At 43.2% G+C, this 144,179-nt stretch overlaps 3 protein-coding genes across 3 annotated transcripts; 1 reads left to right on the top strand and 2 right to left on the bottom strand.

The window, feature by feature from the left end:
* Positions 1-72,487: 72,487 nt before the first annotated feature.
* On the top strand, positions 72,488-85,732 carry TMPRSS2 (transmembrane serine protease 2; the record flags this gene model as incomplete). The annotated part of the gene is made up of 12 exons (XM_082489819.1): positions 72,488-72,502; positions 74,050-74,245; positions 74,562-74,645; positions 76,521-76,640; positions 77,928-78,057; positions 79,156-79,266; positions 80,117-80,160; positions 80,858-81,032; positions 82,618-82,793; positions 83,827-83,922; positions 84,813-84,955; positions 85,532-85,732. 12 exons carry the CDS (start codon positions 72,488-72,490, stop codon positions 85,730-85,732), a joined length of 1,491 nt encoding a protein of 496 aa, XP_082345945.1.
* Positions 85,733-88,592: 2,860 nt separating this feature from the next.
* LOC309677025 (interferon-induced GTP-binding protein Mx-like) lies at positions 88,593-106,198 on the bottom strand (the record flags this gene model as incomplete). The annotated part of the gene is made up of 13 exons (XM_082489695.1): positions 88,593-89,082; positions 91,156-91,389; positions 92,867-92,943; positions 93,876-94,034; positions 96,348-96,489; positions 97,293-97,415; positions 98,457-98,535; positions 99,302-99,500; positions 99,994-100,132; positions 101,715-101,869; positions 103,135-103,272; positions 104,263-104,458; positions 105,986-106,198. 13 exons carry the CDS (start codon positions 106,196-106,198, stop codon positions 88,849-88,851), a joined length of 2,088 nt encoding a protein of 695 aa, XP_082345821.1. The 3' UTR covers positions 88,593-88,848.
* Positions 106,199-121,697: 15,499 nt separating this feature from the next.
* FAM3B (FAM3 metabolism regulating signaling molecule B) lies at positions 121,698-133,333 on the bottom strand (the record flags this gene model as incomplete). The annotated part of the gene is made up of 8 exons (XM_082489587.1): positions 121,698-121,784; positions 122,698-122,830; positions 123,556-123,643; positions 124,838-124,888; positions 127,367-127,425; positions 128,118-128,241; positions 129,035-129,271; positions 133,153-133,333. 8 exons carry the CDS (start codon positions 133,331-133,333, stop codon positions 121,698-121,700), a joined length of 960 nt encoding a protein of 319 aa, XP_082345713.1.
* Positions 133,334-144,179: the final 10,846 nt, after the last annotated feature.

The raw sequence follows: 144,179 nt of genomic DNA, 5'->3' as shown, positions 1-144,179 counted from the left end.
TACATTTCCTTTTTATCTATTTAAATAGGATCACTTTTCTTAGTCCACTAACAGGCAAAACATGCCAGGTCCTGTGCTGCCATTACTGATGTCTACCATGTGTTTTAAAACCCCAGTGAGGCTGGCTTTGTCCCAGCATCGTCTTGCTCTTTGCAAAGATGCTTAGCTATGGGCATCCTAGGAGGTTAAGCAGGCCACAATTATAACTGACTTTGGGAATATTTATCACAGTAGCTAGATCCAAAAGCGCACGTGCAATGGGGTTTAGACATTTCAAAAATCAAAGTCTAGAAATTTGCATGCGGTGAATATAAAAGGCTGACTTCAGCCTAACCTGAAGTCTCAGGAGCTCACAAAAATCTCCAACATCTTCCTTTAAAAAAAAAATTAATAAGTTTTAAGTCTAACCAGCAGGCTAGTCCATCCCAGCTTCAAGATGCTAGATGCCTCTATATTAACTTAGCCTCACCACCAGCTTCCCAAAGCAGTAAAGCCTTTATTCCCCACTATCTTCCCGCTTGGTCCCAATTCCTGAGCATGACAGCATATAGGGATATGCAGCCTGCAGCAGCTGGGTTACAACTTGTATAGTACCTTCAGGACAGGTGGGAGGTACCAGGCTTTCTCCCCATGTTCATAGAATGGCTAGAGTTGGAAGGGACCTTAAAGATCATCTAGTTCCACCCCCCCAGCCATGGGCAGGGACACTTTCCACTAGACCAGGTTGCTCAAAGCCCCACTCCAGCCTGGCCTTAAACACCTCTAGGGATGGAGCTTCCCCAGCTTCTCTGTGCAACCTGTTCCAGTGCCTCACGACCCTCAGAGTGAAAAATTTCTTCCTAGTATCTAATCTAAATCTACCCTCTTCCAGTTTGAAGCCATTCCCCCTTGGCCTGTCACTACATGCCCTTGTGAAAAGTCCCTTCCCAGCTTTCCTGTAGGCCCCCTTTAGGTCCTTGAAGCTCCTTGTTTTTCCACACAAGGGTGTGCGAGCCCATGCCCCAACTTAGATCCCCCATGGGGAGCACTAGGGAAGAAGAGGAGGAAGGAGCTGCACTGTACGGCTGCTGCTGTAGTGGTAATGGCCTGGGGGAGCAGAACAGCAAAGGGCCACCAACTAGCTGAGGAGAAGCCAGGGCTTTCTGTTTCTACTTGACTTAAATCCAGATTCGGATGGTGGTTTAATAAGGAAAGGCGGTACTGCACCATTGCTTTCCAAGTCAAACCACTCTCAGGATTACCCCTGTTTCTCCCTTCACCCTTTGGGCTCCTGACACATTTCTCAGTGCACCCATTCCTGGAGAAGTTTGCTTCAGTGCAGCAAACCAGGCTGACCAGCCCCGATACTGCAGACAAGCTCCCTTGCCACAGCTACAACCCACAGTGTGCATTTCCCACTCTTTCACCAGAGCGGTTTCCAAAGTGAAAAAGCTTTGCAGAGTTGGAAAATGAGGGGCTCACTTCCTATCCTTGGCTCTGCCAGCTTCGGGGAAAGAGAGAGGTACAGAACTGCTCCCGGCATCCCCTTCCCAGGGCCACAGCAGTGCCAAGGACACAGCCCCAGACACGCTTTCAGCACAGCACCCTTTTCTCCTTCCTCCTCGCAGGCCTGCCAGGACCAGGCAGCTCCGTGGCGGCCCTTTGCCCTGGGTGGCGAGCGAACCCCGGCAGCCCGCACGGCGTGTGCCGGCACGCACCACGCTACAGGTGGCTCCAGCTCACCGCCGCCTGCCTTTCCATGGCAGGAGGCTCCTGCCCAGACGAGGCTGCCTGAGGTTTTTCCAGCCAGCTTTTGGCAGGGAGACGGCGTTGCAAGATGCTGTTGGACTTTCTCCATTCGTTTCTCCCCATTAGTAACCAAAACAGCTGGCTCCAGCCTTGAGCCAGGGTAAAGCCTGACGGTGAAGGCAGTGGTAATTAGCTGCGCTGGCAGTGCACCCAGTGAAGCAAAATGGCTGGGTAGTCATCATGCCTTGTAACCAGCCTGTGCCAGTGGGGAAGCTGAGGCCTCCCTAGTCCGCTCCTTCCTCCCTGTGAGCTTCTCTCACCTCTCAATTAGTTGTCTCCTTCCTGGAGGAATTAAAAGAAAAAATAAACTAAAAGGCCAACAAACACAGGGGAACACACCGGCTTCTCCCCGCCGGCAGAGACATGTGCCTGAAGGGGGGTGGCCCTGTTTCCCCCTGCCAGGGTGCATGCTGGTGGCCGAAAGTCAGGGGTGAAGCGGGGCTGGCTTGGGGTCAGGCAGACGGGGCAGCTCCCCGTTGGTGGCACAGCTAGCCAAGCTCGCCCTCAGAAAGGGACTGTTTTGCTCCATGATGTTTTGGGGGCAGTGCCAGTCTCTCTTCAGGCTGGAGTGGGCCAGAAAAAGCTGCTCCAGGGGAGGCTGTCATTCCCTTAACGATGGCAACCCATTTCCAAGGGATTTTATGCATCTGACTCCCATTAAAACCAGAGGGACACCGACCTAAGGGACTTGGCCAGCGCTGTGCTTGATGCCTGCAGGCAGCTGGGACTGTTCCTGCAGATGATGCCACCACCTCCGCTCCCTCCTGCCCTGCAGAGGGACCAGGCTGGGGGATGCACCGCAGCACCCTGCTGCCTCCCACCAGCCAACATGCTCTAAGGCACCCAGAAAAAAATCCACTGGGCCTAATGTCAGGTTGTTGCCATGTACAATTCTTAAAACTATGCTCTAAGGTGTGCTGGAAGTGGCCCTCGTACATGCCACCATTTTGTCCCTTCTGCGAGCTTGCAGTCAGGGCTCTCCTTTGGCCCCTCTCCCTCTGCCCTTTGCTTGACTGCTCCAATGCAGCCGGTGTCACAGGTTGGCATGAGCATCACAACAAGGTGGGACGGCTTCCCGGAGAAGGGCCCGACTTGCCAATCAGCCCCATGGCAAGCACGCAGCAATCCCAGCTGCCGCTGCGTCCCTGCTGCTGTTTGCGAGCAATTAACAGGGACACGGGACAGGGTGAGGCTGGGCGAGGTAGGAGACCAGAGGCAATAAGGATGGGATCTCAATCTATTTCAGCTTTTTAATGTGGCTCTTTCTTCACTGTGATCACAGGGACGGTCGGGTGCCCGTGCATGTGTACCTACCAACACAGGCACACGCGCTTGCCTACCCGCACACACGGGCTCACAGGCACACGTGTGCCTGCCCTCTGCCTGCACGCACACAGGCATGCGTCTGCACGCACACGGTCACAAATGCAACATTTGTTTCTTATTTGCATGGTAAAAGTTAGCCACTTTTCAAGGCAGGGAGCTCTCAGACCACCACCTCCACCACACTCGCCCCAGCCCAAGCCAGGGCTGTAATTTTTTGCTTTCAGAAACAGACTACAAAAATGAGAAAGGAGATGGCAGTAACACGCCGCTGCTCGTGGAATGCTTTGCTAACCTAATCCCACCGACCCCTCAGTACCACTGCAGTTTGCGGCTCTCCCCTTTAAGCTACTCCATCCCAGCTCCCTGTGGTCTATCAGAACATCCAAGATGACTACAGGCAGCCTCAGGGTGTATCCCTCGAGGCTGCCACAGGTTCGAGTCAGACACATCACAGTATTGCCACAACCCTGTAATCCACTCCCGTGAGATACTGCTGCTGTCAGAAAGAAATCAAATCCTGGCTGCAAAAGAAAGAGGAAGAAACACCCACTTACGGAGCCACGAACACTGGTATGGTCGTTCCCATTCAGGTATTCCCAACCCGGTAAACACAATCTGGATCAGACCAGCATTCCCCAAATTCAGTATTTTCCCTCAGTTTCCTGTGTTAAAAACCTACAGAAGAATCAAAACATAATCCTGCTCTAAGCAGTTAGGAAATAAAATGCTAATAGGAAAAATGCCCTCCACATCCCCGTCACTTATCACAGTGTTCATATTACCTATAATAAATATTTAAATATTTCCAGAATCCTGTGCTGTTCTTAACAGCTATAATTTTTTAATATTTATATACACATTTTTTATGTACATGCATACACATATGTGTGTATATATATATATGAAAACCCTTGAAAGCATGTATTTGATCAGTCTAAAGACATCCTGCCTTTGGATTCTGCTTCTACCTCCTGCTGTGGCAGAGTAAGTCATCTTTACCTTCTCTCTAGCAGTCACATGAGATATGGGATACAAACTCTTACAGTTTCCTCTATGATGCTACTTACTGACAACAGCTCCAACCTCATCCCCACCCCAATCCAAACCCAGCAGCAAGGACTTGAATCCAAAATGGTACGTGAGGCTGCTGTTCCTGCATCACCAAAAACTGGGGGAGCTGGGACTAACTTGTTTACTTCTGACCTTATATCTTCGCAGTGGTTTATTACTCCCCCTGTCCTCCAGCTGCCGTCTTCAACACACTTTTAAATAACTTTCTCTGCTGATGCAGCAACAGCCTCAAGCTTATACTCAAGGGCAGTCTTTGGCCCATAGAGAAGGTATTTACCAAGTATTTCTTACAGCCATACGCATGCACACAGAGTAAGCAGTCAGTTGCAGTGCTAGACTGCTTTTAGAAGCAGTGACACATCAAGCCTCCTCCTGCCCTTCTGCTGTTTTCCCAAGCTCTGTTTGTTTTCCTGTGTTTGCTCTAGACTTTAACTATATTCCAGGTTAAGAAAATTCACCAGACACCAAGATGCAAGGGGCAAAAATTCCCAGCCAAGCAGACCACAGCCTTCAGCAAAGCTAGATTTATTTGTCTAAGCTAAAAATGTCCCCTTGCCCCCTGCTGATGCTGGTGGGTGCTGGGAGCTCCATGCTGAGCCCTGGCCGCTCCTTGCCAGCCACGTGGCAAGCGGCAGCTGCACCCCATTGAAGCACCCGAGGATTATGGCTTCCTCGAAGGTCTCCCAAGCAGCTTTAATTATCTTCCTCGATCAGATATCGAAGGTCCTCTGCCAACAGCGGGTGATGGGAGCAGACCCAGCCAGGGAGAAGATGCGCTCCTGGGCAAGGCTGCAGCAGGGCACTGCCACCAAGTCTCCTACCCTGGCAGGGCTGCCCAAAGTGGGAGTGAGCCCCAGCACTTCAGCTCCTCCTGGAAAGTTTAATTTCTGGAGAGGGCTGTTCTGGGGAGAGGCGCAGGCCAGCTCTTGAGAGATGCTGGGGCTTTGGGGGCAGCTCTGCTGCTCCCTGAAAGAGGATGGGAGGTGGGTGAGCCAGAGGAGAAAAGTCATCGCTGCTGCTGGAGAAACTTGCCAGTAGTCCAGAGCCAGCATCAGCTTTTGGGTTTGCACACCCCCAGTGCTTTTAACTCCTTAATGACCTTCCTGAACAACCAACCCAATCCTATTTTGCCCAAAAGGCATTTGGCTGACGGCAGTGAAGTTAAGATGTCAGTACAAATGCCTCTCTGTTGCCAGCAGAGTTTGGCTGCTGTATCTGAGTTGTGACACAGTTAATATGTAATGAGGTTATTAATATTATATTGTGACATACTTAAGATCGCCAGATTTCCACTGAATATGTAATTGTTGAGGAGCCAAGAAATAATCCTTTAACTACAGATTAAATTTAGTCCTATTTAACATCCCATGCTTTGTTCAAGCCATTAAAAGAACCCAGGCCAGGAAGCTATCCTTGTTCCTCACCGGAAATGCTCAGATCCAGCTAAGGATTTTTAACATATATGCAAATAAGAAGTTATGAGGCTCTCCAAGGCTCCAAGATAGAGCCTACTTTGTGCCTAGGTTACATTAGATGGTGTTCCTTTGTCTTAAAAAGTACATTAAGTTGCAAACATATCTGTCTCATCTTACTTTGACCTCATTCTTGACTGCAAAACTTCACCCAGAAGACCTTGAAGACATCTCCTAGGTGCCTACATTTGCTTGTCCCCAAAAGCAGCAGGTGCCAGGGGTGCTGTCACCACAGGGTGACCTGGCTGCACCTCCTGGATGCGTAGGTGTGCTTACAGCCACCACACATGCCAACGGCCCAGACTGCCCTTTTCCTTAGGTGTGCCAGCTGCCACTGGAAGGGTGCTTAAGCCCGCTGTCTTCACCTCCTGCTCCTCTTCTGGGTCCTGCCCTTTGAGTTGTCAGTGATTGAAAGCATCCAGAGTTGAAGGGTGAAGCCTCAATGACTCACGGGGGGGGTGGGAAATGAACACAAGGGATGGGCCATGTGTTTCAGCCCTGGTGTGGATTTTTCCTCCCCTCTGTATCCTGCAGGGCTGTACCATCTACTCCTCTGGCAAAGCTGTTCCAGCATTTTGTGGGAGTACAGCTGCCAACACCCTCTGTAACTGCACCCACCTGTAACTCAGCCCAGTCACTGCAGTTTCTTTCCCCTCGCTCCTCTGCAGGGACTTTCTCCTTTTCTTCTCTGCCACCTATGATGGAGGTCCCGCGAGATCCTTCCTTCACTTCCTTCTGCCTTGGCTGAGCCAAGTTACTAAGGATCTCTCTCTAACAGCAGTGAAATGGGGCAAGACACAGGAAACTTATTGATTCAATGAAAAGAATGCCAACTCCCAAAACAGAAATATGGAGGAGGAAGAAAATCAAGGTGGCAGCTGGGAAAGAAAAGCACATTGTGGAATTATCCAGCACCCCTGTAACAAAATCAGTTATTCAACTACCTGTGAGGGCATCTATTTGCATTATTCATAGGGTATTAATTACACAACTCTTAAGTTGGTTTTTTTGAGTCTTTGCCATCACAGCTCAACACCTGCAGCAGGTAGCCCAGCAGCGCTTTGCTGCCTCCGCTCCCCCCAACACAGCCTATTCAGTTTTCTCCTCCTGCCTAATTATGACAATTACTTTCTTATCCTCCTCTTTTATTTCCCTTTACTCGTATTGTTTGAGCCAGCTATTACAGCTTTAATGTTCTTGTAACAAAGTTGTTCTCCGCAAAGACCCCACCCAAGATGGCACCGTGATATCAAGCTGGTATCAGGTAACAACAGCACTACAGCTGGAATCAGCTCTCCACCAGGTGTTTTTCTGACAGCTCCTAACAAAAAGGAGTTTGTGGGTTTGTTTTGCTTTCTTCTGACTGCTACACCTCTCCCATGGCCTCCTCTTACCATCCCTTCCTTCTCAGCACATGCTGGATAAACGCAGATGTGCAGTCTCGGAGGCTTTTTCAGAAGTGGCAGGTGTCCCAAGGAAGGGCTCACCCGACTGCCTAAGCACGGCGTCCCAGCTCCTCGAAGCTGAAATCCATGGCACCAAGTGCCTAAGCATCACCGAGGACTTGTGCTTACAGCCCTCCTGCAGCAGGACCGGGCAGCCCCTGCCGTGTGGGCTCCCCTCCTGCACATCCCAGATCACCATGCAAGGGGGTGTATGAGGAGCACAGCGAGTAGCATGCTTACTAATTAGCTATTGAGAGTGCCAACAGAGAACCAAAAGAACACGTTTGGAAGTGCTGGAAATAGATTAGGTTATTAATGAAATATAAATTTTCATAGCCAGGTGGGATGCAACACACCCAACTTTAGGCCTCCAATAGGTCACAAGTGTGCAAAAGCTCTCTCAGCAGCCAGTGGAGAGAAAAAGAAGAAAACCCAGTGTATTTAATCATTCCACTTCCCTCGGACACTAGCTGTGTCTCTGGGTGAGCCAAGTACCCTGCACTGCACAGAGAGGGAGAGCAGAGTGCCCAGATGAACCTCTGGTAACTGGGCTGGACAACATAAGGAGAGTCACATCCCACCAAGGCTGCCTACGCTGTGTTGTTAAAACAGCCCCAGGAAAGGCACAGGATAAGCAGCTCCTGTGACATGCCTCAGGGTATCTCTGGAGTTATGAAGGGGGTTTGGTCGAGGAGCTGGAGAATTGAGCTCACGACTTTGTGTTGTACAGTCTCTTGAAGAAGGAAGAGGACTGTGGTGGTAGCAGAGTCAAGTGTCACAACTGATGGGTCCTCCTAGGGCGAGCACTCCCCGTGTATCAAAGCTAATTGTCTAATAGCTAATTGGGTTGAGTTGACCAGGCTAATGGGCTAACAGTAGGGTTCAGATTATGCTTATGGACAAGGACAGAAAGAACTAAAGAGCTGGGTATACTGCTGTGTTAAAAGCAAGGACCAAAGACTTAGAGTAAGTGCCACCATCTCTAGGGGTAAATGGCTTGTCAACCATGAGGAGCTAGTGCTTCATTGAGGTAATCTCCCGTGTTAGGGTTGGGGCTTAGGGCAGCAGGGCTGCCCTGACAGAAGATGCCCTGGGTGACACAGGCATGAAGACAAGTTTCTGAAGGGCTCTAGGTAAGTCTGACATTGGCTGAGGACTCCTTGGTGTAGGGAAGCTCACGGCTGGAGGGGTAGGCTGGATGATTGTTTAGTAGAGGCGGGTCTGAGGAAGTTCAGAACTGAATCAAACGCAGCCTAAAGACAGAGGACAAGGCAGGGTGCCAGCAGGGATTATCAGCATGTGTTTTGTGTTGGGCTAAGTCACCCTTTGCTAAGGCTAGAGTCACAGTTAAGAACCACAGAATCAAAAGAAATTTCTGCTTTTCTGAGACCTAACACCTGTCCTATCTCTTGCCTAGGCCGCAACCCCTCCTGCTTTTACACTGTAGTTTCACGTACACTAGGTGCAAACCATAATGCCTGTTCAATGAGTTGAATCTGGCCTAGAATAATCAACACCAAATTCACAACAGGACGCTCTGGCTTACAGAAAAATCTCATCCCACTTCTGAGCAAATCAAAGCCAATTTGCCTCCCCATGATACAACCCTTATCTTTGCTAGACAGGCTTTGCAGATGCTTATATTATACCAAACTCTTCAGCTTCTGCTCTTAGCACTCTATTCCAGTGATGTTGAGATGAACCTAAATGAATTATGACCCTTATGCCCCAGGTGATGCTAACTCTTAGGTTTTACAAGACTACAAGAACCAAACAGAAATTACAGCTCTTTGTGAGCCAGCTTGAGCCCTAATGATAGGCTTCATATGCTTGCTTACAGACCCTGAGTCGGTACAAAATCCATGAGGACTCTTTCACCCACATGGTAGCCATCCTACTTTTAAATGTATAGGAGGACTCAGCAGAACAGAACACAAAGCTGAAGAGCTCTTCAGCCCATGCTAAGCCAAACCCTAACCATCATGCCTTCTGCCATGTTTAAAAAAAAAAAAAAAAAAAAACACAAAACCAGAAAACGAACACCACACCTGAACAAATCAATGTTTTCCCTCAGGATGCCACCCTCACTATTGCTTGTTTAGCCTTGCAGGCACATGCACATATTGACCCATGCAGCTCTTTAGACCCTTACCCTTCCATGTGGTCCCTCAGACACAGGAGCCACAAACCTCCACCCATGTGGCACCAGTGCTAATCCAAACTCAAAGGCAGTGGAAACACCCCAGAAAGCTTAGGGCAGGCCAGGGCTTCATTCAACAGGAGCTGAGGATTTTCTTGTTTCACCATGAGGTAAAGCTGAGGGCCCAGGATGAGAGCCTGTGCAGGATCCTCAAGGGCTTAATAGTTTTTTCATAAGGATGAGCTCCTGGAGGTCCTGTGCTAACATGAGGGCCAGGATTAGGATCAGCAGGGTTTGAGGAGCCCCAGTGATTTGCAAAGCTCAGATAAGCAGGAGGAAGGCTGGCATTAAAAGGAGCAAATGACTTTTGGACTATTTTGGGATGAGGCAGGGACTCCTACAAATGTGTCCATGGGCACACACTTAATGCTTGTGTTTGAAGAGCCTGTTTTCCTGCTGTAATTGGCCCAGTGGGAAAGCAGGATGGGAGCTGGTGTCACACTGCCAGGGTTGTTTAGCCCTTCTCACTGTCTCAGTGAGCACTCTCTGGCCAAACTCACCATCAGCTCCACCCGTGGAGCCTTCCCAGCTCCAGCAGCAAACCTCCTTTGTCAGGCCACACTGACTCTACCCTGCCCAATGCTAGCATACCTCAGTAGCTCCAGCCTCTGGTGTCTCCTAACCACCCTTTGGTGAACAGCAGCCACTCACCACAGCTGCCAGCAGCCCTCTATTACATATCAAAGGATGAGGATTAGGCAGGACTAGGGATCAAAACAATGCGTGGAAGTTCTCAGTCTGCTTCTGAATCATTCAGTGCTTGCAGGCTCAGATTAGAGATGGTGCCACTGGAAGCCAATAGCTCTTGCTTTTTTCTGGGGCAGCAAGAGTTTCTTGGGATGCTACTCTATGGCATAGTTTTTAAATATAGGGTTGGCACTTTGGTCCAAACTCTACACCAAATGATAAATCCTGCAGATTTGCATAAATACTGGTGTCAGTCTGGACGGCTTCTATGTAACTGTGGGGCATGTGTGGATCTCCTGGATATACAATAGCAGAAGCAAATAACTTAATAGGTCTGTTGTGACTAAAGCCTGCTTCAAAGGCTAGAGTTGAAGTCCTGATTAAGAAAACCAAAGGATGAAGAGGTAAGCTGATTTACACATTTTGCAACACCTCCCAAGGTAGAATGAGGGCTGCTGGTAATAGCAGCAAGCGTCTCCTGGTTTGTCTTCGGGCACAAATTGTTCTCCAGGCAAACACAGGCAAGCCTAGAACTGGGCTTAATATTAGGGAAAGAGACAACAAGGACTCAAGACCTCTTTATTGTTGTCTTCTCTTAAGCTTAGAGTGTTACAGTGGATGCTGCCCTGTCAGGAGCTTACCGATATATTTGGTGCTTGCTGCCTGGCTGGTGCCTTGGGTTGATCAGGGTGCCGCAGTCAGTGCTCAGGCACTGGCGCCAAATTAACAACTTTTTTGGCTCAGGCCCAGAAGGTCCATGGGGATTATTTCAGGTTAACACCAGAGCCACCTGCCTTCACCAGGCTATCTAGCAGCACCTTTACTCCTCAGCCTTAGCACGTGGAGCCACCGAGGCATAAGACCCCCTGCCTCCGGCACCACCCAGCCAGGCTTTTTGCCCTTTGCTCCTGCTCCCCGTTTACACCATGCTATTCTGCAGCCCAGATGTGTCCTGACACCCACTAGACAAGATAGATCCAGGGAACACGGACAAATCACCACAGAAATTGCTTGGCAGCTATAACTTCCAGAGTACACACATTATTATCCCCCCGCCCACTCCTCCAATAGCAGATGTTGGCCTAGATGATCTCTCCGAATGTTTCCATTTCCAACTAATTCATCCTATAAGTGTACAATTTTTTTAAGTTAAAAAGACGACAGAGCTTCAATTGGTAAGGTTATTATCTATTAGATTTGAAGAACCTCTGTTGACTCTTGAATAATTGCCTTTCTGCTTCAGGTTATCATTATTGGAAAGGCCATTGAAGCACATGCCTAGCATGAAGCAATACAAACTATGGTTTATAAATTAACACTTTATTGCAGTAATCTTTCATATGAGAGGTACCTCTGCCTTGTTTATGTACCCCTGTCCACCTTCATGTGCAAATGTAATGCTCATGAATTTTAATAGATATTGGAAATGCTCACTGGAGTGAGAACAGACTCTTTTCACTAGCCACAAACATTATACAATAGCACTAACATTTTTTTTTCCTCTGTGCTCATTTTTGATCCTGGCTTCTTATTTAATAATAAACCAGGCTGTGAACACACTGACTCATCTCTTGTTTTCTCAAAATAGTGAGAAGTTTTATTTATTTTTTTAATCAGTAACTACCTGAGAGAAAGGAATGCCTCATAAGATAAAGGCATTTAATTAGTTTGTTTGCTGTTAAGAAAAATATGTAGGTGGATGTGGGCGAAATGCCAAGCCAAAGTGGTCTGGCTTTACTGACAGTTCAGCAAAAGAAAAAGATTAGACGTCATGGAAAAAATTACTCCCTGAACAGGAAAAGCTGGACACGGCACATATTTCTCTTCATGATCTAGCTTTGTAACAGTAAAAGGAACCACTAGCATTAGCTAACAGAATGTACTCAGGGTGTAAAAGCGCTACAAAACAACAAAAGTATAGCTGAATCGAAGGAATTTGCCAATTACATGAGATTTCTTGCAAATATCTTATTTTTCATTATTATCATTATTAATATTATCACAGCAAAAGTGAATACTCCCTCATGTTCCCTGACTGCACAAAGGCCAGCATGTCAGCGCTGTCTGGGGCACTGTGAACATTTGGCTACACTATATACATTTCAGAGCAGCCTCAGATGGCTACTTTCATTTATAATTCAGAGCGCACTACAAAGTGGAATACTTTTTGTAACCAGGTTCGCAAACAAACAGCACTATATCAATCATCCTAATCTTGATTTTAGTGCTTTTCACATTCCTGCGGACGTGAAACACTCAAGATACAACGTGCTGGAATCCCAAAACACAAACAAACCCAGAGAGCCCACAGAGGAGCACAAGCCTCTTTAGACTTTGGCTATTCTTGCTGAAGGACACGTTTGCATGGCAACAGGACATCCTTTGTACTCTGTTCACAGCTGGATCCTTCTGCTCCTCTGCTGTCAAGGAGCTATTCCCCACGCTTGAGTTTGTGCCACATCCTGAAGCGGGAGCGCACCTGCCTGTACCGAGTTCCTCTCCAGGGACTGCAGGGCATTTCAGACAAAGCTTTCCAGCTGGCTGCTACATCAGGAAAGTCTACCAGCATGTTTTGGATACAGTATTTTATTGCCAGTCATCCTTTACCCTTTAGACTTTTGTCCCAGATAACAACCGGCCAGCTCCATACCTTTCCAAAAATCCACGATTATTATCATAGTGACCTGGCTTATTTTATGATCACTCAATTAACTCCCACCTTTGGATTGTTAAATCAGTTTCAGGACTGAAATCACCAGTCCATTCTTATCTGTCTCCCATTTCTGAGATGAGTTGTTTCTACTTTGGGAGAGCAAGATGTTTGTTTACCACAAGGTCCCACCCCTCAAACAAACATGATAGCTGCCTTAAAAAAAAACAACCCAACAACAACAGCAACAGATCACATCCATGCCTTCTCCCCTACTGTAGGGGTCTGTTACAGACCCTCCTATCATATTATCTTGGCTTTCCTTTTTATAATTGGGTTTGTGTGTGTGACTGCATGAGTACTTGTAAGGAACTCAGTGGAGACAGTTTCTTCACAGCCACCCACCACTCAGTCCAGGTGTGTGTATAGGACACATTTGTACACAAGTCTCTAGAACAAATCAAGCCCAATGGGAGGCATCTAGTTTTGAAGACCGGGTCCAACATTTCCAGCAGCTGCTAGTGATGGTACACAGACCCACTGGAAGGGAGAGGGTGGACATATGAACAGAAAATAGGAATTTACATCAGGTCAAATACCATGAACCATGAGCAGATTGAAAGCTAGAAAAAAATTAGCAGGTGGGTGGGTGGTCTGGTCCCCAACTGGCAGAGAGAAACCTGGCTCTAGTCCTTTCTTCTCCTACAGGATCTTCCCTTGCACACACTTCTCCAATTACAACTTCCAAATCCCCTGTGCCCCAGTAAGACTTCCAGCTTGTGCCCTTACACAACTCCAGTTTCCTTGGGAGATGGGCCGGGAACCCTACCTAAATAGACAGCAACTGGCTCAGCACTTCTTGCTGCTGAGCCAGTGACACCAAAGGCAATGCCCACACCACAGGCTAAAAGGGTGCGACTGCTGCCTGGAAAGCCACGGCTCAGGCACCAGAGGCAGCTTGTGTCCTTCAGCACGGCACCAGCAATCTTCCATGCTCCCAGGCAGGGTTTGCAACTGGTTATTTTGCCCCTATTGCCATTGCATCAGGACTGGTGTCAGATACTTTAAACCTTTTCCTTTCTAGGGTGTCAAGGGGGGGAAGGACAAGATTAGCTCTAAGTTTTCTCCTCCAGGACAAACTAGAAATTAAATTCTGGGTTAATAAATCCTCATTTTACTCAATCTGGTCCTTCATTACGTGGCTACACGCAACAAGTCTCCCTACTACATCCACATGGCTTGGCTGGCTGCTGTCTTGCCAGGGAACACAGGCTCCTCTGAGTTAATGTATTCCTTCATATTTTGTATCACCTTCTCTGGGTCACATCCCCTCTGGCATGATGACACAACTATCATTTTGCAACATGTTGCCTATACACACACCAGTGTGGACCTCCCTCCTGTCCTGCTATTGCCCTCACCAAACTGGTCAGCTTTTCTTTCCACCACAACCACAGCTGCTGTTTTTCACCAGGGAATATATGTGTGTGTGTGTGCATGGCTCCCATCGTATAGGGCTACAGCCAAACTGTTTCCTTGCTAGGCTGATTTTGAAAGCAGAGTCTCTAGCATGGAGATAGGAAACCTCCACCCCAATGACAGCTTCCCCAGCATAGCCTGGTGCCCTGTGAAGTCCCACTTCTGTTCCCCATCCCTTCCTATTGATCTTTTTCCACTCTCCATTTCCACCCCTTTCTCCCAAAGGATGCTCTGGGATTCCCACTTCCCTACTTCACACAGGTCAACACCTGGCTTGGGGCAGCTCAGTGCCACACAGGGGCTACAGCATGTCCCAATGACTTTGGGCTTAGCAAGCTGAAGAAACCTGGTGCTGTGGGGTGGGAAGTGCTGGCAAGAAGGGGCACACAGCCCCTGGCTGTAGCCATGTTCATATCACAGCTCCATAGGCACTATGTGGGGTCCAGGAGATAAGAAAATACCGACTGGTGTGTGCTACTGGAAGAGCCACTGATACAGTACCCGAGAACCTTCTCTGGCCCCAGGTAAGGAAAAGGTTTCTCACCCATTCTAGTCAAAGAAAAGCCTTTCTCCTCCACTTTAATTTCTGCACTTTTCATACTCAGCCCAGCCTAATCTTCACTGCACCCACATGCAGTATTTAGCTATGTTATTAAGCCTTTGTAGACTGCAGTAGACACAGACCACATTTTGTGAAAGATATAGAAATTAATGTAATTGTTTTTAAACACGGTGTAGTCTCCAGCATCAATTACATACTTAAAGTAAAGGGTATGCATGGGAGATAATGGTAGGAGTATAAGAATGGCACTGGGCAAACAGCTCTTGAAGAACATGAATTTCTAGTTAAAAAAAAAAAAAAAAAAACCACACACAAACCTGAAAGCCCAAGAAAGGAAGCCTGAAAAAGTTTCATGAATTATTTTGGAGATATTTCATGTCATGGAAACTTTTGTTGTGAAAATTAATATAGTATAGGTAGATTTGAGGACTTATTTTTTTTTCTATGTTCCTTATTTTTATTCATTTGAATAGCGTATTTTGAAACATATATCAAAGCACATTTTTACCTTGAAAAACCTTAAGTAAACAAATTGGCTGATCAGATGTTGGAAATGAACAGAGTGAAAGAAAAAGAGTCAAGAAGTGGGACAATGCATTAAAGAGAAAAAGGTTGTATTTGCCAATACACAAGAGTAAGGTACGTTAAAAGTGCCAATTAAAAATGAAACAGGAATGAGGATAAATATTGACATGAATACAAGTTCTGCATGAATTAAGAGTTTTGGCCAAACCCACGGAAAAAAAAAAAATGTAAACCCTAGCTTCTCGCATCTTCCTCAATACTTTTGCTCTTCCTCCCCAACAATGATGTGGGGGAGAACGGTGAATTTCCTGGCTACAAGATATGTTTTAAAGCTAAAAGGAAACTCCATAGGAGGTGCAATGCTGATGGAAAGAGGAATGAGAGGTGAGAAGACTTGAAAATATATCCCTTGGGAGAAAACCCAACAAAGTAAAACTAGAAGAGTACTTGGTAACGGGAAGCTGACTTAGCCTGTGAGCAATGGTGAATACTTCCAATGCTTGAAGCTTACAGTAGCAAGTTCACACTCAGCTTTCACTCCAGTGTCTGTCTGCTAAGCTGAGAAATGAGTTGGCTAATAACCTGCACATTTCCTGTACAGTTCACTTGGGAACAGCATCATTTACTTATCATCAGAAGTTTTATTTAGACACCAAGTAATAAGCTTGTCACGTAAGTAGGTCAAAAGCATTATCTGAAACACAAGTATTAATCCCAAGATATCCTCCCCATAACATTTCACGGTTAAATATTGACATACAGGGAAGAATCTAGGTCTGGGACATTTTTCATTCCTTAAGCTGCACAAAATTATTTTCATCCCTTATACCACTTTCTCACTGTCATGGAGATACAATTTATTTTTTCAGCTCATCTTTTGCCTTAAAAGACAGCTTGACTTCTCTTTGTCTGTTCACATGTTGGTTGAACACAACTGTCCATACTATCTTCTGTTCCCTACAGATGTTCAGTGGAGGGCTGTGCTGCATCCACTGACTGGCAGATGATAAAAAAAAAAAACTTTCTTCCCATCAACTGCAGCCAGGCAAAGAGCATGCTGTGAGCCCAGTGACAGAGCAGAACAACTGGGCTCCTCTACACGTACACAGCTTAGGTTTAGAGGAGGAAAAAGGAAAGAACAACACCAGCTATCATGAGGACAGAGCATGACATTTGGAGAAGGTGGTTTATTTCTAAGTTTTGCAGAACAGGGGCAGCTTGGGTGTCAAGCTCTCTGAAGCAAGGGTCAGTTTGAGGGACCTCATTTCACAAATCCAAGTACAGGGGAGGGAAGAGGATTGGGGGGGGGGGGGGGGGGGGGGGGGCAAGAGAAGTCCTGAGCCATGACTGAATTGCATCAGAAAGTCACAATACTATCAGCAGCTCAAAAGAAACCACTTAATACTGACAGCAAGAGCTCCGAGTCCCCCCTGGCTCTGAGGCTGGGTGGGAGCGGTACCAGCAGGCAGCCCTGGTGTCTCTGCATGCACACATGGGCACGCACACACACACAAACACACCAATTCGTCATTGAGTGTGTGAGCTGTTCTCAACAAGGACAGCTTATCAGCAAGACAGCTCTGAGAAAACGATAAAGGCAAATATAATTACACCTGCTTGTCTCGTCACTGGGTAAATATTGTGGGACTCATGCTGAGTTGTGCTGAATCCCTTAAAATTCAGAGTCACCCTGCGCTTCTGAAAAAAAATAGTAGTAAAAAATTACTTATGTTCTCTCTATTAAAATATGTTTACCCGTATAACAGCACAGTATAAGATGTCCATACTATCAAAAATGAAAGGTTTCTGGAGGATTTTCACTAGTAATAGAGTTTTGTTTTACAAGAAATGTGGACTTTTTGTTCCCACACAGGATTTAAATGTCAACACTGGACTTCAGAACAGAAGTACTTTCTCAGCAGCTGCACCACTAAAAACATGCTTCTCCTGATTAAGTTTCATGGTAACTCTTGTAATAAAGGCAGGTACCAGATAAAGATATTTTTCCTCAAGGAGAGGGGGAAATCTTTAACTCATACTTGCTTGGAAAAGAGTTGAAGTTAATACATCTTTCCACAGCAGCATGTTCCTTAGACTGGACAGAACCCATCAAAAAAGCATACAGAAAATCATGCAGCACATATAAAGAACAATTTCTCACTTTCCCACAGAGAAAATTTGCCATTGGGCATTTTCATCTCCGTATCTCCAAGTCATTACATCCCAACCACTCACAGGATAAACTCCAGCTAATTAGATCAGTCTCCCAGGTTTTAATCCTTGAATATCATTTAAAGTTAGCACCATAACACCAAAAGCGCCTCGACACCGACAGCTTAATTTGCTGTCATTGATCGCTCCACTGCCACTTTAATCAGATAGGCTACAGTGTCAGAGACCCACTGAATTAGCTACCTGTGGTGTAATCTTGGGTGCGTAATACTGTGTTTTATATTAATAAAGGCTGATATCACCATGATGCACTCCTGAGGCAGATAGGAGATGCTGAAATGAGTGGAGTAATGAGGAACCCCACCCTTTCCATATATACTTGTTAATAACTGGTTTCCCTTAATGAGGCTGTTCTAAAGGACAGGCCTTTTCCTTCCCAGCAGCCATACATAATACCCACATAAGCATAAATGGAGACATTTCCTTCCAAAGCGTTGCTGTTATGCAATGTCAAAAGGTATATCTCCATCAAGCCAGGGGCATGTAAAGAGAAAACCAATATTAAGCCTAAGAAAGCAAAGCCAAAGTGGGAACTGTCCTGTCTGTGGACAGGACAGCCCTCATGGACATTACTACTCCCACCCTCCCAACACACACTTTTCCAAATAGCATCTCTTTTCAGCAGAGGTGCCAGAAAATTACTTATGCAAACCCCGCAACCCCTTGGGTTCACAGCATCTTAGTGCACTCCCACCATCATTACTGATTTCAGGAACTGGGCTGGACAACGCAGAGCAGCAGCTGGGCTGTAGGTCCTCCTGCCCTCAATGCTACCCCACTGCACAGACACCAGCCGCTATCAGAGAGAGAGCACAGAAAGGGACAAACAGCCACAGCTACATCTCCTAGAGCTCATCTCTCGCCATCCTTGGTCAGATGCTTATTACACACAAGCAACAGAATAATCAAAGCCAAATTTTGCACGCTTTCTGTTGTTATCACTAGTTTCCTGCTAACTGGCCTAGAAGTCCATCTGGAAGCCTGCTTTTGCTGTAAATCAAATCCTTTTTCTTTTTCCTTTGCTATTGCCACAGAGCATGACATTTTCTCTCAAGCCCTCCTAAAAATTCCTCTTTCTTGCTGTGCTAGCTTGCATTTAAGCTAATTGGAGAGAGATTATCAGCCAAGTGAAGTTAAGGTCTGAGCACAGCTGTGTGTCATATCTCTCTCTCTGTCTATAAGATAGAGCTGGGTGGAGCCCGAGGAGGAAAGCAGAATAGAGGGCAGCTTACATGGGGCAGGCATGAAGGACCCAGGAGGGAAACATACAGTATGGGAGGGAGCAAGATGCAAGCAGCTCCTTGCCAGGTGTGGTGAACGGAGAGCAATGGGAGGATGAGAGCCCCTGGTTAGACATGCAATCCATCCCTGCAGGGAGATGGCAGGGCAGGGGGGAGGGATGCAAGGAACTGAAAATCCCCAAATAAGAGGGATGGGAACACGGCGTGACACAGTTCATGCCTAGAAGTGTTCATAGCACTGACATTAAGGGCTACCCAGGCTACTAAAAGGACTGCAGCCATACCAGAGTCCTACCCCTCAAAAAAAACCCAAACAAACCCAAACCAACTCCCACCTTCTCCTCCCATCTGCATATCAAAACCTTTGTTCCAGATCCTGAAAGCTGACCCACAATAAGGGAGCCAGACCAAACCCATGGACCTCCAGAGAGACCAGCAAGGCTCAGAACAGGCTCTGGAAGTGGCCTTTGAGGAGTAACGCTGATTTGGGGAGAGGTGTGCGAAGGGTCTGATACAACCCTGCAGATCGGAGGCCTCAAGCTGGGAAGGGCAGGCCTGGGCGCTAATGAAGTGCCTCTCCGCACAAAGAAAAGCATCTGAAAATACCACAGCTCTACCATTACTGATCTTGAGGGAACACAGGAGGAGCCGCAGGCACATACAACCCCCAAACCTGTACAAATGGAGCAAGATGTGCACCTGCCTCCAGGAAACTGCAATGCGAGGCCAGGGGCTGAGGCAGCACACGGCTACCACAGGGCTGGTGGCAAGTGCCCCGATGCCAGGCGGGCCTGTGCCCCGGCACCATCACCCCTCCCTCATCACCTGGGGGGTGGTGAAAAGCTCAGCAGGGCTTTTGGGGAAGAGTCAGTGAAGGGCATGGCCCCAGTTGCTTCCAGCTGGCCTGCCCGCTAGTATGGCAAGGCAGGGAAGATGAAATGGAGGCATAACAAGGACAAGTCAACCGTGATCACTCCAACGGGCAGCAACCTCCATATCCATATAGCCTTGCCTAATTGCTGTGGCAATTTCAGTAAGACAGCATGGGGACAGAGGGGCTTGCAAGAGGACAATGTGCAGAAGCTCAGGAGGTTCTGTCCCCTCTCGGAGAGGATGGGTGATGTCCAGGTGCCGTGCAAAGCGTTGCCTTGACTCAGCAAAGTCATGAGTGCGAGACACGCACCCAGCCAAGATCAGAAAGTACCTTGTGCTCATCACATGGAAAGCACTATGGCAACTGGAGAGGAACACAGGAGGGCCAGATCCCGAAGTGATTACTCTGACCTTACTCAGTGGGAATTTTGCCTGAACAACAACTGAGTAATGACTTTGCGTGTTGGCATACACATGACACACGTTTTATATGGGAGTTGTCTAGATTTCTAATTAGTTTGCACTTGTCCTGGTCATATTTTGACAAAACAGCATTAGACAAGCCTATCTTCTTTTCCCCCAGCCTGTATTTAATAGCATCTATGATGCATCTAGAAAACACCTGGGGGTGCCTAGCTCCACACTGCAACCTGAGCACTACAAGGTGACCAAGCATAAACTCGCTGCGGGCCTTGGGCATGCTCCAGGGATGGTAGCAGGGAATGCCCAGCTGTGCTTTGGGCTACAGTATGGACAAGAACTTTTCCACCAGGCACAGACACTGGCACCATTGTGCATGGATTGACATTATCAACCACCTCCTGTCTCATCAGGTGCTGTGACTATGCCAACCAAGTGCAAAGATGTCACCCTGTGCTGTCTTTGCTGAAGGCTGTGGGGACAGTTGGGATTTGTGAGGCAAGGAAAGCACTTGAACACCATCTGCTTACCTGTTTCAGCTCTGCCCACAAGCAGACTTTTATCATCCAGAGCACAGGTCACTAAGCTTCAGGTCTCAGGGCAACCCTCCCCAGCACTGCCCACAGATTGACAAGACGCCTCATCCTGTTTGTGGCTTAATGCTTCTCCACCACCACCACCACCGCAGTTGGGAAGAAATCCCAAAGCAGTTGTGTCTCCAATCCGGCTCTGCTCCAAGACTCGAAGGCTGCCTGACCTCCTCCCCACCCTGACGCAGGTCTGACCTGTGATGGCTGTTCTCCCCAGCCCAATTTCCTGGTCAAAGTTCTCCCACTCCTCTGAGCACAGACTTAAGTTATTATATAACACTAAGTGCTCTAAAACATTTCAGCATCACTGAAACATCGTTTCTGAAGATGAAAAATAAACCCCCACAGACGTGTGTCACCAAACATTATTGCAGAATTCATTCTGGTTGAGGCTGAAAGAACCAGAGTACATTGCAAGTTTTACAAGATGGCTCTTATTTCTTTGAATAGACAGAAGAGAATCTCCTTGCAGACACCTGCAATTTTATTTTTAAACCCAAAGGAAGATGCTTGTGTGTAATTATGCAGCAACATGCTTTCAGTCAGGGAATTAACAGTAAGGTACAGAAAGGAAAAACACCACGTGTGTCAAACTAAATATTGTCTTTATGAACAGTGATAACAACAGAACAAGCCAGAGATCAGAGTGCAACACATACTCCAAACAGCCAAAAAAGTCACATCACTGTTCAATGGGAGGGTTCGCATCCCTCCCACAGCCTCACTGCAGCTGATAGGAGCATGCACAGTGGCCAAGCCCAATGTGCTATTCAGTCTGAAATCTCCACCTGTTGTGACAAGCGTGTTATTATAGGAGATATACTGCAAGTGTTTGGCACCTTTAAAGTCTATTTTGATCTTCAGATAAGATCAGTTTACTAAAACAAGCTCAGAAATTGCAAAGGTCTCTTTACCAGCTTAAGGGAGAGCAGTTCCAGAAAAGCTTTTTAAGGGCAAGGGTCAAGCATGCAATGCCAAGTTTAATAGCAGCAATTTAGGATGCTACTACCTGTTAACCTGTTTGTAACCCTGGCCTTTGCACTGCATGGCCATCCACCAGCAAGGCTGTAAAACACACCACGTGCTGGCACCTCGACCTCGCCAGGGCTGAGCTCACAGACTAGCTCAGACCCTTTTATGGGCAATCACTTAGCACCAAAACAGCCAAAGCACATGCGCACAATCTCTCTGCCACCAAAAGCAAACTTCTGCTGCCAAAAGCCATTTTGCCCTTAAAAGACCATGTGCATTTCTGCTCCAAATGCATGTTTTTACCTCATTTTACTGTTTAACTGGCACAATTAGCAGTGTGTTCAAATGAAGAAATAAATGGAGACATATGCCAGTCAGCTTTTGGGTGCTTACAACACCTGAGGGGTTCACTTCCAAAATGCGGAGGAACTCAGACTTCAAAACTGACCAAATGAGTTGAACTTAAAAATCCTGCTAGTATTAAACAGTGGCCAAATTTCCTATCCAGCTTGAGTGTGGGGTGACTAATTCTCCTCCAGTCTATTCAGACATTTTTTTGCATCACCATTAGTCTCACAGAACTCACTTATTCAGTAAAATGCCAGATTACTGCGCATGTGGATGTATATAACTTTCCTTAACTGGCAAGGAAGTCCACACTGAATCTATTTCTGATGTTACCACACAGGGTAACTCAGCCACATTGCAACAGGATATATAAACCCCTGCATACATAAAGTCCAGGGAAAAAAAAAAAAAACAAAAACATTACTCACTTGGATTTTGTCATTGTTTGACTGCTTTACAGACTACATACAGGAGGCAACAAGTGTACGTGCATAGTTCCACAAAAAAAGTCTCTGCCTTTTTCATACCTAATAGAAGACACACAAGCTCAAGTTTCCTGACCAAAATATTTTTGGATGAAAAATTACACTGACCTCAGAATTTACATTTATTTTGCACAGTTTCATTTTTTTTCTCTGGGCAGCTTAACACTACCTTTCTAAGATCAGTCACACAGTACAGAAATTCAGGTATACCATGCCCTTATTGTTTTCTGCTGAGCTGAACAGTTAGATATTTGTCATATATTTTCTACCCATCCAAGCCATACAGTATTTCCTCAATGGAGATATTTTTCAACATAGAAGCTTGATCCTAAAAGAAGAAAGGACATGACGTGCCCTGATTTCTGTTCCAACTGGACACCTGACAACCCAGCAGCAGCAACTGACAGGCTCTAGTCTGAAGCATTTCTGCACCAACTTTTTTTTTTTTTAAACTGTTTTATATTCAGCATAAAACCATAGAAACCTTCCAATAGACAGGAATTCCAAGTTGCATTCACCTGTAAATACCTACTTATCTGTTCATATCTGTAGAGATACAGAATAGTCACCTTCCCTAAGCATTGACCCCTGTACTTTTTTTTCCAAGACATTCCTGTGCTGACAATAAACTGACTTGTGCTTATATGAAAGGCTCCCTTTGTTTCACACTTTTATACAATCCAGTACCACTGATAATCAAACAGTATGATTAAAAAAATGAAATAAGAGTCTCCCCTCCCCTGAAAAATCCCAAGTATTTTAAGCGTGGATGAGTACTTTGTCTGGGAAGCAGGAAGACAATGTGTCAACAGACAAGTTACCATCCAAAAGCATTAATGTTTAGGGCAGAAAAACAGATGTGGCAATAAAAGTCTTTTAAGGGCAATTCATTCTTGAAATTAACCCGAGACACTTGTCAGTTGATGGGTCTGCTTAGTGTGAGTAGTCTCCTTGCCTGAAGAAATTTCAGCATGAAGTAAAAAAAAGTGTAGTAGAACATAATGAAACAATCTCCTAAACCCACACCCCACAAAAGCATTTCCTTCCTTTACTAGTTGAAAAGTGCCCTACTACAGATTTCTTGGGCTTACTTTTTATATATATACTTTTTTGTTTTCCTCACTGTCAGTTAGCACTGAAGTAAATAATTTCTCCAGAGAGGTTTAGGAAACAATGGGGAGAAGGAGTGGCTTGTTTGGAAACATAATGACACAGCCGGACACACTCAATGTCAACAGAGATTTCAATGCACTTGCACAAGAAGATATTATGGGAGAGGTCTGCGCTGTAACTGGGTGAAATACTTCTCCTTGTATCAATAATGTATCATCATTACAATGCAAATAGGTCCATATCAGGTTTTACCTTATGGCATCGGGACATTCATTATGAAGCCATCCTTGGTCATGAGAAACAAGAGGTCATTTCTTTCAGCACCCCAAGAGTGACTTATCTACAAATACCTGAACTCTCAGCTCCAGCACACAGCTGGCATAATAGCCTTAGAGAGGATTACTTCATTTAAGAAAAAGTAAGCTGTGTCTATTAATTAGATTTCTGTGTTGAAAGATAGCATTTTAAAATCTATGTAGTTCACGCAAGGTACTGAAGGTTCTTCCTGACAGACTTTTATATGAGTGTGTATATACACACACAAGCAGCACTTCCTCCCACCCCCCCAACAAAAAAAAGTGTTTTTGAAATAATTGTCCTGTCTATCCCACCCCCAAGAAACCTGGTATTTGGAAAATTATTTCTTTAATGAAGGTATTTCAAATAATATTCTGAAACCAAAGTAAGAAAGCCTCCAGAATAAAAGATTCTTTCAAATTAAAAATTCTAATTGTCAGTGTTTGTGAAGATCATTTCTACCACCCCATTTACTCAATAAATTAATAAATACATTTTTAATTGATCTTCACTTTTCCTTATTGCTCTTTACACTGCTGCCCTCCCAAGTCTTTCTCTTCTCCTCCCAAACAGGCTTGTCATCAAGTTTTTCTGAACACAGACTGGAGGGCTGTCATCTGCTCCACGAGGCCAAAGACCAGCATCTCCTCCCAGATCTTGCTGTGCAGCCGCAGGGTCATGCCCCAGCTTTTTCCTCAGCTCCATCCCCACCACCACCAGCAGTGTGACTGCTACCTCTGCTCTGCCCTTTGCACTTCCCACCCTGCTCCAAGGTAGGAGTTCACGTCAAGGCTCAGTAACTACCTGAAGTGGAAGCTCCTGCTCTCCTTCCTTCCTCCTCCTCCCTCCACCCACCCCATGGCAGGTAGCTGGGAAGAGGACACCCTGACTATTGGTGTTTGCAGGGGGAATGCAAGGGAGGGCAACGGGGTTTGGCTTGTGGGCAGTCACCTCTTCTTCTGCTTGCTTAATACATACCCGGTCTGCTCTCTGCTCTTTCTTTGTATGAGAAGCCAAATGGTCACATAGGACTGCTAGTATTATTAAAGCATCATGTTCACCTTTGTGGAACCTGATCTTGCAGCTGACTCTGGTGGGAGTTGACTCAAGTGCACCATTTGCTTAAATAAGTTAGTTTAATGCTATATTAGAAGTATCCTCAAAACAAATGTAATTCAGTTTCTTGCTCGTGGTCCCCACTTTACATAACTAAAGCTGTGACTGGACCTTTTTGCTCTAGAATCCACCTGGTATGCAAGCAATCCCAAACTTTATGGAAACACAGAACCTTTCTATGGATATTTAGATGGCCAGCCAAGTCTTACTACCAGTCTCAGTGCTACTCCTGACTGTAGATCCAGCCTGCTCTTCACAGCAGAAGAGCTCCACAAAACCCAGGACATGCCTCTGCAGAAAGGCAGCAGAGCGCGTGGTTTGTAAGCCTAGTTTGCCCTGGGTAGAAATCCAGATGCTAAATGTGTGTTAGAGGGTTGCTTTGTTTTTCATTGTTTTTTAATGGACAAGACTCCAGCCCTCATTTGTCACAGGGGAGGCTTGGCAAGAACCAAGCAGAGATAGTCACACACGCCCAAGCTTGCAGAGGCTCCAAACAATGACTCAGCAACAAGACCTTTCTTGGCCATCTCACAGCAACCTCAGCATGGCAGAGTAACAGTGATGACAGTTCAATGTCAACATTAGTTCTTCAACAGTTGATCTTTTCTGTAAGGTTAAGCAAAGACTGCAGTAGGTGCGAAGATCATAAGGAGGCATGAAACTCTGCAGGGAGGGAAATGCAACAGGAAGGGACGAAAAGACACAAAAATGGAATTGACAGGGCTAGGGCACAGGCGGAGGGGGCAGGGAGAGAGAGAAGACAGCAGAGTCAGACAAGTCAGGAATAGTAGCAATCTAAAGGGCTAGCTTGTGAAGAAACCATTAAGAAAACCCACTAATTAAAGACCAGAGAAAAATTATATCCTTGCTCCTTCTATGCAACCTTCTTCTTGACAGCAGGGATTCTTCTACAGCGAGAGACAAAGACCTGACCTTAGAGCTAGTTATTCCTATGGAGGAGCTACAAATCAATCTACTGCCCACAAGGCCAAGAGGAGTCTCCGGGCTGAGACACCCCCCCCCAAACTGCCGCACTGCAGTTGAGGTAGGGCAGCCACAGCACACCTTGTCTTCCCGAAAGGCTGCCTTGTCTTCCCGAAGAGCACATGTGACTTGGACAGAGCGTATGTTTTGTAGGGTAGGTGATGTGCCAACCTCCTCTGCCAGTGCAATCAGCTGTGAGCCACTGTGGGGCTGCCTGCCTCCCAGCGGGAATCACTGCTGAGCTTTCTGCTCCAACCTGGTGTTAGCCAGGGACTTTCAAAACATCCAGAAATGTGATAAATGATTTATCTTCCCCTAACACAGGTCGTCTCCCCTCCCACCTCACAATACCCCAAGGGCACAATTAAAGCCTTTCTGGATAAGAGGAACACTCCCTGGAGTGCTAATCATGCCAGAAAGATTGTTGGAGCATTTAGAAACCTAAATTTTATCTTCTGTGCCATACAAAAGGGGATCTGCTTCTGCAGACATCCTAATCTGCAGGATTCTATTTAAATTTCAGCTAATTCCCAGTCCCACACTGGGAATAAGAAAAGGCTGATTAGAAGCTAAGTGAATCAATATGTGCTGAATGGCCTAGAGAAGTAGGAGCATTCATTTTGGCACTAATAAAACTGGGAAAGCTGTGGGTGGATGACTAAAAGGAACAAAGGGCTGCTTAACAGCATTGAGCTAGGGTAAAAAGGCCAGGAAGAAGAGCACTCATAAAACTTTATGACTAAGATCAGAACGAGATGAGAAATACACAGTAAGAAGTGTTGGATCAGGAAACACACCACTCAAAACCTATGGTGAGTCATGTTGACTCCTGCCTTTTAGGCCAGGAGGTCCACCTTGCTGAAAGGGTCAAGTTCCCCTCTTCAATGCCCCCATAAAATGGCTGGTTTCCTTCAGTGAATTCATGTGACTACTCAAGGGAGGTCCAACCTTGCATTTCAAAGCAAGGTAAGCACAAAGGCACCAGAGCCGCTGGTTATTCTAGAGTTGTATTAAGATCATCAACACTAGGAAGAGGGGAAAAAATTACCCAGAGGAGGTTACAGGGCAACAGATCTGCCCTGAAGGACTCAAAACAAGGAGAAAGAGCAATAGCTTCAGCCTTTGGGAAGAGAGCCTGAGCATTCAACCAAGCCGGAAACAGGATGACCTGGGGCCAAAGTTACAGCACTTTGTCAGGGCCTGTATTTCTTCTGCCCTTGCTTTATTTGCCCTGTGGCTATATGGAGAACTTTCTCCTCCAAAGTTGTCAATTTGCAAGTCTCATGAGCATTTAACTTGCTTAATCTGTTTTTTTGCTAATGTGTATTTTGAGCCACAGCCTCTGTTCATTAAAAACAATTTTCTTCTAGAAGAGTAGAATGCTTTCAATATTTTGAAACAGCAACATGTGGGATCCCATGGAGAACCAGCGTTCAGACTTATTAAAAAGATTACTGAAACGTTCAGATAAGATTGTTTTCTAGTATGTTTCTGAAGCAGTATTCAATATGAAAGACAAATACAGTACTGGGACAGATACCTAGAGGTGCTTGGGTTTGTGCCTTGATTGGTTTCCAATAACTTTTTCTTCTTGCCCTCCCCTCCCCCCTGCCCACCAAACCTACAATCCAACAGCCTTTGGCACTTATGTGTAGTAGACCATGAACAACAGTGAGCACAGATGATTAATTCCAAGCTCTGTCACCATGTGACAGGGTCACCATGCCCCTCACAGAGTTTCAGTCCAGGTTTTGATTACTTATAAAGATTATTTACAAAACTCATTAGGAACACTAGCACAAGCCTGTGGAACTCTACAGTAAATGACTAGTGGGATTTTTAGTTTTTATTTAGTAAAGCTAAATTTGGGGTTCAGACACTCTGAACCACAGTCCTTGTCAACATGCTAATTTTCTGCCTGAAAGACTTCTAACATCTTTGCTTCCTACAGAGATTCTGAACTTCTGCTATCACCACAACCAAAAGGCAAAGAAGAGGATGAAATAGTGTCAGTGAAGCAGAGGTGCACTTGGAGTGTTCTCCATACTTCCCACCACCTCCAGCAAAGCTAAGGGACAGACGTTGAGACAGTAGCAGGAAAGCAGTGCTTGGGGTATTCCTAACCCTACAGCAAAAGCTGTAGCAAAAGACTGAGAAGAAAGCTTTCTGATTTCCAGATGACCTTCATTGACTCAAGAGGTTTGCAAACTCAGGTAAAATCTGATTACACATATGTGATTGGATATTTTCAAACTAATGTTGATAAATATTGATGTTCCTTGATTGTTTAAGTTCATTGATTGTAACAGACCTATTTATGCTTCAAATGAACATGAGATTCATCAAAGCTATTCCTTCATCTGGAAATTTAAGATGAACAGAGTGATATGTGCGCTTGCAAGTAGACAACACATCTACAGTGTATATCAAGAAGTATTCAGAAGAACACACTCTTACATTTAAACACACCTCATTGAAGCATGGAAACACTGATGAGTGCTTTAGTACTGACACAGGTATGCTCTCAGGTCCAGAGCCGACTTTCAGTGCTGTTTTGCGGGGAGGAGGAGGAGGAAGCCCGCAGCCTTCCAAACCGCAACAGGCTGCTCCAGCTTTGTTTCCCACACCTCAGACAACTCTCCTATGAGAAATTGTTAACTTCTCAGGTCAAATTACTGACTGAGGACACCTAGTGGCGTTTTGCTTAAATATCAGCACCACCAAAAACCCCACCACTTTATCAGAGAACGATTAAAAAACATTATTATGATTAAATTTTTTTTAAAAAGATTTTTTAAAAAACTTTTTTTTATTTCATCTACTGATGCTACAGCAAAAATCCCACTCTATTTTCTCAAATGTTTTCTAAGCTTGGTCATGCCACCACACACTGCTTCAGTTTCTTTCCCTTTCCACATTCTTTGCTTAGACTGGTGTTCCTCAGAGCTTGAGGTCAACAGATCACTGCCATATTTTGAAAATGTTTCATGGACCTAAACCTATCAGTAGAGTCAATCAGCAGTAGCAAGCTCATCAGCATTACTGGTTAGAAAGGCTCCATGGCCTCAAACTACCAGAAGAGCTCCAGACTGCAGGACAGCAACCAGTAATTTAAACTGGAGGCAGGCAGAAATTTTAATTTTTACCCATTTGTAATGACTAGAGTATTATCCTGTCAACAGTAAAACAAATAAATACTTGTGCAAGTCTCTTATTGTTGAATCACTAATATATTGAGTGCAAATAGGTTATTGATGCAATTGGCAGAGTTTTTTTTATAGAGGATGTTATAAAAATCAGTTCACAATTTCTATTTTTTTTTTTTGAGCAGGAATAACAAGTTAAAGATATTTTAGGATGTAATCTGATCCTTGACAGATTTTTTTTTTTCTGTGGGCTAACGCACTCACACTTCTACCCTTTGGATTTCTCTAAGATGAGCACTTTTGTTTTGGATTACTGCAGCTGTGTGAGAGGTTTTAAAAAAGCAAGATTAAATGCCATGTATCACCTTGGGGTTCTCAGTCCATCTTCTGCTTTAGTCCCGGGACTGAGCTTTTATTAGATTGGAGCTCTGGAAAAGTGATTTCTTGTTCTCAGCTGCTCCAGGGAATTGATTTAGAGCTCTATCTGGAACTGTAAGACATGAGCAGGTAAACAACTTTATTTTATTGCAGATTTAGTTAAAAAAATAAAAATCCCCAGACATCCCCTCTTCAACACCTGACGGATATGTGCCAAGTACCCACACTGTTCTTTCACCTCTCCAGGTAGATCATGCAATGATTGATAACTCAGCCTGTGCTCCAGCCTGCCCCTTAATTGCCTTAAATACCTGTTTCATCATATTCTGTCTGCTGGTTCCCATATTTGAGAGGCATATGAAGCCAGGCAATGAAGATGTTTGATGGCTTCAAAGTAAAAGAGAGGCAAACAAAGACAGGAGAACCTCTTCCCACCCCTCCCAATCAAAACTAAACATACTTCTGAAACACACTTTGGCACAGACTGACTGGGGAGGGCCATTTTTCCTCCTGTCTCCCCGATGGTAACACAAAGCCAACAGCTCCCCAAAGCAGCAAACCCCAGCCTGAAAAAGGTCAGAGCACTCAGGGGGTAGGGGGGAGGGCAGGGGAAGACGGAATGGAGAAGCAGCTCTATATAGTCTAATGACAGACTTCACAATGAAAAAGCCAGGATAATTTCATGTTTCTTCCTAGTACAGAAAACCATGAGAAATTGGTAACTGGACCAATATTTAGTCTCGCTGTGGGTGAATTCACCCCAATGTGCAGGATAATTCGCTGGTACAAGACAGTACTGTTAGGTGGGGTTTTTTTATTGTGTGAAATCAAATTGCGCTCATTTTAAGTGCTGAGTATAGGGACGGTACTGGACACAGCAGTATGAGGAAGAGAATGAGGCGATGGGATGAGCCACCACGATAGCTTGTACATTGAAGCCCTATGGCTAAAAAGCAGGGTCATGTCCCTGACTACAAGGCAAATGCAAGAGAAGGACACTGCTCCTTTGGGGAGCTGAAGGATGACACATTTTCCATTCAGTTGGGTGCTAGGTCAGCCATTCTGAAACAGAAGATTTCCTTTCTGCCCACATTGTATTTGGGGCTGAATGAACTTCCATTATTAGGTACCGATAATAGCAGAATATGGGCTCCATTGTTACCTCAATTCTTACCAAGAGATTCATGTTATATTAACTGATCATGCAGTTCATGCTAGGAGAACACCACTCTCCAGCCACCCATTCAGAATAACAAACTCCGAAACTCAAGACTTCGATACGAAAAGCAGAGGTAAGACAAGCTCATCAGAGCATGAATGAACACCTCTCAACACCACTGAATACCACGAACACTAAGCACAATGCTGTTTCTTTGACTAGACATGCCTGCTCATGAGATGTGTGCTTTTGTGCTGAAAAAAGTCACAGCAGTAACACATCACCAGTTTTCTTCCCAGCACCTGCGAACATGGTCAGCTGTGTGACAGTAAAGCTCACCTATAATTATACTACAATGCAAAACCAGAGATCTGCTGGCTTATCTCCTTTTCAGATTTAGTGTAGTCAATAGCTCCCCAAGACTTTGTTCAGTGCTATCTAAAACACCTTGACAGAGGAACTTTTACTATCTCTTTCTTTGAAGATTAAGACTTTTCCACCACTCTTGGTGTTAGGCACTAGGGTCCTTTGGGGAAAGGGAACAAACCCTGCCTGTTTCCTTGTTCTGAGCAAGTAACAAATCATCATTTAAACAATAAAGAGAGATAAGCAGACAGTCATGGTCTCAACTTTTGCCCTGAGCCTTGTGGAGTCTCCCTAATCATCTGCTTGGTACAGGGCAGAGTCTGTGCTGGCCCTACCCTTGCCCCAAAAAGAGCACGCACTTCAAATGACTATCATGATAAGGAAAGATTACCAATAGCTAAGAAGCTGGAGAGGAGGGAGGATTAGTCTAGTAAAGACCATGAATACAAGGCAGTCTTGATGGTTAAGACTTGCATTTTCCTGTGCTTGTAGTGGGTATAGGTGACCTATAACCTCCCCTCTGCATCCTCCAGGCACCGCAGCTGGCCATCTATAATCCCACAGGGTTTCATCATCAGGAGAGTCTCCTGACAGTCAGGCTGTTTTCTCCTCCTTTGCAATGCTTCCCTACCAGGCTTCAAAATTTAAATGTGTTGCCGGTTCTTATGATTTTATCACAACTGTCCCACGTTGGTTTTTTTTTTTTTTTTTAATTAAAACCTGAACTCCCAAAGGCAAACAATTACACAGGAATCTCAGGTTTCATTTAACAAATAAAAATAAAAAAATCCAGACCTCAGAAATGCTAAGAAAAAGCTTGAAAATGAAAAAATATTCTAAAGGTTAAAAATGTAGAATGAGACAGAAAACCAACTTTTTTTTTTTAAATGAGATCAAGACTGTTCATATTCCAAACATTTTTTTTAAAAAGAAAATTCCTCCCACCTGGAGGGAATAGAATAGGAGGGGATGAAGCTTGAGTCAGTTTTGACTGCCTGCAATTACTAATATTGAATTTTACATATAATTTAGCAAATAAAATCTGATTAGTCTAAAGAGGTCAAATAATCTCATACACAAGGAGGAAGGACAATTATAAAACTTGTTTATTGTTCTAATCCCTGGTATGAATGTCTCAGATTAATTGAGAATTAATTCTGCTTTGTTTTTGCTATTATTTACACAGCATTAAGAGAACATCCGACACTTTATAAACACTGGAGGCTGACTTAAATATCTGAAATATGAATACACGACCTTTTTATGAGGGATGGAAGCTGAGCATTCTTTAATTATGTTCCCTGACTGGTCCCAGGCTGTACCTTTTGCTAAGATGAATAGCACTAAAGATAGAAAATGCATGCTTCGTGGAGCATTGGCACCAGAGGAAGAAAGACAGATTCAGGTCCACAATAGCTTTCCTGTTCCTACAGGACAGCTAGTGTCTTCACTAGCAAAATGCTAAAATATCAGCAATTCCTTGCATGTGTCTTTGCTCTGTTACAGCCATATAAGCTCTCACACAAATGCATTGCTCAGATTACCTCACCTGATGGACTCTTTCAAAAAGTTTACTTATTGCAACCCTACAAAAGGACTATGAACCTTCAGGTGAGGACACCATTATAACAAGTCACCATCTAAACAAGCACCATGAAGACATGCACTGCCATAGAGGACCTGAAGTTCACAGCCTCGAATTCAAACAATGATATCCCAGGTGAGAAAGTGGACAAACAGGACTAGGTGGAGAGAGTAAGTTCACACACTGGTCTAGACATAGCGGCCACTAAGGAGTTTGGAATTTTATTTATATATTTATTTAATAAGATCCACTGAAGTGGCTCACTCACAAACTACCGTAAGACCTGAACCCCTTCCGCTCTGTAGCAATGCCATTCATGATTTCAATGCATAATATCCAAAGAAGGAAACACAAAGCTGGTCAGATCAGAATCAGGCTCTCAAAACAAGACTCAGTCAAGAGAATTCTCATTCAAGAAAACTTTGAATAAAGTACAATTACAACCTCAGTGTTGTATTTATTGGGGATGGGGTGCTTTCAATATTCCATTTCCCTGTTAAGCAGTCATGTACTAATATGCGAATGCCAGACACTTAATGACAAAGTTACATGGGGAGCATGCAACATCCGCATTCCCATGGTCCCCATTGCAACGTTTTTGTTTTTTTTAATCTGCTCCAATCTATGCAATTTAAAGTGAAACAGTGAAAGAAAAATGCTTTCCAGCCAGAACATGGGTCAGTACTTGCTCTAGTGGCCCAACCAGGGCTACCCCAACCCAGCAGCATGGGAGCCCTGGGAAGGTTTGTGTGCCTGGAGGCCAGCACTTTTTATCACATCTCTCTCATGCTCTGCAAAGCCCATAAACGGCCCTGAAGTCTATGCAAGGGCAAAGGCACTTTTCTTGAAGCTCAGGATCGGGACTAAGAACTCACGTGTACCATTCAAGGAAAAAAAAATAAAAAGAGCCCAAAGGAGGTGGAATTTCCTTCATATGGAATAATGTGGCAACAATGCTTTTGTCACAGTTACTTGGGGGCCCTCCAGTTTCCACTGCACCCTGTCCTTTCCCCCAGGAGCTGCACAGAACCAGTGGCAGCAGAAAGCACAGTGCCTCCAGCAGTGGGTCCCCATGGGCAGGGGTCCCTCTGCCTCCACCAGACCCCTTCGGGAGAAGGGCCAATCAACAGCAGCCACACATAACAGCTCCTGAAGGGGAGGGCAGAGCCCTCCCCTCCCCTCCCCGATGGCCAGGTGGCCTGGAGGCCTCGAGGATCTGCCACTGCCTCAGGGAGCAGTGCCAAGTTCATCTCACCCTCTGCTGCACAGGGCCAGGCTCCTCGAGAGGGGCCATGGAGAGCCAGGTCCATCTCAAGGCAACAAGGCCACTGCATACAGGAAGTTTAGTTGTTTGGTTGTTTTTTTTTTTTTTTTTTAATTTTCTCTCCTTATTTTTTTAATTATTTTTACTATATTATTTATTATTAATTGCTATCCAGAGGAACCTGGACAGGCCGGAGAGGTGGGCCTGTGCGAACCTCATGAAGTTCAACAAGGCCAAGTGCAAGGTCCCGCATGTGGGTCAGGGCAATCCCAAGCACAAATACAAGCTGGGTGGAAAATGGCTTGAGAACTGCCCTGAGGAGAAGGACTTGGGGGTGTTGGCTGATGAGAAGCTCAACACGATCCAGGAATGTGCACTCACAGCCCAGAAAGCCAACTGCATCCTGGGCTGCATCAAAAGAAGCGTGGCCAGCAGGTCGAGGGAGGTGATTCTACCCCTCTACTCCCCTCTGGTGAGGCCCCACCTGGAATACTGCATCGAGCTCTGGAGCCCTCAACTTAAGGACATAGACCTGTTGGAGCAGGTCCAGAGGAGGAACATGAAAATGATCAGAGGGCTGGAACACCTCTCTTATCAAGACAGGCTGAGAGAGTTGGGGTTGTTCAGCCTGGAGAAGGAACTGGGCAGACCTTACAACAGCTTTCCAGTACCTAAAGGGGCCTACAGGAAAGATGGGGAGGGACTCTTTATCAAAGTGTAGTGATAGGATGAAGGGTAATGGTTTTAAACTGAAAGAGGGTAGATTTAGGTTAGATATTAGGAATAAATTCTTCACTGTGAGGGCACTGAGACACCAGAATGAGTTGCTCAGAGAGGTTGTGGATGCCCCATCCCTGGAGGTGTTCAGGGCCGTGTTCGATGTGGCCTTGGGCAACCTGGTCTAGTGGTAGGTGTCCCTGCCTATGGCAGGGGGGTTGGAACTCGATGATCTTTAAGGTCCCTTTGCACTCCAACCCTTCTATGATTCTATGATTTTTTTAAGCCCCCAATCGTTTTGATGACGCGGTTCCCCACCCTGCCCCACCGGGGAGGGGGGCGGACAAAAGCACAGGCCCCTCACACCGAGGTACCTCCCAGCTCCCCTGACGGGGCAGCAGCTGCAACAGGCCCAGGCCCGGTTCCGGGACCCGCTCCCGCCCCGCCCACCGCAGACCCATGGCCGGGCCGGCAGCGCCCTCTGCCGGCCGCGCCTTCGGCCCAGCGGGCGGCCCCGGCTTCCCAGCAGGGCTGGGCGAGGGGTGGCTGATGGTTCGCCCCCGGCGGTGGGGGTACCCCCTCCTCACCCCTCTTAAAAATCGACGTGGGCGGACGGCGTTAGCGAGCCGCTACATGGTAGGGAGGAGGCTCCTCCCTTCAGCTGCACACTAACAATTCAAAGTTATTCCTTGGATATCGATGTGCAATACACCCGCAGAGGGTCACAGGCAACAATGCTCCGGAGCAGGCCTACAGGAACCCTGTCAGGCTCCCCCACCAGAGCCTTGCCTTTGCGAGCCCAGTAGTGCCAAATAGCCAGCCAGGTTTTGGACCTCACATTTATCTGCACAAAGCACTTCTGCATAGGATTTCCCTTCAACTTACCCTCGTTGGCAAGTTCACAAACTTTTGCACCTACATCTTTCACATGGTGTTAACTAGTGGTCTGTACTGGTGCAGAGAAGTAGAGCATCCTCAGTCCGTCCACTTCCCTTCAGCTCCAGCTCCCCCCTTCCTGCAGCTACCAACAGGCACACAAGAGCATCAGTCAGATCACTGAAAATGAGTCATCTCTCTCTACTAAAGTAAAACTCAACCCTTTCATCCTCCTTTTTGATTTGAAAGGAAGGTGTCCACAGGCAGGTTCATAGTGAAAAGACAAAAAGCAAGACCAAGCAAACAAGAAAGAGAATAACCATAAGCTGTTTTCATTCTCACCTGCTATCCCGTGGACCAGCCCCCTGAGATGAGGTCTCTCCTGACAGGAGGAAGGTAAAATAACCACGTCTCTTAGCCCAAAATACGTTATCTTTCATAGAACAGCTACACACACCACCAAAAACAACAAAAGAGAAACTCCCTGAGGTCTCCTTGCTCGCTACCTTATATGGATTCTGCAAGCATTGAAAAGGAAATGCAAAGCACCTGGGAAGCCTTTAAAAATCATAGCTGTAGGGAATTTTATCATATGATTGAGCTATAAAGGTCTGGCTCTGCAGAAGAAAGTGGTTTTAGCTGTATTTCAGGGCAAATCACAGACTTGAACAGGGTGTTGTTGCTGTATGGCAATTTTGTTTTTCTGTGGGGACTAGGATAGGCCTTTTGCAGTAGGGGAATATGTCAAGACAGCTTTCAGTGTTAGCAAAATTAGCCTGTAAAGATATAATATATGTCCCCTGCATGTATGCTGCTGATCTCTCTTGATACAGAAATTAATGGGACTTAAGTGGCGGAAAAAGAGAAAGCAGCAGCTGATAACTTTGGGAAGCAACATGTGATGTGGCATCACAACCTGCCCTGTTGCTTCCAAATCTTTTAAAGTAGGAGGACTGTGATTTCTTCCAGATGAGCTGAAACATTGCCCAAAATTAGAGAGACAATAAGAGGTGGTGATCCTGAAATAGCAGACTGCAACTAACCAGGCATAACAGTCCATAAAATGTCAAACAGAAGTTTGATTTTTTTTTTTATCTAGCTAAAGACTGGGGTCAGTTATGCTCAATAAAGTATTTGGTCTGTAATTTTCCAGTACTGATAGGTTGTATAGCCTCCTTATTTGAGAAGTTACAGTCCTGCTGTGGGCAATGGCTTAATTCCTCTGTTCCAGACCTACTCAAGATGGAGCCATTTCAGTCTCTTGTTCTATCCTTCCTTCTCCCCTGCATTGCTTCACAGCCACTGTTGTGTGTACACATCCTTTTCTAGTTTTTGTCTCCTTTAAAGCATCTCCCTTTCAATTCACATGCTGCTCCTCCACACATCCACCTCACACACAACTTAGCTCCCCTTGAATGTTTCTCCTGGCCTTCAGATCAAATTTGCTGCTTGCCCCTTTACCTCTCTTTGCAACCTCTGATGTTTCAAGCCTCTCAGTCTCCAAGTCCCACCTCTTTTCTCTGCAGTACCTGTGGAATTGAAATACATGGGGCATGAGTTATTTAATTCTGAGGTGACAGGTACTCCACAGTTTAAGACATTAGATAACTGGATTTTAGTCAGATGAGGGCAGTGTTACAAAACATGTTGGTTCCCAGCACCACACTTCACTGCTCCTCCTGGTACAACTACTTGCGTCTCAGGTTTGCATTCTGAAATGATCTTGGCTGAAAATAAATGAGCTAAAAAAAAAAGGGGGGGGGGGGGGGGGGAAGAAAAATGCCAAATAATTTCAGAGATCCAGTTTACAGCAGGGCTACACTGACATTTGTGCAGAGGAGGCAGCAAATGCTGCGGCCAGGGAGTGACCAGCAAAGGACTGCAAAAGTTTCTCAAGCAGAACTTCTCTGCCAAAGGCAAGATGTTGCTGCAGCTGAAGATTTCTGCACTTCTTTTTAACCCTGAAATTTGAAATTGGATTGATTTGGCCTCTACTACACAGTAGAACTACTTTGTGCATACATCACTCTTTTATTTTACTCTCCCTTTCCCTTACTTCTTCCAAATTGGTTGCCACAAATCCTTGAACCTACCACAAAGCGGTAATTTCTTTCTTTGAATAGGCAAGTGACAAAGATGACAATTCCTGCCTCAGTACAGGTAGATGCCAACCTCTAGCGTATGTAAAAAGTAAGAATTATTTAATAAGTTTACTTGAGGAGGAGGAGTAGGTCAATGAAAAGTACCTTGTCAAATCTATCTGAAATCAGTCTTTGCTGAGGTAGAACTAAAATTATGTGCATATTCAGGAGTGTTTGTTTTTGGAAAAGCCCTTCCAGTACCTAAAGGGGACCTACAGGAGAGCTGGGGAAGGACTTTTTACTAGGGCATGTAGTGATAGGATGAGGGGGAATGGCTTTAAACTGGAAGAGGGCAGGTTTGGATTAAACATTAGGAAGAAATTTTTCACTTTGAGGGTGGTAAGGCACTGGAACAGGTTGCCCAGAGAAGTTGTAGATGCCCCATCCCTGGAGGTGTTCAAGGCCAGTCTGGATGTGGCCTTGGGGAATCTGGTCTAGTGGGAGGTGTCCCTGCCCATGGCAGAGGGGTTGGAACTAGATGATCTTCAAGGACCCTTCCAACCTAAACCATTCTATGATTCTATGACTTAGAGTTCATTTTCAGTGCAGTACGCTGAGAAGCAGCCGTGGAATTCCCATTGGTGGTAATGTAAATGCTGTGCCTAATTGCATGGGAAACCTTCTTTCCCAGGTTAATTCAAGTTGAAGATCTTTAATTCTGCCAGTCTAGTTGTCAAGTGGCTCCCAATTCTACAGATAAGGAACTAAAAAATTCTAAGAACTCCCCTCAAAAACAATGGGTAACTGGAATACAAAATAAGGAGAATGCTCAAACTCATCCAGCATTTAATGGAAAGGACTAAAGTTGGATTAGTAGGGGCCATGGCTGAAGAAGGATTACATGGATGATCTGGAGTGTATAGGCTGAGGCTATAAGTTGGGGCTTCACCAGAAGATGGAGAGGGGGCCCAAATCAAAATCTCCACATACATGAGTACAGAGCACCTGATGCTCATTTCAGTAATTGAGCTAAATCACTGCCAAGCATCTTGATCAGTCACAGGTTTTCAGGGAAGTAGCAGATTTAGGTAATTCTGTATGGAGATGGGTGTTGAAACTTAGGGACTATATTGGCAATATTTTGCCCCTCTACTTCCAGGTATGCTCACAGAGCACTTCACAACCCCTTACAATGTGATTAACCATAGGGCAGGAAAATCTTACTTTGTTTTACAAAATGTTAAGGAGACATGGTCAGGTTCACAGAACAACTCTGGCCGTTACAGAAGGTGAGGTGACCTGCTCTCTGTTGCAATCAGACACACGGGAAGGGCAGAGCTTTCTGTCATCTGTTGGGAGCACTGAGCATCTGTGTGGCTTATTCCAGGGTGTTCCTTGCACAAATAGTTATTAATTAGGCTGGTATGTCATGATTAGCTGATTTAATAAATAGCCAGGCCTCTCAGATACAGTCCTGACTCTTCCCCTTTCTCCCTCTTGCCTTTGTGCCCAGCCATGTGCTTCAAAAGTCAGTCCCAAGCCAAGGAAGCAATTGGTGCTTGAGGTTTCAGCAGTTGTTTGATCAGTTTATCTTAATGTCAAACTTCATCTCTGTGCTTTTTCTTATGCAATAGCAGCTACCTAATGCTATCCCCCCCTGGAACTGAATGTATAAAATGTATGTGATTGATACTAACACAAATATGAAATGAAATAACAGCATAATTGTTAATCAGAGGAATTTTTACTTAATAGTTTACCCAAAGGCAGAAAGTAATATCTGTAAATTATGTAAAGGTAGTCTATTAACAATATCTCCTCTATGAAATACAGTATTGAGATAATTTCTCAGGCATTTATCAGGTTGTGGCCTGTTAGCATTGGCGGTGGCTCCAAAGGCTGCCCAGTGCCTCTGCAGTTGCTAGGGAACAAGTCCATAGCTCAGAGGAGTTCAGCCCTCGCCATTGTTCTGCTGTCATTCACCTGCATGGTGACATCATGTGGGGTTTATAAACATTTATGCAGCTTGTGTGCTTTCAGAAGAACAATTATTGATTGAATACTGTTTTGGCTGCAGATTGTCTCCAGGGTATGTACATGAAAGAAATAAAATTGAACCTGGTTTGGATGCAAGACCCTAAAGTGATGCTGAACCTACATACATTGATACAGTTCAGAAGTGGTTGCTCCAATTGGCAATTTCCCCAGAATTTACTCCACATAAACTCAAAGACACTGCTTGTGAAACTCCTTTTGTACTGGAGAATCTAAATTCTTTTCCAAAATCAGGATCAGCCGTACTTAGATCACTCTTGACAGATGTTTGCCTGGTGAAGTTGATTAGCTTCCAATAACTGAAGTTTGTGAAAACTCAGGTTGGACCGTCTACTCCTGTTCTACTCTAACAGAACTTCCCTAAATGTCTGTCCTAAAACTTCTGCTGTATTCTGTAAATCCATTGGCATGGAGAACATGCCCTCCAGCTTCTGTGCACTTGCAGAATTTACACTCCTCCTCAACTTAATCTGCTTTAAGACAAACAATACTACAATATTTCCCTGGAAGTCCTGAGAGGGAGGTTTTGCTACTGATTTTTCCCACCACTCTCCTCTGGGATTTCTTTAAATGTGCTCAATCAGTTCCTGAGGTGTTGAATGCAAAACTTCAGCCTCATCAAGACTAAAGCAGGGAGGAAGGATTCCTTCCCCCATTTGCAGGCAATGCTCTCATTATACTTCAACACAGTGTTTATTTTTTTCACAAAAGCACAGCATTGCTGACTGATGCTCAGCTTTTGACATCTTGTAGACCTAGAATTCTTTTCTACAGAATTTGTCACTGTTTTGACAGTGAACCACTGAAAACTGCTCTTGAGGCATGGCTGTCCAGGCCAGTTTTCACTCCAAGTCTGCTGCAGTAGATTTATCAAGATTAAAATATTTTACTGACTTACCTACCAAAATGTAATCAAAGAAATGGTTAACAATAATGAAAATATGAAATTAAATTGTCACAATAAAGCAATGCTATATCGCTCTCTGTTAGCTTAAAGCAGGATATTACCCTTAAAAAAGAAGAAAAATAATAAAACTGTAGCATTCAAAACTGATTTCAGAAGCCTTACTCAGGTTAGGACAGAATGCCAAAAGGGGGGAATCGGCCCCAAATGCTTAAGCTCACTCAACGTGAGTCTTAAGCTCACGTTGTATACTAAGACTCCACTATACAATGAGCAGTATTGGGAGGGCAATTCATCTCATCTTAATGTAGAAGCTTAGTTCGCACGAAATCATCTACTCTCCAAGAACCTAAATTTAGGCATCTGTATGTGTCCTACCCCTGTCATTCTGTCAGTCTATCTATCTCTGTCTACCTTCTCTCCACAAAACCTGTTCCCCAGTCACAGAAGGAAATGAGACTGGTTTGTCATGCAGAAGATCTCATATTTGCGGAGTTGAAGGGTGGGATTCTCTTTCCTAAAATCTGATCCTACTCCCTGAGAACACCAGACAAACTAAGTTGGCTCTGCACCAGAAAAAAGCGCAAAACCACCAACAGAAGTACCACGAGCTGCAGAGCTGCTATGCTTTTATTTATACACATACCACCTGCATTCTTCTCACTGAAGACAATTCCTTTTGTTTGAATCTGGAGCAATCTCCAATGCAGATGCAAAGGGGTGCAGTGTGAAGGCAGGGGAGAAGGTGAGGAAATGTAAATCCCCAGTTAACCCTCTTCTCTGATTAGTGTTAATGGGAAGGGGGAAAAGGGGGAGGGAAGAGGCTGTGTAGGTTGAAGCAGGAAGCAGCATTTATCACCTCAGCTAGAATTTAATTCCATTAACCATTAGCTAAGGGGAGAATCCAGGTACCTCCCTTGGCTACAGAAGCTCTCCAGAGTCACAGAAAGAGGGAAAACGTGGGCCCCAACATGGTTATGTCTCCAAAGTGTGTGGATATGGCTTCGCACACAGCTGGGCAGAATTGAGAAAAAGAATGGCATTTTGAAAATTTTCTAGTTGTTTTTTTCCCCCTAATATTCCTATGTTATTATATATTTATAGCTAATATTTGCAGCTATTTTTATAGCTAACCTGCAGTTTAAGATAGCATGTTTTGCTCATTCTTATGCTCCAGAGATTATTAACCATGCTACTCGTTCTCCCAGTTGTGACCAGAAAATTGAGCAACGCAGAAGGAAAGGGAGAAAAATGGAGCAGATCCAAAAAGGCTGATGCCAACAGTACAAACGCATGTGATAAATTATAACAATATATCTCTAAGCTTTTTAACTTATTCTCCTACACGTCAAATTAGATTAAAAAATGGGAGAAAGCAATGCTTGATGGATATCCTGTCCTCTTGAGAGACAGCACTGCCTGTACAGCATTTCTGGATGAGAGATGACGACATATGTCCTGTTGATCATTAACTGCTTGTTGGCAGATTGACCATGTTGGTGCCACGCAAACGCCACAGCACAGGTTTGTGTAACACGCACATAGTGCTGGCTGTGTATATTGTTAGACCAAGTGAAGCCAAATGTCTTCACTCTCTATCCTTCCTTTTGTTTTTTTTTGCTAGAAGACCTAGCTGTTCTTTGTTTGTATGAAAGATAATCTACCTTCCCCATCTTGGTGGCTGGATGCGGTATTTATTGCATTTATCCTTACAAAACCGGGCAGACAACTACTGTCTGCTCCCATGTAATTGCTGAGAAAAGGAAGCCAAGAAAAAATGAAGTCAAGTCTTGTAGAGTCAGGTACTCAAATCCAGATTTTTAATACCACTGAAGGCCCTCCAGGTCCCCATCAGCTGCCATCTATTCCTCTGCACCTCTCAGCTGTGTGACCTGGAGCCCTCAGTCATGCTGAACTGCAGAGGTGCCCAGGGGCTGTCCCCTACCAGTCTCTCACACCCCAGCACGTGCTCCCTGGGCCAGACAGCGCTCCTGCAGTAATGAGATCCAGCAAGCAGGTGCCCCCAGTCAGTGAGGTGGGCCACAATTTGGGAAATGCTAGGTGGGACGTGGAAGGGGAACAAGACTTCAGTCCACCTCCGGTATGATTTGTGGCCATAACTTAAATGTGGCTCTTACCTATGCTGGGACGCTGATTACTCCACAGGTATAAAGGGTGCCCACCCTCATATTAATGACCTTCCTTAGGGACATGTTTACCCTCATGTCCAGTGTTTGTTTCCTTTAGACTCCTACAGAGTCCAGAAGACTCCGGTTGTACCTACTTACCTTCCTGGTTTCCTGTGAAAATGAAGACAAGTGGTAAGGAGAAAAGAAAGCTCAGACTCTACCTTACGCCCCTATGCAGGCATACCTTGGCACACACACCTGCTCCTAGGGATGTGTCCAAATATACAATCCCATGTTTTCCACTTACATTTGTACAGTTCATTTGAATACATTATCTCTAGTAACTATTTCCACGAGTCCTTTGTTTGAAATGCTTGTTGTACGTTACATTTGTTCTGTGTAACTTGAACTTCTGAGAGTCCCAAAACCCAGCACGTGATAGGCACCGTCAACTGGCTACATGCCAGAGAGGAACAGAGTCGTGCAACTCATAATTATAAGATTATAAAGTAATAGCACTCTAGTAGCCAAAAAGCCCATCGGAAATGTTAATATTCAAAGTTTTGACTTAGTCATATTATGAGGCACCAAAGGGTACCTTCAACTCAGCTTTATGTTTAACTGTTAATATCTTTTATCACGTTATGGTAATTCCTCAGGCAACCAGGTAGATGTGAAAAACGTTCCCTTCCTTATGACTGATTGTGAAATTACGTACTCTAACATCAAACTTCCAAGAAAATGACTGTATTGCATGTGTAAGGTAATATGCAAAATAATTTTCCTATAATTAGGTTTTTGTTTAACTTTGTGCCAAGACTAGGCTGCTAGGTGCATTGCCTTCTTCATTAAGTTAATTTGGACAAAAAAATGAACAGAAAGAAAAGATCTGAAGAGACTGTATGCTAAAACAAGATCTGCTTGGATCCTAAAAATATAATAAATAAAGGAAACATGGAGAAATAGAACCAATATTCTTCCTGAAACTCAGGTTAGATTTTCCTCCTCTTATTACACTCCACAGATATGTCCTTGCACCAAGCTATGCAAATAACTCCTGTCTAGGCTTTTGGTACTCATTAGGATCAGAGAATAATTGAGGTTGGAAGGGAGGTCATTGAGTATTACCTGCTGCCCATGGGAAGACCAGTTAACTCAGGCTGCTCAGTGCTTGAGTTTTCAGTATCTCCAAGGATGGGGATCCCATCCTTGGATGGGGAACCTCTCTGGGCCCTGGTTTCAAGGTCTGACCTCCAGACAGTGATAAATTCCCCTTGAACTGTCTCTTCTCCAGGCTGAACAGTCCAAGCTGCCCCGACCTCTTCTTGTATATCCTGTGCTCCAGCCCACTGACCATTTTGGTGGCCCTGTGCTGGAGTTGCTCCTGTAAGTCCATATCTTTCTTGTACTAGGAGCCCCAAACTGAATACAGCACTCAAGATGTGGCCTCACCAGTACTGAGCAAAGAGGAAAGATCACCTCCCTGGACTTGCTAACTGCCCTCTTGCCAAGGTCCATCTGAATAGCAGCCCTGCCGTCCAGTGCACGGACTGCTCCTGCAGTGGAAACTTGTAGTGCCCTCTGTCCCATTGCCTAGGTATTAATAAAAGCATAAAACACTACAGGTCCTAGTACTGAACCCTGAGGCACGCTGCTCGTAAATGGTTGCCAGTTGGACTTTGTACTACTGACGTATTACAAATAACCGTCTAAGCCTGGCAGTCCAGCCATTTTTCCATCCACCTTATCATCCACTTATCTGGCCCATATCTCACTAGTTTGGCAATAAAGATATTGAAGAAAACAGTGCCAGAAGCCTTGCTGGAGTCTAGGAATACGACGTCCACTTGTCTCCCTTCATTCACAGAGCCAGTCCTATCATCATAGAAAGTGTTCAGGCTGGAAGGGCTCTATTTGCCCTTGGTAAATCAATGTTGGTTGCTCCCCATCAATTTCCTGTTCTTCCTGTGTTTGGAACTGCCTTGAAAGAGGATTTGCTGTATGACCTGCACAGGGACCGAGCTGGGGCTGACCAGCCTCTAGCTCCCTATATCCTCCTTCTTGCCCTTCTTGAGGATGGGCATGACATTTTCCTTTCTCCAGTCATCGGGAACCTCCACTGTGACCAACGACAGAGAGTTTGGCCTTGCAGAAACATGGGCCAGCTTCCCTAGTTCCCTAGATGCCTCCCATCTGGTTCCATGGACTTGTCCATGGCTAATTAGCTCAAGCACTCACTAACTGTCTCCCTCTACTCTGAGTACGGTTTCACTCCACAGGCTCTGCTAGGAGGCTCAGACACCTCAGAGGACAGAGGGCAAACCTGACCAGGCAAACCAGGCAAAAAAGGCATTGAGCAACTCAGCCTTTTTAATACAGGCATGAGGACCCCAGCCCCACCAAACAGCAGGCCTACATTTTTCTTAGCCTTCACTTTGCTGCAGATGTACTTACAGAAACCTCTATTGTTGTCCTTCACATCCTTTGCTAAATTCATCTCCAGCTGAGCTTTGGTTTTTCTAACCCCATACCTACGTGCTCAGCCAATGCCTCTATACACCTCTGAGGTAGCCCATGCCTGCTTTCTCCTTCTGTGTACTCCTTTTTTGTTTCTGCTATCTCCTTGAATTGGGACTATTTTAAACAGGCATCCCACTGCAAATTCAAATAGTCAGGAGACCTTTTTCATCCTAAGTTCCTTTAGAAGTAAGGTTTTCTGATTTTTTCCATTTTATTTCTGATTACCTCCCATCTTAATTTCATTCTATTATTTTTAGCTTATGCTTTCATTTTCTCTAAGTCTTCTAATATCACCTCTCCCCTGATTTGTGCTGACACTGCCTCTGAATTTAAAAACCATTGAAATTTTGTTAAAGTAATATCCATATATTCCCTTGAATCTTTGTTGAACCAGTGTAATTGTGGGGGACTGAAAAAATGCATGTGTGTTATGCTCCAACTAAATCCCTGCATAATTGCATTGCCTTTAATTGGTTATACCTGGGGTTCATTTTATCTAGTTTCCAACAATATGAAGTTACTACATTTAAATGGATACATTAGTATTAACAAATATAAATTTTAAAAGCTTGTGGTGCCATCCAATCTGATAAGTCTTTACAGGCTGCATCTTATTATATAGTAAAGGCTCTTTGGACAAGGCACAGAGGTCTGTATTTTCATGTATATAATGCATCAGGCTAACAAATGAGATTTTCCTTATTCTGCTTTTCAAACCAAAAAGAATACCACACAGCTATACCATTTATTATTCTTTACTTGGAGCAAATGAGGTGATTAACACATTTGGCTAAGTTTCCTAGGAAAAAAACAACCCAGTGGGTGGCTACTCAGAATCTGTTTTTTTTTTAGGTGAGCCAAGCCATCTCCATCTCCACTGAGACTCATCAGACATTTATACTTTCAGTACTTTTGGAAGGGAGGAAACTGGTCCAAGGAGCTTGTCCTGTCATCACATAAGCAGGAGAGCAATGCCTGGTGCAGAAAGGATCAGGGAATTCAGCAGTATTACTCAGCATAGTTACTCATGTATATCAAGGTTTGCAATTTTGGCCTTATAATCCTCATAAGTTTCTGATCACCTGTTGTGGTTTAACCATAGCCAGCAACTAGGACCACGCAGCCTCTCGCTCGCTTCCCCTTTCCCCCACCAAGACAGGTAGGGAGAAGAGGGAGAAAAGGAGGGGAAAGGAAAAAAAAATCGTGGGTTGAGATAAAGACAGTTTAATAGATCAAAAAAGGAAAAGGAAAAGGAAAAGGAAAAGGAAAAGGAAAAGGAAAAGGAAAAGGAAAAGAAAAGGAAAAGGAAAAGGAAAAGGAAAAGGAAAAGGAAAAGGAAAAGGAAAAGGAAAAGGAAAAGGAAAAGGAAAAGGAAAAGGAAAAGGAAAAGGAAACTAGAATATACATGATACAAGTCACTCTCACTGCCCAGTGAATTGGTTGCCCAGCCCAACCTGAGCAGGGATCGTGGATCACCACCCCCTGCCCTGGCCAACCCCCATTTATATGCTGAGCATGACGTCTATGGTATGGAATATTCCATTGGCCATTCCATTGTTCTGTCTATGCTCCTTCCCAGCTTCTATGGGAAGCTGAAAATAGTCCTTGAGTAGTATAAACATCTCCTAGCAACAACTAAACCAATACGCATTATTGATATTCCTTTCATACCAAATCTGAAAACACAGCAACCACTAGAAAGGAAATTAACTCTATCTCAGCTGAAACCAGGACATCACATTACTAAATGCAGGTTTTGGGGGAAGCAGGAAGTCCAAGTTATACCTCCTCCTCCCAAAATCCCATTTCACTGTTCTGTCACACACCCATGAACTAAAGCAAACTCTCTTTCCAATATTGCCTACAGTTATTATTCTGACTCTTGTGATTCATTCATTCAGTTTACCCATGCAATAGCATGCACATGCATTTGAAATGTAAATGTACTAATCTTATAAAAACTATTGCTTGATAATTTAAGGACTTATGGCCAAACAAAGGAACTACAACAATAGGAATGGTAATACACACTGTTCTCGATGCATACAGTTCCATTTTCAAATAACCATAAATAGTGTACATAACAATGAAAGTAAAACTGAATAATGAATAAGAAAACTCACACCTCGCTGTCATCTTGATCATTAATTTTTATTTACTGTCAGACCTTAGGTGGAGGCAAACCCACACACTTTCATCCTTTCAATTTTCTTTAACAGAATTCTAGCTTTAACAAGGTATACAGTACCAGGAATACAGTACACGGTATACAGTACAATTATGTATATTTTTTTCACCTTTATGCAGGAAAGCTTTTTCACTAGGTAGTATTGAACAGCTAGAATAGCAATAATTTTTGCACTAAACCCACACAGTTTTTTTCTTCAGAAATATGTATCTGTCCATGTGTGTATTTATGTATCTATCTATCTGTCTTGGAGTCAAACATGCAAGTCTTTTGTGCTCTATGCAGCATTTTTTCATATTCAGCAAAAAACAACTGACTTCACTTAATTTTTTTTAAAATAGCTTTTCAGTTTCTACTCCGTTTGAGTCATTTTTAAAAACCTTTTTCACCTTGGGTAAATCTTGGCACCAATAAGTCAAACAACCAAGAAATAAATTTTAGGGAGAAGAAATGGAGAAAATCCCATGGTGTTTATTTCAGTATTTAGGAATGAGCTAAATTCTATTTAAAAGATTACATTTCCCAATTACTTGATTGGGTTTTGGGTTAAGGGGGGAAGATCTGACTTTCTGAATGTTCCATTTCTGAGAGCTGAATCAATCGTAAGGATTTTGGCCAGAAAACAAAGGGGAGGTGGAAAAGATAAATGGAACTGAAGTTCTTAGTTTTGCAAATCATGTTCTTCCTTGTAGCAGTTGAGTCAAAACACTTTTCTGAAGAATACTTAAATCTTGTAAATAGCCTGATTTTTTTTGTTATGGCTATAATTAAGCTGTCTCCCCGCCCCGAATCATTAATCTAACCCCTTAAATGCCTACCTCCACTTCAAATTAAGCCTTTTAAGAGTCATTCATTGTGATTTTGGTTTGAGCACCTGTGGATTTTTGCATATGTTCATGATATGAAAAACAATGGCCACTCGTCTTCTGTACACCACCTATCCGATGCTTAATGTAACCTGGAGCAGTGCAGTGCCAGTATGGTCCCACTATGCCCGGAAGGTCTCCCAGCTCCAGTCAGAGGAATGTCTGGGCCCTTATCTACACTGTGAAAAAATGCCTGAGGTTAGAAAGCAGAGGTCTCTCCAGGCTCACTTTATTGCCCTCTGCATTCCCCATCCCACCACAGAAGCAGCTCTCACCACAGCAAGGGTTGTCCAAGTGGAGCGCTCCTCGGGGGCAGCACTCCAGCATGGGGCCCTCAACCCAGAGCCTCTGTTTGCTCTTAGAAATTTCAGTTCTTAAAACCGATAGCCGGAGCCACCTTGCAGGTATTAACTGTACTTCACCTGTGTTGCAATCAAGGGCAAAAATGCGCCTTTGCAATCTTAAACTTGTGCTTTCAAGCAAGATGTTCCACCAGATTAACTGCAAGAGGAAAGAGTCAGTTATAAGCTATGCGCGCTTGTCCACACTGAGCTATGTAAGGTCAGCTTTTGTTGATAAGGATGAAGGTACATTGTATTCCTGTAAAAATGGGGTACCTTACTTAGGGTACAGTGAAGAAAAAAATGGATTTTGAAGGAGATGGCTATTGCTATTTATTTTCAGTGTATTAATTTTTGTCATTTCAGCACAGTCTATGAGAAGCTGAGTGCTCATAGTTATGTAGCTGATCATATGAATAATCTCTAAGATTTAGTATTAAAATGTTTTTATATAGTGATAAAAGTGGACTTGGCAGAAATTCACAACAAAATGCAAGTGATGAGGGTTCTGAAATGCTCTCTCAGATTGACAACACACTGAGAGAGAAGGCTTCCCCTTTCTCTTGTGTTAATTGGTGCTTTTTATTGCAGAAGCGCATTTTTAGAAGGGCCTGAATGTAGCAACGTGATGGTCTTGCAAATTTAAGATCAGGAAAACATGGCAGGAAGAGAAAGAGCTGGGGCAAAAAAGCCAGAAACTGGACAGGTCATCTCTTGGTTTTGCTGGAAAAGTAAAAGCTGGGTGTGGATCATGCAGCCAGGCACATGCAGAAGTGAGGCAGATATTCAGGTTGGCAAGCAGCTTGTGTCCACATCTAGGCAACTCCTGCCAGCACATCTCAACCTCTGTTAATATGACCAAAACAGCTGCCGGACTGCTCACTTCAACAGTAGAGGAAGGAAGAGAGAGCTGCCGAGGGTGATACCTGCACACTTATTTGATGCTCGGGTCCACGTATGTCAAGCAAGCTCCCATCTCACACAAGTGAGGTTAAAAAGCAGCTCCTCTACAATCACCCTGCAGGGTGAGAAGAAGAACCTGAAGGAAAAGAACAAAATTAATTGTATTTAGCATTCATGGAGCTGAACAGAACAGACAGAGGTATGCCAGCTACAGCACCTTCTATGATAAGCAAACCACACAGGGCTGTGTCACTTTGTATATTATGGGTGAAATCCTGGTTTTATTGTAGATTTCACAGAAATAAATTTTCAGAGGTGGTTTAAGGATTTTTTCATTGCAGGGTTTTTTTAATTTCATGTTTTTATTTATAGACATTAACATTCTGGTGAGACGTGATCTTTCTATATATGCACCTTGCCAGCATTTACCTCAGCAAAAGCCACAAGTCATTTGAAGACAAACTAGGTCTCACCCTTATAGGAGGGGGGAAATAAAATAATAAAATAGCGAGCTATCAAAGCCTCGGTTCTCATGGTAGATTTTGTTAAGAAAAAGGGAGGGAAGAAAGCAGCAGCTAACAAACAGAAGGCATGAATAGGGAAGCCTCTTTTGTTAAAGAAACCAACCAGGATGGGCAGAGACAGAAGGGAAGGGGAGGGCAGGAAGGAAGTCTCCAACAGCAAACCAAGGCAGATCCTTGGGTGAATGGAGAGCTGTAACTTGCACCCACTGACTACTGCAATATAGCAGTACTTTTCCCAAGGTCGTAACTTCTCAATTTATATGTGACCTCCTTTTCAGGTCACCTGCTTGTGTGGCCCTGAAGGCCCCACAGCCTGTAGAAATCCCTACCTTTTCTTAAAAAAACAAACAAATCACAAACCATTTATAGCCCACTTTTTAACCCTCTTGTTATCCAGGGAAGGTCTCAATCCACCAGACATATATATATATAGCTCGTCAGCCCCGTGTTTCTCAAGGGCTTGAAAGAACTGCTGACCATGAGGCTTGGTGCTCAGGTTAGCTGCAGTGCTGGTCACGGGACAGCCTGTGGCCCCACTGATACTTACTGGTCAAGCCTGGAAGCCTACAAGCAGGTCAAACCTTTTCCTCTTCTGCCTCAGTCTTCAAAAAAAGGACAGCCAATGATGCCGTCTGCTCCTCTGCCAGGGGCTTCAACAGGAAAGCCTGGGCTTGTCTCCTGTAAATTCAGTTAGGAATAAGTGAATACTGCTTACAGTGCAGTGTATTTTAGGGATAAATATTTATACACATATTATTTCAACTTGAATAACAGAGTCAGTCAGTGGTGGGGTATGAACAGGATTTGGTCTCCTGTGGTGTGTGAAATGCCATGTTACATCCGAGTTCTTCTAATTCCTCCTAAGGGATGTGTGACACTAAAAAACCCAAAGAGCAAAAATGTGTGCAGACACCAGTGGTACATGTTGTCCTAGCATCTCACAACTCGGACAAATGTGTCTGAGGAAAAACTGCACAAAAGTGTGTCTTGCAACCTTAATTCATGTTTAGCAAAATGGGCAAGACATGCACTAGTTTCTGAAGCACAAAAGAGCACATGCTAGCTTTAGACTCACTAACCCACATGAAAGAAAACAAACCACCAAATGAAAAAAATCTATCATATGACACAAAATGGCTGTCTATCTGTTTGTTTCCCACACAGCTTTACTGAAACAAGTCTTTCAAGTCATCTTGTGGCAGACTCTTTTATGCAATACTCTATTAAATGTTCGTCAGATGAGGGTTGTTTCTACATCCCGTTTTTTCTGATGGCGGTGCACTCCTTGTGTGAAAAGCCTATTCCAACTGTCTGCCCCTTTGAGGCTGATAGAGCCAGGCTGCCTCCCCAAGAACGTATCTGTCCATCAGTCAGTCTCTGGAGAATGTGGAAGATTTTTTGTGGTGAACTCTTTATCTTCCATCTCTCAAACCATCCTGCAGGAGCCCTGTTCCCTAATTTCACCCTTGTATGTTGCTTTGAGTTCGTGTGATTTGGGACAAAGCCAAATAGAGGACACATTTGATGCAGGCAGTGTCACAGAGTCAGCAGGGCTCTTCCCTGAAAAAAACAATAAATTGCTTTTTATTCAGCAGCCCAGGACAAATTCAGTCCCCTGAGCAGGTCCTAACGGAGCAGTTCAAAGAGACTGCAGGAACAGATGAACAGCCTCCAAGCTCTGAAGTGCAGGGATCTGCTCTAACCCCTCTCAGACCCCTTCTTATGGAAAGCTGCTGCTGCTCTGCTGCAGGCTGGGATGTGGGAGAGTGGATTGTCGGTGCTTGTTACAGGTGCAAACACCCAACCACTAGCTGAGACCTAGCAGTGTGTCTTGAGGGACATTTCCCTGCCCAGGCCAGCAGGAGCAGAAAGGGTTACTGCCTTAGAAACTTCTCAACTTGGTCATGACACCTTTAAATACAGCAGTGTATGTTTAAAAGTCTCTGTATAGGTCTGACTCCCATGCACTTCATTGTCATATTCAGCCCTCATCATGGATGCAAGGTCCATTCTGGATGGTCTTCTCCACCCACCTCCTGAGACAATAACAGATTCCCCTTTCCAAAGCACTCATTTTTGCCACATATCAGGATTATTCATTACTGGAGTGGCATAGATTTTTTTTTCCTTCAAGATCCTGAAAGACTTTTTTTTTTTTTTGGTGGTATCCTTCATGGAGTCTGTCACTGCAGCCATGGAAGGCAGCACAACGTGAGATGGATTGTCTGTAAACGCCCATAGGGAAAAAGAGGAACATATCTGCCTCTATTCTGAGGAACTGAGCTTTGAAACAAGTCAACCACTTTGACAAATGCCAGGTTGCACTTGACCGTTCTCTTCAGGAGAACCTGGCCTTTGGCTAGTAGCACACGAGCAGGCTGAAGCCCTTGTTTTGCAGTGGATGCAGAACAGTCATCAGGAGCTACAGGTAGAACTCACAGTGCCATAGGTGACCACGTCACTTAAGTGGAGGAATACTAAGAAATAAGGTGTCAGGATGAGATACGTGGATCTCAGACTTAGCTGTGGACCTCTACACACCAAATAGCACCTGTGAGGAGAAGAATTTCAGATGATCTGTTCATGAAGGCAGGGATCATACTTACCTGAACTTTCCCAGGCATTTTAGTAACTTCTTAAGACAGGCATGAGTAAATGTCAAACTGGCACATAGTATTGACATTCCTGAAGAAGATGGAGAAGCAAGCCCAAGGATAAATGGGGATGGCAGCTCCGCGCTTGTCCTCAGACTGAACATAGCTTTTCATTTCTGGAAATACTTTTCAAAAAGCCTTAGGGGCTTTACAGTCTACGTTTCATCTCAGCTCAGATGTTTTCTGGGTGCAGTAATGAAAACATTGGCAATGGTTTCACGCAAGTACAGTGAGTGCTCTGTCTGCACCAGGAAGGAGAACCAGCTCTGTCTTGATTTGGCATGGATTTGTAGTCCTGGATAGCTTGACTATTTTGTTTTTCCAGGCAAGGTTTCAGTAGGTCACATAAAATATTTGGCAGGGTTATTTTACGCTCGCATATGAGCTGACATGAGCCTGCATGGACCACATGAAGTGAGGGAGAGTAGGGGAAAGTTCCTGATTTCAGGCTTAAGATCTAGCTGACCCTAAGCTCTCCCATAAAACTTCAATTGGCTAAACTAGGATTTTTACAGATCTGCCATGCCTACCCACCAGCCTTTGAACCTAAGACAGAACATATCTGAATACATTTTGGTGAGTTAAAAAGAAACCTCTATTATAGGTCTATTTTTCTTATGGACAAACATTTCCAGGAAAGGGTGCAGGAAAATCCCTTTGAAGTCTACGACATTTCCTAGGCCAATTAGCAGCAGTTAGTACCATTGATATATGTTGTTCCCCTCTAACTTCTTTCAGCATATATTTTATAGTTCAGTCAAAAAGCCCTACTGATCCAGAACTTGTGGGTGGTAGCCAGTCACCCTGGGTGGCTCAGTCGGCAGGCTATAGTGAGCTTTATGCAAAAGCCAGAAGGGAAAATCCAGTTTCTGATCCATAACTCCACTAGACAATAGCCTCAACGCCTCAACAGAAGGTAATTTGCAACTGCTCTGCCCCTGAGGAACAGAAATACTGGCCTGAGAACAGTATGTGCTGCCTGTAAGAGGCTGTGAGGACCATAGTCTTACACATAACCAAAGGCACATTTCAAGCACTTGCTGGAACAGTGTTTCTTCCAGTTGCTTCAGTGCATACCCACATTTATGAGGCAGCTCCTGACTTGGGCAGGCTGGAGAGAGGAACCTAGAAAAGCTTCAATGTTCTTGTGGACACCTGAACAGAAAGAAAAAAAAAAAAAAGAGAAAACCTAAAAAACGTCAGAGACAAAGTAAGGTGCCTCAACTTTCTTTTTTGGCCCTACAGACTAGTGACTTGCGCAGTGACTCTGCTGCTCTGGAAGCCCTGTAGAGCACAGCCACGAGAGCTGTTTTACGCTAGTAACCACTTTGCTGTGAAGCTGGCCGAGATGCTTGTTCTTTGTGCATCATAACAGTCTTTTTCGGAAAGTCTCACCAAAGAGCTTACCTTCTTGCGGGTTTTAAACCAACCTGTGGCCAAGCATGTGTCTACAGCTCCTGCGATTAAGGAAGACTCAATCTTTTGGGCACCTCTGAGAGATGTGCACAGTTTTTCTCTTTAGTCTTCTCTTTTTATGTTCGCTTTGCTTTAGTTCAGGTGATGGGAGAGCAATCGGGACATCTCTCAGTTTCAAGAGCACTTTGAAAAAGACACCAGTGTCATGGGTGTTACCCATAACGGGGGTTACAGGCTACCTGCCTTTCACTTTGTGGTTTTAGTTTTGGGTATATAGCTATGAGCACAATGGCATCTACAAACAAACTACCAGTTTCAGGGGTGTTTCACAGGATTGCTCACCTTCTGCACTGGGACACTGGATGCCCCCCAGGACAACAGGGTATGAAAATTTCCTAGCTGAATACAGACAGCTGTTGCTCCTGGGAGGGAGAGACTGTTTTGGGGCTATAGATCTGACCTTTGCAGAGTTTTGCAAGGTTGCTTTCCCCTCTGAATTACCAAATCTTTCTGGATCACTGTGTGCTTGCATAACACGTCTGAGAGCAAGAGACACTTCACTGTTAATAAGTACTTGGACCATTAACCTACCCCCTATTTTAGCTTATACTACATTTAATAGCAGCATATTCCATGTGGGGCCTACCCTGCCCCAGGAGGAGCAGACTAAGCCCTCCATCCTCAACCTGCTGGGTATGGGTATCTTCCACTCGCTCTACCTCTGGACAACCTACACTTGGGCTTATCAGGATAGTCTTCTCATGCAGATGGGCAGATACACAATCCTACCTAACTTACTGGGCTTGCACCACAAGTCCTTCCCGGCTGTAAAGGCTGATTGATGTGCTTATGTCCTCCAGGGACTTGGCATTGCCCTTCCTTCAGAAGACCAGGAGGCTAACCCCAGCCAACTGAAATAATTTTTGCTAGCCTGCTTTCTTCCTCCAGAAGGGAGCATCTGAAGAAGCTGTTAAAGGAGTATTGCTGGTCCTTCTGGGAGCACTTTAAGGATGATGGTGAAGTGCTTCCTTGCAGAAACACTAGCACTAGGCTTCCCTGTTCACATGCAAACATGTGAAATCCCACCACAGTCAAAACCCATCGGTTTTGCCCCATTTGGAGCCTGCCAGATAGCCTGGGTGTCCCATCTAGGTTAACAGTCTAGGCAAAGAGCCCTATTGCCCAGGAGACTATTAGGACAGGATTGACCCTCTCTCTTGGGACAGGAGGTGTGTCCTTATACTGTTTCCTGCTCTCAATGTTTTTCTGTAGCTTTTGTAGCCCCATCATATAGTGCCACAATTTCAGGATTAGTACAGATGGGTTGCATTCAAAATACACATGATCAAACTATTCTGAGTGCACAGGATGCAGGAGACCCTGTGGCCTCCTTGAAGTCTTTTTACAAGTGACTGAATGTTTGAAGGTCAAAGAATTTGTGCTGAATGAAATGACTAATGGGCATCTGGGCTAATTTGTCACCTTTAGCATATCTAAGATAAAAATTCCAAGTCTTCTCAGATGGGACTCAAATAAGTGGTGTCTCTCTGAAGTACAGGCACTCTCCTGAATTACTAGCTCCATATCTGCCCTTCTGGGGCATATAATGGGCTGCTGAAAGTCTGGCTATTTTGTGGATTCTTTGCCTTAAGGTCATCTAACAGTTCCTAACACTTACAGGGTAAATTCCTCTCTGAGTCTCAACTCTATCTAATCTCTGCAAGGATACCCGGAAAATCATGTTTTCTGGGTGGAATCCCACCATTCTTGTTTTAAGTGCAGTCCAAACTTAAAAGATTGTGTATTGACTAGGCTTTTCTAACAAATCTGATTGGTATCAAGACACACAAACAAGAGTAGAATAATTGTATAATTTTAAGAGGGTTATTTTGTATTTATAAACCATAGGAAAAATGTATTAAACCCCTCTACATGATATCTAGCCCACCCAAGTGTTGCCAATACCTATGACGCACTGTGGTGAGGTGTCCACCTCAGCTGTTCCTGCTGCTCTTTGAGACATTATGGGGCTATCCAGCCCACCACCATTTGAATTAGTTTCCAAGGTCTGAACCTTCATGTGTTTAGCAGTTGACCCTCCCAGCTTCTGCACTGGCACTCTCTCGATCAGCCAGTCTCCCTGAGAACAAACCTGGAGAGCTCAGGAAGCAGTAGGACGCGAAAGCTTCGAGCTCTTGCATCGCTTCTGAAGAACTCACTCCCTTCTGAGCAGCAATCTGAAGTCATAACTCTCTCTCTCCCATTTCAGCACAGACAGTTTAAGAAGAGGTTAAATCCTTGTTTTCATGCGATAGGCACCTTGCAGCATTCCCGCTGTGTTCAAAGCTGTGAAAATCCTCTTTATCAGGCTGGAGTCATTCAGTGGAACTAAGTTCACTGGAAACAGGGCAGAGGGTTGTTTTGTCTTGAAGATGCAACAACAGAAGGCGAGAAAATAAAATAAGGTAATGTTTTCACTTATTGTATAGTTAATATTAATAGTTGCGATATGTACATAGACACAAGTAGAAATTAAACAGAGACAGAACCATTAATAAATGAAAATACAAAAAAAAGTATCATTATATATTTACAATGCCCCCCCCACAAAATCTTATAAAGGGAGGATGGACTTGAAGTAGACTTTAAAAATAGAACAGGAAATGGAACTACAACTCCCCCTAACAATTACAGCCCTGTTGGTTCAGATACTTGTTATCTAAGGGATTAGGTAGCAACATAACAGCAAAAAAAGTGGCAATATTAATCCAGTCCAGATGCATGAGCATCTTGTCTCGCAGACAATCTTTTTACTCCTCAAGGAAATGTTCTTGCAATATTCCGTGCATACTAGGGTGCTGCAGTACCTGTATCTCTGCATGGACAGCTACGCTGTCAATAGCAACACAAGCTTTATGAAGGCAGGAGCAATACATTAACACTATTAGAGAGGGGATGCTTTGCATATGATAGGACTAATTGAACAGAGTCATGAGAAAACTGGAATCTGCCTACAAATACAGCAAGGTGGAAAATACTTGTCTGGATGACAGAAAAAGATTGGAAAGAAGGAAAATTTAGTCTAGCCTAACAGGCACATAAGCAAAATGGTAGAAAAAAGCCTGGGAACATGGAAGGATGTTCCAGACAGGAATTTTTTCATGGGAAATGTAACCTAAATTTTCATGCCTTTTTCCTCCATAACTTCTCTGTGGATAATTGGAATATGCAGTCTGAAATGTTGTTTAGTAAAACCATATAAGGAGTTACTCTAAAGCAAAACAACTGCTTAGTTTTAAGAATTTCAATACAAAAATGTTACAGGAAAATATGGATAGGTGGGAAGCAACTAAACTGTCAAATAGCTATAGCTGCTTATGAACAATCCAAAGCAACATGAATTTTGATTAGTAAATTATTGTAAAGAAACTTACTTAACACTTAGAAAAAAAAAGCAGGGCAGGAAAGTTGCATTTCCAAGTGCCTCAAATATTTACCATTTCCTGCAGCTTGTATAGCTTTCCACACCAATATGGTCTACCCACTGTGGGTTTTTTATATATTATCATTTCAGTTCATTCATGTGTCTCTGATGACGCTAGAGGTGGAAATAAGCCCCCTGAGTATAGACACAATCTGCTAATAAAATTAACCAGCAGTTGATCTGCTTCTGTTACCTGACTTCCATCTGTGCTAGCTATTCTGTTTTTTTTTCTTCAAAACCCATGCAGACAGACAGCAAGATAATCGGTATTTTGCAAAGAAACTCTGTAAGCCCCACTTTTCCAGTTAGTAATAGTGGTACAGTGTTAAGATCTAAAGCATAGGCTTTGTCAGCTTTGGATATTTATGGCAATACTCATTTCCCAAGGCCATTTTCTACAGCGTATATGCAATGTTGTCGAAGTGTTTTTCATTGTACTTATACTTTGAACAGTTTTAAGCAAAACAGCAGTGACGATGCCAGCCCTAGTTGGTATTTGTTTGATAAGGACTGTTGCTGTTGTTACCACAGAAGTATTCAGGAGAAGAGGTCCATCACCAGCAGAAACTCGTATTAGCCAGCTTGTACTCCTTTCTCAGGATGGGTTCAAATTACCTTCTGAAAATTACTCACCGTGTGGTTGTACAGGAGTTTGATGACCTATGTCCAATGAATCCCAGAGCAAACAAATACTTCCAGATGGCTTCTTTTAGCTTCATGTGAAGCTTTGACATGTTTCAGAGTGGTTGGGATTTGATCCCCAAGGTGATATAGAACTAGTAAGAAAAAGTTTGGTAAACAAGCAGTTAAACCAGTATAAGAATTTCCTGCTCGAAAAATTTCTTGCTTAATGCCAAAGCATTGGCAATTAAATAAAGGTAGAATTAAAACATGAGTCTTTCAACTCATAGAGGAAAATATTAATGCCGCAGTTCTCATTATTCACCAGGAAGGATCTGTTTTCTCATGCCGCCTTCTCGAAAGATAAGAAGTATTTTGGCTTTGGTTTATTTGTGCCTTCAAATACAAGACTTCTTTACATAGGCAGCAGGCAAGCAAACACGGTTCTTTCTTAAGGAATTAATGTAGTCACCGAACCAAAATAAACCAATGAAGAGAGTCAGACCTAAATTAAGAATGATGAAGTAAGACGAAGAAATGTAAACATATTTTAGTCATTAATGAAGGAAATGTAGCAAGCAGTAAGAGGTCTGAGTGTGTGATATTCTACCACAGGTTAATAATATTTATACTGAGATGTGGAATAGAGGTAACTGTGATTCAGAAATAATTTCAGAAATCACAATTTTTTCTCCTCTCCAAAATACATTCATATTGCAAATAAGGCTTCCTTGACCCACTTCAGTTAAAATGAAAAAAAAAAAAAAAAAAAGCCAAGAAAAATAACTGAGCATATTGGAGTCAAACTGTAAAATCTTGCCTTACTCAAAATGATAAAGTTTTCCTGTGAGAAGTAATGGATGAAACATCTAGCTGCTTCCACAAAAGCACAGTTTCCTGACTCTCAAGGAACTGCAAAAGTCCCCTCATCAGGAGTATTTGTTCAGAAGTACAATAACAGAAACTGAAATCTTGCATTTGCATATGCAAAGAGCACTTTCTCTTAATTGCAATTAAATATATTTTTTCCTGAGTTAATTGCTGGCTTGTTGAAGAATATAAACAGGTGAAACTGAACTGCATTGTCACTTGCTTAGAGCATGCCTGATCTAGTGAACTGGATCATTGTTTTGTTTGTGACCAAACACTGATTTACAGTTTTCTGACTTCATCTGCGCAGTTTATCATGGAATTAAAACAATGTCCAATTGTTGATAAAAATCAAGTACTTATACCTGCTGCAGGAACAGACCATAAAAGCTTGCCTAACTGCAGGTAAATATAAAAAGGACACTTCATTGTTACCCTTTTATAACAGGTTAATCAACGAGTCTCCGAGCACTTTTACAAATATTTGGTTAAATGTGAGAACAGCTAGACTCCTCCTGATAATGCATATCATTAATTCCCTTTTACAGAGCAGGAAACGGAGGTAGATGGAAACAAGTTCTCCAAAGTTACATGGCAAATCTGGAGCTCGACTAGGATTGAAAGTGAAAAAAACCCTAACTCTTTATTATTCAGACAAACAAAAGGCAATTCTTTTTGGATACAATTTATCTCTTGTTATCTCATGCAGGTATTCAGAAAATTCGGCTGTTCAAAAGGTCTTGTTCCTTTTTTTTTAATTTCTGTAGCATAAAATTATTACCAAATAAATGAAAATCGGTGGTCTTCCTGGATCTATAAAAAATAAGTTATTTGTTGATATAAGATGTCATGAGGAACATTCAATGGTTTAAAAACAAATTGTAATTAAATAATCAGTTTAGAGGATCTGGCTCCACTAACTCAATGTTAATTTTGTTTAAGATTACATTTGGGTCCAAAAGGTCACTTTTGGTTTCTAATTTAAAAAAAAAATCTTAATTTAAGATTTATTGTGGTTTGTTTGTTTTTATTTTCCCAATCAGTATTTTTCTGTATGTGTCAGCAAAACTAAATATATTTGTTTCTAATTACTACTGAAACATAGTTGTCACTAATTGTTTAAAGCCAATGGCATAAGAATTGAGTAATTTTCCTTTTGCAAATTCATATTAAATAAAAGATTTTAAAATGTAAGTCAAAATGTGTTTGTGTAATTTCTTTCTATAAGAATAGTGAGATCAGTCTGCATCGAAACCCATATTCACTGGTGCATTGTAGTTACTTCAGGCCTGTTTGCTGGCACAAGAGTAACTATAAACCTGGTTTAACTGGCTGAGTTGTTTGGATTTATGGCTGCTTTGTGTTACAAGTGCAAGACAAAGCTAACCACCAGATCAGTAAAAAAGAAAGTCCCGAGTATCGGGGAAAATTTGTACAATAAATGAAAGTTGTTGTTCAATTTCTGTGCCACAAGAGTAATATTATTTTAATGTGGATAGCAAGGCAAATTTGTAGGTCGAATTCTATTCTGATGTAGGAAAATGCAGCTGTATTTATATAGTACACCCAGAAAAATCCAACGAAGAGCAGTATTTGAATTTTTATTCTCTCTTATTTTACAATAACAGACAAGAAACCCATTGAAACAACAGGCACCTAAAGGAAAGTTAAGGTCACTTATTATTCCCGGCAGTTTCTTCCTTCTGGGAGAGAGCAAACAATTTCATAACTCTGAGACTTTCTTTGTCTCTAGACTAGAAAGGCTAAATGGAGAGGAAAAATTAAAAAATAATTGAGAACCAAGAAAAGCCGGGGCAATTTTCTGGTTTTCCATCAGTGTAGGGCTTGAAACTCCTAAAAAAGTTTCTGAAAGGCTGGGAAAGAAGTGAGAAGGTTCACAGGGATGCACCTTTCTAATCTGTAGGCACATGAGACCCTCTCCTAGTTCCCAGATAACAGGTTAATTGGTTTAAATTGTGTTTTTTCAGCATATTTAGTTAATACCCTAACAAACGTCTACCTCCTGTTTCACAGGCATTCAAGAGAGAAAAAAAAAGATGGCTTTTGAAAATGTGTGAACCCTTTATTTGATTTTCAGATATACCTGCAGCAGATAAGTTTATGTGTGTGTATTCTTGGTAATAGCAGCAGATGCAAATGTACTTCCAAAGTCAACATACATTTAGTTTAAGATTAGTTATTAAATGACTAATTAAGTTCCCAAGTTTGATGTAGTTTTATGGGTGAGTGCATAACTGTAGCGTCTGTTGTAAAGTGTCAACCACAGAGCTCTCTGTCATGGTACTGATGAAAAAAAATGCAGAGAGGATTCTACTGCAGTAGGGCTTAACGAGGTACCTGGTGCTTAAAGATGGGTTGTGAAAACAAAGGAGGTGTGGAGTTGGGTGAGACAGTTCCTCATCTGAATGTTTGGGTTTGTTGTTTTGTTTTGTTTTGTTTTGTTTTTTCAATTGTATGCTTTAGCACCGAATTTCCCTGGAGACACCTCTAATTCTAGTTCTGTTGGGCATGGTAAAAGGAAGTCTTGTGCTGTAGTCCCAAAGTGGCAAGTGCAAGCTCATCCTGACGTGCTTTGAGTAAGTACTTTGCAGTTTGGCTTTAGAGAGACCTTATCTCCCACTGCCCTGGGATTTTGATTAGACACGAGAAACACAGGCAAAAATTAGGAAGTATGGAAGACAATGGAGCGAATGACGTGTTGGGTATTAACAGAGTAGGAAATGAACTGCAGTGACAAAGTGCTGCAGAAACAAAGCGAGTTATGATTAATGGGTGGGCAGAGCTACCTTAAAGAATAGAGTAAAGGAGGTGTCAGAGGAAGCCAAAGGTATCGTGTCGTAGGATGTTCAATGGTAGGTGATGCCAGACACTTAAAAAGAACAGTTTATTTTTACATGCTGAAATTCAGATGCCTAGCACCAGTCTATAGAAACGTTAGCTTATATGCCTTTAAAAAACAAAAGAAAGCATCCAAACATCCTTCCCCTGCCCCGCACGTGCCTAAATACACAGGAGGAAGTGGTTCACCAAACATTTTTTAATATTTAAGTGAGAGGAAGTTGTTTGTAAGTGCTGAGGTGAGCAGCGTGAGGCTGGGTCGTGTTGAAGCTGTTGGATACGTGGAATTCTGGGCAGTAAACTATGGGCTCCTCAGCGAGAGAAAGCCCCTCTCCAGCAGAGGACTCGCCTGCCCCTCCCAAAGCACGCAGCCACTCTGAAAAACCCAACCCTGCCCTGATCTCTCCTTGAAAGATTGCTTATAATCCATTAATAAAATGAATACTCAGCATCCTGCTCAGCGAAAGCCAGCTTGCACAATTAAAACACAATAATAGATACATACAACTATTTTGGAAGAGCTTACAGGGCCGCGAGCTCAGTCCTCCGCTAGAAAAGACAAGCTGAACAGACCCGACAGCTTCTGCTGCCAAGAGGAGGCACTGTCCCCCTCCCGCCTCCGCTGCTCCGGCTCTCCTGTTCCTTTGACCTTTGTTAGCAAGCCGAGTTAACCTTGGGGAATATTAACCCAGCTAAAAAAAAAAAAAAAAAAAAAAAAAAAAAAAGAAAGCTTTTACCACTGTTAGGTATCTGAAAGGCCAACCCTTTAGTGAGCCAGATACCAGCCTGAAGGAAGGGAGGGAAGAACTGGGGGAAAGAGGGTGGGAATGCGCTGTTCACTGGACCAGCTCGGCCCTCCCTGAGAAGAAAAGGTGTTAACAGGGGTAATCAACGAGCTGCTGGCTTATGCCCAGGTCTTCCAGTCTGTAACTAGGCAGAGCACCTTTCGTTTTAATGGAGCCGCACTGAATCCCCCCCCCCCGGCAGGTCTGGTATTGTTTCGTAGTGCACAAAGCATCGTGGGTCCTCGTAAAGAGTTTAAAACTTCTCTGGCAGAGGAGCACACCACTCCTCAGCACAGCCTATTTGTTACCTGTTACTGTGTCCTTCTGCACAGTTTCGTTTATAACACCTGAATGGATGTAATACCTTAGAAGTGGCTACATACAGACAATGTCAACCTACAGAGAAAACAGCCTATATATTTTAGATCTCCCTTTCTCCTTATCTGTAGCCATTGTGCAAGACATTTGCACAAAGCCAAAGTGAGATCTAGCACATGCGTAAGCTCCAAAGAAATATCTTTTTGAAACATAAGTTGTTAGGTATCCTAATAACTACGTGAGCTTTGTCTTGAGAGAGGAACTAGACATCATCAGGAGTACATAGCCTCTAAACGACTTTCAAAGAAAAAAAGATGTGAATTTCTAAAGTAGAAAAAAGTTCAGGTTCTCCTGTAGAGCAGAATAGATCTTGAGGGATCTCTCCTTGATGATCATGTGGTCGTCTCTCCTTGTGGCCACGACGTCAAGTGACAATTTGTAGGGCTGTTTCCCTCTGTCTTGGCAAGGAAACTTAACAGGGAAACCTGATAACTAGATGCCCCGCTTCAAACCTAAAATATCTCTGAACGCCACTGACAGAGTTACTGTAGATTAAAGACAAGGACATCCCACACAGATGGAGATGTTAGAGAACTATAGAAGGTGGCAATGCCCTGCATTTTAGTTGTGAGTTGGGACGATTTTACATTTTACTTCAGGTGAAATTTGAGGTCTAATTCCTGCACCTGAATCCATACTGGAAAATTACTGAATCTCACTGATTCCTTTTGGGAGAGCACAAGCAGAAATAGCCATACAAAAGTGTTCAGCTGAAAAGCCTAAGCCAAAGTTTAAAGATGTTTCAGCCAATACTCCTTGTGGTTTTGTACTAAAGGGTCTGAAGATACATAGTTCTCTCTGAATAATAGAGCTGGAAAAATACTGAAGGTATGAACGTGGCTTCTTAGTGTACTTGATGTAATTCCTTGATATGCAATTAAAAATATAAACAAACCCCAAACACTTATCATGCCAAACTTGTGTACTTTGCCTTATCTGTAGTCTCCATACAGAGAGGTTAAGCTTAGTATGCAGCAGTACTGTAGCTAATTTGGAGCTGTTATTAAAAGTGAGTGGAATTTCTTCAAACACCTATGAACTTTTCCAGTCGTACTCGGAGGTTTTGGGATATAAGCGGATTTTTTTTTGTAGTGGAGCTAAGCTTCGGCAGAGAAAAACCTCACTCACTTGTAGATCTGCTTTACAGAAGAGTTACCACAAGTCACTAGAGCGTTATAAGTAACGTGACAATTGAGATTGCAGTAATTTCTTCGGGGTGCCCGTTTATTAGGTGGCCCTAGAAGGCAAAAGAAAAAGGAAGTAATTTCCCCGGGCTGGGTATTTTATGACCAATCTTTATCAGCTCCTGACCTGCCCTGTCCAGGAAAAGCGTTGTGGCTTCTTATTTACGTACAACACCCTGAAACGGACGCTAACGAACGCTGATGTGTAAGTCCAAAAAAGGCACGGGCTCCTCGCCACGCCACTCTCAGCCTCAGGCAGCAAAAGCCAAACTCGGTACAGTCCCCCCCGGAGGAGTCGCGACACCCTCGTCCCGAGGGGGGCCTTACACCGGGAGGCACCCCCGGTGCCGCCGCCCGGGGCGGGGGGGTGCGGGCCCTTCCCACGGTTCCCTTTGCTTCCCTCCGGCTTGTTTGTTTGGCAAACGTCCGTGGGAGCAGGAGGGGGGCTAGGGGAAGGGGGAAAGAGGACCCCCGGCCCGGTGCGGGCCCCACCGGGCAGAAAGAGCCGCCCATGTCCCCCGCTGCCACGGCACAGCCGGGTGTCGCCCCCCGGAGGGCTGATGGGCGCCGTCCCGCCGCCCCCGCGGCATCTCCCCGCGGCAGCGCCCTCCTCCCCGGTGGCGGGGGGAGGAAGGCGACGGGCGGCGCATCCACCTGGCGGCACCTGCCCCTTCCCCGCCGCTCCCCTCCCACCCCCCCTCGCTCCGCCGGGTGACTCCTCCCCGGCCGCGGCGGCTGCTCCCGGCTCGCTGCGCCCGCGGCCCGGCCCGTCTAGTCCCGTCCCGGCTCCGCTCCGGTTGGGGCAGCCCCCAGGTAAGCGCGGTGTTCCCCGCCGCCGCCCGGCCCGGCCCCGTACGGGCTGTTCCCCGAGGCGAGCGGAGCCACCTCCGGGGCCGAGCGGCTCCCGCGGGCCGGGGGGCGCCGCCGCCACGGGGAGGGAAGCGGGGCGGGGAGGGGGTGGGCGTCCCGGCTGCTCCGAGTTGCGCCTGCGGTTTTTGGCTTTTCATTAAAGAACTTCGGCTTTGCTTTGGGGGTGCGGAGGTGCCTGGAGGCACTGGAAAATCCCCGTCCCGCGGGGGCAAGCGGGGCTGGGGGGGTCGGCGCGGTGCCCGGCACGGAGAGCCCCGCGGGCGCTCCCGGGGCTGGGGGAGGCGGCGGCGGCGGCGTCTGCCGAGAGCGAGAAAAGGAGGCGCCGGCTGATAAAATCGAGGGGGGCACGTAAGCTCGCCCCTTTCAGCGGTGTTTCACTCCGCTTTACCGGCTGACCCCCTTTCCGTAGCCGGTTGCTCCCCCGGTAGGTTGCAGGCGCTTCCCCGCGGACCGGTGGGTGAGGCGAGGCGGGGGCTAAACCGGCACAGAAAAGGTGAATGGGTGCTGTGAAGCGAGTAACGACAGCCGGCGAGGTACGGGAGAGCCAGGTGCGGAGGGCTCTACGCGCACCAGCACCGTCCCACCTCGTTCTTCTCGTGGTGGAGGTTGTCCATGCCTTGCCCTTGTGGGACGCTGCGAAATTAGGCAGCTTTTTTCGAGGTCACTGAGCGAGTAGTCGCTCATACAGAGGGTATATTCGAACAGCAGCATCTAGTTCCGGGGCCCCTCTGTTGTGTATTAATGTCACCACTGCTTTGGTTTCTTGCAAAAGCGCTCATTTCTGGTTAAAGTTGTCGCAACTTGTCAAGTAATCTTGGAAGAGTAATTTTGTCGATAGGGTGCCTTCCCACAGGAACCGTATCATTGAAACTTCTCGGCCAAAGCTTTGAATGCTGAAATCAACCCTACTCCGCACCTCCGCTCAGGTGGCTTTACTGATGATCATAGCTTACCTGGACCTCAGATTTCACCTCAGGTTTCTGGGTGGGTGTCAGTGAATTTAAGAGACCATTCTCACATTGTGCCTTTGTCCTCGTGTCCCTGTTTGCCCTGAGAAAAGTGACGCTAACGCCTTTAGTGCTTTAGAAAGAGCCGAAAGAAGCAGCTTCACCTCTGAAGAATAATTTGCATCCACTAAGGCAGTGTTAGGCGGGGGAAGAGATGGATGTTGTGTATGGCATAGATCAATGAAACTGGGAAATTATTGCAGTTGTGGCTGTTACATAAGGGTATCAATGTAAATGTAAAGCTGAAAGACAGGTGGACTAAGATAAAATTTGATGTCAAAGTAGGATTTAACATGTCTTTTTTCCTTTTTCATTTAATTCTGAAACTGTTAAAAATGATATGGGTACATAGGAAAGTCAGCCTAGAGCAAATGTCTCATGGTAATCTAACCTGAAAATGGAAATAAGTTGAAACTATGTTGATAGAAAACCAAAGCAAAACTATTCTAGGATGCTGCTCAAAATATTTCTCTTGGAGTTGTCGCTCCTGGAGATACGGTGTCTTCCTTCTAGGTTAGTCAAGGGTTGGTCCACACTGAGTAGTTCCAGTACCACAATGGTTGCTCAGCCGTGTCTGTGCTACTACATCAGTACTTCTCCCATGTCTTTGATGCGCAGATCCCTAAAGCTGCTTCTGGCAATACGAGCCTCCCTGTGGACTGAATTCAAACCTCTTGCTAGCAGGCTTGCTTTTCTTTCTCATCTGTGATTGTCCCTTGGAAGTGGCTTACTGCTCCTCAGGATATGTAGCTCACAGATGGAAAACAGCTGACCTGGACAAATATCTAAATAAGTCTGATTTGTTAATATCACTAGTTTTTGGTTTTCTGCAGAGCGGGTACCTACTGGTATCGTATTCACACAATATTAATTTGCAATTTGAATATGGTAAACAAGTATTCTTGAGAACTGTTTTTTGCTCTTAAGACTTTTGCCAGAGACTTTCAGTGACGTAGACAGAGGTTTGAATTTTACTGCCGGAAGATGAATTTATGTGCTCCTGCCATGGAAGGAGAAGGGCAGAGGCAGAACCAGGGATGTTGTATAGGGGAAGAAAGCATCTCAGTGCCAGGCTGGCTGTCGCTGCATCCTCTAGCAACACTGTGATCTGTGCGTATGGAGTGGGGGGTGCTGTGGGCAATGGCTGCCTCCGCAGTTGTTGCCTGACCAATAGGTCCATCTCCTACCACGCCAGCAAATCTGGTTCTTCTGAGCCTTTGGACCTTTCTATTTCAGAAATAGCTTTTTTGTTTTGGTTTTTGTTTGTTTTTTTTTTTTTTTGTTTGTTTTTTTTTGTAGGGTCTTGTGCCACTCATCGTCCACTTAGCTTGGCAACAGCTTTCAGCCTCCTTTCCCACCCCACCTTTCCTAAGAAAGGCACGTGACGTACTTGTGATGGGCTGAGTTTCATGGTAACATTTGTTTTCAGGGAAGACAAATAGATGAGTATTCATAGTATGAATACAGCATCCTACAACTGTTTAAAATGAGACTGCTACTATGCTCAGACCTTTCTAATGCCTTTTTTTTTTTTTTCACATGGAAGTAGTATTAACCTCAGTTTGCCGGCCTTGGGAATACTGCTGTGGACTATATTTGAGTTGCTGGCAGTGCTTATCAAGAGGCACTGTTCTTTGACACCTGTTGATAAGTAGTTCTACAGTTTAATGATGGAGGTAATCTAGAATAGCTTCAAAGCTATTTCTTAGGAGATCTAAGAATGCCGAGGCTCTATTTGTGGCGACCTTTCAAATAAATATTTACATAGTCTCCTATAGTTCTCTGCAAGATGTGTACTGTTACTACATAGGCACTCTGAGTAGAGCTTGCCTCCGTTGAGAAGGTTAGCTGAAAGGCCAGGACATTGGAAGAACCTGATTTTGATGACTTTAAGATATTCGGTTGCTTGTCAATTTGTCTTCCAGAGACAAACTGTCTATTCCTTCCAGAGAATAAATTACCTGTGGAGTAAATTACATTCACTTTTTTTAATCATTGCAATAATTCAGTACTACTTCCTGAAGAAGTATGAAGGAAATCTTGATAATAAAATGAGATAATTCTTTTTTAGTTCCTCTTCTTTTTCATACATAACTGTGTGGGGTGTTTTTAACTTCTTCATACTTCATTTGCAAGTCATGGTAATTTTTAGTGCTGCTTGTTAAACAGGAATCTTGACCACATTTCTTTTCTCTCGTCCAGGTAGCAGAGGCAGGAATTGCCCCATGTGGGAAAAGATCACGTAAATGAGTGTGGAATCACATCTTTTCTTGTTTTCTCTCTTCTGATTTTTTTTTTATTGCCCCTCCTCCCTTTCCTCCCCATCTTTGTATCATGGTTATATTGTGTTTAAGGTTATGCTACTGAAACTTCTGGGTGGTCATAAAACAGTTGGGAATAAACAAAATAAAAGCAATACTTCCTTTCTGACATCATCAACAAAAGCCATGATGTGCTGGCTTGCCCTTTTTTAAGGTTGAGCTTTGCACTGGAATTACTCCTTTGATATCTTAATGAGTTTTACCAGTTTGTTCATTTGCATGTGCTCCATTTCTTTATCTGGATAAAGAGAACTGGTAATTTCTTGGATGTGACACTGTGTTAGTGTTCATGGAGAGTGTTTGGATGCTTTTATGCTTCCTCCTTTTAGAAGCTGAACTTGATTTCATGCATTTGTTTTTGTTGGTTGTTGTATTTTCAATTGTTGATACCTATCATAGAGCTTAGCAAACAGCTAATGAAGTTTCTGTTTCAGGAAATAGCACAATATACGTGTTGAAGTAATACATAAATGCAGGACGTCTACTGTTGCCAATATAACTCTGGCTTCATTGGCCAAGTTGAATTTACAGTGTTATATTAGGACATCTGAAGGTAATTATTCCATCCTATTGACTTAGGCATCTAGGCATGGAAACAACATATAGCGATCTTGATATAAAAGCTTGTGGAAACTAGTATAGCTAGCACTGCTTGTGGAACTCCGGGCCTCCAAAGCACGGTACCGCTCTTAATTAACAATTAGCACATGGTGTGTACTGAGGAACTACCATTATTATTTCTTGCATGGACAACTAGGGTAAAAGCCAGCAAGTCTGGTTTCATTAACAAAAGCATGGTTAAATCTTCAGGGTTCCTTTGCCTTTCATTCTTTCTCTTGCCTTTTGGGGATGTTGGCTCCTGGCTAGTGAAGGACACGTGGTATAAAGGAGTCATGACCCGATGCTGCTCTAAGGAGGCCAAAGCGGAGGCTCACCTTCACCCGGCAGTAGCGAGGTGAGGGGCTTAGGAGGACATGGCGGTGAGGACCACTTACAGCTGAGCAGCACGGCTCAGTGCTTGGTGCTTTTCCTGTCCAGGGGACAGAGTGGCTGTCACTGTGGTAGGGAGGAGGACAGGCCTTTGGAGGACTAATAGTCCAGGAAGTCTGTATTCAATTAAGTGGTATGTTATCAAGTGAAGTACAGACCAACTCTACTGCAACTGTTGCTTAAATATAAAGAATTGATTTGCAGAAATCCATTGAAAAGCTAAAAAAGCTATTGGATTAAATTTGTTTTGAATTAATCTAATATTTTCAATTTTTTATTGTTTGTTTGTTTGCTTTCATTCTGACATCCTTTATTAGAAAAAATGTATTTTGTAGTCTTAATGACCCGCGACAGAACTTTAATTACAACACTTCTAAGGCATACATGAGAAGAAGCTAAGATATTTCAAGTAATAGCTGTGAGCTGTGAGGCAGTATGTTTCACTGTATTTGTCAGTATGCTATGTCAGTGATGGCTGTATGTTTTATATTCTCATTATCGCCTGTCATTAGAAACCGTAGTGTTATTTCTTTGTTTTCAGAGCTACGAAACAAAAGCACACTCGATTTTGGACCTTCTGTGTTGCCAGAGGTTCAAATGCTACTTCTGCTCCATCCATACTGGAGTAAACTGACGTTTTTGAAATTCAAGGGCTTGACTGCAAATGAGTGATGGGTCCCTTTCATTATTTAGCTATACTTTTTCCAAAGCTAGAAGGTGTTAGCAAGCCGACCTGCAAGGCTCTGGCTCCCTGGGCCCTGTCTCTTCGTACCTTCGCGCCTGCTGCGGGGGTGAGCTCCATCCCTGTTTCCTTGCCTGCGGATCTCTGTATGCTTTGACTCCACCAGCTCACTTTAGAGGACTTTTGAGGTTTGTTTCTTCAGATGTACCCAGCAAAGTGCCATCATAGCTTGGCAGACATCGGGAGGAATGACTGGCAGTAGGAAGGAAGGATAGTTGTGCGTTCCCACTAAACTCTTTTGCACCAGAGTGGGTTTATGGTACTTTTATGTGGGATCTATTTAAATCTGTCTGACGTGTGAGGTGAGTTAAGAGGCCAAAGTATTTGACGGAGATAAGACGGACCAGTCTCTTCTAGCTCTATAGTTGTTGGGATGGGGAGTGTTTGACAGGTCAGTTTGTTTCTCCACGACCCAGCTTCCTTATCTGTGAAGTTGTTGCAGTACCCTTGATGTATTTGTAAAACATTTTGAAGTGTCAGTGATGTGCATTTAAGAAAACTAGATTATATCATTATTGGATGCTACCCATCGATTTTTGCCTTAAAAGTTTGCAAACTAATGGGAGCCCAGTGGGTTTGGTTTAATCTGTTTCTAATACACTGGCAAATGTGTATGTGTAATACCATGGAAATATGTACGTACCTATGACTTTTCTGTGTTTTGTGGCATGATAACAGAAAACTGTAATTAATCAGAAGCTGGATGGGAAACAGATTAACAAGAACTAAATTGGGAGTGATGGTTGAAAGCCAGTTAAGCAAGAGACATATTTTTTCCTCAGTTCATTTAAAAACCAAAGCCAACCAACCAAACGAATAGAGTGAGGAAGACTCTCATCTGCCAAATTGCAAAGCCTTTCAAATTGTAATGTAAAAAACGTTTGTGTTGTTCTGTGGTCATAGTACATGTTGGTTTACCTCAGAATCACCACCTAGGATTCTTCTGGCTACTATCACTAAACTTCCTAATCCTTTTTTCCCCCCCCTCCTTTTCAGAGAACAAAGAACAAAAATATCTTCCTGTGACTTGTTAGCCGTCCTCTAAGTCTGGGCAGAGCTACACTTCTCTTCAACTCTGCTATGAAGAGCTGAGTAAGAATGGATGCGACATAAAGCAAAAGTCCTGAAGCCTTAGTCACCAATCTGATGGACGTACTGTAAGTAGGAATAAGACTTGTTTTTCACATGTCTGCTGTGCAAGTAAGAGTTCAACAGTGCATTATTATTTACTTTGTTTTGCTAGCACTAATAAGCAAATACCAGAATCGGCCTTCCTGAACTGTCACGAAGTATTGGCACGCTCGGGGTGCCAAGCTGCTGCTGAAATCTGCTTCAAAGACATTTGCAATTTAGTTTTGGGTGAGATGACACCTTGGTACAGGTTCTAAAACATAACCTTATACTTTGGGCTGAATTATGCTGCGTCTTAATGCAACTGCTCTTCATAATCGTGGCTTTCGACAAGGATCATGCCAATGTGCCTGTGTGCAGGGTACGGCTCTGGAAGCTGGAGAAAGGTGTTTCTCAGTGCTTGACGGAGGCACTGCCTAGGCTTTTTTTTCATGTAGAGTAACATTACGAGAGGACTCGATAGATGAAGTTATTTATTAATATGATTGCTTCTGGAGGTGTATAACTGCCTATTTAAGAACCACAGCAGCAAACATTTTGTGTTTCTTGGGTCTTTGCTAATCTGTGGTTTTACTTAATGTTAATGTTTAACTTTAAAATAAACTGCTATATGCTTGAAACATTGGATGTAGCTGCTCTCTTGTACTCTATTTGAAAAACTTTTGTATTGGTGTGGCATATTGTTTCCCTGCTGTGCTTCTCTCTCTCTTTTTGGTGCGGTGGCTACAACACGCAACCAAGAAAACAACTGTTGGTAACGCGGAAGAGTGAAAAACGTGCGGCTTGTGGGGCTGCTAGCCATGGCGTTATCAAACGAATTAGCTGAATTTGTATTTCCTGATGCTTTGTTCATGTTCTCGTTTCTGTATCATAAACCTCAGAGCGATACATGAGTAAGTGTTGAGAGAGGCAGGAGGACCTGAACTTGGTACTGACACCATGTGGGTTGCTGCCAGGATATTCTTTAACTCTCATTCTGTCAGCGAGAGTGAGCACTAACTTAATCTTCTCAGTTTGTGTGGCGCTCGTGTTAATGAATAGTTGCTACTGTATAATCCTTAAGGTTGTATTGAGAGGCTATTGAGATCTGATTTCATGCTGCACCTTAATTTGTACCCTTTCTTGAAATACTTCCGTATTTTTTTTTCCCCCCGGATTTGGCATTTTTCCAAAGGAAAGGAAAGGTGGACAAAGCTTCTGGTTGTGATTGTTTTCTGTTTTGTTTTGTTTTTTAAATATAGGTTCACGCTTTTCTTCCAAACACTTGAATTGTTTCAGTACTGCTGACAAAGGGAAGATGACCTCTACTGTAGTAAGTAAACAAAATATTAAAAATATTCCTCTCTGATTTTTTTTTTCTTTTTTAAATGAGGTTTTATTCTTTACAAGTAACAGCCTATTGAGTGCTGTTCTGGTCAACAAGTTTGCTAAAATGTGGAGTATTTGTTGTGCTTTCTTTTCTGTAAAAAGGGAAAGATATACTTTGAGGCAGGTGTAAGAGGCTTGAATTAACGAGCATTTCAAGTGCTCAAATACCCCTGGGAGAGATTTATGCTTTTAAAGCTTATTTTTGAGGGATAGACCGGAATGACTTCTAAACAGTTCTTAAAGCTCTTCCAGGATAAATATTCCACAACCTGTTGTAGCCCAGTGCATTTCAAAAATAGCTTAGGTATACCTGGTGGTGCCATAGCACAAAATGGGTCAGTAAACATTTATCCGAGACCTGGGCAACTGCACACGCAAAGGCTGTTACTTGTCAATGTTTCCTTCAATGACGGTACTGCCTAAAACTGTCCATGCTGCTTATTTATACCTTGATGGATCATCAAATCATAGAATGGTTTAGTTTGGAAGGGACCTTGAAGATCACCTAGTCCCAACCCTCCTGCCATAGCCAGGGACACCTCCCACTAGACCAGGTTGCTCAAAGCCCCATCCAGCCTGGCCTTGAACATCTCCAGGGATGGAGCTTCCACAACTTCTCTGGGCAACCTGTTCCAGGGCCTTACCACCCTCAAAGTGAAAAATTTCTTCCTAATATCTAATCTAAATCTACCCTTTTCCACTTTGAAGGCATTCCCCCTCATCCTGTCACTACATGCCCTTGTAAAAAGTCCTTCCCCAGTTTTCCTGTAGGCCCCCTTTAGGTACTGGAAGCCTGCTATAAGATCTCCCCAGAGCCTTCTCTTCTCCAGGCTGAACAGCCCCAACTCTCTCAGCCTTTCCTCATAGGAGAGGTGCTCCAGCCCTCTGATCATCTTTCTGGCTCTCCTCTGGACTGGCTCCAACAGGTCCATGTCTTTCCTATGTTGGGGACTCCAGAGCTGGATGCAGTACTCCAGGTGGGGTCTCACGAGAGCGGAGTAGAGGGGCAGAATCACCTCCCTTGACGTGTTGGCCACACTTCTTTTGATTCAGCCCAGGATACAATTGGCCTTCTGGGCTGCGAGCGTACATTGCTGGCTCACATTGAGTTTCTCATCAACCAATACCCCCAAGTCCTTCTCCTCAGTGCTGGTCTCAATCCATTCTCCACCCAGCTTGTATTTGTGCACGGGATTGGCCCAGCCCACATGCAGGACCTTGCACTTGGCCTTGTTGAACTTCATGAGGTTTGCATGGGTCCACCTCTGCAGCCTGTCCAGGTCCCTCTGGATGGCATCCCTCCCCTCCAGCGTGTTGACAGACAGCTTGGTGGTGTTGGCAAACTTTCTGAGGGTGCGCTCAATCCCAGTAGAATTATTTTATAGGGTTCTGAATGTAAATGGCATTTGAAACTTATTTTGTCCTAATTGCAGTCCTGCCTCTTGTTTTTTGTTTTTCTCCTGTTTCCTTCCCCTCAACGTTTTCATTTAGGGTCCACAGCCATACTATGAAAATCATGGCTTTCAGCCAGAGAATATGTATTCTGCCAGGCAGCCAGTAGGTGCTAACCCAAATCCACCGTACTTCTCAACAAATGCTCCATCAGTGCCAAGCTATGTCCCAACGGTTGCTACCCATCAGTCGAGTAGGCCAGTAGCAAGTTCATCCGGGAGAACACGTGCATCAAGTAAGTTTTGTTGGGATTTCTTCCGATTTTAGACTTAAGGTCTTCCGAAGCAAGATAACAAATAAAAGGGATCTTCCCTTCTAACTCCTGTATTGAAGGAGCCACTTCCTGGTGGATGAAGGAGTAGTAGCTGGCTGGGCTGGTGGTGCAACTGGACAGGAACCTGGGCAATTTGGAGGAAGGGTGGTGGAATGGAGAAAAGTCTGTCTGGCAAAAAAATTCTGGTTTTAATGTCAAGGAAATAGACAGTGCTGGTGGCTGGAAATTACCTTATTTGTGAACCTAATTTCTCTTTTTCTCCTTGCTTTCATTTCAGGTATAAAGAAAATCATAATCATTGTAGTATCCGTTTTAATAGTAATTTGTTGCGCAATTGCTGCTTTCTTTGTCTGGTATTTTGGTAAGATGGTTTTTTTTTTTTCCTGTTCTGAAAGAAAAGATGTATTAAACTTTTAAAGATAGAAATATACATTCTTGCCTTCCATCTTAAGCTGAATTAAAGACAGGAAAGTCTTTATTACCTGTCTCCTAAGAGAGAAACTAATGTTGCTACCTTATGGCTCATTTTTGGTTGTTGGGTTCTTTTATTCTTTTTAATAAACAATGTAGAGTAGTTTGACCTCTTGCAAGGGTTTTTGCATTGGAGGATAGCTGGCACATGGCTGTGCATAGACAACGCGTTCTCCAGTGCATTTCATTAGGGAAATCACTGCTCTGTGACAAAATGAAACTTGTTCCAAATTCTAACTTCACTTAATTAAGGAAGGAGATTGCAATAATTTTGTATAACTTAACTGCAAGAGTGTAAATGGTCAAGATACCTGGCAATGTGCGCTTGCATCCCAGAAAGCTGGCTGCCTCAAAAGAAGTGTGGCCAGCAGGTCGAGGGAGCTGATTCTGCCCCTCTACTCTTGTGAGACCCCACCTGGAGTGCTGTGTTCAGCTCTGGAGCCCCCAGCATAAGAAGAATATGGACCTGTTGGAGCGAGGGCTGGAGCACCTCTCCTATGAGGAAAGGCTGAGAGAGTTGGGGCTGTTCAGCCTGGAGAAGAGAAGGCTCCGGGGAGATCTTATTTCGGCCTTCCGGTACCTAAAGGGGGCCTACAGGAAAGATGGGGAGGGACTTTTTATTGGGGAGTGTAGTGATAGGATGAGGGGTAATGGTTTTAAACTGGAAGAGGATAGATTTAGATTAGATATTAGGAAGAAATTCTTTACTGTGAGGGTGGTGAGACTGGAACAGATTTCCCACAGAAGTTGTGGATGCCCTAGATAGATTTAGATTAGATATTAGGAAGAAATTCTTTACTGTGAGGGTGGTGAGACTGGAACAGATTTCCCACAGAAGTTGTGGATGCCCCATCCCTGGAGGTGTTCAAGGTCAGGCTGGATGGGGCTTTGTTACTCAAAGCCTGGTCTAGTGGAAGGTGTCCTTGCCGTCCAACTCTAACCATTCTATGATTTTATGGTGAAATGGGATCTCTCTTGGAGCAGAAGTAATTCATGTCTGTGTGTTTCCGTGAGTCTTTTGCTTTGAAAGTATGCTAACGCTGTGTGAGCCCAGCCTGTCTCACCACTGTAAACCATAACACAGGTGATACATTTGCCTTGGAAGTCATCCCCAACTGTGGTGACCGATCTCTGAAATTGGGCTAGAGCAATTTTGTTTGGCTTAGGTGAAGTTTATCTTGTGCTATCTTAATTTCCCTTTCAATGAAAGCCACTCTTCCAAGGAAACTAAAAAACAATTTGCTCTATTTTTTCAGAACCACTCCTCTCTGCACTGTAAAGGAAGAGAAAGGGAGAAGGGAGTTCGTTTAAAACTATTGGGATGACACTTTATGTTCGTGGGGTTTTTTTCACTCACTTTTATTTATACAGGGTGAATCTAATCTTGTTTTAAATGGCAGCGAAAGCAAAAGGATGTAATTGGAGTAATTGCTTTCTTCCTCCTTTGCTGTTTCTAAGTGTTATGCTTTGTCAGTGTAAAGCTGACTCCTTTTAGACAACTTAATGGTGCTTGCTTGTTCGGGGGAGGCAGTGGACAAAATCCAATCAGCTGCACCAGTGACTTAATCTGACAAGCAATGTAAAAGACAGAGCAATACATCTTCTGTTGTGTCAGACTAGGTCTCCTCCCATCTCTGAGTTTAAGAGCTCTTTCTGATGTTTTGGTCTATCAAAGCGGAATACTCCTTAAGATGAGAGTTGGCAGTAGTTGCTTGAGGTTAAGCTGATGTTAAGCCTAATGGCTGTGTTGCTCTCTCTCCTGCAGTACAGAATCGTTGTGTCGTCTCCTTAATAGAGTGTGGATCTTCAGGAGTGTGCATCCCGCCCTCCCAGTGGTGTGATGGAGTGAGCGACTGTCCCAATGGGGAGGATGAAACCCGGTGTGGTGAGTGCCGGCAGTCGATGGAGGGGACCTTCACCCAATTGAAAGAATTTTTGAGCAAATTGCCTTGTCTAAAGCTTACCCAAGTTACGTTAGGGCCATTTTAGCTTAAGTTGTATCTCTAAAATGGTTTAGGATATTTGAGTGCTTTGAAGCCTGTGTCTAGATGCTAAGTTTGTTTCCCGTCCGATTGAAAAGCTGAAACAAAATGACTGACTCTGGGGCTTGAGCTGGCTTAACTTTGAATCAGTTTTTAAAATATTACCTTTTAATTTGAATGGGGTTTATGCAAAACTGAATGTAATGTTGTCTCTGAAATGAACAGTCATCATTGACATCCTAGTAGAACTTTAGGTGATAACGTAAATCTGGTGGTGTTCAGTCAGGCTTGTCTTTTTCCACATATTTTTCATTCCTCGTTCTCCCAATAATGCTTCAACTACTTCATAACTCCTTTCCAAGCAAAAAGATGCTAAGGGAAGCTTTAGTGCAGGTCTGAAGATGGAAGGTGGAAAGATCCATTTGTCCATTCCAAAGGTGTGGCATCTTGTTTCTAACACCTGCGTTGTGCTGGTGCCACTCTAGAAAATTCTGGTTGTACTCTTATTCTCTCTCTGGGAACTTTCATTCTGCACATAGCATTTCTTGGCATATGCTCTAAAGCTGTTCCTCCCCATTTGGTTGAATAATGGGTTTTTGGAGAAGCTTGTTCAATCTGTTCTTTTGCTTGAACTGTTTTACATTAAATTCTTGTGCAAATAAATACATAATGGGGCATGGAATGTCAGAGTAATTGCTTCTTGTTACGTTCTTGCCCTACAGGCACTTCTCTGAGGAAATTTGGTGTATTAAGATATAATATAAACATAATTTATTGTAATATATTTTATTTATACACAGTATATGATATATTAAGAAATACATGGTTGTGTAGATAAAAGATAAGAAGAGGTTGGCTACTGCAGTCTTTCTCAGGGGTACAATGTGGAAGAAAATTTTGAGCATAGAAGCTGAAATGAAAAGATAAGCGCTATCTTGTACGCTTGCGTTTTTAAACCAGTAGTTCTTTGAAATTGCCTGACACAAAAGAGTTAAGTTATTACGATATTTCTGTCTACTTGATATTTGCTCGGAATTTGAGTAGAAGGTAGCATTTAAATTAACACCAGTTCGTACATACAAGCAAATACTATGGGTAACAATACTTTTAAGTAGAGAAAGAGCAATAATATAGCGTATGATGTTCTTGGTTTATTTTCTTTTTTCTTTTCCTTCTTCCTTTTCTGACAGTTAGACTTTTTGGACCAAACTTTATCCTGGAAGTTTATTCACCTGTCAGCAAATCCTGGTATCCTGTTTGTCAAGATGGCTGGAATGACGATTATGGGAAGACTGCATGTAAAGACATGGGCTACAGCGGGTAAGTCTAACCTTCGTCAGCCTTCATACATACATAGAAAGGTTAAAACTTCCTTCTTGCTGCGTATCTGACACAAAAAGTAGTTGGTGATGTAGTTCTTGTGAACCCAGGTGGGTCTGATTTTAACGATGGTAGCTGTTACAGGATCAAAATGAAACATTGCTCCAAGAAGTAACGGGGTCTGGCACGCATGCAGTAGTTACTTGGTGGGGACACTTGTACCCAATACATTCACTTACAACCATCTTCCAAAGGTCACTTCAGATCATTATAATTGCTCAATAACTTCCAGTCTTACTTCACCTGTCATCACCAGTATTACACGGAAAGCCTTGATTTTCTGAAGGCACAAGTAACGCCAGCTCGTGTGGAAGATCACCATAAATGTGTTTGGCCCTGAGTGCTGCCCACATTCTCCCCATGTAATGCCGCAACCTAAATTCTTCTGGGGTTGAAATACTTGATGTTGCCTCTCTTTGATACAGTTGGCAAATACTGTCTTCTGCTGTGTGTGGAGTAATGGAGTGAATTTATTACCCAGGCAGGCAGAACTTGTGTGTGCCCACGCTGCCTCGTGGCGCTCGGAATTCAGGTCTCTGAACCAGCAATGACCCCAGTTGCTCCAACTCCAGTAAGACAGCCCAGCAGCAACTACACAGAGCTGGTCCTCAGCTAGAAAGCCCAGCAGAACAGCAGCACTTGCTACCCCTGTCGTTGTCCCACAGAAACGTGGCTGTCACGACTTACTGGACCTGAATTCTGCTATGCTGTGTAAAAGTACCGGCAAAGGCATCTCTTCATCTTGTTTCACAAGGCTGAAGATTCCTACCGTGAATGCTTATTAGATAAAAATATTATTTTAATCTAGTAACTGTTTGATATGAAATGGAACTTGACAAATGTTTAAAGAGTCTGAGTTTCTAGCACTGTACTACACCACTGGGGCTCTGTGTTTAATTTAAAAAACAAACAAACAAACAAACCAACCCCAACATATTTAGTGTTGTTCATGTCAGAAGCTCTAGCTTGGCACAGTTTATTGTTACTTGTTTGAAAACTGAAACTACTGGGTTTCATAATGGACTTTTTGTTTTGCAGAGATACGTATTACTATAGTCGAGGGGTAGCAGCTGAAGCCAGCTTTAAAAGCTACATGAAGCTGAACACAAGTGCTGGGAATATAGACTTGTACAAAAAGCTGTATAGCAGGTACCTGTGTTTAGTACAAACTTCTTTCCTTTTATCAGGGGTCTTTTTAGCTGTTGTAAGAGGTGTAGCTTCTGCCCATAGCAAAATGCAAGTACGTCTTTCAGTGGGGATTGTTAGAAGGAAAGAGACTTTGTTTTCGATCTGACTGCAGCAACTGCTCTCCCTTCTATTTAAAAACCCAGCTGTCATTTTTCCATCCTTTCTCTCCTCTTTTAAAAGGGAAGATGTCCCATCATGCTTCCTCCATGCTGTCTAGAAGGCTGCCACGTCAAAGATACTTTTCTAAGGCTCTTTGACCATCAGCAGGAGTTTCTGTATGGTGACAATGGTTACCAGCTGTATCACATTCACAGCAGCTGGTACAGCTTTTTTTTTTCAGTCACATGAACACACAGCATGCAAAATGGATCTTTCACTGTGGAAAGTATCATTTTTATTCTCATTAAACAACTCTGAAGTGCCTAGTTTCTAAACTTGTAGACTGCTGTGCCTGCAAAGCTCCCGTGGCTCCCTTGCTTAGGTTCTTCTACAACTACTTCATAAATCAGCTCAACTTTTTCTCACGCTGTTCTTCATCTTGCTCCTCAATAGGCTTACAAACCTTTTGTACTGGCGGCTGCAGTGTTCCACGTGACAGTTTTGGTGAAAGCAAGAACTGGTGGAGGCCAGATGGCTGCTGGTAGGGTAGCTGGAGGGAGTGAAGAAAGGAGGGAACCCTCAGCAGGAAGAGGAGAGGAAGGCAGGGGCATGTAGCTGGAAAGGGTAGGCAGCAGCTGGAGGGTGAACTTCGCTCACCGTTTGCTTCGCTGTGTGCCTAAAATCCAGCTTGGATTTTTTATTCCTGTTGCAGTGATTCCTGTGCATCGGGAAACGTGGTTTCTCTGCGCTGCATAGGTAAGTGACCGTGTTCCTCAAACTTCTGCTTGCTCATGTTTTGAAATGCTCTGTCTGGTGAATCTTTTTGAATCTCCGTAAATAATTGCTGTCTTTTGATGGGCAGATGATTTAACTGTGGTTCCCAAGTTTCAAAAGGTGCTCCTTAGAGCAGGGTGGGAGAGGAGACAAGGAGGATGTTGGATCCCCAGTTACTTTTGTCTTTGCTCCCACCGGTTCCTTTAAATGACTTGCCTGTGGTGAAGCTATGTAGCTCGTGCCGGGCAGCCATGGTGGGACGTCTGTGGTGCATCCACTCTCTGACACGTGGCCATCGGGTGGGCAATGCCTTCCTGGTGGTGATGGCTGCCATGAGGTGACTCCTGGCTGTTGTCTGTTCTGTTGCACAACACAAAGGCGTGTGCCTGTGTGGCTCTCCAGAGACACCTGAATACCACACTCAAAGGCGTAACGAACCACTGGCTTATGGTTTGTAGTGAGCTGAGGGCAGCACCTACCAAATACTCACCTTGACGTTTGCAACGTGAAGTGGGTCTAGGCTACGGGACACTCTGGATCTTGGTGTCCAGGGCAGCAGTGCAGAGGTCGGACGTGGTCTGTGCTCCCCTCTGCTAGTGAAGCCTGAGCTGCAGAAGCATCTTCCAGAGACCAGCTTCCTCCTTAACTAACGCCTGTGTGTGTCTGACTGACTCCTTAGAGTGCGGCCTGTCCACTAAAAGCATGACCATGATGAACAGAATCGTGGGTGGCAGCGGGGCGGTGCTGGGGCAGTGGCCGTGGCAGGTCAGCCTCCACGTGCAGGGCACCCACGTCTGCGGGGGCTCCATCATCACCCGCCAGTGGATAGTGACGGCGGCACACTGCGTGGAAGGGTGAGTCTCGCCTGCACTCGCTCATTTGTCTCTCGAATGGCGATTTTCGTTGCTTCCGGCTGAAATGCAAAAATTTACCTAAGTCTCTCAACTTTCTGCTTTAAAATGGAATTAAATACTGTTCCCCACCACCAGCTTGAGTGCAGGTGCTAGGTACAGTGTTTTGGCTTCGCAGCAGTATGGTTTTCAAGTATTAAGGTAAAATCTGTTCTGGAGGAGGCTGGCTGCAGATCCGTCTGTCTGCTTTCTACAGGAAGAAAATCTTATTTTACTTGTTAAAGGTGGAAGTGCAGTTGGACGATGGTGTTGGGCACAGATACCCACCCAATTTAAGAGGTAAACTCAAAGCACTAAACTTATGCCAGACATACAATGTTATCGTGAAGATGTTGAACTACGCTTAGAGGAAAAACAAAGAAAAGGAAAAGAAAAAAATGCCCAAATCCTCAAATGTTGCACAACTGTAGAAATGATAAATTTAAAGATGCCTGTACTATTTATTTCCTCGTATCTTCATGCCACAGGGTAATAAAGCCCAAGTCAGTATTAAATATGGATTTATACCTATCCAAGGAACACTTTACATTGGCATCAACAAGAAAAAGAGCGGGTGCTTTGTCCCTTTTTAACCTATGAAAATAGAAGCTTAAAGGAGAGTTGAGTGTGTTGTGGTACTTTGTGTACAGTGGCAGAATATGTTTAAACGGTGGCTGCTTCTGTTGGAGGGAAAACCCACTAAGGAAAAACATTTTAACGGTTGGTTGGCTGGAACACAGTTTGAGACTAAGCCAAGGAAAAATGACTTTGACTTTAACCTTGAGAAAGGAATGCGAGTGTTTATTTTTATGGGATGATCTTATCCCTCCTTTGTTTTCTGATTTGAGTTCTGCAAAAGCTTTAGGAATAGCAACAAAGCTGTATCTGGCACAAAGCTGTTTTTTAGTCTTGATTTTTTTTTTTTTTTTTTTTTTTTTTGAGGGGGAGCAACCTGTAAGCACTACTGCCTTGGCAGTTCTCATGGAGGGAGTTTCAACACTTGTGGGAAGTTTTTTATTGAGCATTTGTAAACAAGAGGCTACTTAAATTACATCTCGCGAGCACGCTTAACATTTAAAAAAAGCCCACCAAAACCAAACGAAAAAACCCTGGCGTTTTCAAGATAGGGAAATTCCTTCACTAGGTTGTGTTTTTACTAATTCTGGCTTCTGCTGCCCTCGCATGCTTTGGATAGTATGCGCGAGTGATACCACTGACATGTGAGACTTCAGAAATAACGGCTTGATCCCTCAGCCATGGAAATCAATGGACTTCAGTGTTGCAGTTTCAGACTATAATTTGCTGTGCTGAGTGACCAAGGGAACAGACAGGGATACTTAACCCATTTCAAAGATTTTTTTGGATGTATTTATGAAATTAGAGTCAAGCTTTCCCAAAGTTAGATGTCTTGCAATTTGTTTACCTTTGTCATCTTTGTTCTTGGTCACACATGCATTTGACTGCCTTTTCTGAAGACAGTTTTTTGAAGGTCATAATCTGTGACTTGTTACCAGAGAAGCAAATTTTCTAATCTTTCTTTTTTCTGTAGACAATTTTCTGACCCGTACAGCTGGAGGGTTTATGCTGGGATTCTGAACCAGAATGAGATGTTCTTACGAAATTCGTACAGAGTGCAACAGATAATTTCCCATCCGGATTATGATACAGATTCTAAAGACAATGATGTTGCCCTTATGAAGTTAGAGACACCACTGACTTTTACTGGTATGTATTCTGCTCCTCTTCAGGCAAAAATACAATGACAATGAGCACATCTTTTAAAGCTTCTGAAGTTCATCAAGAAATCCCTGTAGATACTTGCGGGAAGAACACAAAATGTGGGTAGAGACACCTTAGAGACATAGACAGGGTAGAAGTAGAGGCAGAGAACACACCCTCTGATTTTTCTGTGTAGGAATTATTTAAATCTAGTACATGGTAAGGGGATTTGGGCTCATCCCAATAGTATACTTTTACTCCAGAACGCGGTATGGTGCTTAAGCATTGCCACTCCTATGTGTGCAGACTCAGGATGCGGTGGTGGAGCAGCTGACTGAACCCTAAACCAAGTTATGCCAAATAACAATTGGGGGGGAAAAAAAAAACAAACAAAAAACACCAACAAACCAAAAACCCAAACCCAAATGTTAGAAGTTCCTTTCTTAAAAGCAGAGGTAGATTGTTTGTAAGCAAGCCGTAAAAACTAGCAGACAAAGCATTATTTAAACGATGTGCTCTATATGTACAGGTCCTTTATGTTTCAGTGCATCAGCTTAAAGCTGCTAGAAGTAATGTGGAGGGGCTCTTCTGCTAAAAGTAGGGAGGTTGGCTGGTTTTCTGTTTCACGCTTCTCGTATACAGGCATTGCATCCTGCTTGCATTGGGATTATTTTTGGTAGGGTTTTGCAAGGAGAATGCAGAGAGGTACTTGTTGGAAGTTTTTTCTTCTTCTTTGTCCTCCACTGATCAGAAGAACTGGTGTTAATTGCTCTAGTTAGCCTGATGAATTGAGCTAGGAGCATTAGCTGTGCTTGTTCCTCCCATGGCGGTGAAGGTGAGGTAGCCATCTGGGAAAGGGCAGCTGGTAAGCTTTCTGCTGCTGGCTGCATCGCACAGTGTTGCTTACCCACAACGTATGGAGAAAATACATGGTGTGTATGCATTTAAGTGGTGGTCATGCTGAGATATTTCCTATGCATTTACTTTGAATTATGGCTGGACATCTGGGATTACAGATGTTACTGTGTTTGTTTTGTAGATACTGTGCGGCCAGTTTGTCTGCCTAATCCAGGAGTGATATTCCAGCCTGATGAGCAATGCTGGATATCTGGGTGGGGAGCAGAGTACCAAGGAGGTAAGAGTGGCTCTCGAATTTTCTGGTCTTCTGCATAAACCTGTCCTCTTTGGTCTACAAATAACTGTTACGTGGGCTGATTGGGCAGTTTGAGCCAGATCTGTTGATAAGCTTTTTTTTTTTCCCACCCATTTTACAGCCCCTAATATTTACACAGGGCATTCTGTCTCAAAGCAAGTTGTGGTGTGTTGCAGACAGCAAAGGAGCCTCAAACCAGTACCGGGGGCCAGAAATACTCACACAGGGAGCAATTCTGTGATGTGCCCCTGCTAGCAGGGCCACTTCAGTGCCCGTATGTATACCCTCCTCTGGAACAAGGGTAGCTGTATGCCAAGCCAGTCCTCTGCGGACGTGGGAAAGGGCAGGAGCCTGTCCTTTCCGCCACCTCGAGCTAAAATAGCATGATGCAAGTAAATTTGCAAGAAGTGAAAAGGAAAGGGAGGGAAGGTTTCTTCTTTCAGTGTGAGAAGGTACTGGGCGGGGAGCAGGGTGTTGGGGAAGCTGGACCCCGAGGATGGGAATTGCTGGCAGCTTGTGCTGGGCCACGAAACCTCCCTGCCAGGAGGTCCTCTTCACCTCTCGCACATTTCACATGCTTTTAATAGCCCTGTAGATAACACAGTTGATTTGGGGCTGGAGTAGGGGGGTAGGTGCCGTGTTCTCTTGCTCTACAGTACACTGACAGTAACGCAGGGTAACTCTTGGAAAGGAGTTTTAATGTCACGGTTGTCTCTGTGCGGTGGACATCTTAAGTGTCCATCCCGATGTTTCTAGTAAGTTTATTTCACCTTGAACTGTGCTAGCTGCTGGGATTTGTAATAGCAACGTAATATGATGCTTGTTCTAATTTTGTCTTTGTATGTGTGTTTTTGTGCATGTTTCCGCTTTAGGTAAAACGTCAAATAACTTGAATTATGTTTCGGTGCCCTTAATAGAACGTTCTAAGTGTAATTCTGTCTATATCTATAACGGAATGATTTTGCCTACAATGATCTGTGCTGGATATCTAGAAGGAGGATTTGATTCCTGTCAGGTAATTGTTCCTAATTAACACCTAATAATGATCTGATTATTTTTGTGGTCTTACTAGCAGGCTTTTTAAGTCATCTATTAATCACAAACAGATCCCATGCAAAAAAAAAAAAAAAAAAAAAAAGTAACATTTTGGTTGAGCTTCTAGTTCTTTCTGTGATGCATCCCTTTAAAGGGGAGAACTTTTGTTTCATCTTCTGAATGGCTGCCAGTGCTGAGTTCTTGCTAAATACTCGAAGAGGGTGAGGCACTCCTTTTTAATGCTTCAAGGATGTTTAGTTATCTGGTACTTGAAAGTGAACCAATGCTCTTCATATTCACGGCGATACCCTACCATTATGTCGGTGAACAAAAAAGTCAATAACGCCTGTCTCATTTAGTGCTTTGGGCAAACAATTTTCATCCCTATTGCAAGTAGTCATCATTTAATACTATAATTGCTGCTGCATTTTGTTTCAGTGAGTGCCTTACAATGGCAATTGGCTTTTTTTGAAACCTAAGCTGTATTCCTGAAGTGAAATGGGTTGTGTCTTTCCTGGTGGTCAGGTCACTAACAATACGCTTGTGTTTTGTGCAGGGTGACAGTGGAGGTCCTCTAGTAACTAACAAACACTCCCTGTGGTGGCTGGTTGGAGATACCAGCTGGGGAACTGGCTGTGCTAGTCCCAATAGACCTGGAGTATATGGGAATATGACTGTGTTTACAGATTGGATTTATAAAAATATGCAGGTAAAATATTGGGGTGGTTTCATTAATTTTAAATGTTCCAAATCCTGAAATTGATTTTATTGACTTGTCTGATAATGAAGCTATTCTGTTGAGAAGCACCCAAGTAATTGATAAGATAGTCTGTCAGCAGAACTTGAACTTTTGGTTTTTTGTTTTGTCTTTTTAAACAGGCAAACACATGACTGCTGTCTGTCCTTCTTGCTGATTGATGTTTCTGAGAACAAGAATAAATGAAGCCATGGGTGCCTGGGATATTTATTTACTTTGCAAATGATTTTTTTTTTTCTATTTGAATTTTCTTTTTAAAAGTAAGATGAAGGATTGCACGCTCGGTTCTGTGCTGGCTACAGTGACTGATCTTAATCAGTGAAGGATTATCACAATGGGCACCTTTCTTCTTATTGTGGTGCCTGGCAGAAAGTCATTCTGTCAACTGCTTGCTGAAATGTCTCTCTTTAATCGAGTAACTTTCACTTGATAATCGGGTACAGGCTTATAATGGCAATTTTAATCAGACTTTAACTTCAGATTTTCCTCTGAGATGGTTGGTTTAGTGTGTTTTAAACTTAATGTAAAGTAATGTGAACATTGAATCTCTGAGCTGCTGGTTGGCAATTTAAAAAGAAATGAATTTTTTTTAGTACGTATGAAGGGAAGTTTTCATGCACTACAGTAGAGGCACAGGAAAAAAATTACTGTATATTCAGGTAGTTAAAAGTCCTCAGGATCTCGATGCAGCAGTCTTCCAAGTCAGATTGTTTGAAGTGAGACCAGTCTGACTGTCTCAGTAATTAAAAGTGCTTAAGATGCTCTGCCTTAAGATGCTCTAAACCCAAAAAGGGCAAGACCTGCCATCACCCTCGATGTCGCTACAGAGACAGATGCTCTGGAGCTGTAGCAAGAAGCGGCGGGTTAATTGTCCGGACGGCGAGGTCCCTGGCTGCGCACTTCGAGGTTGACTCTTGAACTCTCCCTGCTGGGAAAGGCAAAGGGCAAAGTTTTTCAGGAAGGCTGTGTTGCGAGCGATAGATCTCTGATTGCAGACACGCATACAGAGGCTGGATGTTTTATACAAAGAAACACAAATCCGCGTTTCTGCGTAACCAGATGAACTACCTCATTTATGAAATTTGGCTTTTAATTCCTTAGAGCTCTCCTTTATGCATCTGCCTGTATGTTTTTAGCAAAATGTAATTAATATCAGAGTGCCACCTCAACTAGGATTTTGAAAATAACTTATAATCATAGTACAGAGGATCAAAAAGCCATATCAAGTCACTTTTGTTAAGAAGGATAAATCTTACGAATGAAATGACTCTACTAGTCTTGTTTTCTCTTTTGGTACTGAAATGCAATTATCTTGCATGCAAACACTGCACCAAATAAATATTTTTTTTCTTTTTTTACAAACATTTTTCCGTAGTAGTGGTTTATGTCTGTTTGCTTGGATTTTTTTGGAAGCAGTTGCTGGATTCAGTGTCTGAAGTGCTTTGAGAATCTGATTTAAAAAAACAAACCAAACAAACAAAAAACCCCAAACAAAACAAAGCAAAGGAAAAACAACACAAGAGGTTGATCCAAGAGATTGTTCTCATTCCAATATTTTAAGTCCTTGAACAAACCCAGGGAAACAGAGCTGGATGTCCAGGAATGTTGGATGTCTTTACTGGCCCAGCCTGATGAAATCACTCTGACTTGTGAAATTGAATTAAATAAGGAAGTTTAGTCTAAAGGCAGTGGGTTGAGGCAGTCGCACCCTATTTTGTTATTACAACTCATGCTGCCCGAAGCGATGTGTACCTGCCTTTCTTCTCTTGGTGTGAGACAGGGTGTTTTCAACAGCACATGGGCATCAAGTGTGTCTTGGGGGATACTGTGAAGTCGTCAACAAGTTTAAAGTACTTTCAAAATAGAATTTAAATAAAGTAAGTTGTTATGTTATCAGGCTTTTTTATGGCTTCTGACCTTCAGCACTGCGAGTCAATAGTAGCAAAACAGTATCCTGAAATGCGAAAAACTGGTTGCAGTGCTAAACAGGGTTAAGAAAGCCGTGTGCTGTACTGGGGTGAACACTGTGCCACAGGAGTCAGCCATCTGCTGCTGCAATTTCATGTCAGAGGGTCAAACACCTTCTATAATTTCTAGCCTGAAGAGAAAGTTTCTCTCATAAAAATCTTGGAAATGACTGCATGGCATACTGGTACAAGCACTTTTTTTTAAAGCTGAATGCAGACATTACTCTTGCTACATAAAGCAGAGCTTTGCCCATTAAAATAAACCCTCCATATGAAAGATGTCAATGAAAGAGCTTTTGGAAAGGTTCTCCTTGCCCTCGGGAGGGGAAGGAGAAAGGCAGCAAACCACATGCCGAGACACCCTACTAATGTTTAACATCCTGTGTGGTTTAATTCCTTTTGGACATCCAAATACTGCCACCTATTGAATTGCCTATCAGTCCCAAAATTTCAGGCGATGATCCAGGCATCCAAAAGAAAGAGGCTCTTAGCCTTTCTCTACAAATCAGGGAACTGAAAAGGGAGAAACAGAGCCGATGGCAGCCTGTGGATGTACCGATCAGATGAAGTTAAATTTCTTTTCCCTCTAGGTGGGAACTATTTCATGCCCACCGTGTGCCCCCTCTCTACCTACTGGGCTGGGACTTAACAGTGGCATCACCTTGCACAGTCATCTTTCAGGGGATGGCAGGAAAGACAGCAACCACAACGAGGCAAAAACACAAAGGGAAGTGTGGGATCACTAGGGTTGTGTAGTAAGCTTCATCTAGAGAGGTTAGTTGTTAGATAATTTGATTTCTACAGTTTGTGAGTTATACAGCAGAAAGCCCTCATCCTTATTAAAAATAAACCCCAAACCAAATAAAACAACAAAACACAACCCTCAGCGCTCTAGCTTTTTAATAATTATTTCAACGATTGCACAGAGTTCATAAAGTGAATGTTTAAAAATGAGATAACATTTATTTAATCACCACTTTACACAAGGACAAGTGTTTGTCTACAACTGATTATGGAAAATAAAGCAAAACTGAACACTGGAAATGAGTATTAAAGGTCTGTGCGGACATTACATTTTTAGCGGATTTTGCAAGGTTCTCCAATAATGCTAGAAAACAAGTAGAAAAATACTTCTGAAAAATGAAGAAATTACACCAAGGTGAAGTCTCTCAGGTATTGGCAGGCTTTGGTGAGACGATTAACTCGTTGACTGAGGTAGCTCCTGTGCTTAGCAGCTTCACTGTCCTCCTGAAGTAGATGGTTTAACTTGTCTTTTTCTTGCAAAAGATGCAACATTGTGGTCTGCAAGCTATCCCCGAAGTCATGAAGGGCAGAAGACAGGATGATCAGAGGTATCTGATTGCAGAGGCGTTTACTTGCTCCCTGCAAGAGGGGGGAAAAAAGGCAGAAGACTTGTTTCCCAAAAAGAACTAAAACCTCAAGGGGCTATAGATAATATGGTAAGAAGTGACAGCATATTTTTAAAATGTCATATTGAGTTACTATGGAGTTACTGTTCAAGAAGTGAGACCTTCTAGGAACTAAAAAATGTTTGCCATTAGTCTCCTTTGTGCCTAAAGATTTAAAAATTCAGAGTTATGGGAATGTCAGCTGTGGCTTTTTTCCCTCATTGAACTAAACCCAAAGCAGGCTGTTCCCTGCTTAGCTCTGCCAGCTGTCATTAGTAAGAGTTATACAAGAACATACCTGACTATTAGTGCTTGAAAGTGGCAGTAGGAAGACTTGGCCTTAGGTACCTCTGGAGCTCAGTGGCTGCAAATCTTTCATTTACAAGGATGGGTCAGAGCTCAAGATGAAAAGTACCTAAGACCAGATGTTTAGTTTTTCTTTCTGGTTCGCAGAGATCTAATCAATAGCACATAATTTGGCTGAGTCGGCTAAAGCACATACTGAGCCTACTTGTTCTCGAGGTACTACTGACCATGGCGGGAAGGAGTGTAGGTGCCATAAATATGGGTGTTTTTCTGGAGCCAAACTCTACCCAGATTCTTAACAGTCCTGCCGTAGGTGACACAGATTCACGCATGCCATTTTCAAAGTCCATGGACACTTAAGAGCTTCCATCTCATTCAAAGTGTATTTGGCCGTGCATAAGTCCTATGGAGATATGATGCCCTGGCATTTTTTATTGTTGAAAATGGCGCTTAGGGCATTTACAAAAATCTATAACTGTCATCTAAGACTTTTGTGTTATAGCAGACAGTATAGCGAGGCAGGAGGGAAGAGCTTACGCAGTTCTGCCTTTGTCTCTTGTTCTCTGAAAGCCGATGGTTTTCTCTCCATCAGCCTGAACATTTAGTTGCAGGAGTTTGTCAAAACCTTGTTATTGAAATTCAAGGTGAGCTGCTACCTACCTTATCGCATCATTAATATTGAACTTGTTGCTGTCTGAGGGAGTTTTACGAAACAAAGATAAAAAGCAAATCCTGATACTGCATATTCTCTTTGTTGTCTTTCTTTAACATGACCCTTTGTTGAAACATCCCATTTGTCTTCAGAGACTTAACTTCTATGGAGCTATCTGCAATACAGCGTACGCACTCTGATCTCTACAGATAGCTGAATCCGTTTTCACTCAACGTTTTAGTATTGCTCCTCCTGCCACTTTAGTTTAGGATCTGACTGCAAGCTGCTGACACCACTTTCTGCTGCCAGCAGGAATATTCAGAGGGGCTTGAGGCTGACCCGAGCTCTCAGATGCTGCGGCAAATGCTGTACATAATGTTGTTAAGCTTATGGAAACCAGTGTCATTTGCAAACCGTGAGATGAGCTAGCAGTGGGGAAAGCAATCCTAGGACTGTTCCTTCCTTTGCTGGAGAGAGGGATTTGCCATCAACTGAATATTAATAACTTCTAATTACAGAGCCAAGGGCTCTTTCCCATGCTATCCTCTCCTCCATGCTGGTGACTGCCCTTCTCCCCAGCCAACAGTTGTCCCCATAGGAAAGCCAACAAGAGAACATTGTACTGATGTGGGGCTTTGTAGGCACCAGGGAGTCACCCTCTTCTCCATGAGAGGCTGGAGGAGGGTGAGGACTCACCTGCTGGCGGTGTATTGCCGGAGCGAGGGGAGCCACGCCAGGCTGGAGGGTAGCTAACAGGTAGCTTAGCAGCCAGCTGTCATTTTAACAGCCTGCAGGCTTTTCTAATCACCAGACCCCTCAATGTGCAACTGCTTCTCCCCAGTGAGAGGCCGTCAGACCAGCGTTGTTCTGGTATTTTCATCACTGGTCCGAAGCTCCAATTAATTCGTATAGAAGCTGAATGTGTACCTGGATGAGACCCTTATACCTCTCTGGCTACTATAGTACTATTAGTACTATTATAGTAATTGATGAAAGGCTTATATTGACTACCGCGAGATCTGGACAAGGGGTATACGCTATAGCATTCAGAGTGCAGAAGAACTGCCGTATCGTAGTCTGTAAACTCACATTGAAATAGGCCTTCGTGTGAGAAACCATCTCCTGGACAAAGGAGGGCTCTTGATTCGAAACAGATCCAACCTTCAGCTGTTTATCATTGCCAGCATTTTCTTCCTTAATAGACTGTAAATCTTTAATGTAAGCGTCATCCTGGCAGTATACGATTCTCTCCATTTTGAACTGGGTCCGGATGTGTTTTTCAGCCTCCACTGCTTGTTTCTCTCTAATGTCTTCAATTTTGATCTAGGAAAGAAAAGAACAACAGGTTCTCAGACATTTGTTTCCTTTGCAAAGGTGCTGGTGCTTAGTGGTGTTCCCAGGGAACGGCAAGGTGGGCACAGTGTTCAACAGTCCTTGCTGCAGCACTGTCTAATCCCAGACCAGATCTTAGAAACAGAGTAATGCTTTAGATTCTGGTTCGTCTGCTGTGAAAGAGCAGAAAAACATGGCAGGTTTTGTCCCCTCCTTAACGTGAGTGGGATCAGTCAAAATCTGGTGCTTGGAACCCGAAGGAAAATACAAGGTTGACAGGAACAAACAGCAATGGCCAGTCGTGAGTTCAGCCTGTCCTCGGTTTTTGCATGCATTTTGTTTGTCTCCCTCTCGCAGTAGGCAGTGACGGTAGGCACTGATGTGAACTCCATTGACCCTCCTGCCCTTCTCAAAAACTGCAGACTCTTATTTGTTGTCAGCAAACCAACCCTGTGAAACCCTTCACTGCCTGGCATTATTATTGCAGTAATCTGATGGTTTCTGGCCTTTTTGATACTTCCACCTAAAAGTCTGGGGGGGCAGCAAAGTTCCCTCAGTCATCCTCAAATTCTCTTAAAATGCTTTCCTAGCATCCTTAAGAAAGCATCCCATCTTTTTTCTCATCTTCAGTGTCTACCAGAACTTCCTCCATTTTCATTCCTCTCACTATGTTATGCCTAAAGACCCTCCCTAAACACTGTTGTATTTGGATGAAATAGTTTCTTTGCTTGCTCTCTGTTGTCCTGGGAGCTCAGTAGGGTTTGGCCATGCAAGTCAAATAGCGAACCACCTATTTCACTCACATTTGCCTTTGAGTTTCCTTTTTAAGCAGTACCCACGAGTGTCCAGTATTGCTTCTCATCTCTTCCTCAAAGCTCTTTCTGAGAAAAGGTCTTCAATGACATCCATATCATTTAACTCCACCCCAAAAAACATGCAACTATCCAAATTGTGAACAGTCATCTTCTAACTCTCTCATAGCTGAATGATTTTTGGCTTGTCTGCTCCTGCTCCCTTTTGTCAAAGGTGAGATTGATGCACTGGCTAATGCCCTGGCTTGCCTTTCAGAGGAGAAAAGCAGTGTTTAGTGCTCTGAGGCTACCCACATGCCTACAAATCACTGCAGGACTTAAATTTGAAATGGGTTATAAACTCTTCAGGGCAACCATACCAGGTTTCCTTTGCATTATGTTGTATGCATCAAGAGTGTGACCAGAATGAATGAGGAATGTATGTTTTAGATCTTGTCAAAGTTGTACTGAAAGGCAAAAGGCGCTTTCATTAGTGCTATTATAAACATGGTATTGTTTTCAAGCTCTTCCTTATTTTATAAAAACTGTAGGCTTGCAAGAAATTCCATGCTTGCATAAGCGTAATACAATGGGATAGGTACTGTAAGCATGGCTGTATTTACAAGTGCCATTGCATCTTGCTCTTGTCTTATCTCAGTTTACAGGTAGTCTCTCACCTTAGCAGCTCTGTTTAGATTGTGAAAATTAGCAAAATGCTTTTTGGTGAGCTCCATAAATTTCTCTTCAACAAGGCCTAAGGGAAGAACAGACAGACAAAATAAAGTCAGCAAGCAAGTGAGGTTTTTATGCTATTGTTAATAGAGGACTTGTGAAAACCACTCATTTTCTGTATTCATCCAGAAATACCTGACCAGCTGTACTGATGCACTATGCCTCTATGCCTTTAAAACTAATACAAAGTAGGAATTTAGATTTCTAGGTCTGAGAGTGTGAGCATTAAAGACCTCCTGTGACCACTTACCACCTGAGAGATATAATATCACTGAGATTTCTTTGATAAAGCAATTTCTGTGCTTACAGTTGTGTTTGACCGGATGTGTCATTACTTGGCCACGTTCGCACATCTGCATCTTGCCCTCTGAGTGGCGTCCCCAGGAAGAGGGGCTAGCACGTATAATACAGAGCACCGAGTCTGGCACAGACACTGTAGCTGCCTTCTAAGGCAAACACAGGAGAGACAGGATCGTGACATACTCTTTACTTTGGTGTTTTTTACTGGGGTGAATTATATACCCTTTCCCCCACCCTCAGCAGTCACTGTGTAATACATACGATGTCATGCAAAGAATTGGCAGAGAAGCTGGGTTTCCAGTTCAGGTTTGTGAATGCCACTCCCCGGGCTTGGGAATACCAAACTGCTTGGTTGGCACCAGGCACTTCTACTATGCCATTTCTTTACTGTGTTGTTTATTGTAGTTACTTTCTAACTCCCTTCCCCCAGCAACTGGGAAAAGTATTAACAAACATTGGAGACCATGCGTAGAGATTGGAGGCTCTAGAGAAGAAGCAAGCCCCCAGGCTGAATCAGATTCACTTCCCTGTTCTGAAGTATCCTGGCTGGAACTCTTGCTTCAGCGGTGAGAACGTTGGCTTATCCTGGAAAAAAAATTGTCAGGCACACCAGTGTCTCTCCCGCGACAGCCTCATGTGGCCTGCGAGACATACCGATCACGTTGTTCAGTATCTCAATGGCTGGCTCCTCCAGTTCTACGATTTGCTCTTTTATAATGTCCTCAAATGTCCTGTAATTGGTAAAGCCTGGGAACTCCCGTCCACGGTACTGGTCTTCATATTTCCATACTTTACTGGGTACATTTTTTTTAACTGTAATAGTAAAATAACATTGCTTTACTCCTAAATCACTCAATTTATGAATTTCAGATTTAAGAAGGGAGTCTATTTCTCTTCTTTTAAATGCCCTTGAGAAGAACAAATACTGAAACAATCTTTCAAGAAATACTGTTGCTGCAGAACTGAGCTAACGCACCTTATCACTCAGTGAACGAGCCACCTCACATGTTGGATCAAGCATCTAACTGACAGAAAGCAATCCAGAAATTATGACAGGGCTCAAAAATACTGGTTCTTCTTGGAATTGCTACCCTCACAGAAGTGGCTGTTACCAGTCACTTCTGAGTTTTAAAAAACCCAGAACAAAACAAACCCCCAAACTCACTAACCAGTCTTATTCCAGGGAAACTGCCGTTGACTAGCTATTTTTATTTAAGATACCACAGTCAATATTTCTTTGTTGACATTACAAGAATTTTCCATCTTAAATGAGGTATATCCCTTTGAGTTGGTTTATATATTCAGGCAAAGATGTGTTTCTAAGTGTTTTGAAAGGTTTCGATATTGCCCCGTTTTGTGGTCAAATTTGTGAATCATGGATCAAGTGCACACATGGAGGTAGAAGTCAAGGCATGAATGCATTAAATTCTAACATTCAGATATTTGAGTCCATGGCTGGATAGTAACAAAAAAAAAAAATAAAGAAAAGAAAAGACAGAAGTAGATGTGGAGTATCTGGTTTTAGAGTCTGAAAACATACCTGTACAGTTAAGGTTGTACAAAGCTGTAATATGGCCACAAGAACATCTATCAGCTTTCCAACAGAAAGTTCAAGACTTCAAGTTTTCAAAGTATCTGCTATTTTTAATACCTTCATTTATCATAAGAAATCTGAAGTTAAACAGAATCATCTGACATGCAATGTTGTACCTTCAGAAATCCTATCGGTGGCTGATAACAATGCTTTCCATCGAGGAAAGGCTCACTAAAGATACCTCTACTTTTCAAGCTATGTAAGTGAATTTACTCTGTAGCACATGTAAATACTTCACCTGAGCATATGTACACATAATTTTGGAGGAGCACGTTGTCAGCAGGAGCTGTGCTGTTGTAAGAGCTGCTGTGTGCTGCTACCCTGATCCTATCGTGAAGCCAAAGGTATTAGTTTAAATCAATGGGGATAACCTGAAAGTGCCCAGAGGATTCCCCACTGTAGTTCAGCTGCCATGCAATGTCTTGCATATCTCCTGCAATTCAGTTGCTTTTTGTCCTCTGAAAAAGCTGCATCCTTCTGCTAGTGCTTTCTGCTGTTTTTACATCTATTTCTTCATGCCTTCATTGTCTTACTATTTTATTCCTCTCCATAAAATCATGTTGATTGGCTTGGTACTTCATGGATAGGACACAAGAGACATTGACATACACCAATGTCTATCTGTCTCTCTTCACATGTATGCATATATATACATATGTTTGTCTCTGGCTGAGGGCACCTTTGCAGTCTATTTGTACCTATCATTTTAGAGTCTCTAAGGATGTTGACATGGATGTGCATCAAAGTCTAAAAGAACTTGTTTCAAGAGCTACTGCTTGACTGGACTTGATGTTATTTCACCTCTAAAAGCACACGATGGGGTCTCTGAAAGATGTGAAAAAGGTGCTGCAAAAGATGTTGAGTGTACAGCAGTTCAGTCTGCATGTGTCACCCTATGCTTCAGTTTACAATTGAGTTTGGTTAAGCAATTAGCAAGGTGGGTGACACAAAAAGGAGTACTCTTTCCAAGGCTGAGGTTATTTCGGACTCAGAATTGCTTTCTCCACACCTTAAACCAGAGCTAAAGCAGAACAAAACAGACCAAAATTCCAAAACATTATAATAATAATTACAACAACAACAGCAGCAGCAACAACAATACAAATTTATTATATAGTTTAAATATACGGCTATTATTAGTAATAATGTATAAATATATTTATAGAAATAGAAATAACAATAATAATACTAATAATTAGTGTTATTATTGCTGTTGGGTTTTTGCTGTTATTTAGAAGAATGTTTTAGAGAACCACCTACCAATTCTGTGCCAGGACCCACAGTCATGGTCTTATTGCTTTGCTGGAAGAAGAGGCATCCACTGATCTCTCCGTAATGACAGCATTTAATGCAAGCTGGGTCTTTGTCCCCAAGACCAAAGCATAACTTGCCTAACACTACAACAGATGAATGCTCCTAGCTTCTTTTTTTATACTTTCTTGCAAACAACACATTGACGATGCTGTGTCATGATTTAAAAGCAAAGGAATGGAATCTCACGTCAGCTGCAAGTGATGGTTTTCTATGCTTACCCTTTGCAGCACACTCTAGGAGAGTCACTTCCCATGTTCGAAACTCTCTGCGGATTTTTGTAAATAGTCTGATTTCATTTCCAAACAACTGCTCCTCTCCACGTATTACCTGAGAGATGTCTTGATTAAAGAGTTTGATCAACTGTAATGAATTAAAGAACAAGCAAGCAATGTAGTTAAGTTTCATTTCTTCAGACTAACTTGCATATGTTAAATAAATCTGCAGTTATTTGATGTTAAAGCAGGGACATGGTTCACTGAAAACGTTCTTCCTTACATCTTTCATGCTCTTAGCTCCCGTGTGTTTTATTTTTTTTTTAAAACCAGCACAGCTAGAGGACAACAAACTTGATACTCTTTTTTTTTTTCTTGATTTGGTTTTGTTTTGGTTTTGTTTTCCTGTGGACTCTTAGAACCATGTGCTGAATTCTAATTGACTAGTCTTGTATGAGGTCTTTGAACGCTGATGAGCCTTCATAAGCACCTCTGCTGGCCTGCCAAAAGCTTACTGTGAGGGATTAGCTCCCCTAGATGAGACACTTAGATGGACTTGCAAACCATGTTTTGATATCAGGAATGCATTTGATCTTATGAATGCTGTAAACAATGGAAACCCTTCAAAATGTCAAGCAGGCAGGAGTGTAAGTTTTCCCTCTGAGATGCTTGATTTTGACCAATCAACCAAGTTGTTATTCACTTTTCTTTTTACATAATCACAGGAGAAAAATTGCTAGAAGGGGCCATGTTCCTGTGGTCCCTCATCTTTGCAGGTATGATGTATTCCTGCCAGAGGTTTGTGTACGTATGTTACTCTCAAAATACATCAGTGACAGATACTACAAGCTTCCTGGTGGTCCATGCCAATGGTTTGCTAACTTTAGGTGGTCTTTCTCCTACATTTACCTGTTCGTTCTGCTCTGTGACCAAAACAATATTGACACTTACATCTGTGAGGAAAATCAGCTTCTCTGACTCTGTGCTGGGTGCGCCTCTTCTATACTTTTGTAGATCCTGTAACGTTTTTTGGAGCACCTCACGTACTTGGTTCTCCAGTGTTGGCAAAGTTTTCTGGGGGTAGACAATAAAGAAGGACATTTAGGTAGGTTGAACATCTCTGGTTTTGGAAGGAAAACAAAATACCTCTAAAAGTGATCTGCACATGATCTTTGCTGCTCTTAGGAGTCCAAGAGCTCGCTGTCCTTGCATCCCACGCATGATAGTGGGATAGCACGGAAGTGCGAATATGGCCTTCATTGAGAGAAGGCAAGGACTAGCGTGTCCCTGAGATATCAGGCTGGACCTCACTGCTAGGTGGGCAGAGTGGCTGCAGTCTAGGGCAACATTTCACCTACAGCAAGCCAAAAATTATGTCCTGACAGGTTGTGCCAGGGAGGTGGTGATACGGCGAATGGGCTGACCCCTCCATTCCTGATAAATACCTGATTGAACATGGCTGTTTAGTTGCTTCTTTTATGTAAAGTTACATAAATACTTTTTTTTTTTTCTCCTTCAGGACTGAATTTAGAGGTTCCCTGCATTTTAGCATTTTCCCTTAATGGAGTAAGATATATTACTTACAGATATATGTATATAAAATTAAAACCCCAATATACTTATACAATATATATACACTTATATATATACTATATATATATACAATATACTTATATTAGCATAGTAATATAATAAAACAGTTAGATCTTACTTGAGATTTTGAAGACATTTTCAGTTAAATAGACAATATTTTGTTTTTGTAAGCTCATTGTAGTAACTTGTCACCCAGCCGACCAATACTCTTTGGAAACAAAAAGAAACACAACGGCTGCCATTGAAAAGGCAGGAGTTCTGGGTCACAAGTAGATGAAATGATTTGCCTATTGCCAGTCTTCATCTTAAAGGCAAATCTGAGGACGGAGCATGGGTTTCTTTACCTCTAACTCTCAGTTCAATTTGTTCTCAGATTGCTGGATTGAAAGATAATTGAGTACTATTTATGCATGTAAACATCCAATCCAATTGCAATCAAGTGCAATCCAAGGTTGAAGGGCTGAACTTACTTTTAGACAGCAACTAATACACACAGCTTAGTATGGCACCTCTGTTACTTACAATAATATGTTTCACAAGTTCATTTGTGAGCTTCTCTGCCAGATGAGGAATAGTCGCCCTTCTTTCTTCCAGAAGAATGCTGCAAAAAAGAGGAAAAGTTTGGTTTAGATAGACCGCGTGTGCGGGGCAAGGAGAGAGCACTGATGCTCTGCTGTTTTCACTAGTTCTACTACACAAATTGAGTAAAGTAAGGGCGCTCTTGGGAGTGCTAGTACAGGTGTGGCAGCAGCCCAGGACTCTCTGGGCACCATGGCTTTTATGCAAGAGTTGTTTGACAGCTCCTGCTACTGGCTAAGCAAAGGGAAAGAGAGAAGAATCCGAAAATAGCAAATTCTAACAGCAGATTAATGTGCTGCTGCATTATTTCTGCATGTGTGAAGTACACTGATTCAAAACCCTTTTCACCTGCCATTCCCTATATTATGATTGATTTGCTGCTGAGTCATATTCTGGGGAAATCTGTGCCGTCACCCCAGGCAGTATCCTTTCTCATGCTGAGTTTTACCGTGTTTTCCAGTGAATAGAAATAAGTCAGTGCTTGACTTGAAGTGCACAGATACTTAATTTGAATTCTTTGGGACTATCCTGAACTTCTGAAGTTCATTGCACTTCTCCCAGGTTTAAGGAGAGATATATATTGAACTTGCATCTAAAATACATTTTAAAAGTTTGTTTGACATATAAAATTCCTCTGGCTTACTGGAATGCAACACTACATGGGCAATGAGAAATAGCGAGTATAATTAATACCTCTTTGTGACCCTAATTTAAATCTCAGTAAGTCAACAGGAAGCTTTGAAGTGACTTTAATATGTCTTCAATGAGGTCCTTTCCATGAGAAGTACCTGAAATGTTTGTGAGTCTCAAAGAATTTTCTCTCCTGTTCGATTGCAGCGGCCAAGGCCAGTCTGTTGTGGATGTCCTGCTGCCCACGACACTTCACGATCATGTAACCTTTTTTGAGGGGGACGACTAGGTTTCGTATTATGTTAATGATAGACTCTTCGGTTCCTCTGTCCACCAGGTCAGGTTTTGTGAGGATCCCTGCGAAGTTACCCAAAGAGAAATTTAGTTGAAGGCAGGAGTTAAAGGTAGGGGAGGTGCAGTAGGACACTGCGCCACCACAGCAGGAATGTGTTGTGCTGTGTTTTAATAAAGCAAGTTCTCTTCGTTTGTTCTTTTCTCTCCTACAAAGATCCCTGGGCTTTGTGCTGTAAAACTTGCGCTACAGTTGGCCTCCCACCATGCCTTTTGCCTTGCAAACTTTTTTTAACAGGCAGCAGCAAAGCTTTACCGCCATTAACTCTGAGATTTTCAATTTCCAATTATTTGTAACATGCCAGCAAGACTCAAAATTGAGGGATTCTTAGAGCTACTGGACCACCTCAAGCTTTGTAAATAGTTTATTGAAGCTGCTTTCTTTTTTTTTTTCCTTCTTCTAGTAGCTAATTTCACAGATCTGGTGTGGAATACAAAAAAAACAGACCTTCACGGAAAGAAAGATTTTCACTTCTCTTCAACTTAAAAAATTTCTCACCTAGTGTCCTTTCTCCAGTGGGATCCACCTCTTGAGCCATTTTCAGTGCTTCTGTTGTTGCAATATCCACATTACATGGCACCACTACCAAATTGAGTGTCTCTTTGCAGCCAATGGTTTTTTTAAGCAGTGTTTTGATCTGCAATGCAATACAGCAGTAATGAAGTTCAGTGAAATCAGATGCTTGAATGTAGGATGTGGCCATTTCTAGCAATATGAGCCACTGACTGATGACATTAAATGTCACATATACTGAGGATAGTATTACATGCTAAAGGATGGTATGGAAATGGGTCAGCAGAAGAATGCAGCCTCTTTTCCTATGTGAAGATTAATCCAAACATCTAGCGTGAATGAGACCAGACTGTTGTTATGCCTGTCCTGAAAGGTCTCATGCATATAATCTTTCGTTGTGGAAATATGGAAGATATTTCATAAATAACACATTTAACAATTTCTGATGTCTAGGTACACACTTACGGTAAGAAAGCAAGCTAGATTATGATGATAAATCTCAGATTCATGTCTCTGAAAGGAGAGAAAATGTCTTTGGCTTGTATTTCAGTGGAGTATTTATTTTTTTTTTAAGTCACACATGACACCTAGTTGGCATTGTTTCTATGTTTCAATGCCAAACTAAAGAGTTTCTCATAGTTTGTGTTGTATTGCAAAAGGTTCACGCAGGTCTGTTGTGCTTGTACTGAAGTAAGTTAACTCTTTTTTTGCTGAGTTTTGGTAAAGGTGCCTCTATTTTCTACTTCCCATCCATCCCAATTCCTGACATGCTACAATGCTATAGCCTCCATCTCTGAAGCATGCAGGCAGCTGAGGAAGATGGAAATGTGTGGATCATGTCACATCTGCTGCTTTGTCCTGAACATAGTAGAAAGATTACTACATAACTATGAAATGAAATTCCTCTTCTCCCAGAGAGTAAAGCCTTGACAATCCAATCTTGTCTCATTTTTGTTGATATGTCTAGTTTACTTTGGGGTAGTCCTAATCAAAGGTATTTTAGGAGAAACAATGCACCCAGCTCCTGCACATCACCTTCACATCTGGCCTCGTCCAAAGTGAGTTTTATTTGCATTCCCCAGAATTCTAAAAGCAGCCAGAGGAAAAGTAGAGACCTCCTCCACTTTAATGCATATTCTCTTTATTTCAAAAAGGGTCTGCTGGGATCCCTTAAGGGATGAGAAGGACCAGGACGGGTCTGATTCTGATGTGCTCTGTAAGTAAGGGATGACTGAGCAATGAATCTGTAAGAAGCCAAATTTGCTGCCTTGCTCCAGAAGAACTTACAAGAACTCAGATCCATTCACCTTTGACAAATACATCCACAGAGCTTATAAGGGACAACTCATTTTGGGATGCATCTGTCTTCCAGACTGCGGTCTAGCTAAGGGACACAGGGGCAGCACTGTGTTCAGGGTCCATACGGCTGGGTTACTGCGTGCTGCCATGGGTAGGCTGTGTCAAAGCCCCTGTGTGTCTCCTTCACAGCTGGCGTGGGCAGCTGCCTCCTGCACGGCAGGGCAGACAGGAGACCCTGCACCTCACTCTTCCTATTGGCAATTCCTTGCCTGAAAAATAAGCTTGTTTGTTAGCGTAGCTCAGAAGCCCAGCATGATAACTGCAGCGCCCTACAGCAAAGGCTCGCATACGAGGTAGGTGACAGAAGTGACCCTGTGCACAGGTCGGTATATGAGACTGAGATTTACCTGTTCCCCAATGTCTTTTGGCTGATCACCCACGGCCACTCTGGCAATTCCAGGAAGATCAATTAGTGTCAGATCTGGGACGTCTTGGGACCAAATTTCTAGGGAAATTAGTTCTGCACTGATGGCACCTTTAGTACCAGCCACAACATTCTGGGCTGCAAGAAGAAAAGAGCAATGAATGCAATCTTCAAACAATGCAACAAAGCGAAGCTGAGCACAGTGACTTTGAAAAGTACCTACTACCACCTATCGTTCTTTTAGGCCTGTCTTTTTTCAGATCCAGCCACACACGGAAATTCATTTATGCAAAAATCTAATGACATTGTTACGCAACACGTGGATACGTGGAGTCCTTTTGGAATGTGAACTGCAATATTTTTACAGAGCATATACTTATAAACTCTTATATATGCAGGCAAAACACATATAAATAAGCCACAATGAAAGCGATCAGATAAGATACTGGTCAGTTGTAGCAAATGCTTCCTCAACATCAAGACACTTTGTAGGCATTAATTAATCCGTGGCTGCCTTGAAAGATAAATAAGTGTTATTCTGTATTCTTTACATTTTGATAGAGAGGTTGAGAGATCAACTAATTTGTCCCAGATCTTATAAGGCAATAATGCTTGAACTGTGAACAACACAGTACAGCATGGAAATCCTGTAGTCATTCTCATGTGAGATTTTTTCAGCTCTGTAGTCAGTTTAATCAATTCGTACCACTTGCCTTGCCAGTTTTGGAAGGATATATTGAATATATCTAAATAATATATTGAAAAGCTAAGAAAAAACATTAGGACAAATAACAATGCTGTGGAGCTGTGCTGGTCAAGGAAATAAGGGCAATCCAACTTTCACATTTAGGGCAAGTGCTTACTGCCCTTTGGGTAAGAAAAGTGTTTCCTTACACAACATGAAATACCATAAAAGCAAAGCTGTGACATGGGAAGGGCAATGACTGGGGCTGTGGTCACACTAGCTGGCAGAAGCTCTATATGCCCTCCATTCTGCCTTCTTACAATTTTCTCCAAGATCATAAGATTTCTGGCCACAGGCTCCTCAAGCGTTACCTGAGCTTTTGGACTGATGATAGGAACCGTTCAGGGTTTGGCATGTTTACAATCTGACAGACAACCTCCCCAAACCAGGCAGACAGCATCCAGCTGAGAACACAGCCTGAGCTTTTATCAGACATCATGGATCATCTTCACCACCAAAGTAGTAAGTAGCACAACCCTCTTGAGAGACCTGTGTTATGCCACCCCACCTTCTTCTGCTCTGAATTCAGCTCTTGGTGTTACTCGTGGCTGCGATCCCTGTGTTAGTCTGGGGACTGCTGCTCAGCCTAAGAAAAGGGGAGAAAGGATTCAAAGGAGACTGAGCAAGCTAAATAGGATGGGAATACATTACAACTCACCTTCTCTTATTGCTTTCTCCACGTCAGAGGCATCCTGGAGTTGTACGTCGATGTTGCGGTAGCACATTTTCCCTTTCCATGGTTGGGCAGCAGGTATTCTTTTCAGTTTAAGTTCCAAGGGGCATCGAGTAACAATACCTGCAGCAGTTCCAAAGACAGAGGTAACTCTCTCAGCAGTTGTTATTCATGATACACAGCCACGGACCGAGTGGCATATGCAGGGCTGCCTAATACTTTGCACAGAGACACAGAAATGTTCCAAGAGACATTGCCAGAGGGCGCTCTGACTTCCCCCTCAGAGCAGGACTGTCACTGGCGCTAGATGAGGTCAGCCATGGCTTTGTCCAGCCACGTCTTGTCTTGCAAACCTCCAAGAATGGAGATTTGCACCTGTCTGGGTGACCTGTTCTGGTGTTGCACCTACGTCCTATGAAAACCTTTTCCTCAAGTCCAGCCTGAAAGACTAGATGGTATTGTCAACTCATACAGAACTTGCAGAACTTATATGTGTGCGTGTACACACACACACACACACACACACACACACATAGAGCTGAAAAGTGATTTTTCTTGAGCTGCAAAGTCTTCAATCAATCTTCTCTTACTTAAATAATATCCAAGGCACATGTTTGTAAGTAAAGATCTTTGTACCTTTTTTTGCCACTAAAAGGTATCTGTAAGAAAATCTTGTAAGAAAAACACAAACCAATCCCAAAAGCAAATTTCAAAAATAGTGTTCCATGTGAAACCAATATCTGCTGCACTACTCTTTGCTGGAAAATGCACAGAGTCAGCTGATGCTACCTTTCAGTTTGTCCACAGTTTGGGACAAGCACTCTACTCTATACTCTTCTTACTCCTGGTCTCTTCACCACCCGGAACATGTGCCTTGTTGGAGCTACCTTGCAGTGCCCCACCTGGACACCCGTTTCTTATACTGGGAACCAGAGCTGAGAAGGCCTCTGGAGTCTCACAATCTAGATAAAGTATCAGCCATGGAGTTATTCACTCCTAGACAACAAAAAAAAAAAAAAAAAGAAGGGGGAGGAAGGGGGCGAGAAAAAAAAAAAGCCCTTCCATCTCATCAAAGTTCAATTCAACTGAAAACCTAAGAAGGTGAATTCTTACCATTGCCCCTAGGAAGAGCAATACCAGACAGGGCTTCTAGGACGGAGCTTTTCCCGGAGCTCTGGTCTCCGATCACTGCAATTGCAGGCAAAGCCAGGTCTTTTTCAATTCCGAGAGCTCTCAGGCTGTCAATGAGATCAATGCAGGGTCGGATCTTTTCCTCATATTGGTTGTACAAGGTATGTTCTGCTGCCTGCTGGAGTTAAACTTACAATGAATTTTCCATAATTTTCAAACAAGTTATTTCCACAAAAAAAACCCACCACCTTTTAGGCATCTTTTCCAGCTCATCATTCTCTAGTAAACCTTACGTACTGGCATCAAGCTGTACCTCACATCACTGTGCATCCTTGCACATCCATGTTATATACAGATATCTGTAAATAGGACCAAATCTGTTGAGGTTGGCTCAATGACCATCCTTAATAAAATACCAAACTTTGTAAGCTCTCCTGAGAAGGTAAAGAATAAAAGGAGACCTCATTACTAAGTGTGTTTTGTTAACTTATTTTTTTTTAATAACTGCCATTTTCTTCCACTCATCTACAGGTGTACTGAAGTATGTGTATGCAATGAAAACTAGTCCCAGTAACAGGAGAATTTAGTGCATAATAGCTTATTAAATCTTTGTTTTGAAGTTTGAAGATTTAGTTTGTGCACAGACACCAAAGGCGTTCTGCTGTAGCGTCCTTAATGGGTGGCTAAAATCTTTTAGATCACCATGGCTCTTCTTTCTTTGCCTCATTTTAGGCTAGAGTAAGGGATGCCTATGAGTGATTTGTTTTAAATGACTGACTATTGTCATTTTTTGGTTTTGACATGCATGCCAGGAATTAACACAGGCTCACCATTGTCATGAAAGCACACCGACTACTTTCCAGCCCTTCACAAAACTGGTCCACCTGCCGTTAAATATGTCCAGCTAAAGGGTATAAGCATCAGCTTGGTCTCTTCTCTCAGTTCCTCTCTCCATGTTCCAGTCTGATTGCTGCATTTAGAAATGCAGTTTTGAGAACACCAGTATTTTACAGACCCTAATGGGCAAGTCACGTTCATACCTGATATTTCGAAAAGAAAAATTGAAGTTTCCCACCATCGCTTTTGTCTAAGAAAGTCACCTCTGGAAACATGTCTATCAGTCAGATGTAATCAAACAGAGCAGATTTTTCTTTCAGGATGGGAAAGACAGCACACATTACTGGAGGCAGGTATTTTAAAACCTTATTGGTAACCTCCCCCACTATCTTCATTATGATATTTACTAGCTAATATTTCCTAGCCATTCTCAAGACCTTCTTTAACTATGACACAGACTTAAAAACAATCTGTTTTCAGTGTCAAACATTCAACACAGATTATTAACTTTTCTTTGTATTTCTGTTGAAGGTAGTGGAGTCTCAAGTAAAAAATACCTCAGACTTTAGTATTCCTGTTCAACATTTGATAATTTTTACCAATGAAACAGATAGCTGTTACACATTAAATTGTCTTCTGCCATCCTATTTTCTACACCTGCATTTTTTATACCTGCAGATTAATTGCAGGTACTTATCTTCCTAGTTACACAAATGACTGTTTGGTCCTGATGCCAGAAGTACTCCTCTGCTTGGACCTAACAAGTGCAGATTGCCCAAAGTGACAAGGGAATTCATTTTGGGACACAAAGTGAAACACAGGAGTGAGAGTGGGAAGGATCTATGCCCTCCTCTAGTATCTGCCTTACCTTGTCCTGCTGTCCATAACGTTTCTTCAATGCCTTCTGCTCATAGTCGGGGTTTCCCTCAGTCCTGTTCTCTGGCATCAGAAGACCTTCATCTTCTAAGTCTGGGGGGAGAGGTACTGCAAAAGCTTCTGAAGACGGTTGTAAGGAAGGTGATGCAGAATAAGCAAGTTTGGTTCTTTCGGAACGTTTGGACGATACACTCTTATTACTCATGGCCTGCTGATTTTTTGGCCTACCACGCAGATAGTCTGTAAGTGCTTCACTGAATAGTGATTACCCTCTGGTCCAACCACTCTTTCATACAGCTTCTGAAATCAAACATGGGGCACTGAGTGATTTGAGCTTGCAACAGTGATCATAGCAGATAAAATCAAACATGACTTTTATTTACTAATTCAAACTCTCAGTATAGATCAAGTGCCACAGCTCTTTTCAAATCATTAAAATTGCTCCCCAGAGGTTAGACTTGAAACACTTCTCCCTGCCTCTCTTACGTTTTGGTTTTTTTTTTTTTTGTGTGTTTCCAAAAAAAGAAGTTGCCACAGCGTAAACAAGAATTATTTCTTTTTTTTGGGGGGGGGTGGGGTGGGGGGATGGGGGGAATATGTTACACCAGTTTTTGCGAAAAGCCAGTTTTCTTCAATGAAATATTTTGCTGAAAGGTGTTTTGAGAGCGTCAGTCAGTACAGCAGCTGCTGGGCATGGCCGGGGACTGTGCGAATGCAGAGATCCCGCACCCGGGGTCAGGATTACAGGGCTGTGTGTCTGCGCAGGGAGGGAATACGTGGGTGAGCCGCTGGCAGTGGGAGTAGGACACACCAAGCCATAGTCTGTTAAGCAGCCAATTTGCCTTTCCAGCGATGGAAACATTTGTCAGAGGCAAGTCTTACACCTGTTTTAGAAGCGCAGTATCTCAGTCCCTCCCTTTACAGCTTAAAACTCTCTCCAAAAAGCAGACTTTGCTTGACACAACGTTAGAAAAGTCAAAAGCGGGAGACTTTTATTTTCTTGTTCAGCTTTTCTTTATGTAAAAATTTTGTTGAGATGTTTTCTATGGGTGACTGAAGAAACTGGAGGCTTTTGATGTGACATTTTCCAGGGAAAGTGGTTTCCAGAGAGAATGATTTAAAGAAAAAAACCCCAACAGCCTTTTTTCAAAGCTAGATTTTTTTTAACTTCCTCCTGTCAAAACCAAGATCTGTTTAACTCACACACTTGGGAAAGTGAATTAGGGGAAACACATAACTTCCTGTTCTTTTAATTTTTCAGTTGAATTAAGTTTACAGGTTTTCTAATTTGAGCAGATGTCAAAGCAGGATGCACAATGTAAGTTATACTTTCAATGTGTAAAACAAGTTGAGAAAAAAACAGATTAATTCCACACTTGCTATTCAGTCTTTCTTTTTAATAAAGCAGTACAATTTTTTAACAGATATTCCTGTCTCCTTTTAGCAAAATAAAAAAATACATGACTATGGGGAAACTTCTCAATTTTTACCATCAATAAAAGATTGCTGAAATACTTTATTTGTAGGTATTCATTTTACAGTTCTCTCATCTTTTTCCACACTTCCCCTTTCTTTAATATTTCAGTATGAACTTTTTTCTCTTTCTATTAATGATTTATAAGTTTTTTCTTCCTTGAATGAGGACTCAGTGCTTTATCTGCAACAAACATACATTCTACATTCACTAGCCACCAGATTAGTTTATGATATTCTATTGCTACAGGAAATAATTTACTGATAGCAATGTCCCCAGCAAAAATCCCTCATATTACCTCTCCCATTCTCTACATGCCTTTCAATTTTGTGGAATGAACACTTCCTACAAATTTTTAATTTAATGCAAATATTATCGAGGAACAATTTTCTGTCCCTTTTACATTATCAGTATTCATTGGGCTGTGTTCAGAGTTATTCATGTACTGGTTTTAACACACGGCCTCCTAAGCATGGACGTATTTCCTTCAGAAAGATTTAGCTGTCATTATAACGAACAGGATGAAATGCAAAAATAGCAAGGTCACCTGGAAAAAACAAAACAAAAAGAAAAAGAAAGATCTGGGAAGATAAACTTGTGGCATCTGGGAAATTGATAGTCAAGGAGCCTGACAAAAAAAAAAAAAAGACAAATCTGAAATATTTTAGTGGAAGGGCTATGTCTTACTGCATACCTAGAAGGGTTTTTAGCTAGGTCTGCAGTGTAGACCACAGCGTGCAGACACAGATACCCAGGCAAACAAAGGTACCTACAGCAAGCAGCGGAGTAAATCAGCATGCGTGGATTTCTGGGGCTATCCAGCTCTTTTCCACCTGGACCTGAAAAAGGTTAGATAGGTCAGTGCAACCCCTCACTGTGCTGTTCAGGCATAGTGATGTCTTTATGTGCTGAGCCTTCACCACATCGGATGAAAGGAAGAAAGAAGGAGAAGAAAAAAAGGGCTGCGATTTTAAAGTGTCGTTCTGAAACTGGCCAGAATCCACCTGCAGAACGTGACGTCTGGATGACGTACTGATACCGAAAGTCTAATAACAACCACCTCACCAGAGCTGCTGTGGCCTCTGTCACCAGGACAATATCGGCTTCCTTGAACCTTAACTTGAGATGTTTGCCTGTCCGTGTGTCGGCACTCCCCCTCTCCGCCCCCCCCCAGCACAACACGAAGTGCTGCGCCACACAACCACACCCCTATGGAGCACAAACCTGCTGTTGGTCCTGAAGAGGATTTGCCTTATTTTCCTTCTAATGATCCCGGCTTTGCAGCTTGAGGGGTAATAACAAAATCTGCTACCAAACCCAAAGCACAAAGCTGCAGCGCTGAATCCACACAGCTCTTGCATTTGTTCACTCACTCTATGTCCAGCCAGGGGATCGCACGGATTTCTGCCTGACATAGCCTGTGACTTCAGGATATTTGGGTAATCCACACAGTCTCTGGGCTGTATGTTTATTAATTCTAGCTGTCTTCTCAGAAAAAAATATGAAGATATGCAAAGCTGACGATGCTACACAGGAAAACTGCCAGCTACACTGTGCTGCTGAACACTGCCCCCACACAGCACGTACATTAAAAAAATGTGTTCCAATTTAAATGCCGTCTCTCAGTCGTCTCCCTTTAAAGAGGAAATTATACAAATATCTTTTTGTTTTCCCCACCCCAGGAAACAACTAACTCTATTCCTGGAAACCTTGTTTAACCATATTTACTTTAGACACTTATGCAGCCTTCTCACATGCAACTATTAAAAGGAGTTAAGATAACAATCAAAAATTGTAGGATTATTTTTATAAGAAGGAAAAGACAAAATTCTACCTGTGTATTGTCCTGTAGCAAGAAGAAGCAGTGACTTTTTGCAACTTCTCGTGGTGCTTTTTTATTTACAGGCTCCACCTACAGACTGTGATGAAGATCAGGAGAAATGAAACCAATTCCTAGATGAAACAGGGCTGGCCTCATGAGAGCGCTGGAAGTAATAATGTAATGTGCTGGGTTTTTTTTTTTCCTTTCGTTTCCTTAAACACCTGCAAACTTTCCTCCTGTTGTTTCATGGATGACAGAAACGAAACTCCGCGCAGGCACAGCCGGCCGCCTCCTCGCTCAGCTGTACTGCCCAGGGGCGACAGGGGCAAAGGGCAGAAGCACTTGGAAAGGTTGCCCGTGAACAACAACCTCCCCAATATCCTCCCCCCAAAATCAGCTCACTGAGTCAGCTCACTCACCTGTAGGGTGAAACCAGCCGGCTCGGGCAGAGACCGGGTGAGCTGCTGTGCCCCGTTCCCACCCGGGCTGCCCGCCGGGGGTGCTGGCCCCGCACCATCCGGGGGACCCTTTCAGCCTCCGCGTCCCTTCAGGAGAAAAGCAAGTGGATGAGGGCCCCCTCCACAGGAGAGGGAGTATTTTTTCCACCTCACAGCGACACTTTCCAGGTCAGACAGTGTGACAAAGCTGTGCCACCGCGCACCCGGGCTGCGTCTTGGCTCTCGGGGGCTGCAAGGTATGGCTGAGGTTGCTGAACATGGGTGACAAGCAAGCACAGAGACACAGTGTGATTTATCAGTGTTGTGCTTCAGGGCAGTTGAGGATCTTCAGCTGTTTCTCAGGTCATTCTGCTGTTTTCTTGATGTTACTGGGTCAGGACGCTCCCTCTTCTGCTGTCTTTGCTCTCCTGCCCTCATTTTTTTTTGTGTTTTTATAGGCTCTAAGCTGTTAAGCAAAATCAACTTGTTTTGTCCAGTCAGGGGCTTTGCAAGTCTGATCAGAGCAGGATCAGCCCTTATTTGTCTTATTCTTTCTTATATTTTGGCTGCTGCCTCAATCAGCTGCTCTCGGTTCCTGGCGGTTTCAGTAGGTTTCAAACTGCCTTACTCTAGTCCGTGGGTCTGACCGAAGAGCAGTCCCGGTGTTCATCACAGCCAGCCTTTCCTCCTACTTCCTTGTCCAGCAGTGACTCAGAGGGCTTGTTTCTGGGCCCTGGCTGCAGGCGGGTGGCAGGCCGTGACACAGAGCCAGCACCACATGGACGCTTGGCACGGGCCATGGCAGGGGACACCAGCTGCCAGCTCTCCTGGCCTCTGCCACCACCCCTTTTCTTGCACTCAAGCATACGGGAGACCTATCTGAGTGGGACCTATCCCATTAGCTTATTAATTTTCAGCAGTGCCTTTGCTACGTGATTGATTCAGTTATGGGGTTTTGTTTACCCACAGGACTACGTTTCGAAGGAAAAGAGGAGCTCTGGACAGTATCACCTTGCTGTGAAGGGAGAAATTGGGGGTTTTCCTTTCTCCAAGTGTCAAGATTTTGGTTCTTTTATTTTCTCCTGAATCAGCAAAATAAAATCTTCACCCTGTTACTGGGAAATGTTTTAGTGTAATGCATTGAAATCAGGTTTCACGTTTACGTAATGATTTATAACAGCATGTTTCACTGGCAATACAGTTCTACAGAATATGACTATGCAATAAAGGATGTTTAAAAATATATTAAGCAGAGTTTCATTCAAATCTCAGAAGTGTAGTGTATGTTTTGAATTAATTTTAATGAACAGGAAAATGGGACATGATGTAAAAGATGAAAGACCAAGCATTTGTCAAAGCAAATTCAGATTATACTTTAAAAAAGGAATATCAAAATGTAAGGTAAATCCACTAGTTGGCGGGATCATTACGTGACATAGATCATGAGGTAAATTGGTAAATTTTGAGGTCCAGACACTTTACGTGTCTCAAAAAATCATCCCTTGTTTATTTGTGCAGAAGAAGCCTTGAGTCTACCAAACTTTTCAGCTCATGGAATCACCACATAGGCCTGACCGAGCCTTTGCAACCCTTTTGTGATGACTAGAGAACAGTATAGCTTATGTACTTGATATAAAAAGCTACCTCAGAACGTAACTAACAACAATCACTCAGGAGGAACTCCTCATTCAGCACAGGTATGACCCCTGCAAGAGGTCCTTTCTTCTCCTGCGACAGCGAGCCTTTCAACACACTCAAAAGATCAATATCATTAGCCCTAATTTTAGACCAAATGTACACCTCAGAAAAAGTCCTGTGGTATAACCCTTTTCTGCCCTAGCTGGAAGCATCTGCTGCTTCTGCATGTCTGAGCTATTGCCTCTTTGCACTGCACATTGAATATCCTGATCTTCTCCTACATGATATACTGGAGTGTCCCTGAAAGCAAGCGCCAACTGGCACAGAATTATGAATGTGGTATTGGGCTGTAATAGCTGTTTGCCAAAGAACTCCTCCTCAACCAACACTGTGTACTGTGGTGGTAGTCCTGCACATAGGGAGACGAGCTACCGAAAGCAGTAGTTAAGCTCCTGTTTTTACCAACAGCGGATTATTTTTCTTTATAATATGAGAAAACAGAAATTACCTTGGGTGGTGAATGAGAGGAAAAGACCTGGCTGTGCATTGAACTCATCAACAGCTTGAGAGCCCTCAAAGCGGAAGAGGGCCTGGCTTTGCCAGCAATTGCATGGACCGGAGGTGGTTGTTGGGAGAAAGCTCAAACTTAAAAGCCCCATCTGCATTGCTTTTCCTAGAGACTGTGGGAAGGGTTCGCTTTATCAGCTTTCTACCCCAAGTCTCCTGCAGTACTGAGGCACACAGAAGCAGCGTTGGTTTGTCCAAGGAGCCTCAGATCCATGACTTTTTACTTGCTTTTGAGGCAAATCTTGGGATCGACCCCAGCTACAACATTTTGCCTCACATCACAGGGGAGACTCAGTGCACACAAACTGGATTATTTTGGGGATGAGAGGCAGCCAACAGATGTGCTCCCAATGCACCTCAGTCTCTCTCAGGTGTTCAGTCCCTGAAAGCAAACAAAACGCCATCTTGAAGTCCTCCTCCTCCAGGAGATGTGTACAGTGAGGCCATGGCAGCCTTGGCAGGGAGTATTTTGTCCCACAGATCTGTCTCCAGTGGTCCATGCTGAGGGAGCCAGACATGGCCTGAGTGAGCTGGAGGGGAGCTGGGGCAGTATCTGCAATCCCAAGGACAGGCAAATCGACTCAGGGTCTCAGCCGTGCCAGCCTGTGGGTAGATTTGGCTCCCAGCCCTGTCTGTCAAACACACAGCTACCAGTTCGTAAAACAGATCTAACTGTAGCATACTTGCACGTGCACATATATGATGGTAAAGAGCACTCCGCATTTTAAGCGAAGGGGATTAAAAGCCTGATCAGAAAATCCTCTGTGTCAGGAGAAAGCACTTACCGCAATAAATGTTAGATCACTTGGTCTTTAACATTGGTCAACTGCAGAGCAATTTTGGGTGGTGTCTTTGGTTAGAAAAGACGGTCACGTGAGGAGTCACAGGGCAGTGGCCTCCAAAGGGGAGGAGAACATTCATTTTTCATTCTTTCTGTGGAAGGGGTTGCTTTCATTTTTCTTTGAACACATCAGCTACCGCGGCAAAGTGAGCAAGAGGTTATTTTCTGTTCTTTTTTTTCTAGCTTGTCTGAATAAATACCCCTGTAGATACACTGGGCATCGGGTTTCCTGTCTCTAGACCAGGATTTAATGGCTGCTAGTGGAAAACATGTTTAGCCAAGCATGAATAGGCACCAAAATCAGGCCTCTCACCTCCCAGATTCCAGGGACCAGCTGGAGATCAGCTGTGGGAGATCAGCTGTGGGAGACCAGCCACAAGATGCTGCACCCAGAGAGAGATGAAAAGGGCTCGAGCTGGGAAGCTGGTGTGTTTATAAGAGTAAAAGTTAATGTGTCCTGGTCTTTGAAGAGCTCTTCTGTGCGCAAGGGGTGGGCCCTGCAGCGGCACTGAACAGAGCTGCAATTTGTTTCATGGAGAACAGCGGAGAGCGAGCAAATGAGGGCTGCGAGGTTGGCGCTGAGAAAGACTGCTGCGTGCCGTCATGTCTGAGTGGAGGGAAGCAACTTAATTCTGTAGACAGGGCTGTTATTCTGGGAACAAGGAGACTTTGATTAGGATTCCCTGAAAGAATTTTCTTTTGAATGTGGGCTTGGGTTTTGTAGCCCCAGGAGGCTCTTATTTTAGGGCTGGCTCTGCACTTTTTCTTTCTTGGCTCCATTTAACCTCTCAAACGTTTGTCATTCCCTTTCCTTCCCTTACTGTCAAAAGAAGGAGCGGGAGAGGTTGCTTTCTGGCTTATAGTATCCCAGGGATGGTGCCATTGTCAGGTGAGAGCCTCTGGTCACTGAAAGGGTCCCAAATTTGCATGCACATGCGCAGCAGAGCGAGGGGGGACCTTGGCTCCATTGACAAAGAGTAGTAGTTTATGCTGAAGCTGAGCTTTGGGCAAACATGGGCCAAGCCACAAGGCCTGCCCATTTCAGCAGCAGTCTGCTCTCCTTTCCTCCTACCACTTCTCTGTCTCCTGCTCAGTGCGAGTGAATTTTCTTCAACGTTGCTTCCACATTGCTGCTTGGCAAAACCTGAGGGCAATTACCTCATTCTGCCACGCAAAAATGGGGTAGTTCCATAAGGTTTAATTGTGTATGTGAGACCCTGTGTCCTGGTTGTGGCAGGGCTGGGGTTAGTTTCCCCAAGGATGCGTCAGGGGACACAGGTATTGCATCCCATGGGAGCCATGCGCAGGCTCTAGGGGGAGCTGGCCGGGGCAGGGGGCTGGAAGTGGTGGCTCGAAGTGGGCTGGAGCTGCCCGGGTGTGGTGGGTGACCGGTGGGACCATAATCACATTTGTACACTCCTCTATCGGTGGTGGTGGTGTTTTTCTCTTTCCTTTGCTGTTTTGTTAAACTGCCTTTATCTCAAGCCACCTGTTTTACCTTTTTTTCTGATTCTCCCCCACGGCTGTGGGGGTTCAGTGAGTGGCTGCGTGGCTCTTTGTTGCCAGCTGAGGCCAAAACCGCGACAGGGAAAATAAAAGACTCCTGTTAGGGAACAAAATCAATCTTGGTGCCATGAGCCTAAGTGAAACTAAACAAAAAAGAGTTGGAGTTGGACAACAGCAGGATTATGAACATTCTTCTCACTATATTTTGCTAAAGAAAAGCTCTTACATGTTTTAGACTGAACTTCTAGGAACAGAAAAACTCACATGAGGAAAGTGAAGGCCTAAGGCGAAAAGGTTCCCCGTGTTGGTGATGGGGTGGATGCATCTGAAGAGCTGACACAGTGTTGTGTGCCACTGAGGTCTTCCTCCTCCTCCTCCTTGTCCTCCTTCTCACGGCTGGAGGTGTTGTGCTCTCTGCAGCGGTGGGAGGCGATCTTCATGTCCCTGGCCGGCCAGCAGCCCGCAGCGAGCAGGAGCAGGGCTGCTGCATGGGTCCAAAGCGGCCAATGCTGCCACACAGAAAGGCGTATGGCTTCATCTGCGCTCTCTCTCTGCTCCACTTCAGCTGAGTCATCTCCTGTCGCAGATACTCCTCCCGCTAACTGCATCCGCTGCGTCGTGGCCACATCGACATGGTGATTGCTCGTGGGTGGGCGCTGGAAGGCCAGCAGAGCCAGGAGGAAGGCAATTGCCGAAGCCATGGTCTGGAGGGGGTGAGAGAGAAGGGGTGTGATCAGGGCTGGGTGGGAGGGAGCACGGGGCTGGGGGAGCGGGGCAGGAGGCGGCTGGAGCTGGGGGCCGGTAGGAGAAGGGCTGAGGGAGATGGGAGGGAGCAGGGGCAGGGTTGGTGAGCACTGCACGGGTGGGAGCCACGGGCTGCCCCAGGAAAGCCTTTGGGCACCCGTGTGGACAGGCTTGAAGGGGCGGCAAGCCCTGGCTGGAGACAGTGTGGGGCCCGTGCTGCCCAAGGTGACCTGATGGGTAGCCCCCGGCTGGGCTGTGCCCCGTGAAAGGGGCAAGGGACACCTGAGGAGAGTCTCCCCAGGCCCCATCCCTGCCAGCCAAGAGCGTGCCGTGAAGCCATGGGCAGCCGGCACATCCCCAAAGCCTCTCTGGGCACCTGCCACCCCTGGCAGCCCCCAGCACCTCTGCCCCCAGCCCCGAGGGCGGCACCGTGCCCTGCCCTGAGGGGCTCGGCTCTCGCTCTGGCTTAGGAAGCCCCCAGCCATCTGCCCTGTGCCCTGTCCAGCCCAGCCTTCCCCCTGCCTGTTGCACTCACCGATGGCCCCAGGCAAAGTGCAGTGGGGCTGCCTGGGGCTGTCCCTGGGGATGGCTCCCGTTGTGATCTGTCCTCTGCACTGTCATAGCAACCAGAGCAGCATCAGCCAGCCAGCAAGCACCAGCCTTCATCCCCAGCACTCAGCTCAGTGGGTCCAGGGTGTCCCACCAAGTCCACTCCTGCCCGGCAGCAGCCACCTCCCAGGGCCTGTCTTGACAAAGTGGGCAGCTGTTTTCTTCTGTTTTCCCTTCACAGCTGGGGGGGGTTGAGTGAGTGGCCTCATGGTTCTTGGTGGCTGTCAAAACCACGACACCCTGTAAGCCCATTTGCTTTTCCTAAAGGATTTACACATTGGAAAATGTTGGAAATCCCATGGTGTTGCTGGCTATTCTTGCAGAGCAAAAGAACTTGGACAAAGATCATCCTGCCGTTCAGTGCATTTAACGGAGGAGTGAGGAAGGTTCTAGACGGCTTTAGTTAGGAGACTCAAAAGGATGGCATCTGGGCTGCTAAAATTACCCTCAGGGCCTCGTTGTTATTATTTTTTCCAGGAAAGGGGAGAGGGGTGAGGAGTGAAGAGATTCCCTAACAGCCTCTTAATGGCACTTTCCGAGTAATGCCTCTAAATAAACCAGCAGATAACATACTGATCTGAACACAGAAGATGCATACTCAGGGTGTGCATATACACCTATGATCCTGAGAGTAATAGCTTATATAGACACAGAGACCCTGTATAAAATAGAGTGCTTCTGAGTCTGTAAAAAAATGAGTTTATAGTTCTCCAGTTTTGACATTTTGTACATCCTCACGTTCTGCTCCTGCAGCTTACTACCCGAAGAACAGGCAAGATTTTGCCATAGGCAAGAGGCTTGCTTCACTCCAAGAGCAGGGGGAAGAACACCCCAGTCGGGAAGTGGAAAGAGAGACATGATAAAAGGGTCTGAGAAGTTATCTCTTGCAGCTCTTGGCTGGTAGTAGAGGAGGCACAAATGTCCCTTCCTGCTGGGCCACCAGGGAGAAAGTGCACTGCAAGCAGGAGCTGGAGCACTCTTACATTCAAAGTCTTGTTTATAGACAATGAGGAAGTACACCTTATATATGTATGAGTGTATATATATTTAGACATTAATTTATTGTTAGTATAACAGAAATCTTACCAGTCTAACTCAAGAATCATTATTGCATGATCTAATTATTACAGAGAAGCAAAGGACAACAATGCAGATAGAGTGCTTCTATACAGGAAAAGCCACAATAATAGCAATAATACAAGTAAAATTGTAGCACACACTTAGCTCACTCCTCCACTGCTCCTCTGCGTCCTAAGGTCAGTAGTTTCATGCTGGTGTGGCATATTACAGAGTTGTAAGCAGCTGGAGTCCTTCAATGGGAGGAATATGATGCTCATGTTGATGGTTTCTTCTTTCTCTCCTCTTTCTTTTTATTTTTTTTTCCACCTCCTCTCTTTGTTATTCCGCTTAGGGTCATATATATATATTTGCTAACAGATATTTACACCTTTCTCTTTCTTCATTGGTCTGCAACTCCAAGTTACTTCTCAATTTACTATATGCAGTGCCATTTACATGTTAGATACTATTTTCTTGTTCTCTTTGCTCCCCTTAAAACCAGTTCTGTTCAGCTCCAGAAGGTCTGCAGGTTGGGTTTTTTTTGATTTGCCTTTTTTTTTTTTTAACTGACCATTAGTGAGTTGGCTGAGGAACATGTTTCTGTTTGCCACCTCTGCAATGGTGCCAGGCAAGCTCAGTGGAGGGTACAGCTGGTGGTGACAGTGATTATAAACGATGGGATTCTCAGCACTTTTTGTTCAAACCTCAACTATTTGCAAGTAACTTGGAAAATGTTAATTAAATTTTTAATCAGAGCACAGTGAAACATGTGAATAGATATTGCTATATCATTTCCTGTAGCAGATGATAATCAGGGCTAAAACTTGTACCAGCTGGGGCAGCAGTGCTTCAGTGTGCTTAAAAGCTTTTTCAGATGGAGTAATATTAGGACTGGTATATTTCCAATTTTCCCCTTTTTTAAAATGAAAAAGCATAATTATAGGCATAAAAAGAAAACAACTGGAAAGGACTAAAATGACGCTCAGTGAACAATTCACGCTAGAAGAAATTATTTACTGCTAGGACAATGCTTGCCAAGGACTAGTAAAAAAAATGAGGGAAAAGCCTGTTATTTTCTGTATTCCCAAGACCCATGCCTCTCCAGCACTGATTAAGGCTCAAGTTCTTCAACAAACTGCAGAGCTAATTGCATGGTGCTGCGTAAGTGCTATGGCTGGGAGCTCTGCCGTGCAACAGCGCCAGCAGGCCACTAGCAGATGAGAAAGATCAGGGGCTGGCTTGGAACCAACTTTGGCAGCAGTCGGGCTGGAGCAGCGCGAGGCTCAGCATTGCCTGCGTTGGTCTGCTGAGCTCCGTGTTGCTAGGGCTAGTTCCTGCGGCCTACCCAAATCGGCTGGCTTAGAGCCGAAACTAAACGGATAGCAGTCGTTTGTCGTTGTTAACTGTGCTTTTGTAGCTCCACCCAATGGCTTGAAAAGTTTCTCAGTGGAAATTAATTTGTGAACTGTAGAATCCCTTTTTGTATGCATTCATTTCCTTTTACTCGAAAACTATTGGTTGTGTTTCTAGGTTTTCTTCCCAAGGAAGTTACTGAGTCCCCAGCAGAGCAGGCAATAATTTACAGCAGAAGTGACTTACCCTTAGGCCTGAAGGTTTTCTTGTGGAAGGACCAAATTCATTCAAGCCACCTTGTGCCTGCAGCGGGCAGGAATACCTCACGTCGTACAGAAATCTCCCTCATGAATGTGAAGGAGGTGAGGATGGAGGAGGAGTGGTCTTTCTCTCCCATTTTTGTTACAATGGGGATTTTCAGCAAACAGCAGTCAAAAGACTGCTAATTTGGGACTGTTGAGCTCCTGTTGAGCTGCTGCAAGGAATGTTTGCTTGGCTGGTGAGTGGCAATGCAGCAGGTAGAGACTTCAGCAATTAACTAAACATCCGGAGATGTTGATCACTGTGGTGGATATGAGTCTCTCAGAAAGCAGAGCTTTCCTCCTGGGCTCCAGTTCTATCTTGTACATTATTAGAAGGAAAATCAGAAACTAGCTGTACGTGGTGTTTTCTGTTGTGGCTGCAAAATCCAAAGATAGGCAAGGCCTAATTCTTCCACTTCTTGTCCTTGCAGGCAATAAAATCTGATTAGTTAGCACAATGCTATTCAGTGAACCAGGATGGGAGCAAAACTAGAAATTATGTGGTATGACCTCAAAGCAATAATAACCCTTTGGCAAGTCTTTCTTCAGGACCTCATTCCTCTCTTCCAAGTCCAGGTTGTCATAGACTTACCTCCTGGGCTGGGGGAGACTTACCTCCTGGGCTGGGGGAGAAGGTAGAAGTTCAGTCTCACACCTGAAAACTTTGGTAGGGAATGCCCGGGAGATAGAAAGCAGCTATATAAAGGATGACCACATAAGATGTGTATCAGAAGCACGAGGTTGAAATGCATGCTGCTTTTGGCTGAAATGAAACTATTAAAAAAGTATTATTTTATTTTTAATGATACCTGCAATAGAAACCGGGCCAGCCTAAAGCATCTATCTCTATGCTTTTGTCTTTGGAAGAGGGGAAAAGTCATGTTAGAGCTGCTAGTGTAAAGTTCATATTTGAAATGGGAGAATCTACATTTTCTATCCTGCTGAAAATCACCCCTGGAAAAAAAAAAACAAAAACAAAACAAAGCAGAAAAAAATGGCAGAGAAGTGAAATCAAAACTTCAGAGTCCAAGGAAGTAAGGAATTGCTGTTGCTCAAACATTATTAAAACCATGCATCTTAATCCCCTGAATTCTAGTCATTGCTCAGCATTTCACTTGCAGCTAAGAAGAGATCAGAGGTATGACACTCATATATTACTTCCCACCTGGCATTATGTGTAAGTAAAAGCATGAGCTTCCTTTTTGCACTTCTGAGTGGATTGCAGTCAGTGGGAGTTTTGCTTTAGGCACCGTCTGCCTGCGAAAGGGCATCTTTCACTGAAGAACTTTTCCTTTCTTGTACTTTGCTTTCAAACATAGTGGAAACTTCCCACTTTGAGGTAGATAACATTACACAAAGAACCTAAAGAAACAGTTACCACTGAGAAACTGAAAATGTTACCTATTATTTGATCAATATTTCCTACCACTGCCGTCAAATTGGACTGCCAGGGATCCAGGGATTTTTAAGAGATGTGTCAAGACCCTGAAATGCTTTTCACTCTCTTAAACAGTGAGATAAAGAAGGGGTTTTGTGCAGGTACTTCGTTCTTTATGGGATTGGTTGTGTCACGTTCACACTGGAGGGAAAAGTGGGATGGACAGCTGCTTTTTCTAATTGCTTCTAACGAAAACGTCTAAATGGTCAGGGATATGAGGGACTTATTTGAATATTTCTTGTGAGGAATGCCGACCGGCAGGCTGGTGCTAGTAGGGATATTTAAAATGGGAGCCTGCTACCTGTAAAGCGCAGGAAAGGATGGTCTGGCAGGTTAGAGGCCAAGCTGCTGGCTTCCCTCCCACCTGCAAGCGAAGGGCAGGGGAGGATGACCTCCACCCGTGTCTGTGGCTTCTGTCTGTCCAGGACAGGTAACCCCCGAGAGGTCGGGTACTTCTACAACAGATGCAGAGGGTCTGCAAAGACACTGCTGCCACCTGCTGTGCCGTTTTGCTTTTAAATACACAAACCCAAGCCCCGAGTAACGCTACTACAGCCTAAAGCTCACGTTTTCCCATTGGATTTGCCTACTAAGGTTTAGAAAAGGATGACTTGCTCTGCAGTTCTTAACCTCATTTCGCAGCTGCGGCAAGGATAGAGATTTGGAGCACCACTGAGAGGCCTTCAACCAGGCAACACGGGGAGCAAGAGCAGCCTGAATCTGGCTGTTGGCAGCCACCCTCTCGGGTCACCACTTCTGATTTTCTCCTGCCCAAAGTCTAGACTGTGGGACACGCTTAAGTAGCTGCCTGGTGCTGTGACCCATTCGAAGGACAGCACGTTAAGAAAGCTGCTGCTAAAGAAACATTTTAATCTTGAGAAAAATGCAAAGAAAGAGTAAAATATGCCAGGTAGGTTCAGTCTAGGGATGAGAGAGTTGATGAGTTTCTTCAGATAGATACATAATACAGCGGCATAAAAAGAATGGTGATGAGTTATTCTCTATGTAATCAGTTTGGTCCTTTCAGGTTAATTCCGCATATTTGGGGAATAACTAGAATAACAGTGAAATGCTACAGGAAGCAACATAAGCTGTGAAATATGCCATATGGGAGGCTTCTGAATGACAGGGGGGCAAACAGCCGTTATGAAAGGTCCAGACGTATTTGATGTGCTCCAGAAAAAGGGAAATTGAATAAATGGTTTCTACAGTTTCCTTACAATCATGTGTTTGATTCTACAGTTTGCACGAATAACACTTAGGCTTGCACGAAGTCACTACTTTTTTTTTAAGCAAGTTAAACTCACAGGAAGGAAAAATAATTAAGATAAACCATGTAGATTTGCAGCTTAAATTTGGTAAAATAATTCAAGTAACTTGATCTTTACATGTTAACGTCGCTATTCTGTGTTGTCAACATCACTAAAACCAGCTCAACAAATGTAACTGCTATTTCCATACTTTTTCTGAAGAGAAGCAATGTTACTAATAAACTAACATCAAAATAATTTGCTTTATTGCTAGTGATTTTATATTACAATTTAGACTAAGTTCTATTTGCATATTAGTCTTTAAAGGGAACCAAAAGAAAAGACATAGTAAAAACAAACAAACAAACAAACCCCAAACCCTTAAAATTACTAATGACAATGTATGCTCATTTTCAAAAATGGTATTTTATGACTGACTTCCTGAACATTGTAATTCCAGAGTATTTTATTTCCACTTGTCATCAAAATTCCTATTTGTTTTCAGATTAGAGTAAAGCCTCACAGAGGAAAGGTAGGTTAAAAACTGTGCACATGACTTATTTTACAATTAGTATTCAGATGCTTATTGGGTTCTGGAGGCAATTCACTAGAATGATAGATATAAAAATATAGAATCATCTTTATTAATGAGGTATGCATGTATTCAGATCAGGTTTCTTGGGATACAGCCTTCTATTTGGATTTCAGCTGGCCAGCCACCATATCTGTTGTTCTTGTTAGAGTGGTTTATCTGTTAAAAAAAGAAAATATTTAAAAAATCAGTATTTGGTTCTCTGTTTACAAACTAGATTGTCAAACCTCATACAACAGAAGAGGGCAATGGGGTGGGACTGGGAAGCTAAGTAGCACGTTCCACATCTTGCTTGACATAATGGGTGAAGATTGTACCAGTTTCTCTCTTACACAGAGTGCTTTATTTATTTCCCAGATGGCTGTCATAATATACACTAAATTGAATACCTTTTTCCTGCGGAAGCTCTGTAATGTGAGGAAGATTGCAACAATATTCTGAGAAAAAAATACCCTATGGAAGTTTCACATGCCTTTGGAGGGAGTCATTATCATCAAAGGAACTGACCTCTGTATTGGGTTTCTCATTTCTGTCTACCTCTCTGTCATACAGATGAGCACTACTGGGCTTATAGAAAGCAAATACAAGAAGTTCACAGGTGCAAACAGAATTCTGATATAAAAATGGTATCTTTAGCCCTCCTGAAGGCAAGTTACTCAGAAAAGTTTTGCGATGCAAGCATTGCTGTATTTGCATGGCCAATTTGAGACAACCCAATTTTTGTATAAAAACAATCTTTAATTTTAGGAAGTCCTTGGAATTTGCTCTTCCAGAAGAAAATGTAAGTCTCTGTTCAGCATGTCAGGTTGGACATTGCAAAACTGAAACTCTAGAATCACCGGTCATTTCTGAAATTTGCCTACAGATGATTTAGTGCTGGTGTGGTAGAAGTCAGTACTGTACATGGCCCAGATACAAAGCAAAGAATGATGACACGTTAGAGAACTTGCTTTGTACAACTGAGGCTCACTGAACAGAGACTACAGGTATTATACCTAACAGACAAAATCTGCACCTGAAGATTATACCTGATATACAGACAAATACAAAGTGAAAATAAAATGAATCTCACCTTCTCTTTTTGGATATTATCTGGCAGCTTGAAGCCTTTGGCAGCTATAAAAGCCCAGCTGGACCTGAACTTCATGTTCCATATTTCTTTACTTCCCAGTTCTTCCACTAATTTTTTTGCATTATTTTTCAACCTAGGATAAATTTAGTGAAAAAAAGTGTTAAAAATCCTGAAAAAGAACACAGTTGATTCATGCTTTACATTAGTAGGTCAGCAGAAGCAACAATTCAAAGTTTAAAAAATCCCGAGAGCTCTTAGTAGCATGCCGTTAAAATCACAGAGCAAAATTCTTTTTCTTCCTTCTCTCTACATTCCTGATGTTAATACAACCTGTTTGTAACGGCACAGCAGAAAGAAAAACATATCTAAAATACTATTTGATGTTTCAATCCTTCTTATATAAGGACAAAGGCATCAAATGTTTATCAACGAAATGATTAAGTCTTTCCCTGTATAATTACCATATCATGAATTCAAATAAAAGAACTCTAAGATCTGAAAGCGCTTGAAGAATTGGGTGAAGATGCAAGAAGGAATGCAAACTAGATACATTATAATTAGAGGTGTGGATACCTTCTTAATAGAAGGTTGTGACCCAGAGCTAACAGCAGTGCCTTTTATCAGGACAGCTGGTGCTTTTAAACAAATCCAACACTACCTATCCATCTTTGGAAGCATCAACATACATGATATGGGCAAGCACTGAATGGACATGGAATCAAAACCTTTTAGGCGGGAAATGAGAGAACAACCCTGATTATAGGGTGAAATTTACCATTCCTTTACACCATTATGCAATAGTGATTTTCAAGCCATTCATTGCTCTGTTCCTCAGCTTGTCGCGAATAACTCACTTACCGGGTGCTTCCATCATCATGAGTCACCATCAAAAGGAGGGACCCTTCTGGTGCATTTTTAATGAAAGTCACCATCTCTCCTGAGTGGTCTGTTCAATCAATTACACAACTGATTATTCATCACACACATTCCACATTCCACCTACTTTCAACTTGTTTCCATTTTTTGGCCTTGTCTATTCAAAATGAGACGTAATTAGGCAACTTTTCTGTTTATGGGCAGAAGGGCTAATCCTGAAAGTGCAGAAAGCTGATAGCTCTCTCTGAAGTCTAGGAGAGCATGCATTTCCCAGCAGTAAATAACGATACTTCTGAACTTCTTCAAAAGCCTTTTACACCTAAGGTAAGTATATAGATGGTTTCTTATGTTCACCTCACATAATATTATAGTGGCAAGCAAAACATGGAATAGCCCAGGAGAAGCCATTGCTATTCTGTGAGCTTCCTACTACCACACTAACTGCCGAGCTGAGTTACACACCCCACTGTACACCCACTTTCATTAAGTGGCAGCCTATTTGCAGCACAAAGCTATTTATTGGTTTTGCAGCTGCTAAACATACACAAGACGCTTGTTTTCCAGACCAAAAAAACAACAACAACAAAAAAGTAACAGGAGCCCTGGAGACATTACAGTCCACATACTGTATATACAATTGTAACCCCATGATTAGTCCTCAAGTGATTTCTATCCGTGCACGTAAAGTCACAACCGTTCTTAAGTGGTCAGAGAATCAGCTTCCAGTGCCTTATAGCATTTCTGTGTCTCTTTACTAGTAGGTAAGGACACTGTTATTGTTCAAAGTTTGGAAAATATGTTAAATGCTATTCTTAAAGAAGATCATCTTTTCTTTTACATGAAGGGAGGTTAAGAGACAGAGTAGTGTATTTCCTATGATGATTTTACAACTAAACCAGAATAAATTATGCCAGAAAAAGGAATTTGCAGAATGAAGTATCTGGATGTGGTACCTGGTTAAGCGCTATTCCTACCAGACTGAAATAACGGAGAAAAAAAGGACAACTGAAAAATTACAATTTCACAATTTAAAAAAAAAAAAAGAGACAATTAGTTTTTCAACCAACAGGAGGAATTCAGCTTTTCAGGCAAAATCTGTCATCAGATCTGACCAGAGCATATTTTATGAAGCCAACAGCTGTTTGTTTCTAGCTAATCCCCTTAGATAATACAATCATAGCCATTTGAAAGAGCAGGATAATTATATAAGTCCTTTCTTAATGCTGAAACACTAGCAAAAGGCCCATCACACTCTTTTCCCTACCTCCTTGCCACATGTCAAAAAATGTTGCCGACGTAAGTTTTCCTGTTTTATCTGTAATTTAAAAAAAAAAAAAGTGGTGTAAACATAAGCGAAAAATGCTAAATTCAATCAGCATACACAGGATTTTCAGCTAAAGCTAGGCATATCTAATTTTGTGTATCACTGTACTTCTGAGTTTTCTTTTTTTTTTTAAAGGTTATACATTGGAAAGAATATGGAATAACATAAAAATAAGATTTGGGGAGAATATTTTGTTTCATCTAATCTCTGAATCATCAAATGTGACCAAAACATGTTTATTAGTTCTTATTTTAAAGAAGGAATTCAGTTTACGGGGTGCTTCCATGTTTTTATATCTATATATACTACACTAGGTGACGACCATAAATAAGAAAATTAGTTCGGCCTAAGACTATTTGAATGAGCTTAATACTATTCCGTGCAGTGTTTCAGATGTGCAACCTTTCATACGATTTGAATCTTAGTGGACAGAAACCCAATGCTCATCATTACCATGTCGGAAACTGGGCATGCAAACAATTAGTCATTACAAAACATTTTGGTCAATATTCATCACTACACAGAATCACAGAACCACAGAATGGTCAGGGTTGGAAGGGACCTTCAGAGATCATCTAGTCCAACACCCCTGCCAAAGCATGTTCATCTAGAGCAGGTTGGACAGGAACGCACCCTGTTCAGATGGCTGTATCTTTACTTAAACAGGACATGTACAATTGGAAATACTTTTCAAATTTCTACATCCATGCCAACTGAGTTAATTGATTTTTGTTGTCCACGACCCATATCCCTGCTACATGAGAGGGTCTTTTCCCTTTAGAGTGCGTCGGCTCATTTCTAGTGAGAAGATCCAGCAGCTCCTGAATCATTTCTGGATTATCTTTGATCCATATATGGTAAAATCATGAAGGCAAATTCTTCCGAACATAGGATTCAAACCATTCTATGATTCTAAATGGCAGGTTTATCATACTGATGAGGGGAAAAGGTGGCAAAAAACTGTCAGTGGTAAAACAGCATATAGAACCGGACTGCTTCTGAGATCGCAGAGATCACAAAAACAATGGAAAAGGCTGTAGTGAGGACCACAGAAATCCACAAAATTATTTCTCTCTCCCTCTGTGTTGTTAGCTTGGTCTTAATAGTTCTGTCTTCCTTCTTACAAAAGACCATATTCATTCAGAGAAGAAACAGTTATCATTATCATTATGGAATGAAATACAAGTGTGATGTCACTTACTGAGCACAGTCATTAGCTTGACTGATCTAATTAGAGGACAAGTAGAAAATATGTCTCACTACAAATTGGTTTGAGATAAAGGACAGATCTACAGAGATGGAGATTAAAGTGTAGCTAAAATGACTATATGTGTGACGAAGGAAATGGCTGTTTAAAAATGCGTAAAATTTGATATATCACTTCTTTTTGCTCACTAATGTCAGATGCAAAGACAATGTTAGTTCTCTACTCCTATTTGCTATAACCTTGCTTATGCATTCAGGATGAGTATTTGCCCTCTTACTCTACAGCTCGATGCTAAAAACTAATTTTTAACTCTTTACCTATTATAACCATTAAAGTTTTTATGATTCCTTATTGGAAAAAAAAATCCAGTAGTTAACTGGGAAAAAAAATTTTTTGAACAATTCTTGTCTATGGTAATTTAACCCAGTGACTTCAGTAAAATCATACAAGTTTAGACAAGGTCAAGATCTTGCTTAGCAATACTGAGACAAAAAAACCTGCAACATAAGTGTTTTGTGATCAAAGCCAACTTGACTGTGCATCCGAACTCCTTCTCCTCCCGCACAGCATTTAGTCATTCACTTCTCTCAGGATCCCTTATCGAATACACTGCACTTCATCACCATTCCCATTCATCTAAATTAAATGGTGCCTCCAGATCTAGAATAAACTGCACCTTCTGCTTTCCAATAGCTCCTACTGTCAGCAAAGACACATAATGGCAGCTTAATATTAATCAAGCTTTGAGTTTGTATTTCTGTCCACTGACCAAGTCTGGAAAAGGTTTGTACCTTGGGGCAGAACCACAGTTCTCAGTTACTGCTTGCCCCTTGTCATTGGAGCAGTAGATATCTTTTATCAAGGTCTGAACCTGAAAGTTGAGTCTTACTGTTGGAGATCACAGATATTTTTGCTATGTTACATAAGAAGCAGTTCTTTTATCTAATAAAATAAAATAATCTAATATCTAATAAAATCTATTAAATAAAATATACTGCTTCTATGTACGCTTTTTCTGTTTTCTTATACTGATTATGAACACATTGCTTTTGTAGTCAGAAGACTATTTCTCTCAAACACAGATGTTTTGCTTACATTTAACATGAATCAAGTTTGCAATTTTTTCCTTTCCCTTTCCTTTGATATTAGCCAGTAAAAAAACCCCAAATCAAACAAACAAAACCCCTAATCCCCCCAAGAACCTTTGTAAATTATTGCAGTACAAAAGTATGTATCTCTCTAACATTTTTTCTCTTACTTACAATTCACTATGGCAATGTTTATGCCTCTTCCAACATTACCCTTCTCTTCACTCATAAGCCTGGAATCGAAATAAATACAGTATCAGTAGAATGCATCTTTCCAGAAGCTCTGATCCAAAGTTATATTTACCAATGCTGTGCCACTTTCTGATGTTCATGTTTTCTTCGGTTATTTAATTCAAGACTTCGTAGTAAACAAGAGTTATGGCTTAAAAAACTTGGATTATATCAGTCAGTTTCCTTCAAAGATGCACAATGATTCCTTCAAAATGAGCCAGATCGAGAAAGTACTTCATACAAATGCACCCAGAAAGATAAAGTAGAAAAAGAAACAAGATAAAATGTGGTTTTGTGGCAGTATTGTGTGTGGACTATATCTACACAAAAGGTCACTGCAAGGTTTTGAAGTCCCTCTACCTGTCCAGTTTGAAAAGCCATGAAAGAACCTGACTTTCAGAAAGTGTTGACCATTCAACATGCTGTAAACTGGCTATTCTGCACCATGAAAATTAAAAATCATACTTGAAAATAACAGCTGAATGCATCTTATGTAGAGGAACAAATAAAATAACTTGAGATTAGGTACTTAAAAAAAAAAGGCGGGGGGAAAAGAGTTAAATACATTCTGAAGTTTAGTACCAGAATAGGAGCCCTCTGGTAGGACCTTACTTGCTGCTACTGAACTAAAATTAAACATCCTTCTTCACACTACTAAGCATTTTCTTAGATTTAAAGTTCGGCTGGTACTCACAGATGATCCTCAAAACAGACTTTAGCCATTCTTTCTGTGCCACCACCACTAAGTATCCGATAAGCGTAGTTCCCGGGTGAGCAGGGAGACCAGTGATCACACTTCTGCCTTTTGGGGTCTGGCGCTACAACAACAAAGATGAGAAAATGTTTTCTCGGATGCTGCATAAACAATTTCCACATGGAAAGAATCACTTAATGTCAACGTGCTAAGCTCAAACATATATACACAGAAGCCAATCCTGCCAGATTTCCAGTATTATGGCAACATTATCACAGATTTGCCTGGGCTTTAAGTTACCATTGAATTTCAAAGAGCTACTGGGACCAAGCGCAAGCTTATCTAGGGAAAGATGCCCCATATAGTATGATCTGATTTGAATATAGAGTAATTATTTTGTGCTATTTCATATAACAGGAAACAAGGACTAGAGGAATGAAGGATTCCTACCAATAGGTTGAAGTTAATGGCTATCATTCTCATGTTAAGCCTTTTTCACATGATAACATAGTCATAGAATAACAAAAATACACACATGAAGCTGCCCAGTCAGATTAGAGGAAAGAACTAATGAGAATTTAATCACAAAGTTTGCTTAGTGATTCAACAGTTTACCATAACTGTAAAATATATGTGACAGAGGCAAAGCTGCCAGCAAACAAGTAAGGTTTTCTTACATTACTATTCAATTAATTATATTTGCATACTGGCAAATACAGACTGACATTGTGTTTCTTCAAAGACACTGTCTAAGAAATAGTTCAGACTTCCATTAATTAACTTTACACAGCCAACTTCATTCTTACAGTAGCACATACCAAATCATCATTTATTAGCTGACAATCTGTTTGTCATTTAGCATATAAATATATATTAGATATAGTTAGGGAGAAAATAAAAGAAATACAGCTATATACCCCTCAACACTGGTTTCTTTCCAATGTCTTGAAGATTAGCAATAGGTTTTGTTATTGTCTCTTTAGGTATAAGACCTGCAAATAAGCATCCCAAGTACCAAGCAGCACATGATGTCAACAGGAGCCCTGCTGATTTCACAACATCTGCCAAAGAAAAAAAAAAAAGAAAAAAAGAAAAGAGAAAAAGAAAAAAGGAAAAAAAAAAGAAAAAGAAAAAAAAGGAAAAAAGAAACAACAAAAAAGGAAAAAAAGAAAATTAGAGAGACATAAAGATATTTTCATAGCAACACACAAAATCTTGTATTTTCTCTGGCATCACTGGCTATTTTATTTCTGATATACTGTGTTAACCACAGCCTTCAAACATGCGGCAATAGAGTATTCGTTGCATTCCCATCTCTGGCAACCCCTTTCGTTTCTAAAACTTCATCTTCAAGCAGAAAACTCCCCTCAAGACTCCCCTCAGTCCACACCCCTAATACCCAAAAGAAACCTGACGTTCAACTTAATCGTAGCAGGATTTTGACTTTGAAAAGTTAAGTATCAGATACAACACACGACTATGCAGGTAGTATGCACTTACTATTGATTTTCTGTGATAGGCACACACTACAGGAATGGTTTAAAAAGCTGACCATAGAAGTAACTCCCTCCACCCACACTTTTGCCGCACTAGGTAAAAATAACTGAAGATGATCCAAATAACCTCGTTCACACAGTGAGCTCTGACTGTATTCAAACATGACAAGAGCGACTGTTTCACCTTCTCTCAGTTATATCAATCAGTTTCCATGGATCGTATTAGCAGCACATCTACACACTACGAAAATGATTTTCCCAACAATGAAGAAACAGAAACAAATTCCATATTGGACATCTCCTCTTCCTCATCATCAGAAATGGTAACATGCATAGAAGAAATGCACCACCTAATTTATGATGCTAAACAAGGAAATATTGCACTGCAGTTGTGAAATACTGATGTTTTGATGTCACAAGATACTTCCTGATCTGTAAAGAAACATGTCCTTCAACATAACAGCCCGTTAAAATGAAAAATGAAAACTTTTAGTTTCATAATCCTGAAAATCAAGTTCAACAGAACCGATGTCTAAAACTATCCAATATGTTCATTGTGTCAAGCTGCTAGAAAATATTGTGTATTATCCAGCCTGTATCTTCCTTATAACCATTTACACTGAAGAAGATATTCCTTTCCTTCTTGGAACTGCCTTTTTAGAAGTATTAAGATTTCTGTCCTACCTCTTCTCTAGAATAAGGCCAAATTGTTCACTTGTTCTCCTCAGGTCCTGTTTTGCAGGTCCTACCGCTCATCCGTGAATTCTGCCCACCCGGTCTGCGTTTTTTACTGCAGAATGGACACGCTAGTCCAACACACGCATTCTGGAGGCTCTACTTCTGGTTCTTCGTGCCAGAAGGAAGTTTGTTTTTTTCACAAGAATAGAATTTATTGACTCAGGTTCCATTTATAATCCACCATAAAGACCAGAACTTTTTTCCCCACAAAGATTTCACCTTTCTACCTACTCCCTGTCCTGTATTTGTGGTTATTCCTGCATTCTACTTAGCTTTAAAAACAAAAAGCCTAACAAAGCACTGGAGAAAACACAGACTGGTAAAGTTAACACGGAACAGAACTATTGCCTAAACTCCCCGATCCTTATAGTAGCAACAGAAGTAGAGAGTGGCCCTCTCGGACCCAGTCATCTTTTACAAATGCAGCACAGCTGTACTCCAGCCCTTGAACCTGTGAGGAAGAGTGCGGATCATTATGAACATTGTAATAATCCCAGTAAATCCTGTAAATAATCCCAGTTTCTCATTTCCTGCAGCAGAAAAAAAAAAAAAAAGGAATTTTAAAAAAAGGACAGTAAACCCTTTTCAGCTACTGATCTGAGCTCTTAAAATGTCCTGTGTCGTTGTATTTAGGAGTCATAAGTGGGTGCATTTGTGTGACTGTAAGGAAGATACTGTGAGAAACTTACTATATTTTCATCAAAGGATTAAGATTGAGAAAGTGATATAATGAAACTATTTCCCAATTATTTCCTCAGTCTAAGAGAAATCTGTCTCACTCTACCACTAGCGCTGGTGCAAACTTGCACTAAAATAATACTGAAATAATACTGAAAATTACTCCAACATTTCATTTATATTGTGAATGTGAACACTGAAAAAGTTCACATGCACGAAGAAGGAAGCCACAGAAACCAAGCAGAATGAAATTTACTCCCATTTTCTCTTTTTGAAAAATAAAAAAAAATAAAAATCAGATTTATGCACATTTATTTATTTAGTAAAGGAGCCCAAGTCACAAGTTTCAAAGGCAAAACCCAGGAAGAATTAAGTGAAAACTACAAGAGGTTTATTTAAAGGTTTCAGTGATTATTTTTTCAGGGGGTGGGGTGCATTGTAACGATCTATGAGACCATCAGTCAGTTTTTGTTTTGCTTTTTCTGTTGTTGTTTTAACAGGTTTATCTTTACAATGATTTGGCACTGATTTTCATCAAAGGTATGGAGCAACTCTGCTGCAAATTAGGCTTAACAGCACAGCATTTTACCTAAGTAGAAGAGAAAGTACAGAATGTCTAACTTCTGTTATTATAGTCCGTATTTTCCTTAAAGCACGAGCTTCTTAAATGTTTCTAAAATACGCCTTTTAAGGTTTAAGGAATACATTTACCAACTCTCCTGCGTAGCTGGTACCTAGTTCTCAAAACCGTCACAAAATATTTTCACTGTCAACCAACTTCTGGTTTTGCTTTCGTCGTTTCTAGGACGCTGGGGGACCACGCTGACCCCATCTGCTGGGTCCACCTGCATCTCTTAGATTTACTGAGGTTATATATCCTGCACGTATGTACTCTTTTTTTGAGTACCCGCACAGACACGCACAAACCCCTGCAGAAGAGCAGCTAAGCCATCAGCTCACACAAACTTAAGACAGTCAAAAGAGCTTAAGACTTGCTATCCACAGCAGTCGGGAGTTACAAAACGCAAAGCCCGGTCTACGCTGGGGAAGGCCAAGCCTGTGCTTTTGCTGACTTCGGAGGCTGTGGCTCCTCAAGCCCACCGACGGCTGGGCTCGGCTCGGCTCGGCTCGGCGCCCGGCCTGGGCAGAGCGGCGTTGGGGACAGCGTGGCGCGCAGGTGGCACAAACCTCCCCGGCTCCCTTTCTGCCACGGAGAGGTCCTCGGCCACAGGCGCTCAGCGACACCGACGGTGCCGGGCGGCCCCGGCAGGAGGGACCCCGGCGGGCGGGCGGCCGGAGGCAGCGAAGCAGAGGGGAAAGGGGGAGATGAGCCGTCTCACCGTACCGCAGCTCCCAGTTTCCCCCCTCAGGTTGCTCGCTTGCCCCTTGACACCGCCTGAAGCACGAAACGTAAGCGCAATATTGTTTTTATTATTATTATTATTATTATTTCTCTCCCTGGGCTTAGCTGGCCTGAAGTCCGTGCGCTGCCGCATCTCACTCGTAACACACCCACCCGTAGGCAGCAGGACCTTAATGGGGCTGGGGGAAGAACAGATTTAAGACTCGATCTTAAATTATTCCAACCCAAAAAGCCGGCTGTCCAGCCCTTTGCAGATGTCGTCCAGGGGCCCGGGCAGGCACCGGCCCCTTCGCCGCGGGGCTCGGCCCCCGCTGGCCCCAGAGCACCCCCGTGGGGAACAGCCCTCCCGCCCCTTCCCCGCGGCGAGAGAGGGCCGCGGCCCCCCCGGACGGGTTGTGGTGATCGGGGGTGGGGCTCCGGGGCACCCGCCTGAGGAAGGCGCAGGCGCTGCCTGTCCGGGATCACCTGGTGGCGGCACCGGCGCCCCCCTCCGCGCCTTCCTCCTCGCTCGGCGGGGCGAACCCCCGCCGCCGCGGGGCTGCTACTCACGTTGCCGCTTCAGCCACATTATTCAGGACAGGGACAGGGACAGGGACGGGGACGGGCGGGCTGCCCGCCCTTCCTTTTCCTTCTCCTCCTCCTCCTCCTCCTCCTCCTCCTCCTCCTCCTCCTCTCGGGACGGGCAGGGCTGACCACCGCCTCGTCCTTCAGCCACCGGGACGGCGCGGCAGAGGGAGCGGCCACCCTTTCAGTGCCGCACCGCCCCGGCGCCACTGGCGGCACGGCAGGGCACGGCAGGGCACCCCGGCCGAGCCCCGCACCCCACTGCCCTTGGCGGCTTCTTGGGACGGGGAGGCCGCGGAGGGCAGCCGGCGGCTGCTGCCACGCCGGCGGGCGAGGCGCTGCCCGCCAAGAGCGGGAGGAGGCCCCGCCGCCGCCATTGCCCCCGGGGGAGCCGCGGGGCACCTCAAGGGAAGCGGAGGTGGGGACGGGGGGGAGACGGGGGGCGGCCCGGCCACGGCCACGGCGGCCGCTTTGGTGTTTGCGGGTGTCAGGGTGGGTGTCTGGACGGCATCGAGGCCTCAGGTTGTCTCCTGGGCAAAGGCGGTGAAGGGAGGGCCTGCGGGATTGGGGGAAGGAGGACTCATCGGGCAGACCCTTGAGCCAAGGAGAGACAGCCGTCGGTGCCACCTAAAAACTCAAACGTAAGAGGTAGCGCCGAAAGTTGTTCTCGGAAAGAATCGAGCTGGCCGGTGGGGTCGAAAGGAAGGCTCACACGCCGTCTGGCAGCCAGTTCCAAAAGTTGGTGTCCCGTCGTCCTGTCCGCCCCCCCCTCCCCAAATCTCAAAATGAACCAGTTATTTTTAAGCCTGTTGAACCCAACCCAGAAAGCAAGCAGCAAGGAGGTAAGGGCTTTTTTCCCCGGTGGTGGCCAGGGTTTGCCTGGTGTCTTAGCTGTCGAGGCCATGGGGCAGGGCACCACTGCAGCCCCCTCCTCTTTCCTCCACCACAGTGGCGGGATGACACAAGCCCTACCACAGCACCAGCCCACCGGGACGAGCCCTTGGTTCATCTCTTCTTGCAGCGGGACCTGCTGGTGCTGCGGGCGAGGTGTCGTGCACCTTCACCTGGATGTTTCCTTCCCAGTGGGATAGCTTGGTTGGCCCATCGCTCCACCAGAAAACCTGGCACCGATTATGCTTGGGATATGGGGCAGCACCCCTGCTTCTCCCCTGGTCCCCAGCCTCCTGGGCCGGTTGTAAGGAGCACAAAAGTATAGCATGGCACCGGCAGTGCATATTTTCTACCCTGTGGCAGATAACGTGAGATAAAGGCATTGCCCATCAGGAGCCCCACATCATGGGCTTGCTTTTCTGTTTTTAAAACTTCCAGTTTCCAACACAGAATCACAGAATCATCTAGGTTGTAAGGGACCTGTCTACGTGAGGTGTCCCTGCCCATGGCAGGGAGGTTGGAACTCGATGATCTTCAAGGTCCTTTCCAACCTAAACCATTCTATCATTCTATGACCTTTAAGATCATTGAGTCCAACCATCAACCTAACACTGCCAAAACCACCACTAAACCATGTCCCCACGCTCCACACGGACCCATCTTTTAAGTACCTCCTGGGAACATGGTGTGGTTGGTGGGTGTTTGAAGGCCTGTGTGGGCACTGAGCCCCACCAGCACCAGGCAGCCCTGACCCTGCACCGAGGAATCACAGCTCTCGTCAAGGACAGCTTCAAAGGACTGAAGTAGCCACTCAAACATGGTCAGGAAACTGAGCTGAAGACCTCCAAGTTGGGCAAAACCCAAACGAGGAAGCTTGTGATTTTGTTTTGAAAATTGCTCCAACTACACTATGAATTAGTATTTGCCCTTAAAACTCCCCAATTTAGTTTCCATTAAGCTTCTTCGTTCCCTCTGCCCCTAATGATGCACAGAAATTATGTTTAGTTCAGCAAACAGAATAATAAAATCCTGCAGGAGGGCACATACCAGGACTCCAGCCAGTCTGGGGCTTTTGTCTTCCTCCAAGGACACCCATGAAAGCTATAAATGTTTCCAGTCCCTGCAGAAGAAGCATTCCTTGTCCTCATCTGTGAGTGGGATATAGTAGCACCCTATGCAGGCAGGCAAAACCTGAGGCTGCTGGTTATTTTCAAACATACTGGAGCTTGCAAATGAAAAGCAACATCCAATAAAACCTAGGTATGTGAATAAGTAAAGCGGTAGCATGGGACAAATGAACTTAAGAAATGAAAAGTATAGGACAAAAAGGAAAAGGAGTTATGAGTGGGCAGGAGAAAGTTAAGGACAACACTGTTCTGGGTTACTTTTCCAAATATATGATTACTTCTGCAGTAACTGTTATCCTGCAAGATGGCAATCAGAAAATGACGTCTCTGCTAATAAATGACTGAAACTAATGAAGAGTGCATTTCTAGCCTTTAAAGTAGAGGTAATGTGTCTTTAAACCCAAAATGTTACAGTTCATGGTAGCCAAATGAAAATTCTGTTACCTCTCTTAAGGCAAGGAAAAATTAAGTAGGACTCAGGATAATTTAATTTTGAAATAAATTTATTGTATGAGCATTGCTGGGTCACAGACTCCATGGATAAAAAATTTTAAGCCCCTAGGAGCTTTGTCACCACCTCAATACCTTACTGTGAAAAAAACCCGCATCAATAGCTACCAGTGTCTCTTGGATAACTGCCAATTTACCTGCTTTTACCCACAAGAAAAATGTAGCAGGTTACTACTTTTTCATTACTGCCTCAACTATGTTGAACTACATCCAGGCATTTGCTACAAAACCAGGCAGTGCAGTAATTGATTTGCTTGCTTGCCAAAGCCCAGGGATCCAGTGGTTTCTAGCTGTGGGGCTTTTAAATACCAAAGGACTAGGAGACTTTAAAATGTTTTACTTCAGGTATCTCACTTTTGTGTCTGCAAAAGAAACGCGATACTGTGCTTTCTTTAGTAATTAATCAAAGATGTGGGATGCAGAACACTGTTGAAGTATCATTTCTGTTCCTATTCTGTAACCATTCATTCTGTAATTTGAAAGCTTAGAGAAAAACTTTCAAAACATTAATCTTCGCTCCCTGTGCTTGCGAGCCTGTAAGACCCTTTGGTGATAAGCAGCACAGGAAATCTATTTGAGAAACAAATGACTCTTGCAGCCATTAAATGGAACAGGTGAGTGTATGTACACAGTACTTATGTGTTAGTCTTGTCTTATCATCATAAAAGTCACAGTCCTTAGAGAAAGTTTATGGGCATTTGCTAACACTGTAAAATTATAACAGAGCAAGTTCCTGCTTGCCCTTTGAGCTGCTGTACCTCTGGAGGTGTTTTCTGCATCCACCCTGCTTGACTAACAAATTAGCAAAAGTGTCATTCCAGTCCTCGTAGCTATTTAATTTAAATGTTTTCTGCTCACTCACAAACAGCCAACAACGTATTTTTAATCTTGCTAGGATAAGTTAAAAGAATTTGATGATTTAAAATGGAGGCAGCATTTTTAAGGCAGAGAAAGAGTATTGTACCAAATTTTTGCTTGTAGAGGTCACAAGGACTTCAAGGGCTACTCGAAAACCTAGACCACGTACATAAAATATGCAAATGATTTTTAAATTAACTAATTTTACCTAAGACTTGGGACAGAGGTGGCAATGTGGAAGAGCAGTTCTTTAAGTTGCCGTAACTCAGCCATGCTTTACCGCGTGCCTGTGCCCATAATCCGGGTAGAGCCTCAGCATCCTGAATGTGCTAGCGTGAAGAGTAATGTGGAGAAATAGGGATTTAAATGTCTATTTTAATACAATGACTTTTTTTCTGGTATACCTTGAATGTCTTTATGAAACCCGTGAGCAAATACTTAGAACAAGATTACAGCTTTTAGACGCTTCTTTTGTGGATATATTAAAATCTTAACAACTTCCCCCCAGATATGCAAAAATGGATCATATAACAGAAGGCAAAAAGCAAGCAATGATTACTTTCAGCTGATAAGGTAAAAAAACCTGTAAAGCTAGTGAGTCTAGCTCCCAGGATGTTGCTGGTCTGTTAAACAACCTTAAACTTACAACTGTTTAAGGTGGGGCATATTTGTGTGCTTTTCTTATCCTTTGTTAATCCAGAGATACACCAGGAAACTATATTCAATTGCACTTCATCCAGACAGAAGATGTTGACATGGTCTCCTCAGTACTAGCACTAATAGCTCAATATATTACGGGCCCAAATACAGTAATCTTTAATACATAGTGACCCAAACTTTTCAGAAGAGAAAGGCAAGGGGAGGGGGGAGGACAAAATGAGGGAGAGGAAAATCCTTCTATTAAGGCTGGATACTTTGATATGGCTTTGCACAATCCTACACAATCTCTGTTGTCTGTTTTCTTGAAATGCTGCCGTCAGCACAGTGATTAGGCCTACAGGTCCCTATTAGCACAGACCCTGTGCAATCCCACATGGGCTACAGCCAAGTCTGGATGTAAACAATTCTGTAAGCCCACTCAATCAAGTAGAGATTTACCAAAAGGAGCTGGATTGGCAAGGTCCCTGCTATCAGCAAAGCCAAAGCACTTGTAGCTTGACGAGATGACATCCTGTGGTATGTCCTGGAGCTCTTCCCTGATCCATTCTGCCAACACCAGTTTTCTCAACAGGGACCCAGGCTGATGCCGCCGTGATAGGCTCAGGTCACCCGAAGGTGATGCTGGGATTCCTAAAAGAGCAGAAGACCATCAGGTCACCCGAAGGTGATGCTGGGATTCCTAAAAGAGCAGAAAACCACAGCAGATCCGCTTTTGAAGCCCAGTCTGCACGCACAGTGAAAGCGCTGGATTTCTTTCAGACCTGTCTTCCAGAGAAGGGGAAGAGAGAAAAAAGGTATCACCTTACCTGTGGGCCAGGATGGCAGCAGACGTGGGCAGTCACAGCGGGCCGATATTGCAGGATAGTGTAGGAAAAAGGTGGCACAAGTTAGTGAATGAAAGGAAATATATGAGCAAACTAGAAAACTGTGTAAAAATATGTCAGCAGTTAAAAATCAGTGTAAAACACCAGCTTATAGAAAGTTCAAGACGTACAACAATAAAAAAATCTCACACAGTAAGAATATGGAAAGCTGAAGTTAATGTGAAGCTTACGATTAACAAACACTCAACCAAAGGAAAAGTAAGTAGTATTCTCATGCATAGTACTTCAGAACAGTGCTGGGTGTGTGAAAATAAGTAAGTTGAATAACGCAATACCTTGTTTAGTCACAAAAAGTAGTTTTATCTAGCTAACAACTACAAAATTCCAATACGTTAATATTTATGTATACACTGGCAGCACAGGTTCTTGTAGTTTACAGTAACCTGTATTTCTTAGGAAATGCTATTGAATGCTCTCAAAAAACAAATGACAAGTCAAGGTATAGGCAGTTGTTACTTGCAAGCCTCTAGAAGGCAAAAAAAAATTCCAAACCATTTATTTTTTAAAGGAGTTTGTTTTGGTGCAGAAAGGGAAGAATAGTTACTGTTTACAGTGGAAGTGGGCATCAGAATTACATGTTGTCCTGAAACATTACATCGAGCATTTGAATTGTAAACCTTCACGTATTTGTCTATACTGCACTATGGTTACCAAAAAAGCCATATTTTTGCAATAAATTCTTACTTTTATGTTTCATGCAGAAACTTAAAAGGTGTTTTGTCTAGAAGGGCCAGCTTTAATGGGGAAAGATAAGCAAAGTGTGAATGAACAGCCAGTTTTATAGTTTTGGATTCAATAAGCCTGAAGCACAGAGGGTGCCCTGAAGGCGATGGCAATTTCAGGAGCATGGGGGAAGTTCAAGCACAAGAAAAAAATTTGAGAACTTGTACAGAACCTCTGTGAGCAGAGCTGGTTAAAAATGGGTAGGCTTTACTGAATGTGGAAAGCCAGCCAGCTTTCTGAAGTGTGAAATAAAACTACCATATTAAACAATTGGTGCTAATCTGTCTTGCTTGACCAATCCCTTAAGTTTACCAACATGCATACACCATGCTACCTTGAAAGATAAAAGCTCAGGGCTTAAAAATAATGGACTTTTTAAAAAGAGGCTTTTAGGGGGAAGGAAAAGGGATATGACCAAATGATCAGAAGACCTGAAGTTAAGAACCTTTTTAGCTAGGATATTTAAAAAAAGAGAAAAATTGAAATTACTTTTAATAGAATTCAAGCAAGACTACAGAATTTACCGTGAAAGAGCTCAAAACGCTCGTATTTGAAAAACAAACCATGTGCGCCACCTCCCGGGGTACAAAACATAGAGCACTGTAACCACCCTCCAGGTTCTCCGAAGGTTAGAAACCAACGCTGTCCGGGTGGGTGGCTGTCTCAGGGACAGGGGCATTCCATTTGTTTGCCTTCTTGGTTTCTAGTTTAAGGCAGCAGACAACAACAGACCGAAAGATGATTCGAATCGATTCCAGATGATCAGAAGCTGCTTCTTCTCAGGTTAATGTTTTCTGTGCCCGATTTCTGTCCAATACCGAAATGAACTGACAAAAAGTTGAAGCAGGAACATCTCAGTTATTTGGGTGTAAGCAGGAAAAACCACCTTGGAGCTAAACTTGCCTGCCTCCTCCTCTCCCTGCGGGCTTCAGATGAGATCTAAAGGTGTTCTGCTTTCTTTTCAGAGTCAAAGCCAGAAGTTAGAATTGAAAGTCACAAAGTACTAGGAAGAATTTGGATGGATATAATTTATCGGCTCTGAAGTTCATCTTAACAGGATTTAAAAAGACACGCAGAATAGGTTGAAAGAATTAATTGTTTATTTTTAAACAGCAGAAAATGTAGGATTTTTACATAGTGTTTATCTGAAAATGGCAAGACCTGAAAGTACAAAATATCAATTTTTGGAAAATTCGGTAATGAAGCTTGACAGTAAGTGGGATAGATATCCTAACATCACCTGCAGACTGAATTAAAAAAACTATACCCCTTTTTTAAAAGTTTTGATCCCATTTTCCTTTCAGTCAATGTTACATCTCATCTATTAAAAAAAAAACCCAACAGGTGAAGAAATGCCTCTACAAGATGGACTCATTTCCTTAAAGATGAAATCTTTTCCACGCTTCTTAAATAACTATCAAATAACAGTTGATGGAGTCTTAAAGTCTTAAAAGATTTTTGCATCTTTATATAAAATTTTCAATAAAAAATGCGAGCTGCTTGTTTCAGATGAATCTTGTTTAAACCATTCAACCTTCTGTAGTTTTTGCACACCCAGAGTATTGGCTAGCAAAGCAATTTTTTCCAGGACATATTGCAGTAATCCATACCTTGGTGCTACCCAGAAATTGTCAGCTGTCTTTTCAATACCACTTCAACGTGATTTTCTTGAGTTCATTTTTTCCCCCCACAATTTTCCAAAGGACAGCTATGTTGCAAATACAGCCATTTAAACATTCAACTACATAATTCCTCTCTAACAATGCAGGAATAAACACACCTTTCTCAGGTTTGACATGACTCTGTGAAGATTTCCCTCTTCAAAGAGGGATGTGATGACAGGACGGTTACAAACAATGTAGTTTATTCAAGTATTTTGCCTACGTATAGCTGTAAAATCAGAGCAGGCTGGGTTGCTCAACTGGAAAAAGCAGAAGTGTCTCCATCAGCAAGAAGAGCCAAGAGGCAGTAAGGGTCCATTACAGTTGGTGGCAGGACAAAAACCAGCAAGGCCTTCAAGGGGCTGTCATCTGCTTAAGGAATGGTACTAACTCTCACAGCTCCTTGCGGTCCTCCTCTCCACCCCTGTATTTCAGGGGTGGAGAGGAGGTCTTCCTTCACCACCGGTGAGGAAGACCAAATGGTTAAGTATTTGCAAGTGGGAAGTGAAAGAGGTCTACGAAATGTAGTCAGATGCACAAAGGAGTTCTGTGCATGCAGACAAATTCAGGGACCACTGACATAGATGAAGTTTTGGTCCTACTTTTCCTCCTAATATTAATGCAAGTAACTAGAGTTAAAGTCGTAAGGCTTTAGAAATTAAAACAGGTCTGTGAATGGTCACCAAGAAAAACAAATCTTTTGTTAGAAGGCTGAATTGTGGCTATAGAGGTCTTCAGATTTTAGGAAATTTTTTTTGAGGGTGAACGAGGGGGCCAGAACACAATCAGAAAAATCAGAAGATTTACAGCCAGTGAATTAGTAGGTCAGCAGCTATACTAAAATACACTTATTTTAAGTGATTATCATCAGGGAAAAAAAAATAAAGGAGAGAACACTTATGGAGTGCTACTTCCTTTTAAATGCTGAAAATTACCTTCTGTGTTTTACTTTTTGGCAAGCTTAAAAGGATTTCTGCATGTGCCTTTGTAGTCTAATATCAAATTCCCAGTATTTCAAAAACTACCCGAACACAAAGATCCAGTCAAAGCCTAGATACAGTGAAAGAAAAAAATAAAAAGGCAAACACAAAACATTCTCATATTACTACTGTACAGTCACGAATGTCAACATGTTTTAAAATAACCTGTTTTGTTGCTTACAGACTATTGCTAGAGGTGAGACATAGCACTGTGCGCTTTGTCCTATGGAAAGAAGAATATTCAGTAACTAGCCAATGATTCTACTTAAAGATGGTCGTGCCCTGTATTCACCTGTGAGTGGATAACTCCCAGTAGCAGCAATAGGCCCCTTGGAGTACGCTGACTTTCAAAATACTCAGACAAGTGAACCCTTACCAAAGTAGCCAAGTGACTGACTGACGTTACACTTAGAGCAGCTGCTCAGCAACTGCAGTCGCTCTCCCATTCTGCTCTACCACGGTGCCTCAGCCTTGGTCTGGAAGTCTGGCAGAAGACTCAATTATTTAGCATCTCCACATTTCGCACCACCAGCCAGCTTCAGTTCACCGCAGCCCTGCTGTCAGTTAGCCCAAGTCGTAGCAGTGGCTTTTGCGGTACGGATCCATCTCATCCAGCGGTTCGGCTGAAGCCAACGATTATATTTCAGATAACGTTCCCGAGGAGCCATTACCAGGACTCTGGATTACTCACAAGCCTGGCCTAACGTCTAATTAGGCCCCAGAAGCCAGAAGATCTGACTGGTTCAGAAGATTGCTCGTATCCCATTACCAATCTGTCTTCACTTCTCTGAACAGCAGCAAGAGCTTCAGCAGCCAGAAATAAACAATTTATCAACCAGAGAGTCAAGTTTGACAGGAACTAATGTCTTGGTAAATTGTACAGACCTTTCTTAAAAGGATCAATCCGTTATGCTCTCACAATTTTTAATGAAGTGAAGGGTAGCTTACTTATTTCTCTCTCCGTAATTTCCTTTACTTTCACCTCCGTAGGTCATGGTACTGGCTGCCTTCATTATGCAGCTCATATTACTACTTATATATATGAAGCCTATGTCTGAGATATAACAACCAACCGGCCTAATTGTTGGAAAACTCTACAGAAATCAAAGAAGCTTTCAGCAGCACTATCCATCCTGGATTATCAGAAAACTTAAGGACCACTCTCCCTCTGAAAATGTGCTGTATTAAGCAACTCTCATAAGCCTTTTTCAGATTAAAAAAGGAAAAGGTTAGTGTACAAATGGCTCTTCCTTGAGTGAAACACAGCCAACCAATACACAGCAAGTAACTGGGTGGAATACCCATAGGTTGACTTTAGCTGATAAAGTGTTAACTGTTGTTCAGCAACTGATATGTTGACAAGAGATACCAAAACTGCTCTGTGATTACCAGTAGTTAACCTGCGCAGCGTTGAAGCTGAGAACTGGAATGGTATGCTGCCATGACATATTCATTGTGTTTAGGTTGATGCAACATACAAATCCTAAATACAAGCTCTTTCACCTTAAAAACAGAACAAGCCCCTCTACCTAACTTCTTTTACAGAACCTGAAAAAAAGGCTTATTAAAATTCTTCATCTATTTTCTTCAGCATTTAAATTGAGCCAAAAAGCCCATGACAATATTTCTAAAACTTGTGAAGGCAGTGGGATAGAACTAACATATTCCCATGCCTGAACTCAGGTTTAACTACTTGAACTCAAATCACACATCTTCAAATCCCTAATGATTGAACTGATAGCATCAATTATCTAAAAGGCTGCATCCAATGAAATATGGCTTTTTGACATTTTCATGGTACATGACATTACATTCACATTAGGAAAACAGTAGTTCTGCAAGAAATATTGATATGTATGCAAGGAATGATTTGGAGTCCTGTGATGTGGAGCATCCTGTCTCCCGTAATAAATAGAGCATATTTTCCAGCACCACCTTTACTCAGAGCTCTGTTTTTTGGTGTTCCCCCCCTTTTTTTTTCTTAAGGTATGGTTTAATCTCATCTCTGAAGTTAGTTAACAGCAGCATAAAATACCTCACAGCACTCTCCTTTAAAAAAAATGTATCAGAGAAAGAGATCGCTAGTAAGACACACTGGGTAACACTGCAGTCTATCATTGTATTTCATCTTTCATAGAAAAATGCTCAAGAGCATTATTTTTCTTAATGTGCTGTAGGCTAAAAATGAACCCTCAAGGGTTTCTATTGCTCTTCTTGTTGCCAGAGCAACAAAGCAATACTCACCTGAATATCTGCCAGTGTAAGTATCAATTTACAAGCTGAGATGAAGTTTGTGCTGTAGCAGATGTCGCCAACAGCATTTTTACCATAAGCCAAATTTTAGTTGCAAGGAATGCCATGAAAACGCAAGAATATATTACTATTTCATTTGTGCCACTTGATTATTGCTCATATAATTCAATTGTTTCTATCAAAATGTCTTGACCAATGACATTCAAAGTGAAAGGGTAAAACTGGAAGGCTTTTATACGAAATGTAGTGCGCTTAAAAAGACTTTGTTAAGCAACTCAGAAGAAATCTCGCATGTCATTATAAAGCATATCAGGAACCTCTCTCAATAAATTCCTTCCTAAAACACTGTGGTAAGGAGATAGGAGGAGGTGGGGAGAGGGAAGCTGCTAAGAAACATTTTAAGAGCATACAAGTGTTATTACTTTCTGAATTAAAAAAGGGCTCATTGTTTACCACTGTATCAATCCAAACATTCACACTGTGTTTCTCTTTGTAACAGGTGACAGAAGCATTACTTATATTACCATACTGTATAAGAAGTAATACAACTGTGAAATTATTTATGTGTCAAACCAAACCCAGGAGGATGATATGCAACCAAATCACAGAACTGGAAACATCACTCTTTTTTCAGAGCAAAGTCTATTGCTTTAAGAAAAACTCAAGGGAACTACTT

Source organism: Vanellus vanellus, assembly GCF_965231255.1.
Source record: "Vanellus vanellus genome assembly, chromosome: 1".
NCBI classification, from domain to species: Eukaryota; Metazoa; Chordata; class Aves; order Charadriiformes; family Charadriidae; genus Vanellus; species Vanellus vanellus.
Note: the sequence above shows the minus strand (reverse complement) of the source record. Positions and strands in the feature narration are given on the sequence as shown.